This window comes from Esox lucius, chromosome 9 (assembly GCF_011004845.1).
Source record: "Esox lucius isolate fEsoLuc1 chromosome 9, fEsoLuc1.pri, whole genome shotgun sequence".
Lineage (NCBI taxonomy): Eukaryota > Metazoa > Chordata > Actinopteri > Esociformes > Esocidae > Esox > Esox lucius.
This window is the reverse complement of record NC_047577.1, coordinates 270,199-407,500: the sequence shown is the minus strand read 5'-3', so window position 1 is coordinate 407,500 and position 137,302 is coordinate 270,199. Positions and strand designations below refer to the sequence as shown.

Sequence of the window (137,302 nt, the reverse complement as noted above, 5' to 3'; positions counted from 1 at the left end):
TTCCTAGTCAGAGTGAAAACCTATATGACACATGTTGTACTGATGTATCACTAAATAGATTCAACAAACTATGTCATAGCACTCTTGATGAAATTGCTCCTTTTAGATCGAGGTCAAAGCCTGAAACAAAACTGTACCCTTGGTTAGATGAGAACATATGAAACCTTAAGGAGACCTAGAAAGCAGAACAAAAATGGAAAATGACTAAACTACATATCCATTACATCTATGTGAAGGAGCTGCTATTATCTTATCATAAGGTAATTTAGAATATGAAGGCTGGGTTTTTTTCTGAACTAAATGCAGCAAACTGTCACAACCCAAAACTGTTGACCGTGTTGTTAATCCAGCACCAGTCAGGACATGGCCTTAACTGCTGTAGACTGGGGAACGTTCTTAACCTCTTTAATCAGAAAATTGCAAATATTACATCAATGATAAACCATATTCTGCAACGTATTGAAGTTCTTTACTCCTGTCTAAAAGTATTTAACCCAACTGTACATAGTCAGGGACACAAGCAGGTCTCTCCGTACAGGTTCAATACCTGATTATTAAGTCAGCATGTGTTCAGCCCCTTAAAAAAACGAATCTTGACATCTCTGTTTTATATAATGACAGGCCAATTTCCAAGCTGCCCTTCATATACAACATTTTAGAGAAAGTTGTTGCAAAGTAACTTTTTTTTATTTTTGAGAAATTCCCATCAGACTTTCATCAGAAACACAGAACTGAAACTGCTGTTATAATGGTTACAAATGATTTGTCGTTGAATGTTGACTCTGGAGAATGTTCAGTCTTGTTGTTACAAGATTTTAGTGCAGCTTTTGACACTACAGACCACAACATTTTAATTGACAGACTTAGAAATTGTGTTGGGATCTCAGGGATTACACCAGATTGGTTCAAGTCGTATCTGTCAAATAGAGCATTTGTAGTGTTGATTAACAATTATGTGTCTTCCTCTGTTCCTGTCATATGTGGTGTTCCACAGGGTTCCATCCTGGGGCCAATCCTGTTTTCTCTGTATATGCTTCCATTAGGTACTATCATTTGTATTTGTCGGTTAAGCCAAATGACTTGAGCAAGTTGTGTGTTCTGCACAATTGCCTGGAAGATGTTTACAAACTGGAGGTCCAATAATTTTCAGTTAAACATTGATAAAACCAAAGTTATTGGCCCTAACAGGCACATGCGAAGCTAAGGCTCAACCTGTGCAGAGCACATGCCCCTTTGCTACCTAGTGCCCCTTCCAGATGACAAGTGCCCAACTGCCTTGGTGCTTCACCCAGATGTGCTCGTCACTCACTCCAACTCATCGCCGGTCCGTGTGAGCCGACGACGCCACACACTTTTTCAGATTCAGCACATGCCCCTCTGAATGTCTGTGCACGGTACTGCTCCCTAAGTAAACTCCAAGTTGTACAGAATTCAGCTGCCAGACTTACAAGGACTAAATCAAGGTCTCATATAACCCCTGTGTTGGCAGCTCTACATTGGTTACCAGTGAATTTCAGAGTAGATTTTAACATTTCAAATCACTTTTAAGGCACCTCATGGTCTGGCACCTGATTACATTAGTGACATGCTCAACCCATACTGCACTGTTAGGCCTCTCAGATCAGATGAAAAAGGACTTCTGTCTGTTCCAGTGTCTAGACTGAAAACTAAAGGGAACGGGGCCTTTGATATTTGGGCCCCTAGACTCTGGAACAGCCTACCACAGAATGTCAGAGATGCTATGTCAGTGCATTCTTTAAAATCTCAACTAAAAAATTTTTTTTATAAGATGGTTTTACAAATATTTTATCATTGTGATTTTATATTTTGTTTATTCTTTTTACTTCTTGTACTTTTTAAAAATTAATACGTTTTCATATATATTTTTTTTACTGTATTCATATTTTTTATTGTGTGTTAAGCACTTTGTATAACTGTACTAGAAAAGAGCTATACAAATAAAGTTATTATTATTATCATTATTACTACATCGATCAAATATCTATCTATATATCTTGTATCTATATATTTACTATCTATTTACAATCTATCTCTCTGTATGTATATAGACTATATAGATAGATCTACTATCTGATATCTATCTACAATCTATCTCTCTGTATGTATATAGACTATATAGATAGATCTACTATTTACTATCTATTTACAATCTATCTCTCTGTATGTATATAGACTATGTAGATAGATCTACTATCTGATATCTATTTACAATCTATCTCTCTGTATGTATATAGACTATATAGATAGATCTACTATCTGATATCTATCTACAATCTATCTCTCTGTATGTATATAGACTATATAGATAGATCTACTATTTACTATCTATCTACAATCTATCTCTCTGTATGTATATAGACTATATAGATAGATCTACTATCTGATATCTATCTACAGTCTATCTCTCTGTATGTATATAGACTATATAGATAGATCTACTATCTGATATCTATCTACAGTCTATCTCTCTGTATGTATATAGACTATATAGATAGATCTACAATCTGATATCTATCTACAGTCTGTACACTTTTCATTGGTCAGTTTTCAACTCTGTCTGTGGTCTTTCCTCATTACTCCTTCTCTCCCACCTTTCTCCCCCCTGCTCTCCCCTCTATCCACCCTCCTCATTACTCCTTCTCTCCCACCTTTCTCCCCCCCTGCTCTCCCCTCTATCCACCCTCCTCATTACTCCTTCTCTCCCACCTTTCTCCCCCCCTGCTCTCCCCTCTATCCACCCTCCTCATTACTCCTTCTCTCCCACCTTTCTCCCCCCCTGCTCTCCCCTCTATCCACCCTCCTCATTACTCCTTCTCTCCCACCTTTCTCCCCCCCTGCTCTCCCCTCTATCCACCCTCCTCATTACTCCTTCTCTCCCACTTTTCTCCCCCCTGCTCTCCCCTCTATCCACCCTCCTCATTACTCCTTCTCTCCCACCTTTCTCCCCTCTGCTCTCCCCTCTCTCCACCCTCTACCTCTCTTCACCCCCCATCTCTCTCAGAAAACAAGCAGGCGTCTGTCAGCTCTGAATATCTCCACCCATGTGGAATTAAATAATGGCACAACTCACGAATCCCAGATACACTGTTGAAGCTTGGGGTTAGGGGTGAAGCAAGGTTAATGTGTTGATGGTTCCAATGAGCCACACAGAGCACACCCAGAACCAGAGTCCAAAACTGGAGTTTACAACCAAAGTCCAAACTGGCATGCAGAACCACAGTCCAGTAAGGCATAAACATTAAAAAGTAAGAAGTAAAAAGTAAGACTGGTTGCATCCTTGTTGTACTAGGATCTGTAGGGGAATAACCCCACTGTACTATGATCTGTAGGGATAACCCCACTGTACTATGATCTGTAGGGATAACCCCACTGTACTATGATCTGTAGGGATAACCCCACTGTACTATGATCTGTAGGCGAATAACCCCACTGTACTATGATCTGTAGGGAATAACTCCACTGTACATTGATCTGTAGGGAATAACCCCACTCTACTATGATCTGTAGGGAATAACTCCACTCTACTATGATCTGTAGGGGACAACCCCTCTGCACTAGGAGATCTGTAGGGGAATAACCCTTCTGTACTAGGATCTGTAGGGGTATAACCCTTCTGTACTAGGATCTGTAGGGAATAACCCCTCTGTTCTAAGATCTGTAGGGAATAACCCCTCTGTACTAGGATCTGTAGGGGAATAACCCCTCTTTACTAGGATCTGTAGGGAATAACCACTCTGTACTAGGATTTGTAGGAGAATAACTCTGCTGTACTAGGATCTGTAGGGGAATAAACCCTCTGTACTAGGATCTGTAAGGGAATAACCCCTCTGTACTAGGATCTGTAGGGAATAACCCCTCTGTACTAGGATCTGTAAGGAATAACCCCTCTGTACTAGGATCTGTAAGGAATAACCCCTCTGTACTAGCTACTATGTACTAGGGTCTGTAAGAGTACAATGCCCACAGAGTGGTCCTGCCAACTAAAGAGTGACAATGACAAGGAGCATAACAAAACAAATATAAATATTAGTTGTTTATGATTTTTGTGGACCTTTCCTGGCTACAACAGGTCAGAAATCCTGCTGCTGTGATTGGACATTGCTTTTGCCTGAGAGATCCAGGTGTGTTCAGTGTTCTTTGTACATCTGTATGATCAAAGGAAAATACTGTGTGTCTCTAATGTGGTCATACATCAGGCAGGAGGAAGTGCTGTTTCCACATCATTTTGTTGGCAGTGTGAACATGGATTGCCAAACAAAAAAGCCTGCCTGAAGTGTCCTCTCTCTACAGTCGAAACCACATTCACGGAGTCTGTACAGGTCTGCCTGAAGTGTCCTCTCTCTACAGTCAAAACCACGTTCACTGAGTCTGTACAGGTCTGCCTGAAGTGTCCTCTCTCTACAGTCAAAACCACGTTCATTGAGTCTGTACAGGTCTGCCTGAAGTGTCCTCTCTCTACAGTCAAAACCACGTTCACTGAGTCTGTACAGGTCTGCCTGAAGTGTCCTCTCTCTACAGTCAAAACCACGTTCATTGAGTCTGTACAGGTCTGCCTGAAGTGTCCTCTCTCTACAGTCAAAACCACGTTCACTGAGTCTGTACAGGTCTGCCTGAAGTGTCCTCTCTCTACAGTCAAAACCACGTTCATTGAGTCTGTACAGGTCTGCCTGAAGTGTCCTCTCTCTACAGTCAAAACCACATTCACTGAGTCTGTACAGGTCTGCCTGAAGTGTCCTCTCTCTACAGTCAAGGCAATCACTGAATCTGTACGCAATCAAGGCCAATCACAGAGTTTGCACAAGGCCATGCTCACTGAATCTGTACATAGTCAAAGCCAATCACTGAGTCTGTACATAGTCAAGGACATGTTCACTGAGTCTATACATAGTCAAGGACATGCTTACTGAGTCTGTTCATAGTCAAGGACATGTTCACTGAGTCTGTACATAGTCAAAGAAACGTTCACTGAGTCTGTTCATAGTCAAGGACATGCTCACTGAGTCTGTTCATAGTCAAAGACACGTTCACTGAGTCTGTACATAGTCAAGGACACGTTCACTGAGTCTGTACATAGTCAAGGACACGTTCACTGAGTCTGTACATAGTCAAGGACACGTTCACTGAGTCTGTACATAGTCAAGGACATGTTCACTGAGTTGGTACATAGTCAAGGACATGTTCACTGAGTTGGTACATAGTCAAGGACATGTTCACTGAGTCTGTACATAGTCAAGGACACGTTCACTGAATCTGTACATAGTCAAGGACATGTTCACTGAGTCTGTACATAGTCAAGGACATGTTCACTGAGTCTGTACATAGTCAAGGTATTTCTTTATTTAGTGTCAGTCCCAGTGCTCATGTAGTCTGGTAGCCTCTCTTTAGGTCAATGTATCTAATCTGTATAATTTTGGGAATTTTTTTACCTGCCCCTCTGGCATTTATTCTATCTTTCTCTGTCATTCGCTTTCTCTCAGGCTCTACCTCTCCTCACTTTCTCTCACTCACCTCCCTCCTTTCTCTTTCCTAGCCTCTCTCTCTCACTCTCACTCTCTTTCCAAACCCCTCTTCCACTGTCTTTACATAAACACAAACATTTTTCTGTAACTGATCTCTGGTCATACTGACAGTTCAGGTTTCTATTTGCATGCAGGTGGTGGTGTGTCTATGTCGGTTTGTTGGGGGGGGGGGGGGGGGGGGGGGTCGTGACGTCATTTGGGTTATTAGAGCCGTCCTTGCAGCGTGAGGCTGTCCGGAGATGCAGTAGAGACAGACTAGATTCACCCGCGTGCCAACTCAACAGACCATCACTTACACGCAGCACAAAGAACCTCTATTTCAATCCACGAACTGAATAACCAGAGCTTCACGTGCGCGCAGCATACGAGGTCAGGACCATGTCTTCCAACGGGTGTTGTACCAGCGGCGGTGATATCCTGCAGATACAGCTCGGCCTCATTAACGCCGGGAATAAATATCTAACAGCTGAAACGTTTGGTTTTAAAATCAACGCCTCCGCCTTGAGCCTGAAGAAGAAGCAGATGTGGACGCTGGAACAGAACACCGCCGAAACAGGAGACGCCAGCGGCAACGTGGTGTTCCTCCGCTCTCATCTTGGACGCTATCTGGGAACCGATAAAGACGGGAACGTTAAAGGGGAGAGCGAGTCTGGAGACAAAGACTGTCGGTGGGTCCTAACGGCGCACGATGACGGGCGCTGGTCCCTGCAGTCCGAGACCTATGGTAGATACCTGGGAGGAAGTGAAGACCGGATCAGCTGCTTTGCTCAGGTACATGAGTAATATGTTGACCTAGTGTGTGGTGTGACTCATTATACTGTATCTATGGCTGCGCTTTGTTGATTTAGAAAGATTGATTGGTATCACTGGAGTTACTGTGTGTGTTTGTGTGTTTGTGTGTTTGTGTGTTTGTGTGTTTGTGTGTTTGTGTGTTTGTGTGTTTGTGTGTTTGTGTGTACGTGCTCCTGCGTGCCTGTTTCAGACCGTGTCTGCAGCAGAGATGTGGTGTGTCCACCTGGCCATGCATCCACAGGTAATACTACCCCCCACTCCAATTCTTGTTCCTGTCTAGGTTCAGGCCATACTAGGGAGTTGTTCTGTGCATCAGCTTGTTGCTGGCTCTTTGGTGTTTCGGGCTGGGTGTCTGAACTAGCACTTTGTGACAACCACTGATGTAAAAAGGGTTTTATAAAATACAAGTGATTCTCTGATTGACACCCCACCCCTGCTGGGCTTGGACCTGCTACTCCTGCCTCCAGGTGAACCTGTTCAGCCTGGCCAGGAAGCGTTATGCCCACCTGAACCTTGACCTTGACCATCCTGAGGTATCCACCAACCGTGACGTACCGTGGGGCGTGGACTCCCTTATCACGCTGGTGTTCCAGGACCAGCGCTACCACCTGCAGACCTCCGACAACCACTTCCTGACCAACACCGGCCGTCTGGAGGCCACGCCCAGTAGGAACACCGGTTACACCCTGGAGTTCCGCTCCGGGAAGGTGGCGTTCCGGGACTGTTCGGGACGCTACCTGGCGCCGTCAGGGCCGAGCGGGACCATGAAGAGTGGGAAGAGCAGCCGTGTCGGGAAGGACGAGCTGTTCTCCATGGAGCAGAGTCACCCTCAGGTGGTTCTCACCGCTGCCAACGACAGGAACGTCTCCACCAGGCAAGGTAGGACCGACGGAACCTCTGTAAATGAGAACAAGTCAACTTAACTGGTCGTTAATATGAGTGGAACTTTTCAACCACCTAAATGAGGAGGGGGGAGAGGAACATTTCCTCTGGTGACTTCACTGCGTGGTATTAGGGGCTCAGACAGGGTCAGATTAGTCTCCTCTCTCTTTTCTTCTACAGATTAGTGACTTGTCCCTCCCTTCTCATCCTCTTCTCCTGATTGAATCATGTTTCCAGCAGAGTAGGAAAAAAAGGCTTTCTTCTGACTTCCAATATTTTGTCTCTGGTCAGTCTATGTGCACTGATTCTGGACCTGTCAAAATCAAGGATGTCAATCAAAGGAAAACATTGACAATGTCAAATGTTAATTTAATTGCTCTATTTAGAATTTGTTAGCATTTATGGAAAATAAACATTTATTTTGGTTACATTTAATAACAATAATGATCAATTATAGTGTTGTTATTTAGAGATGTTGATTTGTTTGTTACTGATGATTAGTGGATGACTGTAGCTGTTGTTTCTGGGTTCAGCCCTCTAAAGGGTCACTGTTTGGGCTGCTGTGTTTGTAAAACAATGTGATGTTAATATTCTGGATCCGTGTGTTAGGTGAGTTCACCATGCAGTGTCTCTTCTCAGCATAGTGTTAAGGGACATTCAATTCATGAATTCCATTAATGTTTATGGTATTTCTCTGTGCACCTTGGTTAACATCTCTGCTAAATTGAACATGTACAATCAGCCAGGCTTCATCAGAAGGTGGATATTTGTAATTTTTAACCGACTGGCCCAGGTTGTTTCAGTGACGTGCTCCAGTGACACGCTCTGGTGATGCCAAAACATTCTACTTTCCCCTCAGATGCACTTTGTCACTTTGTCAGATTTAGATGCTGAATCAGAATAAACAAGGTGTCACTAAAACAAGTAGTTAGGTTCAGGGGTAATCATCCTGAGGCCATAGTTGGTTAGGTTCAGGGGTAATCATCCTGAGGCCATAGTTGGTTAGGTTCAGGGGTAATCATCCTGAGGTCATAGTTGGTTAGGTTCAGGGGTAATCCTCTTGGGGTCATAGTTGGTTAGGGTCAGGGGTAATCCTCCTGGGGTCATAGTCGGTTAGGGTCAGGGGTAATTCTCCTGGGGTCATGGTTAGGCTCAGGGGTAATTCTCCTGGGGTCATTGGACTTGGAAAGATGGGAGGTTCATGATTTTGCCTCATTAATTGTTGTTAATAATGTTATCCTAATAAGGCCAGGCTTTGTTTTGTTGATGACTAGATAATGTCAGCATGTAAATTACAAAACACTTCCTTCTATCTAGGATCAAACCCAGATATTGATTAGCATGGAAGGCGGTCAGTGTATTTGTATTCAAACCTCTCCTCCATCCCCACATTCACATGGAACACATTTTCCAGCAGAAATGGAATCTGTCCTTTGTGGTGTCCCAGTTTAGAATCTCAGAGTGGGGGGGGTAGAACTGCCTTCAGCTACTTTCAGAAGAAGCAAAATGACACGTTAAGAGAGGGGAGATAAAGGGTGAATTGGAGGGAGAAGGGGATGGGGGGGGACTGAGAGAGGGAGGGAGGTACAAAGAGAGGGAGGGGATGAAACAGGAAGTTTGTATGGCAAAGGACAGGAAATGTGTCACCATCTGCAGGATGAGTCTCTCATTCCTTTCAGATAGTTTTTCCTGAAAAGTATTCGGTGATGTTTATATTGTCCCTCTTCAAACATACAAAAATTTAACTCAAAGTTGGCAGCATGTGCATTTTATATAGACACTGTGGTAAATGGGAATTCTGGGAGGTGGGAGGGATTCACCACCGTTTATTCATCGACGTCTCCCAGCGATAATGATTGATCTTTAGTACCATCAATAAAGGATGAAATCCCAAACATCCTGTCATCTACAGTGTTTCGCAAACCAGTGATTTAGTATGTACCTCTGACAATATCACAGTGATTAGTATGTACCTCTGACAATATCACAGTGATTAGTATGTACCTCTGACAATATCACAGTGATTAGTATGTACCTCTGACAATATCACAGTGATTAGTATGTACCTCTGACAATATCACAGTGATTAGTATGTACCTCTGACAATATCACAGTGATTAGTGTGTACCTCGGACAATATCAGTGATTTAGTGTGTACCTCTGACAATATCACAGTGATTTAGTGTGTACCTCTGACAATATCACAGTGATTTAGTGTGTACCTCGGACAATATCACAGTGATTTAGTGTGTACCTCGGACAATATCACAGTGATTTAGTGTGTACCTCGGACAATATCACAGTGATTAGTGTGTACCTCGGACAATATCACAGTGATTAGTGTGTACCTCGGACAATATCACAGTGATTAGTGTGTACCTCTGACAATATCACAGTGATTAGTATGTACCTCTGACAATATCACAGTGATTAGTATGTACCTCTGACAATATCACAGTGATTAGTATGTTTTGTATTTCCAGTAGGTGAGAGGATTTTCCTTTAGTTTTGTAATTTAGTGACTGGGACAGAATGTCTAAGTGTCCTGATGTTTTGTTGGCTTGGTATTGGTTTGTGAACTTAGTTTCAGCATCAGCTGGCTGTGGGGGGCTCTTCTCTATGGTTTCCTCTTGGCATTGGAGGGGTTTGTTGTGTTGGAGACAGGGTGGCTTGTTAAAATATATTATACAATTTGGTGTCTCTCTCCTGTATATTAATCAGAAGAGGGAATTGTTCTTCTCTGCATGCGTTATTGAGTTTTTTTCTGTCCCTCTCTCTCTCTGATTCTGTCTCTTGAAGCCAGTTTCTCTCCACTTTTACATTGCAACCCTCTAATCAGGGACTTATGTATACTTAGGACACCAGGCTGTACCTGGGACACCAGGCTGTACCTGGGACACCAGGCTGTACCTGGGACACCAGGCTGTACCTGGGACACCAGGCTGTACCTGAGACACCAGGCTGTACCTGGGACACCAGGCTGTACCTGGGACACCAGGCTGACTAGACAAGTGTTGAATACCCCTGCCCTGCATGCCTACCTGAGCTCTTAGTTTTGACAACTCTTGCCTGTTGACCATCCCATTGCTACAGGAGAGCAGCTCCCAGTCAAAACTCTTCTTGATGCCTCAGGGTTGGAAGCTAGCATTGCGAAATCCCTGCCCATTTTCAGAAACCCATTCTCTTGTAAAGAAGACATGTCTTTCCTGTTACTGACCCGCTATCTTAAGATGAATTTATAATGCTCGCCAGGGATGGACTTGTCAGCCAATCAGGATGAGGAGAGCGACCAGGAAGTATTCCAGGTGGAGATGAGTCGTGAGAACAGAAAATGTGCGTTCCGGACTGCGGCCGGGAAGTACTGGACTCTGACCATCACAGGAGGACTGCAATGTACCGCATCCACAAAGTAAAACACCCACCTCAATCTCACCGTTAAACCTAACCTGAATCCTAACCCTTAAACCTAACCTGAATCCTAACCCTTAAACCTAACCTGAATCCTAACCCTTAAACCTAACCTGAATCCTAACCCTTAAACCTAACCTGAATCCTAACCCTTTCACCAACAAATTTTGTTAGGACTTTTTGGTTCTGAAATGGCAAGGAAACACGTACACACACACGTACACACACACGTACACACACACGTACACACACGTGTACACACACACACAGACATACACACACTCACTCTCTCAAAAGAGAAAATAAAATTGTGTGTGTGTCTGTAGGTCAGCTAACTGCCTCTTTGACTTGGAGTGGCGAGATGGGAGGGTGTCTCTCAGAGCCTCAAACGGGAAGTATGTTGTTGCCAAGAAGAACGGACAGCTAGCCGCTACCATCGACAATGCAGGTCAGTCTGTCACCATGGAGACCGCTAGCATATACCCATGTGCTTTATTGGTATACTAGCTTAGCATGTACCCATGGCCTTTATTGGTATACTAGCCTAGCATATACCCATGGCCTTTATTGGTATACTAGCCTAGCATATACCCATGGCCTTTATTGGTATACTAGCTTAGCATGTACCCATGGGCTTTATTGGTATACTAGCCTAGCATATACCCATGGCCTTTATTGGTATACTAGACTAGCGTTTTAGCTTTGCCTTTATTGGTATACTAGCTTAGGTCATTACTAGCTTAGGCCAATTAATTTAATCTTCATTAGAGCTTTGATTTATTATTGAAAAATCTAATCAGCTAATCCATCATTATGATCTGTTTCCTCTGTCATCCAGGGGAGTCAGAGCAGTTTCTGATGAAGCTAATCAACCGGCCAATCATAGTCCTCCGCGGAGAACACGGTTTCATTGGCTGTCGTAAGGCTGGCACCGGAACGCTGGATTCTAATCGCTCCTCCTATGATGTTTTTCAGCTAGAGTTTAAAGACGGAGCCTACAGCCTCCAAGGTACACACACACACACGCACACACACACACACACACACGCACACACACACACACACACGCGCGCGCGATACCAGAATTGTGACTTCAATACTGATATTAGGTTAATTATAAACCGTCTGTTTTGAATAGAGGGACTCATTAGAGAGTCTGTTTTGGATAGAGGGACTCATTCGAGAGTCTGTTTTGGATAGAGGGACTCATTCGAGAGTCTGTTTTGGATAGAGGGACTCATTCGAGAGTCTGTTTTGGATAGAGGGACTCATTCGAGAGTCTGTTTTGGATAGAGGGACTCATTCGAGAGTCTGTTTTGGATAGAGGGACTCATTCGAGAGTCTGTTTTGGATAGAGGGACTCATTCGAGAGTCTGTTTTGGATAGAGGGACTCATTCGAGAGTCTGTTTTGGATAGAGGGACTCATTCGAGAGTCTGTTTTGGATAGAGGGACTCATTCGAGAGTCTGTTTTGGATAGAGGGACTCATTCGAGAGTCTGTTTTGGATAGAGGGACTCATTCGAGAGTCTGTTTTGGATAGAGGGACTCATTCGAGAGTCTGTTTTGGATAGAGGGACTCATTCGAGAGTCTGTTTTGGATAGAGGGACTCATTCGAGAGTCTGTTTTGGATAGAGGGACTCATTCGAGAGTCTGTTTTGGATAGAGGGACTCATTCGAGAGTCTGTTTTGGATAGAGGGACTCATTCGAGAGTCTGTTTTGGATAGAGGGACTCATTCGAGAGTCTGTTTTGGATAGAGGGACTCATTCGAGAGTCTGTTTTGGATAGAGGGACTCATTCGAGAGTCTGTTTTGGATAGAGGGACTCATTCGAGAGTCTGTTTTGGATAGAGGGACTCATTCGAGAGTCCGTTTTGGATAGAGGGACTCATTCGAGAGTCCGTTTTGGATAGAGGGACTCATTCGAGAGTCCGTTTTGGATAGAGGGACTCATTCGAGAGTCCGTTTTGGATAGAGGGACTCATTCGAGAGTCCGTTTTGGATAGAGGGACTCATTCGAGAGTCCGTTTTGGATAGAGGGACTCATTCGAGAGTCCGTTTTGGATAGAGGGACTCATTCGAGAGTCCGTTTTGGATAGAGGGACTCATTCGAGAGTCCGTTTTGGATAGAGGGACTCATTCGAGAGTCCGTTTTGGATAGAGGGACTCATTCGAGAGTCCGTTTTGGATAGAGGGACTCATTCGAGAGTCCGTTTTGGATAGAGGGACTCATTCGAGAGTCCGTTTTGGATAGAGGGACTCATTTGGCAGGACTACAGGGTTCCCCCGACTCCTTAAAAAGTCTTAAAATAAAATCAGGTGAATTAAGGTCATAAGTTGTCTTAAATTGACTGGAAATTTGCTGTAGGTATTAAATGTGCAGATGGTGTGTTTAATTGTCACGCTCAGTGGCATGGTAGGTAACATGTCTAATTAGCGTCTATTTGCTGGATTAACTTAGTATTAGACAGTGAGAGACTCCACCATTAATATACATTTTACTTCTCCACTTCAACGAAGTCTGGCTGCGTATCATCTTTTTGTTGTCATCAGTAGTTGCTATATAGGGATGAGCCAAGGGGAGATGCATGTAGAATGGAAAACGGTTGGAGGAAGATATGTTTCTCCGGTGGCTGGTGCCAACAGGGAAGAAATATGAGTCAAGGTGCAATTTGGTGAACCTACCGTGAAATTGAGAAGAGAGCAGCAGAGCTACGCCACATTTTTTTATTCAAAAGATTTACAAAGCACAAGTATCAGGAGATAAAAGAACAATAAGAACAATGTAAGGCATGTAAGAAATAAGATATATATACAACAACTGGTACAGGGTTACACAACTAAATAAACAACTAGAAAACAAATACTGTTATGATGGTAAAGACAAGTAAGTCCACAGGAAACATGGCAATGGATATATAACTTATAGAACGGAACTGTCATAAGATATGAGGTATAATGACATTTAGACACTTTCTCCAAAGATATTACTGTAGTGATTCCATGGAATAATAATTGTTAACAAACAAGTAGAGTTCATAAAATAGCTTGCTATGCCACGGCTGGTATTAGGAAACAATGTAGGTGGGATATTGAACGGCGTAGGAGCTGTGCTACAACCATCGAGCGATCAGTCGCCATCAGCCGTCAAACCTTTAGGAACGCCCTCTTTGAAATAAATGACTGCTGCTGCACTACGCACGTTGCGTCACATCCAGGGGGTGTGCCCTGTGGGTGTATTGACTCATTAAAAACTCAGCATATGTTTTTCAGCTCTTTGGGCTTCTAGGACCACTGAACGTCACAACAGTTCTAGTACCATTTTTATATTTTATTGTATTGAAAAATTGCCACCGTTTTGGTATACTGTGCAACACACACACCAAAGGCCTTCTGGGTGGGCAACAAATACGATTCTTGGTTATTTTATTGTCAGACTGCAGGGGAGGTTCTTGTGTAATATTGTGTGCATATTCTATAATTTTATTTCTAGACTCCCAGGGGAAGTTCTGGTGTGTGGGGGAGGACTCAGCGGTGGTGTGCACTGAGGACCAACCCACCTACTTCCTGTTTGAGATGTGTGACTACAACAAGATGGCGATACAGGCGCCAGGGGGCCGCTACCTGAAAGGAGACCATGCTGGGGTGCTGAAGGCTAATGCTGAGGGGGTAGAGGGTGCTACCCTCTGGGAGTACTGAGGAATTACACACACACACACACACACACACACACTACATAGTTAACACACACCATATGGTTGTAGTAATGAATCCTTCACTTGCTTGTTATCAGTGATAAAAAAAGAATGAGTCAGAATGACCCAAATAACAAGTCTGAGTGAACAAGAGAGGCGGGGATTGATTCTCTTGTTAATTGATGGTGTACCTCTAAAAGATGTCCCCATGCCACACCCTAACTGAACTGTGTTCTGTTTCTGTTCCATGATTAAACACAAACAGCTCTATGGGTCTCAACAGGCAGGATTATTAAACAATTAGTAATAATACCACATGCGCCATCATATTAGTTTACAATTTAGAACTACCTTAAAGTATTCTGCTGGTTTAATTAAAAAAACATCTGAGAAAAAAATGCTTCAGAACCATCTCTTCCTTTTGAACTGGAGATCTGACTTGGTTATAACTGGCTACTCTAGGAGTCCTGTGGTGGTACACATGGCTGCAGTAGGCTAGGCAATTGGCTTTACCATTTGTTTTGGTTATAGCTCAACGCAGACAGAGCGCCTTTTGTCACAAAATGCGCTTTTACAAAACATCCAGCCTGAAACCGCAAAGAGCAAGCAACAACACTGTTGATGCACAGTGGCTAGGAGAAACTCCCTAAAAGGGGTGAAACTTAGGAAGAAACCTAGAGTGGAACCATGCTCGCAGGTGTTGCCAGTCTTCTGGCTTCACTCATTTAAGCTTAATAATGAATGAATAACTACAAAAATAAACCTGCTACCACAGAGATGTAGAGTCATCTTACAGGGAAATGATTATCTCATCTTACAGCTGTGCTGTTGTTAACCATTCCCGTAATCCATGCATCAAGGAAAATAAACGTTTTATATTGAAAAGATATGTTAAAGTAATGTTACATTATAGAAAAACATGGTTAGATTAACATGCGTAATACACATCTTCAAGGTGATTTTTAAGAAGCACCACCCTACCCATGTAACACACATCATCATGATGATGAAAAGCACCACCCTACCCATGTAACACATCATCATGATGATGAAAAGCACCACCCTACCCATGTAACACATCATCATGATGATGAAAAGCACCACCCTACCCATGTAACACATCATCATGATGATGAAAAGCACCACCCTACCCATGTAACACACATCATCATGATGATGAAAAGCACCACCCTACCCATGTAACACATCATCATGATGATGAAAAGCACCACCCTACCCATGTAACACACATCATCATGATGATGAAAAGCACAGCTCTTTACTGATCTAATACACATTTTCATGATGATGAAATGCACAGCTCTTATGATATATTCACCTTTCTGAAGCTTTTAGTAATCTAACATTGGGCTGTTCCATTGGCCCGTGACCACACTGAGGGAAACTGATTAGCTGTGCCTTGCATGGTTTTTCTATATGTGTTCATGTGTTTATTGGTATATTGAATGAGTGTTTTCTTTCCATAATGTGCCATTTATTTTTCAACCCAATAAAGCAGTTTAAAAAAGTGTTCCTGGGAGTTTTCTTTCCTTACTTGATTGACAGCAGCACATGACCTGATTGGTCACGCCTCTCTGGAATGTTGGAACACCTCATTCATGCTAATTTGCCATCCCAACTGCACCCCAACTCCCAGCTGTTGGCTTTAGGAAGTATTTAGACACACTTGAGTTTTTCACTCATGATTGGTTACATGTCTTCAATAATTGGCAAATCATTAGCACACCATAGCTAACACAACTGAAAAAACCTACGTTTTCTTAGCATCGCTAACACAGCTGAGAGGACCTATGTTTACTTAGCATTGCTAACACAGCTGAGAGGACCTATGTTTACTTAGCATTGCTAACACAGTGGAGAGGATCTACATTAACTTAGCATAGCTAACACAACTGAGAGAACCTACATTTACTTAGCATTGCTAACATAGCTGAGAGGACCTACATCAGCTTAGCATCGCTTTCACAGCTGAGAGGACCTACATTAGCTTAGCATAGCTAACACAGCTGAGCTGATTATTGTAGCCTCCATTAGATCAGCATACCTAACATAGCTAAGAGGATTAGTGTAGCCTCCATTAGATCAGTGTAACATAGTTTAGCTTCACCACGGTTGACTCCATACCTAATAGGCAATACAGACCTCATCCACCCACTTAGTTTGTACACATATATATGGAATCAAAACATACTTAAGTTATGAGTTTTTGCTTAAGTTAAAAAGACTCAAAAACAATTGAGTGATCCGTTCAGTTGAATCTGTTGTTTACATGACTAGCAGCAATCTTCTACAACAGCACTGGCAGGATTTTTACACTTTCTTTGAGCTCAAAGCATTAACAAATTCTATTTCTAAAACAAAAACATTTTGAAAATCATTCTGCAATAGAGCATGATGGGAAAACTGTTCATTGACTGTGGTCCAGCATTCAACACTATTGTTAACTCTAATTCATCACCTAGCTCAGGACACTCAGGACTGATTCTTAACAATGAGGCCCACCAGAGAACACCGGACCTGTCTGACCACCTACACCGACTCTACTGAACACCTGACCTGTCTGACCACCTACACCAACTTTAATGAACACCTGAACTGTCTGACCATCTACACTGTCTCTACTGAACACCTGACCTGTCTGACCACCTACACCAACTTTACTGAACACCTGAACTGTCTGACCATCTACACTGACTCTACTGGACACCTGACCTGTCTGACCACCTACACTGACTCTACTGAAATCCTGACCTGTCTGACCACCTACACCGACTCTACTGAACACCTGAACTGTCTGACCATCTACACTCTCTCTACTGAACACCTGACCTGTCTGACCATCTACACTGACTCTACCGAACACCTGAACTGTCTGACCATCTACACTGACTCTACTGAACACCTGACCTGTCTGACCATCTACACTGACTCTACTGAACACCTGACCTGTCTGACCACCTACACTGACTCTACTGAACACCTGAACTGTCGGACCATCTACACTGACTCTGCCGAACACCTGATCTGTCTGACCACCTACACTGACTCTACTGAACACCTGACCTGTCTGACCACCTACACTGACTCTACTGAACACCTGACCTGTCTATCCACTGACCCTACTGAGGGATTAGGATTAATTTGTGTGTTTGTAGTGTCCAGGGATTAGGATTAATTTGTGTGATTATAGTGTCCAGGGATTAGGATTAATTTGTGTGTTTGTAGTGTCCAGGGATTAGGATTAATTTGTGTGTTTATAGTGTCCAGGGATCTGTTTGTTAATAATTTCCAGATGATGAGATGAGATGAGGCTTCAAGCCACTGCTGATCTCTTCTGATATTATACAGACAGAGAAAGTTGGGGGGTCAGACAGACAGGGAGAAAGACACAGAGAGACAGGGAGAAAGACAAACAGACAGAGAAAGACACAGAGAGACACGTAGAAAGACACAGAGAGACAGGGAGAAAGACACAGACAGACAGGGAGAAAGACACAGACAGACAGGGAGAAAGACAGACAGACAGGGAGAAAGACACAGAGAGACAGGGAGAAAGAAACAGAGAGACAGGGAGAAAGACAGACAGACAGGGAGAAAGACACAGACAGACAGGGAGAAAGACACAGAGAGACAGGGAGAAAGACACAGACAGACAGGGAGAAAGAGAGACAGACAGACAGGTAGAAAGACACAGACAGACAGGGAGAAAGACAGACAGACAGGGAGAAAGACACAGAGAGACAGGGAGAAAGACAGACAGACAGGGAGAAAGACACAGAGAGACAGGGAGAAAGACAGACAGACAGGGAGAAAGACACAGACAGACAGGGAGAAAGACACAGAGAGACAGGGAGAAAGACACAGACAGACAGGGAGAAAGACAGACAGACAGGGAGAAAGACACAGAGAGGCAGGGAAAAAGACAGACAGACAGGGAGAAAGACAGACAGACAGACAGGGAAGAAAAGAGTCAGCGAGTTTGACTGACAGGGACAGAGACAGGCTTAAGAAACTGGGAGAATGACAGATAAAGAGGAAGAGAAGGGGCGGAGAGAGTATATGAATGAGGTCAGGTTATGAGAGGGAGGAGGGAGGAGAGAGTATATGAATGAGGTCAGGTTATGAGAGGGAGGAGGGAGGAGAGAGTATATGAATGAGGTCAGGTTATGAGAGGGAGGAGGGAGGAGGGAGGAGGGAGAGGGAGGGGGGAGGAGGGAGGAGGGAGGAGGGAGGAGGGGGGAGAGGGAGGAGGGAGGAGGGAGAGGGAGGGGGGAGGAGGGAGGAGGGAGGAGGGAGGAGGGAGGAGGGAGAGGGAGGGGGAGAGGGAGGAGGGAGTGGGGGGGGGGAGATGTAGTATTACAGTTTTTTCTGATGGCTTAAGCACTTTTTTTTTAACTATTGGTTATTTTTGCAAAACTCTACACACAAATAAGAAATCCTTTCACCAAATCAGAAAAACATTGTAGTTCTCTTGCAAAAGCTAATAAACCTTGCTTAACTCTTCGTAAAAATGGTATTTTCGTATCAAACAATTAACACAAGCCATCACATTAATAAGCACACAATGTGCCAACTACACACGGATGGCATGAATGAAAAACACATCTGGCTTTTGCTTTCTATGTGCACAAGGTAGGCTGTCAGTTTGAGGTCATACTTTTGTCATAGTACTGTAAACATACAGGGATCCAAACTTCAAGTATTGGTCTTTATTTACACACATCAAAACAAACACAAGTGGTTTTTTCCAATTCAAAATACAAAATAGTAATTTCACCGAGAAGTAAAACAATCAGTCTATATTGTGTCGTCTCTCTGGGTCCGGCCACAAAATGTCATCTACATCACATGCAATATCCTCTAGTCCAAGATACTGGGGAAAAGATCTTCTGGAATGCCATATCCAGCGCTGACATGATGCCCTATGCCTTGATGGGGATGACGGTCATAGACCTTCCAGCGCCAGGCAGAGAAGAACTCTTCAATTGGATTCCAGAATGGAGAGTATGCAGGGAGGTGGAGTACAGTGAAGAGTGGGTGATCGGTAAACCAGTTGCGGATCAAAGCAGCCCTATGGAAACATTGTGCCATATGATGACGTATCTGGTCTGCTCTGGTCTCTGAACATTAGTGAGCCTGTCATGTCAGGTGTCCAGGAATGTAATGATGTGTGCAGTGTCATATGGGCCTAGGGTGGCATGATGGTGAACAACACCATTTTGACTTATAGTTGCACACATAGTTATGTTACCACCACGTTGTCCTGGGACATTGATTATGGTACAGTGTCTAATAATGTTCCTGCCACGTCTCCTTGTTTTAGTGAGGTTAAAACCTGCCTCATCCACAAAAAGCAGCTCATGACCCATGGCATCTGCCTCTAGCGCCATCACTCTCTGGACAAGACAAAGCAAATGCAGGACAGCAGGCCCATGCACAGCACTACAGTATGCACTTCCAGATTCATGTCTGTATAATATCAGAGGATTATTAGGTACTTTGATCATGTTCTCCTGCTTAGACCAAGAAGGATACCAGTCCTTTGGTTCTTAGGAATGTGGTCCTTGGGGGGAAGTACGGTCAGTTGGCCCTTTAGGTAAACACAACAGTAAACATGCATGTTTGTCGCCGGTTCTGTTCGTAATTTCTACGGACAGAATTTCTAGGCGCAGCCAGGGGCCGGAGGGTGTCAGGTTTGGGGGCCACATGATTTCGTCTCTGCTCTTTGCGGATGATGTTGTCGTGTTGGCCCTTTCAAACCAGGACCTTCAGCATGCACTTGGACGGTTTGCAGCCGAGTGTGAAGCGGTGGGGATTAGAATCAAATCTGAGGCCATGGTCCTCAGTCGGAAAAGGGTGGCTTGCCCACTTCAGGTTGGTGGAGAGAGCCGCGGATACAGGCGGCCGAAATGAGCTTTCTCCGCAGGGTGGCTGGGCGATCCCTTAGAGATAGGGTGAGAAGCTCGGTCACCCGGGAGGAGCTCAGAGTAGAGCCGCTGCTCCTCCACATCGAGAGGGGTCAGCTGAGGTGGCTTGGGCATCTGTTTCGGATGCCTCTGGAACGCCTTCCTGGGAAGGTGTTCCGGTCCCATCCCACCGGGAGGAGACCCCGGGGAAGACCTAGGACACGCTAGAGGGACTATGTCTCCCGGCTGGCCTGGGAACGCCTCGGTGTCCCCCCGGAAGAGCTGGAGGAAGTGTCTGGGGAGAGGGAAGTCTGGGCATCTCTGCTTGGACTGCTGCCCCCGCGACCCGGCCCCGGATAAGCGGAAGATGATGATGATGACAGTAAACATTATGGCATTAAGGATAAGGTGGGGGGACAGCACGCCCTTTAGGTAAAACCTATGTGACACGAGAATGGGCAACAACTTACCACACCCCTTTTTCCTTGATAAATACGAACTGTTCATGTATTAAGTTAGAGACTCCTCGGATGATTATGTTTGTAAGAATGTGACGCGCCTCTCTATTTGCAAATACTCTATTAAACTTCCTCCTTTAAGAGTTCTGATCGATGGAATTGCCATAACAATAGTCATATCGCAGTTGTTTCACACGTTCACTGTTTCTTTCAAAAGGGACTCTGTAGATTTGTTTCTTTCGGATTCTGTTGCGGGCAAGTACACGACATAATACAGAAATGCTCACATTGTGTGTTTTGGAAGGTGGTGTCATCCTCAATTATGCGCTGCTGTATTTCTCGTAGCCTTATGGAATTATTTGCAATCACCATATTTACTATACGGGTCTCTTGTTCTGCAGTGAACAATCTTCCTCTGCCCCCAGCATCTGGACGTCTAGCAATTCTGTAAAGTAACAATTTCAGTATTTTTACATGTATGGTATTGTTGTGTTTCTCATTAGAGTATGGCAGTGCTACAAAACTCAGTGCAAAGTGACTGTACTAACCATAGACTGTATATATAATGACGCCCTTTCGCTCTTTTCCATTGGTGAAAAATGAAGCCACCAGTGTCCTGATACGGCGCTGACATCTTGGACTTGCGTCTGCGCAGATAGCGATCTTGGGACCAGTTCTGCGCAGTAGTTATGCGCAGTAGCGAGAAGGAAGTAAAGCCGTAAAGCCGCGAAATCAACGGCGCCACCCCTGTGCCCCGCCCTCACTCTCCCTCGCAGAATGCGCATACCGTAATCAATCGCAAGTCCAAGTACAGTACAACCTTTGCTTGTTAAACCTAGACGATATGTTATAGCCTAACTTACATCATGTTTAACCTTAATTTAGAATAGGCCTAATACAAAAATAATTGGTAACTTCTAGCTAACGATCACCTGCTAGCTATTAACATGGCTATTAACAAGGCTTGTTGTCTATTTACTAATTAAATAGCTTATAAATGTAACTTTAAATGTAAAAAAATTCAAAGATCGATTGGAAATGCCAGATCGGTTAGCACAATGTACTGCAGAACAACCCATTATGTCCGTGTGAAATTATATCAATTATAGAAATTTAGAGATTAAATGTCAAGTTCCAATCTCCTCAGTCCTCCGAAGATTCAGTGGCTCCTCGGCTCAGATAGCTGTCAATCACAGCTGTGAATCACGACGTCACACCACGGTTTTTAGAGCATTAAATAACTAACTAAAAACAAACTTATTTTAAAAACAAACTCTTGAATTTACATTAGCGTGATACAAACTACAGTAAATGACAGAAACCAGCTTCGGAAAAAATATATTTGAAGGGTAATTTAATTGTTTAGTTGATCTCGCGTCCCATTGAATAACATGGGGAGGGCGGGGTTTATGACCTATACTGGGACCACTCACCAGGGGGCGATCGAGACGTTTTGGCTTCACTTTTCAGGGCTTGTGCGGCACGCTCGGTACTAACTGATTCTCATTTCTAAATGTCCTTATGATGCTTGCTACAGTGTAGCGGCTCAAGTTAGGCTGAACCCTTTGGCCAGCTTCCCTCAGGGTCGTTCCATGGTTGATTACATGGCAGCTTCCCTCAGGGTCGTTCCATGGGTGATTACATGGCAGCTTCCCTCAGGGTCGTTCCATGGGTGATTACATGACCAGCTTCCCTCAGGGTCATTCCATGGTTGATTACATGGCAGCTTCCCTCAGGGTCGTTCCATGGTTGATTACATGACCAGCTTCCCTCAGGGTCGTTCCATGGTTGATTACATGGCAGCTTCCCTCAGGGTCGTTCCATGGGTGATTACATGGCAGCTTCCCTCAGGGTCGTTCCATGGTTGATTACATGACCAGCTTCCCTCAGGGTCATTCCATGGTTGATTACATGACCAGCTTCCCTCAGGGTCGTTCCATGGTTGATTACATGACCAGCTTCCCTCAGGGTCATTCCATGGTTGATTACATGACCAGCTTCCCTCAGGGTCGTTCCATGGTTGATTACATGACCAGCTTCCCTCAGGGTCATTCCATGGTTGATTACATGACCAGCTTCCCTCAGGGTCATTCCATGGTTGATTACATGGCAGCTTCCCTCAGGGTCATTCCATGACCAGCTTCCCTCAGGGTCATTCCATGGTTGATTACATGGCAGCTTCCCTCAGGGTCATTCCATGGTTGATTACATGACCAGCTTCCCTCAGGGTCATTCCATGGTTGATTACATGGTCCACTATTGTAGCTCTGATGTCATCACTAATTCTATTTCTTTCTCTTCTTATCCTTCCTCTTGCTCCTCCTCATCCTCCTCTTGCTCCTCCTTGTCCTCTTCCTCTAGTTTCACCTCCTTGTCCTTGTCGTCCTCTCCCTCTTGCTTCTTCACCTCTGCGTCCTCTTCCTCCTCCTCTTCCTCCTACTTCTTCACCTCCATGTCTTCTTCCTCCTCCTCTTCCTCCTACTTCTTCACCTCCATGTCTTCTTCCTCCTCCTCTTCCTCCTACATCTTCACCTCCACGTCTTCTTCCTCGGCTTCCTCTAATTCTCACTCTTCTCACTCTTCCTGCTCCCTCCATTGTACTCCACACGGACAGCTCACCTGTGGCTTATTCATAGTGCTTAGACTGATTGCAAAGTGAACTATTTATCTAAAACAGTTTTCACATGTGACAGTATGCCAGACAGTTGGCAAAATAGTGTAAATAATAGCCATACATGTGTATAGTTTTGCTAGGAGTGTGTTGATCATTTGTAAAATGAGTATAAAGCAGTGGGTTGTGTTTACAGTTCCGCAGAAAGAGTTCTGTGCAGTGGATTGTACCTACAGTGTGTGTTACAAAAATGCAAACTGAGTGCCAAGCAGTGTTTGTGCTTTTAGTTTTGCAAACTCAGTGAGTGGTTTTGCTATAAGTGTTAATAGTTTTAGAAATTGTGCTATGACAATCACAGTCAGGGTTTAAGCATTCAGAAAAAAATGAATTATGTTCTGCTGCCCCCTAGTGAGTCCCTGAGGAAGGTAAGTCTCTACCTGACAACATCTCACCTGGTATGAAGGGTTATGGCCAAGGCTGACAACATCTCACCTGGTATGAAGGGTTATGGCCAAGGCTGACAACATCTCACCTGGTATGAAGGGTTATGGCCAAGGCTGACAACATCTCACCTGGTATGAATGGTTATGGCCAAGGCTGACAACATCTCACCTGGTATGAAGGGTTATGGCCAAGGCTGACAACATCTCACCTGGTATGAAGGGTTATGGCCAAGGCTGACAACATCTCACCTGGTATGAAGGGTTATGGCCAAGGCTGACAACATCTCACCTGGTATGAAGGGTTATGGCTAAAGCTGACAACATCTCACCTGGTATGAAGGGTTATGGCCAAGGCTGACAACATCTCACCTGGTATGAAGGGTTATGGCTAAAGCTGACAACATCTCACCTGGTATGAAGGGTTATGGCTAAAGCTGACAACATCTCACCTGGTATGAAGGTTTATGGCTAAGACTTACAATAACTTAACTAGTATGAAAGTTTATGGCTAAGGCTTGGACAATGACATCTCACCTGGTATGAAGGTTTATGGCTAAGGCTTGGGCAATGACATCTCAACTGGTGTGAAGGTTTATGGCTAAGGCATATGAAGTAAAAAGAATTAAAAAAAGATTTTTAAAAATCATTAAAGCCATGTTATAAAACGTTTTAGGTAAGATTTAAAAGAATGCACTAACGTATATCTGACATTATGTGGTTGGCTGCATTGGGATCCCGCGGGACCCAACACAAATCTCGCGGGAGCGGGCGGTTTTTGCTGTGGGTGGGATTGGGGAGGAGGGTCAAAATATACCGCAGGTCCATTAGCGTCATGCTGGCAACATTAGAGATTCCGTAGCAACAATAAGACTTCCGGTTTTCGGATTGTGCCTTCACAATAGAGGTCCGCGGTAAAACGTGATTTTAATAATAATAAATGTATCGATTTTGACACTTTGCTTAGTGTATATGGTAAAAATGTATTGTAGGAAATGTTCAGGAGAGTGGATAGAATAATTATATGCAAATAAATCAAGGGGCACTGTGTATTTGCAATTGTTGCTGGTGTTTTACTCCGCCCATCCCATTGGCCACAATGTAACTCAATGCATATGAAATATATATTGGGCTATAAAAAAAAATACACAGTGCCCCTTGATTTCTTTGCATATAATCACTGTATAGAGTCTCCTGAACATTTCCTACATTACATTCTCTGCGGAATATAGAACAGTATTTTTTTTATAGAGCAATATATATTTCATATCCATTGAGTTGCATTGTGGCCAATGGGGTGGGCGGAGTAAAACACCAGCAACAATTGCAAATACACAGTGCCCCTTGATTTATTTGCATATAATCATTCTATATAATCTCCTGAACATTTCCTACAATACATTCACTGCGGCGTATAGAATAGTTTTTTCTGTATGAGTCAATATGTATTTCATATCCATTAAGTTACATTGTGGAAAAAGAGGGTGTGGAAATATTGTGTTGCTAGATGTAGCACACGTTCCCCATAATTAGACAGGTTTGTCTTACTCTACACATTCTCCTGGACATTTCCTACACTGCTTTCTCTGTGGAATATTACATTGTTTATGAGCTATGAGGCAATATGTATTCCATATTCTGTCACTGGCATTGTCTGAATTTTACCCTTGGAACGTGTTTTAACACACACTTTTTATCGAAATTACTCCTAAATATGATCATATTTGAACTGTTGTCAATGTTTTGAGTGGTACATGTTCTCAAACAATTAATAAACTCAATTTATCTCAGTTTATAAGTAATTCGTTGGTCTCTTTTATTTTGAAAATTACCAGATTTTCGTGACCCGGAAGTGTTTCTTTAATGTTGCTCACAAGACGTTGATCGCAGGTCCCGTGATTTAGCTAGCTAACAGCAAGGATGGAGTCATCAAATGAAGTAGAAAAAAAATATTAAAGCAGGTTTTTACTTCACAAGCATGAAGCAAGGCAAGTCTGATATTTGGACAAATTTCTCAATTGTTACAGACAAAAATGTCAATATGGAACCGGTTCCCATATGACCAATAACTGCCAGACTGAAATAGAAGGCAAATTTCAGTAGCCTACCTAATTTTGGCACCACTTAAATGTGTGGATTGAAATATTTTCCCTCTGGTGCTCTGAAACCGATGTAAAAAGCATATTCACCTTTCACCTCTTGTTAACATATTGCTTTGATAGTCTACCATTAGCTAGCTACCTTAAACATGCTTAAAATGCCTAAAGCAAAACGTCCTAAAGTGTGGCTCTATTTCAGACGAAAGAACACCGGAATGTGCAACAAATGTTTTCAAATAATTTTGTGTAAAGGGAACACGTCGGTACCCATCCTAGTTATTTGTCATGTATAGTGCTTTACTTTAGCTTGACATGAAGAAGTTTATCATGTGGTCCGTTTAATTTAACGCAACATTTTATGTCTGTTATTCTAAAAGTATAGTAGAGCCCTAACATTTTTCTGAATTCTTCACTATCTCTACAAGCTGTGACATGATGTTTGTGAGTGCAGGTGGGAGAAGAACACATACGTTGAGGGAGCGGGCGGTAATGGACAGAGTCTAGGGGCCCAAATATCAAAGGCCCCGTTCCCTTTAGTTTTCAGTCTAGACTGGAACAGACAGAAATCCTTTTTCAGCTGATCTGAGAGGCCTAACAGTGCAGTATGGGTTGAGCATGTCGCTAATGTAATCAGGTGCCAGACCATGAGGTGCCTTAAAAGTGATTTAAAATGTTAAAATCTACTCTGAAATTCACTGGTAACCAATTGTCCTAGTAAGACCTTGATTAACTATCGGTAGACTTTGATTTAGTCCTAGTAAGAAGTCTGGCAGCTGAATTCTGTACAACTTGGAGTTTACCTAGGGACTTATGGTTGAGGCATGTAAACAAAGCATTACAGTAGTCTAGGGGAGATTAAATAAAAGCATATATAATTTTCTCAGTGTCCACAAAAGATAAAACAATCTTATTTTGGCAATGTTTCTAAGTTGGTAAAAGCACGACTGCACCAGTTTTTTTGTGTTATATTCAAATTGTCTGGATCAAAGAAAACAGGTACAATATTTGCTAGTGATCCTAGAGCCAACCGAACTTCATCCAAAATGGGGGGCCAATAATTAAAACTTTGATCAGTTTTTTACTTTATCGGTTTTACCTGTTTTTAACTGAAGAACATTATTGGACCTCCAGTTTGTAACATCTTCCAGACAATTGTGCAGAACACACAACTTGCTCAAGTCATTTGGCTTAACCGACAAATACAAATGATAGTACCTAATGGAAGCATATACAGAGAAAACAGGATTGGCCCCAGGATGGAACCCTGTGGAACACCACATATGACAGGAACAGAGGAAGACACATAATTGTTAATCAACACTACAAATGCTCTATTTGACAGATACGACTTGAACCAATCTGGTGTAATCCCTGAGATCCCAACACAATTTCTAAGTCTGTCAATTAAAATGTTGTGGTCTGTAGTGTCAAAAGCTGCACTAAAATCTTGTAACAACAAGACTGAACATTCTCCAGAGTCAGCATTCAACGACAAATCATTTGTAACCATTATAACAGCAGTTTCAGTTCTGTGTTTCTAATGAAAGTCTGACTGGAATTTCTCACAAATAAAATAAAGTTGAGAATACCAATATGAAAGTCCCCTCCAACAATGACATGGTCATGTTTCCCCACCACACTGTAAACCCTAATGTTTCTAGACTTATAAAGTTGGTGCCTGCTATAATTGAGGGGATATCAATATGGAAATCCCCTCCAACAATGATATGGTCATGTTTCACCAATAGGGAGGAAAGAAGTTCTGAAAATGTTAGCAGGAATTTGGAGTTTAGGAGGCCGATAAACTGTCTCAAGGCAGTGAATAGAAAACATAAGCACCTCAAAAGAGAATTCTGACACATTGACGGGCTGCATTTGAACTGGGTTTTGTGAACTACAGCAATTTCCCCTCCACTGCCATTAACCCAGGGCTTGTTTATAGATTCATAATCAACAGGACAGAGATCATTTAATAAACACTGGTCACCATCTGTCATCCAAGATTGATAGCTGGTTAGCTGATTAGCTTATGGTGGCTAAGCTACACTGGTAAAAACACTGACTGAAAGCCACGTAATGAATGTAATTGATCTTTAGCTAATGGTGGCTATGCTACACTGGTTAAAACACTGACTGAATGCCACATAATGAATGTAATTGTTGATAACTGGATAGCTGATTAGCTTATGGCAGCAACGCTACGCTGGTTAAAACACTTTGACTGAATGCCACATAATGAATGTAATTGTTGAAAACTGGATAGCTGATTAGCTGATGGCAGCTACGGTACGCTAGTAAGAACAATTTGAACTGTCGATGTCACGGTATAACATTTGCATAATATAAGACTGGGTGCGTTTAGGACCTGAGAATGTACGTTTTATTGGCAAACAGCTGGTAGCCATCATTCAGAAGGGCTGTGTGTTAGTGGATTGTCTACATGATGAGTAATAAGATTATAATTCAGAGGTGAAGCACATGGTGGTCAGTGCAAATTTTCATGTCTTGTAGTTCCTCCTCAAAACGTGTAGAAATTAGACGTGAAGCGGAGGTTCATTTCTGCTTACAGGTATTGTTAGTTCTATGACCAATTCAGGTTAGGAGGAGGTTGTGACATCAACCAAATGTTGCTTTCTTGTGCTCAGCTCTGCAAAGCAAACAACCTCTTTTCCACTAAAGACAAGTGATAACAGCTTCTCTACCACTAGATGCTACATTACGTCAAACAGGTAGAGACACTGACCAAGAATGACACTAGATGCTACATAGCTTCAAACAGATAGAGACACTGCACGCTAGACAGGCACAGACTAAACCAAATGCTCTCAGCACAGAAAAACATCCACTAAGTGCAAACTCTGATGGTACTCTACTGAAAACAGGAACATTGACTGAGAACAAACACACAGGTCAGTTCTGTCCATCACCCTAAATAACTGCTAGCCAGTCTGGTAAAGTAACTACCACTGAAAAACAAATATTTATTTAATATTTGGTTTTGTTGAAGATCTGATTACATTCCATGTAAATAAAAAGAACATCTAATGGCTAACATCACAGCAATGCAACTGCTGTATGTCTTTATGACAAACAAACACAAATACACAAAGACACACATAAAGACAGGACTTTCAGCTTGTCTGTCAGCTTACCCAAGAAGAACACACAAAGACACACATAAAGACAGGACTTTCAGCTTGTCTGTCAGCTTTCCCAAGAAGAACACACATTATTTACTAATGATTCCTAAATGTATGTGTTAACTTAACATGGGTGTGCATGTCCAATAAAAGTAATTCCGTAGTTCAAACAGAGAAGAGCCACTAGAATCCACAGTGTCTGTGCACCTCCAGTGTTGTTCCTTGGAAAGAGACATTAACAGTTATTATCTGTGATTAAGACTACAGTCTTTCTGTGTGTGTGTTTGTGTGTGTGTAGGCTATTTGCGGACAAGCCTTAAGAAAACAGTGTTATTTACCCAAAGGATGATCCAGTGACTAAACCCAGGGTGTTACTAAATGATTGTGTTTCACTACATGGAACATCTTGCCCTACATGAAGGAAAACACTCCTCATTATCCAACAGGGGAAACTACAGCAGACCTGGACTGACGACAGACTGTAGAGAAACTCACTGTTCTGGACTGACTACAGACTGTAGAGAAACTCACTGTTCTGGACTGACCTCAGACTGTAGAGAAACTCACTGTTCTGCACTGACCTCAGACTATACATAAACTCACTGTTCTTGAATGCCCTCAGACTTTAGAGAAACTCACTGTTCTGGACTGACCTCAGACTTCAGAGAAACTCACTGTTCTGGACTGACCTCAGACTGCACATAAACTCACTGTTCTGGACTGACCTCAGACTGTACATAAACTCACTGTTCTGGACCATAATATATCACAGTACAAGTGCATCTTAAATTATTAACTTAGATGATGGAACATGTGATCTAGTACATGCTCTGTCATCTAGTACATGCTCTGTCATCTAGTACATGCTCTGTCATCTAGTACATGCTCTGTCATCTACTACATGTTCTGTCATCTAGTACATGCTCTGTCATCTAGTACATGTTCTGTCATCTAGTACATGTTCTGTCATCTAGTACATGCTCTGTCATCTAGTACATGTTCTGTCATCTAGTACATGTTCTGTCATCTAGTACATGTTCTGTCATCTAGTACATGCTCTGTCATCTAGTACATGTTTTGTCATCTAGTACATGTTTTGTCATCTAGTACATGTTTTGTCATCTAGTACATGCTCTGTCATCTAGTAAATGCTCTGTCATCTAGTTAAGGAAGGACCTCCTGATGCTGATGAGTTCTTACAGCTTTTAATAATGACAGAACCTCTGATTTGTGTCTTTCCAGAAAGTTGTTTTGAAGGCTCCTTGGTGATCGTGGTTGTGCGTTTACATTACAGTTCAACAGAGGGAACCTACTAAAATTGATAAATGTGCTGTATGCTAATATTATTTGAATCACTGACAGTTTACAAGTGGAGGCCTATTAACTTGGTTTGTGACGTTGAGGGTGATTGGTTACTGTGCTAATTCAGGATTGATGTTACAAGGGGGGTTAGCTATGAATGCAAATCCAAATTGAAATGCATGAAATATATATACTGTTGAAAAGTTCAAGGGGTACTCTTTCTATAGACACTGTATTGTGTTTTTATGGAGTAGCCTTCATGTAACCTAATGGTGGTGACAGAATGGAAAACGTGTCGCTTTTTCATTCCTGCTTCTCTAGATTGTGTGGGGACATGTGGCCTATTTTAAAATATCTCCTTCAAAAAAGACATGCTGGTTTCTTTTATATTTGTTTAGGCAATTTGAAATGCATGTATTTGTGAGAATGGTATTTTATACATTTTGTTTGATTGATTTGATGTGATTGATTCATGTAGCCCACTGATTGACAGCCCTGTGCTGCTTTTTGAAAGGAAATGACCACCCATCGAAGAGGCGCGGAGGGGGTGGGAGGGTACAGTTGTCATAGCAACAGATTAAGGTCAAAGATTATTTTAGACGGCTCTGTTAGCACTTTTTGCCACAGATTTGCACCAGCTCTGGATTATTTTTAGGTGGGGGGGGGGCACGGCAGATATCCAGTGGTCTAATTCAGTTTATACTCCACCATAACCATAATATATCACACCATAGTCATACTTTATTGTACATTATGTAATTTCTAAATAACGCGTTCGAAAAGGATGAAAAAAACATCAAATTGAAGCTGACAGTCTGCTCTTTAAGCCCATAATCATTGTATCATTTACATTTAAAATGGAATACAGATGTAATTATATGTCATTTGCCCATCGATAATAAAGTGTTATTTCAAATACTTTATTTACGCGTGGTCACACTTCATGTGCACAGCGTTTCACGCCTGTTAGTCTGGGTAGAGGGAGACACTGAAACCAACAATACACACGATACAGCCATATAATATTCCTCATGGTTAATGTTGTAATGTTCCACAGGGTTGGTGTTATAATGTTCTACAGGGTTAGTGTTATAATGTTCTACAGGGTTAGTGTTATAATGTTCTACAGGGTTAGTGTTATAATGTTCTACAGGGGTTAGTGTTATAATGTTCTACAGGGTTAGTGTTGTAATGTTCTACAGGGTTAGTGTTATAATGTTCTACAGGGTTAGTGTTATCATGTTCTACAGGGTTAGTGTTGTAATGTTCTACAGGGTTAGTGTTGTAATGTTCTACAGGGTTAGTGTTGTAATGTTCTACAGGGTTAGTGTTATAATATTCTACAGGGTTAGTGTTGTAATGTTCTACAGGGTTAGTGTTATCATGTTCTACAGGGTTAGTGTTGTGATGTTCTACAGGGTTAGTGTTATAATGTTCTACAGGGTTAGTGTTATAATGTTCTACAGGGTTAGTGTTATAATGTTCTACATTAAGTGACACGGCACACACAGACCACGAACCAAAACAGCCAATGAAAAACTGAACTCCACAGAAGTTGCTGTGTAATTGGCTGCTACTGCTGATTATTCAGCGCCTGGTTCGTATAAACAACAGGAACGCGTGCCCTACAACACGTTTAACTGTTGCGCTAGATCACCGAAACGTCGTGTATCGTCCTAGAGAGAGAATCGAATCAACATCCCTTGGGTCATTGACAATGACAATAGAACACCGCTAGACAGAAACCTGGTCTACCTTGTAATTCAAGGTTCGTTTATTACCAGTTAAGTAATTTATTCGATGTAATTTAGAGCACTGTGGGTGTTCATGCATTTTAGGTTTGTGCTACATTCAAGATAATCTTAGTCACCGGCCCCCAATTTAGCGAGGTTTTAACGAAAAAACAGAGTAAACGGTTGGTTTTCTTTGGGAGTCGTCATGTCACCGTCGGTCCAGTCACAGTGTGTCAACGTTCCGGCCCGGATGAGGCTGGTTCTGTTGGGGGCAGCGGGGGTCGGGAAGAGCTCACTAATCCGCCGTTTCCTTCACAACCGCTTCGACCATAAGTACACTCGAACGGTGGAGGAACTACACGCGCTGGAGTGCAGCGCTGGTCCAGGTAAATAATGACACTACATCTGTGAAACAAGCAAACCATTGATATTTATCTTTATTTGTTAAGACAGAAAACCGTCGTCAAAAGTAAAAACGTATTTTTACACCCTTCATATTGGATTTTTATATGGACCAATATCATAAAAGATTAAACTAGGCTTTCCTTACGGAACTGTCACATATCCATTTCTATATCTTTTATAAATAAATAAATGACTGCAGGGAGGATGTTTTACTATTACATGCTTGTAAGGGAAGTCCAGTAGAAATGTTGTCAAATCGTTTGCTTTGAAAAGTCCCACAAGAATAGTAGGATTGGTTCCTATAAAATTGTTATAATAAATAAATGTAATAAATCATGACAGAACAACCTTAAGGATGGTTTGGGTATGATTAGAAAGTATTCCATTGTAAAATGGGTGATACAGTTGCTTGTTTTGTTAGTTGACTTTAGTGTGTAATTCATTTGTTTTGTTTGTCTGATAAATTTGATAAGCTATTTGGTTGGCTGATCTCATTGATTGTACATCTGTGTGCTTTTCTTCCAGAGGGTCCCCATATGTGCATTGAGATCCTGGACACCAGTGGCAGCTACTCGTTCCCAGCCATGAGGGAGCTGTCAATCAAACATAGCCACGCCTTCTGCCTGGTCTATGCTGTCAATGACCCTGCCTCCTTCAGTGAGGTCATCAGACTGCGACAAGAGATTTTGGCTCTGAGGGGAGGGGCAGAGAGGCAGGGGGCGGGCCCTGCCGTAATGGTGGTGGGGAACAAGGCAGACCTTCGGGGGGGTGAGGGGCGTGTCCTGGTGTCAGGGGATGTGATGTCAGTGGTGGAGCAGGAGTGGGGGGCGGGGTTTGTGGAGGCGTCAGCCTTGACAGGGGAGAATACTGTGGAAGTGTTCCAAGCCCTGCTACAGCCTGTGATGTCATCACACAAGGACACTGTGATGTCATCACACCTAAGCCCCGCCCTGTGGAGACTCAGGGACACCGTCCCCAGGGTTACCAAGGACAGGCAGAAGAAAAAAGGACTGATGAAGAAAAATAATAGCTGTCTCCTGTCATAGACTGGCACTGAACCGGGAGAGGAGAGCCTTGGGAGGTTTGGGTTGGTGTCGGAGTGCATGGGACCCAAATATTACTTTGAGCCTGCTGATGCCCAAAACTATTGGTCCCATGAGACTGTGCTTTCCTCAACAACTATGCAACAGTAAAGACTGTGCAGTTGGGCACTGGATTGCTGTAACATATCGTGTATCAGGAATCCGCAACGTCTGAGCGGAGAAACGCTCATTCAGATCTCTTCCCTGACTGTCCATTGTGATCTGTAACCATTAACCCTGTCTGCTTCACATCTGAGAGTATGTGACACAACTCATAAGACCTGGTGCTGCAGTTCTGTTCTGTGGTTTTTACATTCTGGGTTAAAGTTTTTAAGATTGTCTGGTGCTGCAGTTGTTTTAAACTGTGGATTTAGAAGGTTTATGTTTTAGGGTTATTCAGTGTCGCAGTAGTTATCCTGAGGTTTGTGGCATCTTAGTTTGTTTGTCATTACCCATAGATGTTTTAATTGATGTTGTGTATTTAAAAGTTGATTGGGTGGTGTGTCGCTTTCAGTAATAAAAAGGAATTTGATCCCATTATGATAACATTATTGTCTATTAGGCTCAGTCTGAACCAATATGATGTTAGAGGTCAAAATAAAGTCTAACAGGGTCTGACAGTCACAAACATTCACCTGAAAAGTCCCAACATGCAAATAAATGATTGGTTGAAAATTCATATTCCAATTGTCCTATTGAAACATATGTGAATGACCCCCCCCCCCCCCCCCAAACTATAAACCTTTATAAATCAGTCTGATCAACTGAATTACTGATACAAGTCAATGAAACTACAAAACTATTCATGCAGAAATAAAAAAAGGTTTTTACTAAAAATTCATGGCAATGGGTCTACTGATCTATTTTATTATTATCTATGCCATATTCACCACCTTGAAAAACAACAGATCTTTTGATGGCTATGTCTTATTCAGCTCCATCATGAGCAAAAATTCATCTATTAATATCTATGTTCCATTCAGTTCATTCTCCCACAACAACCCATTTAGTTTCAACTGCCTGTTGATATCCAATGGACCTTTCCGTTCCAATAATAATGACAGAATTCACTCATTTAGAGAGAAGGGGAGGAGAGATGTGAAGGTAGGAGAAAAGATATGTAGGGGTGGAGGATTCTGGACATAAAGGAGGAGAAGAGAATATGGGAAGGAGGAAAGGATAAGAAAGATAGTGAAATTGTGGAGAGGAAGTGTGAGAATGTGAAGACAGGATGTCAAGAAGGAGAAGGGGAGAGAGGATGTGAAAGGAGAAGGGAAGAGAGGATGTGAAAGGAGGAGAAGGGAAGAGAGGATGTCAAGAAGGAGAAGGGGAGAGCGGATGTGAAAGGAGGAGAAGGGAAGAGAGGATGTGAAAGGAGAAGTGGAGAGAGGATGTGAAAGGAGGAGAAGGGGAGAGAGGATGTGAAAGGAAGATTCTGTTTAGTCTGTTATGAGCATCTGGGTGTTTCCATGGTAACACATGTACTAGAAGGTCCTCATGAATATCCTGATGAAAATATAAAATATATTTAGTCAAGCTAGGATAGTCAATATATATTTAAAATAGTTTAAATAGTACCATGTATTTTGTTTAAACACATTTTAGATGGTTGTATTTTGTAACTTTTTAAAAGCCTAGATCGACATGTATTTTTTTACAATAGTAACACAGCATGCTTTGCGGTTGGTTATTTTAAACAATGTAATTTAGTTGCCAGAGCAACTGTCAAAGACATGTAAACAACACGCTTACTGCTCACGAGTAACGTGCACACAGACTGGAGTCCTGGGAAACGTGTTGAATGTGCATATGTTGTTTTGTGTGTGTTATTCATGACCCTCCAATTGCTCACGATGTCCTCCCTCCTCCTCCTCCCTCCTCCTCCCTCCTCCTCCCTCCCTGTCTCTCCCCCTTCCCTTCTCCCCTCCTTCATCCACTCCTTGATGAACTTCGATCAAATTCATTTTATGAAGATGTTTTAAAACAGCAGTCACAAAATGCATATACATATACCAAGCTTCAAACCCCATAAAAAAGGAAATAAAAGCACAGTGGCTAGAAAAGATTCCCTAGTCGTGTTGGAAACCGAGGAAGAAACCTAGAGAGGAGCTGGACTCTGAGAGGTGGTCAGACTTCTTCTGACTGTACCGGGTGAACCTTATAACAGTGACCTTTGAAAGGCCACATTGTACCTCTACATATAATGTAAACATTCAGATGACCAGTGGGTCAACAGGTCAATCACTACAGAGATGATTCAGATGAAGAGATGAGTCATCAATATAGACTTAAACGTTGAGAATAAGTCTGAATCACTAACATTAATCAGCGGATTGTTCCACAACTATGGGACTTTGTAGGAGAAAGCCCTGCCTCAAGCTGTAGGGTTAGGTTCTAGAAACAGTCAGGGTCAGGTTCTAGAAACAGTCAGGGTTAGGTTCTAGAAACAGTCAGGGTCAGGGTTAGGTTCTAGAAACAGTCAGGGTTAGGTTCTAGAAACAGTAGGGGTTAGAGTTAGGTTCTAGAAACAGTCAGGGTTAGGTTCTAGAAACAGTAGGGGTTAGAGTTAGGTTCTAGAAACAGTTAGGGTCAGGGTTAGGTTCTAGAAACATTTAGGGTTAGGTTCTAGAAACAGTCAGGGTCAGGGTTAGGTTCTAGAAACAGTTAGGGTTAGGTTCTAGAAACAGTCAGGGTTAGGGTTAGGTTCTAGAAACAGTTAGGGTTAGGTTCTAGAAACAGTAGGGGTTAGGGTTAGGTTCTAGAAACAGTCAGGGTTAGGGTTAGGTTCTAGAAACATTAGGTTAGGTTCTGCACTCTTGACAATTCTTCCCCCATGTTCCGTGTGTTTGGGTGACAGCTATTTGATACTCTGCGATATGATGTTTTGTGTTAGAGAGGAGGATAATGGGTTGCCAGGAGAGCTGATAAGAAACTAAAGGACACAGAAAGTCCATTTAAACTGCTCGAAACTCTCTGTTTTGGACATGGCTGGATTATAGACTAGTGGTGGTATTTAGCAGTGCCAGAATGCTACATGAGCAGAGAGATAAGTAGAGGTGTGTGTGATATGAGTGTGTGTTTTAGTGAGAGTGAACTGGAATGCAGGGCAGGCTGAACTACAACTGATAAGACACTGAAGGACAGAAAAAGGCCATTTAAACTGCCCAAATTTCATACCCATTTTCTTTTGTCATCCAGGGTACCCCATATATCATGACATCTCTGTCAGTCAGCCAGGGTACCCATATATCATGACATCTCTGTCAGTCAGCCAGGGAACCCATATATCATGACCTCCCTCTCTCTGGACACAGGAAAGTACACCCCATGCTGTTTAATTCTCTCTGTTTCTCATTAAAAAAAAAATTCTAAACAACTCAACTAAAACCCTGTTTCCAAAAAGTTGCGCCATAGTTGTACACAAGGGCAACAAAAGACTGGAAAAGTTGTGTAATGCTAAAAAACTACACCTGGTAGAACATCTCACAACTAATTTGGTCAATTAGCATCAGGTCAGTAACATGATTGGGTATTAAAAGAGCATCCCAGAGAGGATGAGTCTTTCAGAAGTAAAGATGGGAAGGGGTTCAACACTCTGTGAAAGACTGTGCAGGCAAATAGTGCAACAATTTAACATAAAATTGCTAAAAGTTTGGGGATATCATCATCTGCGGTACATAATATCATTAAAATAGTCAGAGAATCTGGAAAAATCTCTGTACACAAGGGACAATAATGAAAACCAATATTGGATGGCCGTGATCTTCAGGCCTTTAGGCACCACAACATTAAAATCAGACACGATTCTGTAGTGGAAATCACTGCATGGGCTCAGGAACACTTCTGAAAACCACTGTCTGTGAACACAGTACATCATGGCATTCATAAATGCATCCATATATAAATAAGATCCAGAACCGCCGCCACCTTGTCTGGGCCCGAGCTCATTTAAAATGGACTAAGGCAAAGTGGAAAACTGTTCTGTGGTCTGACAAATCAAAATTTGAAATTACTTTTGGGAATCATGGGCGCTGTGTCCTCGGACTAAAGAGAAGTGCTTACATAACAACCCTGTTGCATCTGTGATGGTATGGGGGTGCATTAGTGCACATAGCACGTGTGACTTGCACATCAGTGAAGGCACCAATAATGCTGAAGAATATATACAGGTTTTGGAGCATTATAAGCTGCCATCCAGGTGACATCTTTTTCAGGGAAGGCCTTGCTTATTTCATCAAGACATTCTGCATGTATCACAACAGCATTTCTCCATAGTAAAAGAGTCCGGGTGCTAAACTGGCCTGCCTGCAGTCCAGACCTGTCACCCATTGAAAACATTTAGCACATTATGAAATGAAAATAGGACAAAGGAGCCCCTGGCCTGTTGAGCAGCTGAAATCCTATAACAAGCAAGTTTTTCAAGACATTTCACTTTCAAAACTGCAGTAATTGGTCTCCTCAGTTCCCAAACACCTACAGAGTATTGTTAAAAGAGGTGATGAAACACAGTGGTAAATATGCCCCTGTCCCAACTTCTTTGAAACGTGTTTCTGGCATCAAATTCAAAATGGGCATGTACTTTCTCCAAAAACAACAACATTTCTCAGTTTCAACATTTGATATGTTGTACTATTTTCAATTAAACATGGATAAATTATTTTCACATCATTGCATTCTATTTGCATTTTATGCAGCGTCACAACTATTTCAGAAACAGGTTTGTAGATCCTGGAAGTTGCTAACGGGCCAAACCCAGCAGGTGAGGACATATGAATACTCCCCCATGCTGTTAACACAGGGCCCTCCCAGGGGGTGCGGGCAGATGAATACTCCCTCATGCTGTTAACACAGAGCCCTCCCAGGGGGCGAGGACATATGAATACTCCCCCATGCTGGTAACACAGGGCCCTCCCAGGGGGCGAGGACATATGAATACTCCCCCATGCTGGTAACACAGGGCCCTCCCAGCAGGTGAGGACAGATGAATACTCCCCCATGCTGGTAACACAGGGCCCTCCCAGCAGGTGAGGACAGATGAATACTCCCCCATGCTGGTAACACAGGGCCCTCCCAGGGGGTGAGGACAGATGAATACTCCCCCATGCTGGTAACACAGGGCCCTCCCAGCAGGTGAGGACAGATGAATACTCCCCCATGCTGGTAACACAGGGCCCTCCCAGGGGGTGAGGACAGATAAATACTCCCCCATGCTGTTAACACAGGGCCAATCAGCCGATCATAATTCATGAGGTTTTTAGTTTTTTGGAAATTCATTACAAAATGAAATATGACATTTACATAAGTATTCAAACCCTATGCTGTAACACTTGCAAGGTTTAGATGCATCCTGTTTTGATTAATCAGTCCAGACTTAAAACTTTGATGAGTGCGTATTAAGTCTCCAGTACTCCTCGGTCGTGTAGCGTGTTGAACCATTTCTCTTGCATATTCAAACATGATGTAGTCGTTGTATACTTCTAATATATTAGGGGGGGGGGACGTGATGTGGCGAATTGCATTTGTAACATTTCGACTACAATTCCCAAAATTCATGTGGCTTTTGAATATCGGTGATTGGTCAGTGTCATGCCGTGTCAAGGGACGTAGGGGCTTTAAACTACCAATAGGCGCCACCTATACGAAAATCATTGTATGAAATCATCGATTGTTCATTGGCCCGTTTCGGTTTAACCTTCCCATGTTGCTTTGCTGTTTGGAATTCAAATCGGGAAGACCAATCACAAGCGATTCTTACTAACGGAGCAGCATTTAAACTTGAAGCTAAAGAAGTTGCCAGTGTTGTCAAAGGGAGAGCAAATAACAGCGGGGGAACGGATTTGTTAAAGTTGTTTTTGCATTTATATTTACCGGTTTATGTTGTAATTAAATCTGTCCTTTTTCCGGGATATTGTACGCTCAATTTTAGCAAGCCGTTTGCTATATTTGGTCATCTGAATGGTTGGTTTTGATTTGAATTACGTGGTTTGCGCGAAGGTAGATGGTAGCTAACTAATGTTAGTCGGCTAAAGTAAGATAGCTAACAAAAATATTTTCAAAATATACGTTTAGCACTTTCTTTTAATAACTTTTTTTAAACAACCCGTATCGTATTTTTTTCTGTCGTAAGCTGAAGCGCACCATCGTAACGAGATGAGTGCACCCACAACCAAGGCCGTGAATCCCTCGGCGCATGTCGACCCCAAATCCGCACCTCTTAAAGAGATTCCAGATATTCTTGTGGATCCTCGGACTATGAAAAGGTACATGCGTGGGCGCTTTCTTGGCAAGGGAGGTTTTGCCAAATGCTACGAAATCACAGACATGGACACTAAAGAAGTTTTCGCTGGTAAAGTCGTGCCTAAGTCAATGATTCTGAAGCCTCACCAGAGGGAGAAAATGAGCTCTGAAATTGCCATCCACAAAAGTCTCGACAACCCACACGTCGTGGGGTTTCACGGATTTTTCGAAGACGACGACTTCGTTTTTGTGGTTTTAGAGATCTGCAGACGAAGGGTAGGTATTTGCAGAAAATATTTTTCATCTAACGTATTTTTGTAACTGTTAGGTTGCAGCTTCCTTGCATAGGCAGAAAACCCAACCGTCAACAGGAGAAACTTTAATATACAAGACTTATTAGCTTTAGTCCACACGGTGGCTTTTTTTCATACTGCTAATACATTGCTATTGTATAGCAGCAATTTAACTATTAATAAAAGCTAATTTCAACTTCCGCAATGTTACTTCTGTATGAATTCGCCCTTAATAATCGTTTTAGTGGCCATTTTGTTGGGTGTTTATGAGCAGTTCTCTACTAAACTTTTGACAGGTCTACTGTTGGTAATGCAAATGTCCTCCAATTTTACAGTGATTAAATGTCCTTGCCAACCATTTCTCTTCATGCTCTTTCCCAGTCTCTGTTGGAGCTGCATAAGCGTCGTAAAGCCGTGACGGAGCCAGAGGCGCGGTACTACATGATGCAGCTGGTAAAAGGCTGCCAGTACCTCCACAACAACCGGGTGATTCACAGAGACCTGAAGCTGGGAAACATCTTCCTCAACGATGAAATGGATGTCAAGATCGGTATGTCACCCTCTTCAGAATGTACAGGAAAACCTGTGGTTGTCATGGCCCACTTTGACTTGACGACCATCTGTCCAACACATCTACATCCAGCCCTGTATAAACCTCTGCTTGTCTTGTCCTCTACAGGGGACTTTGGCCTGGCCACTAAGATAGAGTTTGATGGTGAGCGTAAGAAGACCTTGTGTGGAACACCCAACTACATCGCTCCGGAGGTGCTCTGTAAGAAAGGCCACAGCTTCGAGGTTGACATTTGGTCTCTAGGCTGCATCCTGTAAGACCCCACACGCACCCTTCAGCACGCAGAGACAATCTGACCAATATTCACATTTGAATAATTTAGCAGACTCTTATTCAGCGATGTTGTTCAGTCTCGTTTGTCAAGTGCACCAAATAAAATGCGTCATTCTGAACAGTGATGTTCGTGACATGATATCTATTTAGTATTAAAGAAATATTTAATGCGAAGTAATAAGAATACATAATATTCATAACAGTAGTGACTAGAATTTGTTCCAATAATGTAGAAATGGAGAATATGGACAGCTGAGATTTGCCATTACTACAACTTTATTTGGGTCACTCATGGGTTTGTCTTGATCCCTCTTAGATACACACTGCTGGTGGGCAAACCTCCTTTTGAGACGTCGTGTTTAAAGGAGACCTACAACCGAATCAAAAAGAACAACTACACAATCCCCTGGGTGAGTACTTCCAGGTCGTATTCCTCCCTCAGGGCTGCATATTTATCATGGGTGTTTTTGGAAAAGTGTTGGGGGTGCGTAGTCATTTGAAGCTAAATGCAGATGTTTATGTTTGCAAGCCAATAAACAGACAAATGACTCTGCAGTGCTCATTTCATAACAGGCAAGGTTTGTTTATCACACACAGGCAATGATGTAGTTATAATTATAACGATAAATTAGTAACAGCAGCAACCACAAAGCTGGCATTCTCAGTAGGCTATTTCACAATGGTAAACACCATTGACCAACGTTAGCAACATTAGCCACCATGTAAGCAGAATTAGCATGCAAACAAACCAAATTGCTCATACTTAGGCTGTTTCGCTAACATCGTTCTGTATTTATGCAAGCATTTAATGAATGAATGGGATATACAGTAATATTATATCTGTGATATGACATTTACTTTACAAAATAATTGGAGAAGGCGTCCTGATGATCCATATTCTTATGTTGTAAAGAGGTTACTGTCACTTTCCATCAAATGTCATCGCTGTTTACTAACACGCATGGTCTATTCGTCCAGAACTGTGGTTGCATGTGTCTTACCTGACTTTCTGCTGGCTTCTGTTAAATCTGTGCACTCTCCTTTCTGATGTCACTGATGTAATCTCTTAATTTTACATTTCCTGCTTGCTATAATTAAGAAAAATGTCAGTTGATCTCCCTGGGGGGAGAAAGATGAATACTCCCCTATGCTAACTGTTAACCAGGCCTGTCAGCCGCTAATAATTCATCAGGTTTAGAGTTCTTGGGAATTCATTACAACATTAATTATTAAATTTTTTTGACGTTTTACATAAGTTTTCAAACCCTTTGGTATGACACTTAGTTTCGAGGCATCCTGTTTCCATTAATCAGTCCAGACTTAAAACTTTTGATTTGACGAGTGTGTGTTAAGGCTACGGTACTCCTCGGCCGTGTAGCGTGTTGAACCATCTCTCTAATGGAAAGTCAGTTGATCTGACGGAACGAGCTTTGAAGTGTCTGAAGTCATTGTGCCTTTGTTACAGCTCTGTAACTGAGGGCCTGAACGGGAAACTTTCTTAAAGCAGAGGGTTACGAGTACATTTATAGGAGAATGTTTATCCTGTCCATTTCCATGGTCATAAGGTGCTTGGGTTAATGGCTGAGCTGAATGTGTCGACAGGCCTCCAGGCTGACGTCCTCCGATGTCTCTGTTCCCCGGTCGTCATGGTTTTGTCTGGTCTCTCTGCAGCACATCAACCCCGTGGCGTCTTCCCTGATCAAGCGGATGTTGCATGCGGACCCGGCCCAGCGCCCCTCCATCTCCCAGCTGCAGACGGATGAGTTCTTCACAGCAGGCTACATCCCCCTTCGTCTCCCCACTACCTGCTTAACTGTCCCCCCTCGCTTCTCCATCGCCCCCTCCTCTCTGGAGGCTACCCAGAGACGGCCACTCACGGCGCTCAACAACAAAGGTTCAACACCTTGTTTTGCATTATAATATTGATCTGTTGGGGTGGACATTAACATAAGAACTACATGTCAATATTATGGCCATATTGTTGTTTTATTTGTTGGTGGCTTTCAAGAGAAAAGCAACTGTGAAACTGTTCTAAGTGACATGAAGGTGTTCACTAGTATACAAATGTCTGTTAGACGGTTGGGTTCCTTTTACAGGTATTCACTAGTATACAAATGTCTATTAGATGGTTCGGTTCCTTTTACAGGTATTCACTAGTATACAAATGTCTGTTAGACGGTTGGGTTCCTTTTACAGGTGTTCACTAGTATACAAATGTCTGTTAGACGGTTCGGTTCCTTTTACAGGTGTTCACTAGTATACAAATGTCTGTTAGACGGTTGGGTTCCTTTTACAGGTGTTCACTAGTATACAAATGTCTGTTAGACGGTTCGGTTCCTTTTACAGGTGTTCACTAGTATACAAATGTCTGTTAGACGGTTCGGTTCCTTTTACAGGTGTTCACTAGTATACAAATGTCTGTTAGACGGTTGGGTTCCTTTTACAGGTGTTCACTAGTATACAAATGTCTGTTAGACGGTTGGGTTCCTTTTACAGGTGTTCACTAGTATACAAATGTCTATTAGACGGTTCGGTTCCTTTTACAGGTGTTCACTAGTATACAAATGTCTATTAGATGGTTCGGTTCCTTTTACAGTCTCTGTGCGGCCATTTCTCCATTTTCATGATAATTTATAATGTAGTCATTTTCTTGTCTTGGCGTAAAACACTGCGGATGATTACGGGGACGGGGTTGTCTGACTAGTTGTCCCGCTGTGGTTCTCCTGCAGGGTCGGAGAAGGTGGAGCAGAAGGAGGAGCCACTTCAGCGGGAGATTCCTGAGGCCACAGACTGTCACCTGAGTGACCTGCTCCTTCAACTCAACGCCTGCAACGCTGCCAAGCCCTCCGAAAGGCCCCTCGTCCGCATGGGTAACACCTACGATGCGTTTCCCAGAGTGTAACGGTTTCAGAGTCCGTGCCAATACATGACACATCTAGGGGTTGCTGACCTTTGTCTGACCTTTGCTTGCAGAGGAGGCTGAAGATCCAGCCTGCATCCCAATCTTCTGGATCAGCAAGTGGGTCGACTACAGTGACAAATATGGGCTGGGTGAGAACCGCTCCTGTTTAAAGTGGGATGCACCATAAGGTTGGGTTTTGTGTGTTGCAGGGTGTGGTTTAGTGTTGTGGTGTGTTGCAGGGTGTGGTTTAGTGTTGTGGTGTGTTGCAGGGTGTGGTTTAGTGTTGTGGTGTGTTGCAGGGTGTGGTTTAGTGTTGTGGTGTGTTGCAGGGTGTGGTTTAGTGTTGTGGTGTGTTGCAGGGTGTGGTTTAGTGTTGTGGTGTGTTGCAGGGTGTGGTTTAGTGTTGTGGTGTGTTGCAGGGTGTGGTTTACAGTGTTGTGGTGTGTTGCAGGGTGTGGTTTACAGTGTTGTGGTGTGTTGCAGGGTGTGGTTTACAGTGTTGTGGTGTGTTGCAGGTTACCAGTTATGTGACAACAGTGTGGGCGTCCTGTTTAATGACTACACCAGGATGATCATGTACACTGATGGCGACAGTCTTCAGTACATCGACAAGACGGCTGCCGAGAGCTACCTGAGCGTTCGGTCGTACCCCCCGTCGCTGGCCAAGAAGGTGAATCTCTTCGGCTGGAAAATGGTTGACAGATTTTGTTTTAACATTGTTAGTAGCTTGGGGATTGTCTTGCAAAAAATACATCCAGAAGTACTCTCCACATGCAGGCATTTTTCTTCAGCCTTCAGGTCAACTGGTCATATGGTTCCCGCTCTTTGATCTGTCCCCATGGAAACGCTTGCAGTGGGTCCTCTGTTTACTTGTAGAGGTTGTCTGATTTGGCCAGAAGGCTTCAGCTGATTTAAGGAAAAGTTTAATAATTGCTGTTTTGTTGGTTGTGAAATAACTGACCTACATTTTTATCAGGCCTTGAATTATGTTTGGTTATGAAATTGGGACCAGGGTCAGGTGGTACAAAACACTGGCCGAGTGTTTCATGAATTCTGGTATTTAAATTAATTGCAGAACGTTGAGGAATTGTCAAAACATTCTGAGCTTCGTGTGTTCAAGGCAACCCAATTCAGACCAGTCTGTTTGGGTTATTTTGTCCAGTGCTGTTTTCCTGTCAAACCCTTTGAATGGCTTCATGCTAAAGGGGTGTGGCTCTGTAGAGATTTCTCTAGTGCCTTCTGACCTTTGATGCCTGACTTGTCTCCTAGATCACGTTATTGAAGTATTTCCGTAACTACATGTCGGAGCACCTCCTGAAGGCTGGTGCCAACATCACGCCGCGCGACGGGGATGAGCTGGCTCGGCTCCCGTACCTCAGCCACTGGTTCCGGACCAAGTCGGCCATTGTCCTCCACCTCACCAATGGAACCGTGCAGATCAACTTCTTCCAGGTAACTGCTCCCGCCCTGCACCTCATCCCAGGAGTTTTATTGTCCTCCTCACAGCTGCCCCATGTTAATGGTTTCTAGATGGTGCTATTAACCTGCTCCTTCTTTCCAGGACCACACAAAGTTAATCCTGTGTCCACTAATGGGAGCGGTTTCCTACATTGATGAGAAGAGAGAGTTTCGCACATACAAGATCTCTCTGATTGAGGAGTTTGGCTGCTGCAAAGAGTTGGCCAGCCGGATGAGATACGCACGCATGATGGTCGAGAAACTCCTGGCGTGCAAATCCTCTTCCGCACGCTAAAATGCCAACCAATCAACACTCCTGGCTCTAAGCCAATCACAGGAAGGCAGTTGATTCCGGAAGAAGGCAATTCACTGAAACAAAGGTCTCAACTTCTCTAAGCTGGAAAGATGCTCTTTATTTCATGTTTTTGATCTTTGAATTGTTTACACGTTTCCTGAATTGACTGCCTTCAGTTTAAGTTGTCCTGGGTGATGTATTTGTCAACAAATGAAACATACTTCCTGCATACCATCATAGGAAGTGTGTTACACCACTCTGGTTTTACCAGAAATCTCATGTAGTAATTGAGTCTTAACTGTCATTGGGTCTGTCGCCCAACCTGTTGGTCATTGTCTGAATTCATGCTCCTTTCACCCTCAACTTAACCGGAGCCTTTTCCCCTCTGCCGCTCGGCCTCCTGGGCTATTTCCCCTACAATGTGCGTCTCAATCTATGGCTGTCTGCCTCTGCTATAGGGAGTGGTTAGTATGCCGGTGAGATACTGACACTATCATGTATGTTTCTGTTTTGCTTTCTCTAAGGTTTTTTCCTTTTAAGGGTTTTAAGTAATTTTCAACATGCCTTCCTCTCTGTAAAAAAAGAAATTAAATTCTGAAGGTTTACAGAATGTTAAGATGTTTTAAAGTTTAATATTGTACCATGTCAATAAAGTCTTGAAAGATGTCTGAGTAGTTGGTTTGCTCTGGGTGTTATGGCTGGGGGACGGAATTACCTGCAACACTTTCCTTTGTACTCTTCCAATTTGCTGAAATATTTTTCACTGATTTATTGTTCCAGTACAAACCAATCCTGTATTTTTTTAACTTTAATGTGAGATGCTGTCTTTTGCTGCAAATTTGCCTTGTAAATAAAGACTTACACATGGAGTGGGACCTGCGTCTTCATATGATGTGCCGTTCACCTGAGGCAATGATTCTGACCAGGCATGGGTGACAGGTGGACCGCCTGTGGCCCCCACCACCTCTTTGTGTGGCTTTCAGATGAATTTAGAAAGCTAAAAGGATATACAAAAAATTAACCCTAACCCTTAAATTTTTTGTAGCTTGTTGTATTGCAACCAAAACCTGTTGGAAACAACCTACCTGAAATAATTTTTTGAAATTTCAGGGTCTTAAGTTTTTGTGATGTGTATCTGAGAGTGCGCTAAAGTTTGAGCCATTAAACAATTTAATACCTGTAACAGAAGTCTCTGTACAAGCCGATATATCAAAGTAGTGAAAACAGCCAAAAACAGTGTTCAACGGGTTGATTCACAAGCAATTGTTTCCTCTGGCCATTAGGCTCCTCAAACAGCAATACTGATCCATGATCATACTGGTTCATGATCCATGATCATACTGGTTCATGATCATACTGATTCAAACAGCAACACTGGTCCATGATCTTACTGGTTCATGATCACACTGATTCAAACAGCAACACTGGTCCATGATCATACTGGTTCATGATCACACTGATTCAAACAGCAACACTGGTCCATGATCATACTGATTCAACCAGCAACAATGATTCAAACAGCAATACTGGTCCATGATCATACTGATTCAACCAGTGACACTGATTATTGATCATACTGATTCAACCAGTAACACTGATTATTGATCATACTGATTCAAACAGCAACACTGATTCTTGATCATACTGATTCAACCAGTAACACTGATTATTGATCATACTGATTCAAACAGCAACACTGATTATTGATCATACTGATTCAACCAGTGACACTGATTATTGATCATACTGATTCAACCAGTAACACTGATTATTGATCATACTGATTCAAACAGCAACACTGATTCTTGATCATACTGATTCAACCAGTAACACTGATTATTGATCATACTGATCACACATGAACATTCCAGATGCTCTGATGTCCTTTCAGGTACTTTTAATGGGCATTAGAATATTCCTTTGCATGTACCATTCCATAAGCATATTACACTCATATTTATCTATAATATTCAATACTTCTACCATACTGTTCATACTCTCCATCCTACTCTTTCCAAAATGTATGCTAGTTTACATTTTAATGTATATTACTGCCATACTTCCCATATCTATAATATTCAATACTACCGCCAATATGCTGCTAGTTTACAGTACTCTTTTTAAACGTCTGCTATGTACAGTGTTATGTATATTATTGCTTTATCCTCTTGATACTTTTGATGTGTGTACATTTTTTTCTTAATTTTCACAACATAGTTGGGATGGTATATGTATTTCAAATACAAAATAGGATTTTGTCATTCATATTTGATGGGGTTGATGAAAAGGTCTTCAGATTTTGTATCAAAATACTGTAAAATACTTTGTGAGAAGTCTACTTGATGACATCATAAAAACGCTGTCTGATGATTGGAGCCTACTCAGTAATTTGCCCAGACTTTTTGAGATCAGAACAGAAAATTGGTCCATACCGAATAAGGTCAAGGTGAGAAACGTGTACTTGTACAGTATCCCCTAATCAAGCACCTTTTGGAGGTTTAACACAATAATCCCATCCTCAGAACCAGTAGAGCTTTTAACACAATCATTCAATACACTCCCTCTCTCACACACACACTCTCATTCAATACACTCCCTCTCACACACACACACTCATTCAATACACTCCCTCTCTCACACACACACTCTCATTCAATACACTCCCTCTCTCACACACACACTCATTCAATACACTCCCTCTCACACACACACACTCATTCAATACACTCCCTCTCTCACACACACTCTCATTCAATTCACTCCCTCTCTCACACACACACTCTCATTCAATTCACTCCCTCTCACACACACACACACACACTCTCATTCAATACACTCCCTCTCTCATACACACTCTCATTCAATACACTCCCTCTCACACACACACACTCTCATTCAATACACTCCCTCTCTCACACACACACACACACTCTCATTCAATACACTCCCTCTCTCATACACACTCTCATTCAATACACTCCCTCTCTCACACACACTCTCTCAATACACTCCCTCTCTCACACACACACACTCTCATTCAATACACTCCCTCTCTCACACACACTCTCTCAATACACTCCCTCTCTCACACACACACACTCTCATTCAATACACTCCCTCTCTCACACACACTCTCTCAATACACTCCCTCTCTCATACATACTCTCATTCAATACACTCCCTCTCACACACACACACTCTCATTCAATACACTCCCTCTCACACACACACTCTCATTCAATACACTCCCTCTCACACACACACTCTCATTCAGTACACTCCCTCTCACATACACACTCTCTCAATACACTCCCTCTCTCATACACACACACACACTCTCATTCAATACACTCCCTCTCACACACACACTCTCATTCAATACACTCCCTCTCTCACACACACTCTCATTCAATACACTCCCTCTCTCATACACACACTCTCATTCAATACACTCCCTCTCACACACACACACAATAATTCAATACACTCCCTCTCTCACACACACTCTCATTCAATACACTCCCTCTCTCATACATACTCTCATTCAATACACTCCCTCTCTCACACACACACTCTCATTCAATACACTCCCTCTCACACACACACTCTCATTCAATACACTCCCTCTCTCACACACACACACACACTCTCATTCAGTACACTCCCTCTCACATACACACTCTCTCAATACACTCCCTCTCTCACACACACACTCTCATTCAATACACTCCCTCTCTCACACACACTCTCATTCAATACACTCCCTCTCTCATACACACACAATCATTCAATACACTCCCTCTCACACACACACACAATCATTCAATACACTCCCTCTCACACACACCCTCACACTCACTCAGTCACATGCTTACTCTCTCACCCACTCTCACATGTAAGTTTGACTGTTTTTGGTAGAACTTTTGAACTGTTTTGGAATACTTGGTCTGTAGTATTCTCTATTGTAGTATTCTCTATTGAAGCATTCTCTATTGTAGTATTCTCTATTGTAGTATTCTCTATTGTAGTATTCTCTATTGAAGTATTCTCTATTGTAGTATTCTCTATTGTAGTGTTCTCTATTGTAGTATTCTCTATTGTAGTATTCTCTATTGTAGTATTCTCTATTGAAGTATTCTCTATTGAAGTATTCTCTATTGTAGTATTCTCTATTGTAGTATTCTCTATTGTAGTATTCTCTATTGAAGTATTCTCTATTGTAGTATTCTCTATTGAAGTATTCTCTATTGTAGTATTCTCTATTGTAGTATTCTCTATTGTAGTATTCTTTATTGTAGTATTCTCTATTGTAGTATTCTCTACTGGAGTTTAAGTAAATGTTCTTACTACACTATTAATGTGTATGTGTCCTCTATACCTGTATTCTGCATCTCTCAATAGATTCAGTGGTTGGAATTGGGTTAATACTCCTTGACTAGTTCTGTTGCTACTTTCTGATTATGTTTCTGGTTACATTTAAAACATATTGATCATTTAATAAGTGCTAACATGTTTGTTTTCAACTTCCAAATAGGTGTCCAATGATTGATAAATAAATAATTGATTGCTAAATGATTGTACCCTAATTGAAATAGATGTTTAGTAGGATCATGATTTTGCATTCCATTGCATGAATGACTGCTTGACAAATCATTTATTATTATTTAATATTATTATTTATTATTTCTGATTAACAATGTAATTATTAATTACTAAGAAACTAGTTGCTATGAATATAAGTGCCCCAGTTGTCATCTTATGAATTACTTGTTTGTCATTGAGTCAGTGGTGCTGATGCAATGTCGGCCCTTCATTACAAGACATCAATTAAATAATTAGGATCCAGTGTGGAACCACACTCCTTGAGAGAGGATGGACTCTTCACCACTCTGGAGTTGCCCATGGTGAGAGGCGGCGGGCTGGTGTGGGTTTGCTTATAGCTCCCCAACTCTGCCGCCATGTGTTGGAGTTTACCCCGGTGAACGAGAGGGTCGTTTCCCTGCGCCTACGGGTCGGGGATAGGTCTCTCACTGTTGTTTGTGCCTACGGGCCGAACGGCAGTGCAGAGTACCCGACCTTCTTGGAGTCTCTGGGAGGGGTGCTGGAAAGTGCTCCGACTGGGGACTCTATCGTTCTACTGGGGGACTTCAACGCCCACGTGGGCAACGACAGTGACACCTGGAGGGGCGTGATTGGGAGGAACGGCCCCCCTGATCTGAACCCGAGCGGTGTTCAGTTATTGGACTTCTGTGCTAGTCACAGTTTGTCCATTACGAACACCATGTTCAAGCATAAGGGTGTCCATCAGTGCACGTGGCACCAGGACACCCTAGGCCGCAGGTCGATGATCGACTTTGTTGTCGTTTCATCTGACCAGCGGCCACATGTCTTGGACACTCGGGTGAAGAGAGGGGCGGAGCTGTCAACTGATCACCACCTGGTTGTGAGTTGGATCCGATGGCGGGGGAGGAAGCTGGACAGACTCGGCAGGCCCAAGCGTACTGTAAGGGTCTGCTGGGAACGTCTGGCCGAGTCTCCTGTCAGAGAGATCTTTAACTCCCACCTCCGGCAGAGCTTTGACTGGATCCCGAGGGAGGCTGGAGATATTGAGTCCGAGTGGACCATGTTCTCCACCGCCATTGTCGAAGCGGCCGCTCGGAGCTGTGGCCGTAAGGTCTCCGGTGCCTGTCGAGGCGGCAATCCCCGAACCCGGTGGTGGACACCGGAAGTAAGGGATGCTGTCAAGCTGAAGAAGGAGTCCTATCAGGCCTGGTTGGCTTATGGGACTCCAGAGGCAGCTGACGGGTACCGACAGGCCAAGCGGACTGCAGCCCGGGTGGTTGTGGAGGCAAAAACTCGGGCCTGGGAGGAGTTCGGTGAGGCCATGGAGAAGGACTATCGGCTGGCCTCGAAGAGATTCTGGCAAACCATCCGGCGCCTCAGGAGAGGGAAACAGTGCCCTACCAACGCTGTTTACAGTAGAGGTGGGCAGCTGTTGACCTCAACTGGGGATGTCGTCGGGCGGTGGAAGGAGTACTTCGAGGATCTCCTCAATCCCGCCGTCACGTCTTCCATTGAGTAAGCAGAGGATGAGGGCTCAGAGGTGGACTCGTCCATCACCCGGGCTGAAGTCACCGAGGTGGTTAAGAAACTCCTTGGTGGCAAGGCACCGGGGGTGGATAAGATCCGCCCTGAGTACCTCAAGTCTCTGGATGTTGTGGGGCTGTCTTGGCTGACACGCCTGTGCAACATCGCGTGGCAGTCGGGGACAGTGCCTCTGGGATGGCAGACCGGGGTGGTGGTCCCTCTTTATAAGAAGGGGGACCGGAGGGTGTGTTCCAACTATAGGGGGATCACACTTCTCAGCCTCCCCGGGAAAGTCTATGCCAGGGTTCTGGAGAGGAGAATACGGCCGATAGTAGAACCTCGGATTCAGGAGGAACAGTGTGGTTTTCGTCCAGGCCGTGGAACACTGGACCAGCTCTATACCCTCTACAGGGTGATGGAGGGTTCATGGGAGTTTGCCCAACCAGTCCAAATGTGTTTTGTGGATTTGGAGAAGGCATTCGACTGTGTCCCTCGCGGCATCCTGTGGAGAGTGCTTCGGGAATATGGGGTCCTGGGTCCTTTGCTAAGGGCTGTCAGGTCCCTGTACGACCGAAGCAGGAGCTTGGTCCGCATTGCCGGCAGTAAGTCAGACTTGTTCCCTGTGCATGTTGGACTCCGGCAGGGCTGCCCTTTGTCACCGGTTCTGTTCGTAATTTTTATGGACAGAATTTCTAGGCGCAGCCAGGGGCCGGAGGGTGTCAGGTTTGGGGACCACACGATTTCGTCTCTGCTCTTTGCGGATGATGTTGTCGTGTTGGCCCCTTCAAGCCAGGACCTTCAGCATGCACTTGGACGGTTTGCAGCCGAGTGTGAAGCGGTGGGGATGAAAATCAGTACCTCCAAATCCGAGACCATGGTCCTCAGTCGGAAAAGGGTGGCTTGCCCACTTCAGGTTGGTGGAGAGTGCCTGCCTCAAGTGGAGGAGTTTAAGTATCTAGGGGTCCTGTTCACGAGTGAGGGAAGGATGGAACGGGAGATTGACAGACGGATCGGTGCAGCTTCTGCAGTAATGCGGTCGATGTATCGGTCTGTCGTGGTGAAGAAAGAGCTGAGCCGCAAGGCGAAGCTCTCGATTTACCGGGCAATCTACGTTCCTACTCTCACCTATGGTCATGAGCTTTGGGTCATGACCGAAAGGACAAGATCCCGGATACAGGCGGCCGAAATGAGCTTTCTCCGCAGGGTGGCTGGGCGATCCCTTAGAGATAGGGTGAGAAGCTCGGTCACCCGGGAGGAGCTCAGAGTAGAGCCGCTGCTCCTCCACATCGAGAGGGGTCAGCTGAGGTGGCTTGGGCATCTGTTTCGGATGCCTCCGGAACGCCTTCCTGGGAAGGTGTTCCGGTCCCGTCCCACCGGGAAGAGACCCCGGGGAAGACCTAGGACACGCTGGAGGGACTATGTCTCCCGGCTGGCCTGGGAACGCCTCGGTGTCCCCCCGGAAGAGCTGGAGGAAGTGTCTGGGGAGAGGGAAGTCTGGGCATCCCTGCTTAGATTGCTGCCCCCGCGACCCGGCCCCGGATAAGCGGAAGATGATGCTATGCTATGCTATGCTAGGATCCAATTATGAGTCATTAGCAAACTGTTCGCTAAACATTAAGCTGTTAGTTACTTTAACCTTCATCTGTTAAAGTAAAAAAGCTGTTGATATCAAACATTGTCTTCTTAATCAACTGAGTCAGTGTACTGGTGAAGGGATGAATCAAATAGACTGATAGATGGAATCAACTGAGTCAGTGTACTGGTGAAGGGATGAATCAAATAGACCGATAGATGGAATCAACTGAGTCAATGTACTGGTTGAAGGGATGAATCAAATAGACCGATAGATGGAATCAACTGAGTTAGTGTCAGAAGGTTTGCAAAGTGATTTCATGCTTTCTTGTAAAAGTGTTTTAAAATACAAATATACAGTATTTTGTTTCTATACATTTAAATTCACGTATTTGGTATCTTATTTTAAAATACATTTTGATGTACCTTTGCCCATTTCTGTTCATAAGCTAATTGCTCTCTTATGTAAATGTATATGTATATATGTATATATGTATATGTAAATGTATATGTATATGTATATATGTATATGTAAATGTATATGTATATATGTATATGTATATATGTATATGTAAATGTATATGTATATGTAAATGTATATGTATATTTATATGTATATATATGTATATGTAAATGTATATGCATATGTAAATGTATATGTGTATGTATGTGTACAGTATATGTAAATGTATATGTATATGTAAATGTATATGTATATTTATATGTATATATATGTAAATGTATATGTAAATGTAAATGTAAATGTATATGTGTATGTATGTGTACAGTATATGTAAATGTATATGCATATGTAAATGTATATGTGTATGTATGTGTACAGTATATGTAAATGTATATGTATATGTATATATGTATATGTATATGTAAATGTATATGTGTATGTATGTGTACAGTATATGTAAATGTATATGTATATGTATATGTAAATGTATATGCATATGTAAATGTATATGTGTATGTATGTGTACAGTATATGTAAATGTATATGTAAATGTATATGTGTATGTATGTGTACAGTATATGTAAATGTATATGTAAATGTAAATGTAAATGGGTAGGAAGTTCTGTTTATGTTTGTCATGTCCTATAAATATGTTTAGTTGGCTATATGTTTTGACTGTACAGCACCTTGGTCGATATAAGTTGGTTTTAAATGTGCTTTATAAATAAATATGACTTGACTTGACTATGTAATATTCAATAACTCTGCCAATTTCTGCTAGTTCACACTTGTGTATATTACTGCCATACTTGCCAGATCTAAATGTTCAATAATACTACCCAGATGGCTGCAATATCAGTAATACTACCCAGATTGCTGCTATATCAATAACACTACCCAGATTGCTGCTAGATTACAGTACTCTTTCTTAAACTGCTGCTGGTGTAGTGTTATGTATATTGTTGCTTTATTTTATTATTTTCTGTCTAGATATATTTTTGCTTATATACTCTTCTTAATTGCTTATATACTCTTCTTAATTCTCACTACATAGTTGTCTGGTGCCATGTCACAATAATTTCATTGTGCAGGATGATGCTGTGTTGTTTGGTGCACTTGACGAATAAACCTTGAAACTTAGAACTTCCTGAACCTTAAATTCTTTATTAAATACACTTTTCAAACATTATTAAAACTGCTAAGTTGTCCTAATTGTAGAGTTCTAGTTGCATGATAATATTTAAATATTCCTGCCGTTGATTGGACATGTTGTGTCATAATGGAATAACCGCATTGATCCAACCTCCTATTGTGCTCATCACTATGCAACTTGCAAACAGGGAGGATAGTCAGGAAATGTTGGCTACCACAACATAGTAGTGGTTTTGGTAAGAGACTCATTCAATCTGTTTCATCTGTTCGGTCCTCTTGTGTCGGCCTCCATCTGCTGGTGGTGAGAGGAACAAAACCCTTTCCTGTGGTCACCCTAGTAACTAGGCAACATTATACTGCACACCGCATATAAGACGAAGAAGCACCACCCTGGTTTGCTTAAAAGTCTAGCCAACAGTGGAGTAGTATAGCACCCTAATTGTGTTATATCAAAGTTATCTGGCTAACTAATTTATCCCACTATTTAAAAGTTAGCTAACTAATTGATCCTAGTACATCAAAGTTATCTGGTTAACTAATTAATCCTTCTCATTTGCAAACAAGCTGGTGTAGAGACTGCTGAGTTCCCTTTATGAACACAGCTGAGCTTCACTGACTAACAGTCTGATAAACAATCACCCACAGGTACAAAATTGTCAATTGTTTATAAATTGTATTTAGTTAGAGGCAGAGGCGTCGCTAGGATCACAATGCATTCGGGGCTTAGCCCCCCCTCCCGCCCCCCCCAGACAGGAAGTACAGGGTTTTGAATGTACATGTGGAAAAGTTCGATGTACACGCTAGCGGGCTACACGTCCTCATTGTCATAATGCACGGTCATATTTTTATTATTATTGTTCCATTTGAGATCTGGGGCTATTCATAAAAGATCCGGGGCTATTCATAAAAGATTCGGGGCTATAGCCCCGGATGCCCAGGGCTAACGACGCCTAGTCTAGTCATTATATTTCTATGATTAGAGGTGCTGACCATTCTAAGTATTTTATTTCTATGGTTGGAGGAGACAAGACTTCAATTACTGATATTTCTGTGTTAAGAGGTGTCAAGAGCATTCTACTCATATTTTGTTTGTCAATCCAACTGTGTCAGTACCCATTGTGCATTGCAACGTGTGTGTGGGGCTGGGGTCACCTTGGTATCCCAGCAGTCTCTCTGGCTGATAACACTGATGCTAATACATAGATATCACCTTGGTCGGGTGAGTGTGGGTGTGTGTGCGAAAGACTTCGGTTTATCTGTGTGTATTTGTAATCTCTCTGTGTGTTTTAACAGTATCTGCATGATATGGACTTAAAAGCAATGATATGCAGCCCACATTGAAACAAATGTGATAAACCAATCTTTCATTAATATAACTCAGCCTGAACACTCACACTTAATCAGACCAGGGTCATAACCACGGAAACAAAGTACACACTCCTTATCAGACCTACCTTACATTCCTCTCAGAACACTCCTCCCCACCCCTAACTCCTCCCCACACCTCCCTCCTCCCCACCTCCTCCGTCGTCTGTGAAGAGTCAGTTTCTGTCTGATTCACCATGAAGACACTGCTGCTACTCGTTCTGGCTGGCTACTGTCTGAGTGTGTGTGGGTCGGTCAGCAAAGAAACACACGCACGTTCTGATGGTGACAGAGACGGTTCTACTGTTCTTCCGGAACTAAACGGGGTTCTGTTATTGACAAAAGAACATTTTAACAGAGCACTTCAACAACACAATCAGCTGCTGGTCCACTTCTGTGAGTAATCCTAACTCTTCTACTAACCAGTCCATAATAACACTCACATAACTGTTCTACTAACCAGTCTATAATAACAACCAGTCTATAATAACCGTGAACTAACAATTGAACTAACCAGTCTATAATAACCCTTAACTAACCTTTCAACTAACCAGTCTATAATAACCCTTAACTAACCATTCAACTAACCAGTCTATAATAACCCTTAACTAACCATTCAACTAACCAGTCCATGATAACCCTTAACTAACCATTCAACTAACCAGTCCATGATAACCCTTAACTAACCATTCAACTAACCAGTCTATGAACCAGTCAATAATAATCCTAATCTTAATAATTCTACTAACCAGTCTATAATAATCCTAACCTAATCCTTCAACTAACCAGTCTATGATAACCCTTAACTAACCATTCAACTAACCAGTCTATGAACAAGTCAATAATAATCCTAACATAACCGTTTTACTAACCAGTCTATCACAAGTGCTCTTCATTCTTAGAATACTGAAAGTACTAACCTTGGTCAAAGGTCCTCTCAGAAAGCATTCAGCCCATTTGAAGCTGCAACATCTTTATTGAGTCAATCAATCACAAATCCTTCTGCATTTAGGGCAGATATGCCTCCATGACATGTTTAAGTAAAACTCTTGTGTGTGTGTGTTTGTATTTGTGTATGTAAATCGTGTATGTATGTGTATATAGTTGCTCCTCTCTCTGGGGATTCTCAGCGATTGGACTTACTATTCCGTGGAGCAGTGGAGCAGTTGACTGGATTGGACGTGAAACTGGGGGTTGTTGATGTCTCCAAAGAAACCAAACTGGCAAAGGAGTTGAATGCCACAACTCCACCCCCTCTACGACTCTACGAATCAGGAGACAGATACAACCCTGTACATTGTCCAGGTAAATGGTATATTAGTATCAATACTGCACCTGGTAGATGGTGTATTAGTATAAACCCCCCTGGTAGATGGTATATTAGTATAAACCCCCCTGGTAGATGGTATATTAGTATAAACCCCCGTGGTAGATGGTGTATTAGTATAAACCCCCCTGGTAGATGGTATATTAGTATAAACCCCGCTGGTAGATGGTATATTAGAATAAACCCCCCTGGTAGATGGTATATTAGTATAAACCCCCCTGGTAGATGGTATATTAGTATAAACCCCCCTGGTAGATGGTGTATTAGAATAAACCCCCCTGGTAGATGGTATATTAGTATAAACCCCCCTGGTAGATGGTTTATTAGTATAAACCCCCCTGGTAGATGGTGTATTAGTATAAACCCCCCTGGTAGATGGTATATTAGTATAAACCCCCCTGGTAGATGGTATATTAGTATAAACCCCCCTGGTAGATGGTATATTAGTATAAACCCCCCTGGTAGATGGTGTATTAGAATAAACCCCCCTGGTAGATGGTATATTAGTATAAACCCCCCTGGTAGATGGTATATTAGTATAAACCCCCCTGGTAGATGGTTTATTAGTATAAACCCCCCTGGTAGATGGTGTATTAGTATAAACCCCCCTGGTAGATGGTATATTAGTATAAACCCCCCTGGTAGATGGTATATTAGTATAAACCCCCCTGGTAGATGGTACATTAGTATAAACCCCCCTGGTAGATGGTATATTAGTATAAACCCCCCTGGTAGATGGTGTATTAGAATAAACCCCCCTGGTAGATGGTGTATTAGTATCAACATTGCCCCTGGTAGATGGTGTATTAGAATAAACCCCCCTGGTAGATGGTATATTAGTATAAACTCTCCCTGGTAGATGGTGTATTAATATAAACTATCCCTGGTAGATGGTGTATTAGAATAAACCCCCCTGGTAGATGGTATATTAGTATAAACTCTCCCTGGTAGATGGTGTATTAATATAAACTATCCCTGGTAGATGGTGTATTAGAATAAACCCCCCTGGTAGATGGTTTATTAGTATCAACATTGCCCCTGGTAGATGGTGTATTAGTATCAACATTGCCCCTGGTAGATGGTGTATTAGTATAAACTCTCCCTGGTAGATGGTTTATAAGTACCAACACTGCCCATGGTGGACAGGTGGAGGTCGCATAATCGGCTGCCATCTTCCCTTCGTGCAAGGCATCTGTCACACACGATGCCCTAGGAAAGCACAGAACATCATAAAAGATTACAGCCACCCAGGCTTTGGTCTGTTCACACTGCCTTCGTTTGGTAGCCATAACCGGAGCATCGGAGCATGCACTTCCAGACTCACAAACAGTTTTCTTCCTGAGGCCATAAGGCTTCTCAACCAGCAGCACAGATCCATGATTATACTGATCACACATGAACATTCCAAATGCTCTGATACCTTGTACATGTACATTCACTGTACTTTAGAATATTTTATAGGAATATTACACTTATATATTTAGAATATTTATAATACATACCCATTTTGTTCATATTCCCCATTCTACACTCTTTAAAAGTGCTGCTAGTTCACATTGTTATGTATATTTTTTGCTATAATTTTACTTTTAACATTTAATGTAATTCTTAATTCTTACTGAGTAGATTCCATTGTGTCATGTCACAAGGATTTTATTGGTCATAATGACCAATTCGGTGCATTTGATAAAGAAAATACTTTGACTTTGAGGTTCAAGTGGGCTACATTGTCATGACGTGCTCTAGTGGCCATTTGTGACAAGTTTGGCTCCTGTAAGAACAATGTTGGTTGTTGGCTGGGGAATGCGTTCCCCTCAAGTGTGTATATTTTTTCTTACGGAGACTGACAAAATGTCCCCACAAGGTAATATCTATTTCAATACCCTAGTTGGGGATATCTGGTCCTTACAAGTATAGTTAAATAAGATCACACACACTCCTTCATATCTCTGTGAGCCAGTTTTCCAGAGTTCAGCTTCCATCGTGACATGGCTGAAGAGGAGGGCAGGGCCTAGTGCTGACATCATCGCTGACCTGGACCAATCCGATCGCTTTGTGGCCTCAGAGGAGCTTGTGGTTTTGGGACTGTTTAAGGTGATGGCACTTCCTTTTTGGTCTATAGTACTTGTTGTTCCTGAAATGTGCGTAACTCCATGGTGCGTGTAACTCCATGGTGTGTGTAACTTCATGATGTGTGTGTAACTCCATGGTGTGTGTAACTCCATGGTGCGTGTGTAACTTCATGGTGTGTGTGTAACTCCATGGTGCATGTGTAACTTCATGGTGTGTGTGTGTGTGTGCAACTCCATGGTGTGTGTGTGTGTGCAACTCCATGGTGTGTGTGTGTGTGTGCAACTCCATGGTGTGTGTGTGTGTGTGCAACTCCATGGTGTGTGTGTGTGTGTGTAATTTGTGTGTGTGTATAACTCCATGGTGTCTGTGTGTACAGGACGTGGAGCAGGGTTATGTGAAGCTGTTCTATGCGGCAGCCTGTGACCTCCCTGACCTCTCCTTCTCCGTAACGCAGAACCAAAATGTTTTCGGGAAGTATGACATCATACATGACTCAGTGCTGCTACTTCGACAGGTCAGTCTTAAATTGAACAGACAGATATTCTAATGTGTTGGCGAGGTAGAGACAGACATTTTAATATGCAATCTCATCATACCTGCCCCATCAGTCCCTAGCCTGTTATGTCATGTCCCCTTCAGTCCCTAGCCTATTATGTCATGACATACCTGCCCCATCAGTCCCTAGCCTGTTATGTCATGTCCCCTTCAGTCCCTAGCCTGTTATGTCATGACATACCTGCCCCATCAGTCCCCAGTATGTAATGTCATGTCCCCTTCAGTCCCTAGCCTGTTATGTCATGACATACCTGCCCCATCAGTCCCCAGTATGTAATGTCATGACATACCTGCCCCTTCGGTCCCCAGTCTGCAATGTCATGACATACCTGCCCCTTCGGTCCCCAGTCTGCAATGTCATGACATACCTGCCCCTTCGGTCCCCAGTATGTAATGTCATGTCCCCTTCAGTCCCTAGCCTGTTATGTCATGACATACCTGCCCCATCAGTCCCCAGTATGTAATGTCATGACATACCTGCCCCTTCGGTCCCCAGTCTGCAATGTCATGACATACCTGCCCCTTCGGTCCCCAGTCTGCAATGTCATGACATACCTGCCCCTTCGGTCCCCAGTATGTAATGTCATGTCCCCTTCAGTCCCTAGCCTGTTATGTCATGACATACCTGCCCCATCAGTCCCCAGTATGTAATGTCATGACATACCTGCCCCTTCGGTCCCCAGTCTGCAATGTCATGACATACCTGCCCCTTCGGTCCCCAGTCTGCAATGTCATGACATACCTGTCCCTTCAGTCCCTAGACTGTAATGTCATGACACACTTTGCCTTCAGACCCCAGTCTGTAACTTTATGACATTCCTGCCCCTTCAGTCCCCACTCTGTAATGTCATGACAAACTTGCCCCTTCATTCTCCAGTCTATAATATCATGAAATATATCAGTCACATGTATGTCAACAATCAGGTTCTGATTAACTTTAGTTAATCCTACTATTCATGAATACTGTATACATGATTACAAAAGTCCTGATATTTGATACACTGCCGATTTTGCAAATTAATTATTTAATAATCCTAAAGGATTATTAGGAACACCTGTTCAGTTTCTCATTAATGCAATTATCTAATCAACCAATCACATGGCAGTTGCTTCAATGCATTTAGGGGTGTGGTCCTGGTCAAGACAATCTCCTGAACTCCAAACTGAATGTCAGAATGGGAAAGAAAGGTGATTTAAGCTATTTTAAGCGTGGCATGATTGTTGGTGCCAGGCGGGCCGGTCTGAGTATTTCACAATCTGCTCAGTTACTGGGATTCTCACGCACAACCATTTCTAGGGTTTACAAAGAATGGTGTGAAAAGGGGAAAACATCTAGTATGCGGCAGTCCTGTGGGCGAAAATGCCTTGTTGATGCTAGAGGTCAGAAGAGAATGGGCCGACTGATTCAAGCTGATAGAAGAGCAACTTTGACTGAAATAACCACTCGTTACAACCGAGGTATGCAGCAAAGCATTTGTGAAGCCACAACACGCACAACCTTGAGGCGGATGGGCTACAACAGCAGAAGACCCCACTGGGTACCACTCATCTCCACTACAAATAGGGAAAAGAGGCTACAATTTGCACAAGCTTACCAAAATTGGACAGTTGAAGACTGGAAGAATGTTGCCTGGTCTGATGAGTCTCGATTTCTGTTGAGACATTCAGATGGTAGAGTCAGAATTTGGCGTAAACAGAATGAGAACATGGATCCATCATGCCTTGTGCAGGCTGGTGGTGGTGGTGTAATGGTGTGGGGGAAGTTTTCTTGGCACACTTTAGGCCCCTTAGTGCCAATTGGGCATCGTTTAAATGCCACGGCCTACCTGAGCATTGTTTCTGACAATGTCCATCCCTTTATAACCACCATGTACCCATCCTCTGATGGCTATTTCCAGCAGGATAATGCACCATGTCACAAAGCTTGAATCACTTCAAATTGGTTTCTTGAACATGACAATGAGTTCACTGTACTGAAATGGCCCCCACAGTCACCAGATCTCAACCCAACAGAGCATCTTTGGGATGTGGTGGAACGGGAGCTTCGTGCCCTGGATGTGCATCCCACAAATCTCCATCAACTGCAAGATGCTATCTTATCAATATGGGCCAACATTTCTAAAGAATGCTTTCAGCACTTTGTTGAATCAATGCCACGTAGAATTAAGGCAGTTCTGAAGGCAAAAGGGGGTCAAACACAGTATTGGTATGGTGTTCCTAATAATCCTTTAGGTGAATGTATGTACTGTATAGCTCTGGAAAAAATTAAGAGACCACTGCTCCTTTATCTTTTTTTCCCTTAAACCTTTTTTTTGAGTGAGGAACAGAAGCGTTTTAATTTGCAGTGGTCTCTTAATTTTAACCCTTCTGTTCCTCACTCAAAAACGTCCTTTTCAACTTTTTTGGAAAGGAAAGAAAAAGTTGCAGTGATCTCTTAATTTTTTCCAGAGCTGTATTTTCTTAAAATGGAGAGGAAAAGTGTTGTGTGTGTTTGTGTCAGTAGGTATTGGGAATGATGTGTGTGTTTGTGTCAGTAGGTATTGGGAGTGTGTTGTGTGTGTTTGTGTCAGTAGGTATTAGGAGTGTGTTGTGTGTGTCTGTGTCAGTAGGTATTGGGAGTGTGTTGTGTGTGTTTGTGTCAGTAGGTACTGAGAGTGTGATGTGTGTGTTTGTGTCAGTAGGTACTGGGAGTGTGACGTGTGTGTTTGTGTCAGTAGGTACTGAGAGTGTGATGTGTGTGTTTGTGTCAGTAGGTACTGGGAGTGTGACGTGTGTGTTTGTGTCAGTAGGTATTGGGACTGTGATGTTTGTGTTTGTGTCAGTAGGTACTGGGAGTGTGATGTGTGTGTTTGTGTCAGTAGGTACTGGGAGTGTGATGTGTGTGTTTGTGTCAGTAGGTACTTGGAGTGTGATGTGTGTGTTTGTGTCAGTAGGTACTGGGAATGACGTATGTTTCTATGTAGTCAGAAGTAGTCCAGGTTTTCGAAGTGACCAGTCAGACATCTAAAGAGGATCTCATCTCCTTCATCAGTGTTTATCAGCTGGAGTTGGTAACTGAATATAATGGACAGGTACACAAACATGCACACAGAGATACTCACATTTACACAAACACATACGCATACATGTTACATTTTCTTTATCTAAATTGTATTTATATTTCGGTTACACTAACCCTTAACCTTTAACCCCTAACCCCAACTTACATTACATCAGAAAATACTCATCAATGTTTAGTGTTGTTGATATCAAGACACTTATTAGAAGAAAATAACATCACACACATGTGACATATGGAGATTTGTCTACTCACTCGCAAATGTCTCCTGTTTTGTTTAGTGGTAACATGTCATTATCTAAGACCTTCCCATCTGTTTCCATGACCTCCCCCTCATGCCTCCATCAGACAGCAAGTCGTATCCTCTCCTCCACTGTGGTAAATCACGCCATCCTGTTTGTCAACAAGACTGATGAAGGATTTCCAACAGTCCACTCTGCTTTCCAGGCTGCTGCTGCCATCTATAGGGGGCAGGTAGGAACTACAGCAGCTCTACTAGAACACACTGAGTACATACACACTCAAATAATTCTGTCTTCCTTGAAAGTCCTGTCTTCTCTCTCCTCTCTCCCGTTCTCTCTTTCCTCTATAACACACACACTCACACTCACACGCACTGACACTAACAATATTATTGCAGGTGTTGTTTGTGATGGTAGATGTTGATGAGCCAAGGAATGGTAGAATGTTGGAATACTTCCGTGTAAGAGAGACAGAGGCTCCAATGGTGCGATTGGTCAACCTAACCAGTCATGTAACCTATCACTTGCCTTCTGAGACGCTGGACATGCCCACCATCACAGCCTTCTGCCAGAGCTACCTGGAGGGAAAAGCACAGGTACAACAAACCCTGTTATTTACCTTCAACCCTGCCATAACTTCTTACCCTTAATTTCAATTCTAATCCTAACTACCTAATTGAGTAAAATACCTTTTAAATGGGATGGTGTGTGTGTGTGTTGGTCAGCCAAAGATGCAGAGTGAGGTGGAACCAGCAGACTGGGATCTGAAGCCTGTGAAACAGCTGGTGGGACAAACGCTGGAAAGAGTGGCCTTTAACCCCGACAAGACTGTCTTCATCATGTTCTGTAAGACTGGCCTTTAACCCCGACAAGACTGTCTTCATCATGTTCTGTAAGACTGGCCTTTAACCCCGACAAGACTGTCTTCATCATGTTCTGTAAGACTGGCCTTTAACCCCGACAAGACTGTCTTCATCATGTTCTGTAAGACTGGCCTTTAACCCCGACAAGACTGTCTTCATCATGTTCTGTAAGACTGGCCTTTAACCCCGACAAGACTGTCTTCATCATGTTCTGTAAGACTGGCCTTTAACCCCGACAAGACTGTCTTCATCATGTTCACACGCATTAACACACACACACACAAACACACAAACAGATATTCTGTAGCCACTCTTCACCTGAATGCATTTTGTAATATAAAGGAACAGGACGAAGGTTGATTGGGCTGTGAGTTACAGTTGACACTGTTTAGTGCCTGAAAAAAGGCTTAGTGCTGTTTTCCTTGTAAGGTACCAGAAACAGAGCTGTCCATAATTTGGATATTTTCCCCCCAAAAAATTATTGCAATTGTATTACTATAAAATAATATAATATAATATACCTTTTGTTTTCAATAATGTTCAGTAATTGTATTTTTTAGATATACTGACATTTTAACACAATTAGCATCATTATCATCATCATCTCGTAGGCGATTGAATTTCTAATGTGTGTGTGTGTGTGTGTGTCTGTGTGTGTGTGTGTCTGTGTGTGTCTGTGTCTGTGTGTGTGTGTGTCTGTGTGTGTCTGTGTGAAGATCTGCCCTACAGTGCAGAAAGTCGTTCTCTGTTCCCATTGTGGGAGGAGCTAGCCCAGCACTTCCTGGACAGACAGGAAATTGTAATTGCTCGCATCGACGCCTCAGCCAATGATATTAACCTGTCGATGAGGGAACGGTACCCCACCCTGCGTCTCTTCCCCGCGCTGCATGCAGAGAGGGTACACAAACACACACACCACACACACACACACACAAACACACACACACCACACACACACACACCACACACACACCACACACACACACACACACACACACACACACACTCACACACACATTCACACACACACCACACACACTCACACACACACATTACATACACTGAGACAGACACAAACATTATACACCCACCCACAAACACCCACTTATAATACACACACACACAGACACACTCACACCGAGATGTTGAACTGTCTCTGGGGTCCTCAGGTGGTGGCCTACTCTGGTAGGAGGACCCTGAATAATCTGGTTCAGTTTGTAGAGAAAGAGATGAAGAGAGCAAAGAAAGAGAGGGTCCAGGTAAGTTACCTCTAATCTCTGACCTCTAACTCCAGATCTCTAACCTTTTTAATACATACACTTCCAGAAAACATTAAGAGAAGTCAAAAAGGAAAGTTTTGAGAGAGGAACAAAAGCGTCCAATTTGTAGTGGTCTCCTAACTTTTACCCTTCTGTTCCTCACTCAAAACCTTCCTTTTTGACTTTTTTGGAAAGGAAAGAAAAAGGTGCAGTGGTCTCTTAATGTATGCCAGTGAGGCCAGGGAAGTCACCTCTAATCTCTGACCTTTTTAATACATATGCCAGTAAGGCCGGGGAAGGTGCTTTAGATCAGGAAATCAGTGCCTGATTTTTCCGTATCGAACTTTCTCCTCTATTTCTATCTCTCTCTGTCATTCTCTGTCTTTCTCTTTTGCTCTATTTCCATGTCATTTTCTGCCTTTTTCCGTTTCTGTCTCCAGGAAGAGAAGGATCGGAAGAAGTACATTGAAGAGCAGAAAGCTATGGAAGCCAAAGAAGCGAAAAAGGCCAAAGAGTCAAAACAAGAACTGTAACTAAACCCCAGTAGAACTCATAGCTCTGTTCTAGAACTCAATGTTAAGCTCTTGTAGACTCATGGTAGAGCTGTAGAACTTAGAGTACTAGGTGTTCCAGGAAAATAACTGTGTACATGTTTTGAACTCTACTTTGTTGTGATTGCTAATCATGCATTTACTTTGTTTATTGAAAATGATTGTTTTGTGTTTTGTGCACATTCAGATATTTGGAATTGTGTACAAAGTGGAAATCAAATAAAACAAATAAATAAAATAATTAACAGTGACAAAGCAGAACTGTCAAGTGACTGAAGGCTTGGCAGGATCCATTCCCATCAGGGGAATATATGGTCATCGGTCAAAGCAGTAACAAGCCATCTAGAGCACTACAGCTTTCATCAGGGGATGACATGGTCATCGGTCAAAACATTAACAAGCACCACAGCTTTTAAAAAGCATTTTCCATTAATAGGATCTCTGCATGTGTGGTAGCATTGCCTTTGATTTCAGTCAGAGCCAATAACCCTGTAGACTTCCTGGTTTTATGGACCTCTACTCATCATAACCCTGTAGACTTCCTGTCCCCCCCAAGGAGCAAACAACAGTTGTATTGAATTTCAGTGGCTAGGAAAAACTCCCTAAGAAGGCCGAATTATAGGAAGAAACCTAGAGAGGACCCAGGCTCAGAGCGGTGACCAGTCCTCTTCTGGCTGTGCCAGGTGAGATATTAAGAGTCCAATTGGAATAATTAATAAATGTCTCTGGGCTAAATCCAGAGTCTATTTAAAATTAGACTAGGTCAGAAGTATGACCAGATGGACAAGGACAGGGACAGCAACGGGCCCCCCAAACCAGGTACTCCGCAGGTGTGGACCAGGACCTTATGTCCTCCTAAAGTTTAAAACGGGAGAAGACTGGGAAAATTCAGAAAATGTATTCATCATATCAACAACGATTTATAGTGGAGAAGATGAACTTTGTGGGGAAGGAGAACTGACCCAATCGCCCAGCACAGCAGAATAGTATAGCAGCGTAAGACCTAGTCTTCCTGGTATTGTGGATTTCTACTCATCATGACCCTGTAGTCTTCCTGGCATTGTGGATTTCTACTCATCATAACCCTGTAGTCTTCCTGGTATTGTGGATTTCTACTCATCATAACCCTGTAGTCTTCCTGGTATTGTGGATTTCTACTCATCACAACCCTGTAGTCTTCCTGGTATTGTGGATTTCTATTCATCATGACCCTGTAGTCTTCCTGGTATTGTGGATTTCTATTCATCATGACCCTGTAGTCTTCCTGGTATTGTGGACCTCTACTCATCATAACCCTGTAGTCTTCCTGGTATTGTGGATTTCTACTCATCATAACCCTGTAGTCTTCCTGGTATTGTGGATTTCTACTCATCATAACCCTGTAGTCTTCCTGGTATTGTGGATTTCTATTCATCATAACCCTGTAGTCTTCCTGGTATTGTGGATTTCTATTCATCATAACCCTGTAGTCTTCCTGGTATTGTGGATTTCTACTCATCATAACCCTGTAGTCTTCCTGGTATTGTGGATTTCTATTCATCATAACCCTGTAGTCTTCCTGGTATTGTGGATTTCTACTCATCATAACCCTGTAGTCTTCCTGGTATTGTGGATTTCTACTCATCATGGTACTAGCTGTTGTTGTAGTGTAACTGTCTAAACAAATTTTACCTTCACTGTTTTCTCTAAAACAATGAGGTTTTAGTAACCCAGCCCACCAGTGCATAAAGCCTATTACTGGTTATTCATTAGAAAGATACAATTAAAATATTCTCCTATCATGAGATCTGTTTCTGTGTCAGTTCAGTTGCTCTAAATTTGACTGCCCCCTTTTGGTACACACACACACACACACACACACACATTGCTTGGCCTACTCAGGATGATGCTCTCCTGTCCCGTAGTAGCACGCGCGCTCCCGGGGCCTACACTCGGCCGAGCCTTTTAACTTCGCAATCTCGTTCAACCCCTCGCGACCGGTAAAAACTGGAAACAGACGGACACATGCGTGTGCGCGCTTCGTTCGGTTCAACCATCACTGCCCAGTCCCCACATCAGCCAGGACAAGGGACTGATTACAACTGGCGTGGCGCGCGCACAGCTGGCTCTTGTTGTTTATGTAATAGCCGTGTTTCTGGCACGAGCTGACGGTGACATTAAAATATATGCGTTGTATTCGTTTTGATGACGGAGCAGTTCATGCTTTGATTCCAGCGGAATTTACCGGCGGGAAGTGGGAGGAGGGGTGTCTCCTGCGCTCCTGTCACATGCACGCACAGCACGCACACAGCTCTGTGAAATCGGCGCACGGAAAATCTGTTGGAATACGGTGCGTCTCGCACTCTTAACCTATCTACTGTGGGGAGTCCGCGGGTGCGGACAGAGGGCAGGCGGGAGGGATAAAGTCGAGAAGGTGCGGTTATAACGAGAGTAGACGGTCGGTATTCAGAGAGCGGGGAGCTGTTCTGAACAGTAGCCGCCTCGGAACAACCCAACCCCTGAAACATCTACAGCTGTGGCCCGCTGACTGACAGAGGGATGGACAGGAAGGATTAACGTCGAGGGGGAGACAGAGAAGGAGAGAGAGGAGGGGATAGCGGGATAGAGACAAGATAGCGGTCGAGAGAGGATGGGTAAAGACCAGGAGCTCCTCCAGGCGGTGAAGACCGAGGATCTACTTACAGCACAGCGGCTTCTCCAGCGACCCAGACCGGGGAAAACCAGTCAGTACCCCATCTCTCTTACTCTCTCACTCTCACACGCGCACAAATACTGGCATGCCTGCGCACACTAACGCATCGGGCCTACTCATGCAGACAGGCGTCATATGATGTCAGGATAGCGGAGGGCTGTTCTTTTCAATGTTTTATGTGATGTGTGTGTATTTTAGTATAATGTGTGTTTGTGTGATGTATGTATTTTAAGTATGGTGTGTTGTGTGTGTTTGTGTGATGTGTTTATTCTAAGATTGTCTAGTGTGTGATATGATTATGGTGATAATGGTGGTGATGATGGTGGTGATGATGATAAAGGTGATGATGAGGATGGTTATGATGATGATGGTTATGATGATGATGGCGATGGATTTGATTAGATTCAACTTTATTGTCATTGAACAGTACAAGTACAGTACAATGAAATGCAGTTAGCATCTAAACAGAAGTGCAAATAGAGGAGGGCAGGAAATGTACAAGTATTTACAAGTATTAGGTATATGTATAATACCAGTGGAATGTGTAGATGAGCAACACTAAATGTGCAATAAGGCAAATAGAGGAGGGCAGAAATGTTACAAGTATTAAGTGTAGTGGATGTTACAAGTATTAAGTGTAGTGGATGTTACAAGTGGGATAATAGTATTTAGTGTAGTGGATGTTACAAGTGGGATAATAGTATTAAGTGGAGTGGATGTTACAAGTGGGATAATAGTATTAAGTGTAGTGGATGTTACAAGTGGGATAATAGTTGTTCGGGTACAAATGGCAATTTCAAAATAGCATTCAAGATGTGCAAACGAGGCAAAGGAAGGAGTGATGTATTAAGGTAGCATGTGCACCAGTGAGGTCCCGAGGTAGACATGCGTGTGTAACAAGTGTAAAAATGCAGGCACCATGGCAGTTCTAAATGTGCAAAGAGGTGCATGTGCCACTGAAATGCAGGGATAGCAGCAGTGAGGTTCCCGAGGTAGACACGTACCTGTAACCACTGAAAACATCCATTATCAGGCATAGCAAGGCAGTGTCAGAGTAGTACAAGGGAGTAGTGCAACAAGGTCCTTGAAAGGTGGGGGGGGGGTATGGTAAGTGATGGGTCACAGAGTTCAGCAGGGTCACAGTAGATGGAAAGAAACTGTTCCTGAGCCTGCTGGTGCGGGATCGAAGAGAGCTGTACCGCCTACCTGATGGTAGGAAGGCAAACAGTTTGTGGCCTGGATGTGACAAACTGGAGGGTCCCTGATGATCCTGTGCGCCCTGTGCAGGGACTGCTTCCGCTGGAGGTCTGCGATGGCAGGCAAGGCTCCACTAATGTGCTGGGCGGTTTTCACCGCCTGTTCCGGTCAGCTATGGACCGGTTGCTAAACCACACTGTGGCGCAATTTGTCAGAATGCTCTTGATTTTTCACAAGGATCTTGGTGGACAGACAGGTTTTCTTTAGCCTCCTCGAAAAGTACAGGTGCTGCTGTGCCTTTTTGACCATGGCTGAGGTGTTGAGAGTCCAGGAGAGGTCCTCTGAGATGTGGACACCCAGGAATTTGAAGCTGGACTCGCTCCACCTCAGTGCCATCGATGAGAACTGGGGTGATGCTGCAGCCTTTAGACTTCCTGTAATCCACAATGACCTCCTTGGGTTTCTTTTTGTGTTGAGGGCCAGATTGTTGTCAGCGCACGATACCGCCAGACGCTTGACCTCTACCCTGTAGGCTGACTTGATGATGGTGTTGGAACTGTGTACAGGAACGCAGTCGTGGGTGAAGAGGGAGTACAGGAGGGGACTCAGCATACAGTCTTGTGGAACACCAGTGTTCAGGATCAGAGTGGAAGAGGTGATGTTCTCTAACCTGACACACTGGGGTCTGTTGGTTAGGATGTCCAAAGTCCAGTTGCAGAGAGAGGGGCTGATCCCCAGGTCATGGAGTTCTTTGACCAGCCTAGAGGGGATGACCATGTTGAATGTTGAGCTGAAATCTTGATGCCCCTTTTCAGGTTGGCCCTGGATGAGCTGCAGGCCTCCACATCACTGGATCTGAAAGCAGCGTCATGTGCTTTAAGCAGTTGTCCAACCTCTCTGTTCATCCACGGCTTCTGATTGGGGAAGGTCTTTATTCGTTTACGGGTAGTGACATTGTTGGTGCAGTTGTTGATTTAATCCAGAACAGAGGAAGCATATTTTTCAATGTCCAAATGGGAGTCAAAGGTGGCTTGAGAGGCAAACAAACTCCAGTCTGTGTGTTGAAACCTGTGAGTCTGTCCCTTCTGGCCACACTTTGACTGACCTCGCTGATGGTTTCACACCTTTGAAGAGAGGTGAATACTTGGGGAGTAGAAATATCGAAAGATCGTTTTCAGATTTGAATGGTTGAAATCCCATGCAATCACCAAAACACCATCTGGGTGTTCTGTCTGCTGTTTGCTGATGGCAGCCTGCAGTTGTTTCATTGCTAGTTTAGCATTAGCATCCAGGGGTATGTAGACTTCCATAACAACAATAGATGTAAAGTTCTGTGGCAACTAAAAAGGCCTGCATCAGGTCTTCCAGATTGGTTGAGCAGTGACACCCGGTTAAGTTAGTGTTTGTACAACGTCTTCTTGGGTACAGGATGTCTGAAGACATCTCAGCCATCCAGCTCAATTGCGTTGTCGGGTATGTTGTTGTCAAGCCACATTTCCGTGAAAATCATGATGCTGCAATCCATAATCCATTTTTGTGATATGATATTTCGTCCATCTTATTCTCCAGTGACCGTATGTTAGCGAGGAAAAGGCTAGGTAGTGAGGGCCGATGGGGGGCTAGCATTAGCATTAGCCTAGCCCGGATACCGCCACACTTCCCACGCCTTTGTTTACGATTTCGACGCTGTGTCCGGGCACCAGCAGTCGGCAAAGCAAATAGCGTCTCCTGGGGCATCCTCACAATCTTCGGTGGGAGGTGAAAGTTGTCAAAGACTCTTCCTGTGCTCCGACGTCCAGGAGTTCTTGTCGGCTATATAGAGTGTTTGTTAGGTTGTACTGAGTGAATAAGCTAAGAACTATTAAGTAAATTACTGCTAATATGCAATACCTGGGTAGACACTGAGCTGCGTGATGCACATGCGCCAACATCTTGGTCTTCATCTTGATGATGGTGATGATGATAGTGGAGGTTATGATGGTGATGATGACCCTTGCACTTGTGTGTGGAATTGGACAGATACATACTAGACCAAGGGGTGTGGTAGCATCAAAATCTAGCATTAAACAAGAACTTGATACTGTCTTCGGCACTTCGGACGTTTTTTTTATTTACCATCGTGTCTTAAAAGCATGAGTTCCAATAATAGAATATAATAGATTTTTGTTTTTACAGTTTTAATAGATGACTGAATGTTTTGGTTACCCCTGTGCATCCTGCACTATTCATGCATATTATACATTTTTATATTCCAAAACATACAACACTGTCAAATACTTAGAAACCTATTGTGACACTGTATATTGCCAATAAGATACTGTAGCCTTAAAACTGATTCATGTACCCATCTATTCCCTATGGCATATGTGCGAAATGTTGTCTCTGTGGCCACGCCCACAACCACTCCCATGCCCACAACCACTCCCACAACCACGCCCACTCCCACGCCCACAACCACTCCCACGCCCACAACCACTTCCAATAATCGTTGGTAAAACCCAATGTGGGGGTTCCACTGTGGATCTACTTCGCTCTAAGGGAATTACTGGAGACACCAGATGTTGTTGGTAATAATGTGGTGTGTGTGTCTGTGTGTATGTGTGTATGTGTCTGTGTGTGTGTGTGTGGAGATCAGCTGTTTGTCATTAGAAGGGGGTGTGTCCTCATTGTTGACCAGGTGGTAGGTGTTCTGAGAGAGCAGAACCATCATTCTGTTTGTGTGGTATGTGTGCGTTTGTGTGTGTGTGTGAGGAGGTCTGTTTGTGTGTGGTATGTGTTGGTTTGTGTGTGTACTATATCTGCAGTGTGTGTTAGAGTCAGAATGCCCTTTATTTACCAGATGCACTTGAATATATAATAATCTTTCTGTTTGACTGTGTGTGTGTGAATGGGTGTGTTTATACAGTGAGGGAAAAAAGTATTTGATCCCCTGCTGATTTTCTAAGTTTGCCCACTGACAGAAATTATCAGTCTATAATTTTAATAGCAGGTTTATCTGAACAGTGAGAGACAGAATAACCAAAAGAAATCCTGAAAATCTTTTATAAATTGATTTTGTCAAAAATGTTATAAATTGATTTGCATTTTAATGAGTGAAATAAGTATTTGATCCCCTCTCAATCAGAAAGATTTCTGTCTCCCATGTGTATTTCATAGAAGTAACGAGCTGAGATTTGGAGCACACTCTTAAAGGGAGGGCTCCTAATCTCAGCTTGTTACCTCTATAAAAGACACCTGTCCACAGAAGCAATCAATCAATCAGATTCCAAACTTTCCACCATGGCCAAGACCAAAGAGCTGTCCAAGTATGTCAGGGACAAGATTGTTGACCTACACAAGGCAGGAATGGGCTCCAAGACCATCGCCAAGCGGCTTGGTGAGAAGGTGACTACAGTTGGAGGGATTATTCACAAATGGAAGAAACACAAAAGAACTGCCCAGAACTAAATGGGAGGATCTTCTCAATGATCTCAAGGCAGCTGGGACCATAGTCACCAAGAAAACAATTGGTAACACACTACGCCGTGAATGACTGAAATCCTGCAGCGCCCGCAAGGATTTCAGTCCTTGTTTGGAGGAGAAGGAATGCTGCCTATGGCCGCAAGAACACCATCCCCACCGTCAAACATGGAGGTGGAAACATTATGCTCTGGGGCTGTTTTTCTGCTAAGGGGACTGGAATCAAAGGACAATGGACAGGGCCATGTACCGTCAAATCTTGGGTGAGAACCTCCTTCCTCAGCCAGGGCATTGAAAATGGATCATGGATGGGTATTCCAGCATGACAATGACCCAAAACACATGGCCAAGGCAACAAAGGAGTGGCTCAAAAAGAAGCACATTAAGGTCCTGGAGTGGCCTAGCCAGTCTCCAGACCGTAATCCCATAGAAAATCTGTGGAAGGAGCTGAAGGTTCGAGTTGCCAAACGTCAGCCTTGAAACCTTAATGACTTGGAGAAGATCTGCAAGGAGGAGTGGGACAAAATCCCTCCTGAGATGTGTGCAAACCTGGTGGACAACTACAAGAAATGTCTGACCTCTGTGAATGCCAGCAAGGGTTTTGCTTTTTGTCGTTATTCTGTCTTTCACTGTTCAAATAATCATTTCTTTGTTAGTGGGCAAACATACAAAATCAGCAGGGGATCAAATACTTTTCCCCCACACTGTATGTCTGTGTGTGTGTTTGAATGTGTTTGTTTGTTTGACTGTTTTACTATGTTTTTGTGTGTTTGACTGTGTGTATGGACCTTCACAAACATAGTCAAACACATCATATGTAAGGTGGTACCAACAGGGACTTGAGGTGGTAATTAGATTTTAATTAGATTTTCTGCTCCCCTCCTCCCGTCCACTCCTCCCCTTCACTCCTCCCCTTCACTCCTCCACTCCTCCCCTTCACTCCTCCCCTTCACTCCTCCCCTCCAATCCTCCCCTTCACTCCTCCCCTCCACTCCTCCCCTTCACTCCTCCCCTCCACTCCTCCCCTCCTCCTCTTCACTATTGCTCTTCACTCCTCCCCAGGACTTGTGTCATATTACTAAGTACATTATATACATATAAATGTTACTTTTCATGGAAGATCCCCATTTTTAAGACTTTGTGTGAGTTGGTCATTTATTATCATGTCTTTGGCATTAGAGCATGTCTGTCCTCTGTAATCTGAAAGACATGGTAAATGGGTAGACTGAAACATGGAACTGAAAAAGATGTGTGAAGATGTGGGGAACAGATATTGATGTAGGGCACAGATAATTTTGTCAAGGACAGATTATGATGTGGGGGACAGATAATGCTGTGAGGGACAGATGATAATGTGGGGGACAGATGATAAAGTGAGGGAATGATGATGTTGTGAAGGACAGATTATTTTGTGAGGGACAGATTATGATGTGGGGATTACATGTTGATGTGGGGGACAGATAATGCTGTGAGGGACAGATGATGATGTGGGGGACAGATGATAATGTGAGGGAATGATGATGTTGTGAAGGACAGATTATTTTGTGGGGGACAGATAATGCTGTGAGGGACAGATGATGATGTGGGAACCAGATGATAAAGTGATGAACAGATAATATTGTGGGGGATAAATGATGATGTGAGGGACAAATAATGTTGTTGGGGACAGATGATGTGAGGGACAGATAATGTTGTGGGGGACAGATGATGTTGTAAGAGAACGATGATGATGTGAGGAACTCATGTTCTCCACAGCGCCCATTGCCAGTAGTACATTTATATAAAAAATTGTGTTCTCCACAGCACCCCCTACCAAACATCTCTGGAAAAAATGAAGAGGCCACTGCAAAATTATGTGAACAGTCGTTTTTTGCCCTCTGCCAGTCTGTACCTTTGTTGTCCCCAATGTCTGTTGCTTGACCTTGTTCTTATGAACCAGGATGGAAGCAACCTGACGCTCACTCTATCCCACTGCCAGTAAAGCCAGTATTGAACCCATCTTTTCCTCACTCAAAGCTTTTCTTTTCAACTCTTTTGTCATGTTGAATAGTTATTTCTTTATCTTGGAGGTAATTGCACTTTTTTTGCCATCCAGCTGGTCCTATTGCAAAAGGATAGTGATGACCACAGCAGTGGTTTTTATACTTTTCCCTATTAAATTAGATTTGGTTCAGGTAAACACCTAATCAGTACCTCATTAAGTAAAATTAGCAATGAAGGAAAAAATGAAGGAATGTTTTGAGTGAAGAACAGAAGCGTTCAATTTGCAGTGGTCTCTTAATTGGAACCCTTCTGTTGCTCACTCAAAACCTTCCTTTTCAACTTTTTTGGAAAAGAAAGTAAAAGGTGAAGTAGTCTCTTAATTTTGTCTGGAGCTGTATACACTCACCTAAAGGATTATTAGGAACACCATACCAATACTGTGTTTGACCCCCTTTTGCCTTCAGAACTGCCTTAATTCTACGTGGCATTGATTCAACAAAGTGCTGAAAGCATTCTTTAGAAATGTTGGCCCATATTGATAAGATAGCATCTTGCAGTTGATGGAGATTTGTGGGATGCACATCCAGGGCACGAAGCTCCCGTTCCACCACATCCCAAAGATGCTCTGTTGGGTTGAGATCTGGTGACTGTGGGGGCCATTTCAGTACAGTGAACTCATTGTCATGTTCAAGAAACCAATTTGAAGTGATTCGAGCTTTGTGACATGGTGCATTATCCTGCTGGAAATAGCCATCAGAGGATGGGTACATGGTGGTTATAAAGGGATGGACATTGTCAGAAACAATGCTCAGGTAGGCCGTGGCATTTAAACAATGCCCAATTGGCACTAAGGGGCCTAAAGTGTGCCAAGAAAACATCCCCCACACCATTACACCACCACCACCACCAGCCTGCACAAGGCATGATGGATCCATGTTCTCATTCTGTTCACGCCAAATTCTGACTCTACCATCTGAATGTCTCAACAGAAATCGAGACTCATCAGACCAGGCAACATTCTTCCAGTCTTCAACTGTCCAATTTTGGTGAGCTTGTGCAAATTGTAGCATCTTTTCCCTATTTGTAGTGGAGATGAGTGGTACCCAGTGGGGTCTTCTGCTGTTGTAGCCCATCCGCCTCAAGGTTGTGCGTGTTGTGGCTTCACAAATGCTTTGCTGCATACCTCGGTTGTAACGTTATTTCAGTCAAAGTTGCTCTTCTATCAGCTTGAATCAGTCGGCCCATTCTCCTCTGACCTCTAGCATCAACAAGGCATTTTCGCCCACAGGACTGCCGCATACTGGATGTTTTCCCCTTTTCACACCATTCTTTGTAAACCCTAGAAATGGTTGTGCGTGAAAATCCCAGTAACTGAGCAGATTGTGAAATACTCAGACCGGCCAGTCTGGCACCAACAACCATGCCACGGTCAAATTTGCTTAAATCACCTTTCTTTCCCATTCTGACATTCAGTTTGGAGTTCAGGAGATTGTCTTGACCAGGACCACACCCCTAAATGCATTGAAGCAACTGCCATGTGATTGGTTGATTAGATAATTGCATTAATGAGAAACTGAACAGGTGTTAATAATCCTTTAGGTGAGTGTATATTATATATATCATTGTCGACGATGCACGGAAGTAGGTGTGTAGTATTATGCTTGGAGATGCAGGTGTTTTCGTGACGATCCTCATCATGCTGCCTTATATTAAACACAACCAAATATTTACATTTAGATTTTTAACGTTCTTTTTTGTGTTTGTGTTTGTGTGTGTGTGTGTGTGTGTGTGTGTCAGGGATTACTGAGCAAACTGCAGATTATGTCCAGTAGGATTATACAAAAATGAATTAAAGTCTGTGTGTTTCAGAGTGCGTGTATTTCCCACTCTGGATTTATGAAGGAAAAAAAACTGAATCACACACACATGCACACACACACACACACACACACTCATGTTTTTTGCCCTCTGTATTCCAGAGCTGCTGGGAACTGCCAAGAGGATCAATGTAAACTTCCAGGATGCTGACGGGTGAGTCACATCACAATGTATACACACTTTCTATATAAACAATCTTAACACACATTTTATATAAACAATCTATGCACACATTCGATATAAACGGTGTTTACACCTATTCAATATAAACAATCTATACACACATTCTATATAAACAATCTATACACACATTCTATATAAAAAGTCTATATGCACATTCTCTATAAACAATCTATATACTGTATTTGGTGCCTTTGAAAAGGACAGAGACCCCTTCCCTTTCTCCATATTTTGCTGTGTTATGGACTTCATTTATATTTGATCAAATAATTTTTGACATCTAACCACATACAATACGCCATAATGACAACAACAACAAAAATGAGATATCTGTGCCAATTTATGAAAAATCCTAATGAAAATAAGTATTCAGACACCTTTTCTGTACTTTTTAGAAGCATCTCGGGCAGTGACCACATCTTCAAGTCTTCTTGGGTACAGTATGTCTCTAGCAACTTTGAGTCTCCTTGGGTACAGGATGTCTCTAGCAACTTTGAGTCTTCTTGGGTACAGGATGTCTCTAGCAACTTTGAGTCTTCTTGGGTACAGGATGTCTCTAGCAACTTTGAGTCTCCTTGGGTACAGGATGTCTCTAGCAACTTTGAGTCTTCTTGGGTACAGGATGTCTCTAGCAGCTTTGAGTCTTGGGTACAGGATGTCTCTACCAGCTTTGAGTCTTCTTGAGTACAAGATGTCTCTAGCAGCTTCAAGTCTTCTTGGGTACAGTAGGTCTCTAGCAACTTTGAGTCTCCTTGGGTACAGGATGTCTCTAGCAACTTTGAGTCTTCTTGGGTACAGGATGTCTCTAGCAGCTTTGAGTCTTGGGTACAGGATGTCTCTACCAGCTTTGAGTCTTCTTGAGTACAAGATGTCTCTAGCAGCTTCAAGTCTTCTTGGGTACAGTAGGTCTCTAGCAACTTTGAGTCTTCTTGGGTACAGGATGTCTCTACCAGCTTTGAGTCTTCTTGAGTACAAGATGTCTCTAGCAGCTTCAAGTCTTCTTGGGTACAGTATGTCTCTAGCAACTTTGTGTTTTCTTGGGTAAAGTAGGTCTCTAACAGCTTTGAGTCTTCTTGGATACAGTATGTCTCCAGCAACTTTGAGTCTTCTTGGGTACGGGATGTCTCTGCCAGATTTTAGTCTTCTTGGGTACAGGATGTCTCAAGCAGCTTTGAGTCTTTTTGGTTACAGGATGTCTCTACCAGCTTGAATTCTTATTGGGTACAATATCTCTCTGGCAGCTTTGAGTCTTCTTGGGAACAATATGTCTCTACCAGCTTTGCCTGCCTGGATTGGCAGGGGAGCGTCAGTGAACAGGGATCTTTAGGTCTCACCACATATGTTCAATAGGGTTCAAGTCCGGGCTTTGGCTGAGCCAATCAAAAACATTCACAGACTTACCCTCAAGCCACTCCACCGTTGTCTTGGCTTTGGGTGGTTGTTGTACTGAAAGATACATTTTCGCCCCAGTCTGAGGTCCTGAGCTCTCTGGATCAGATTTCTCTGTATTTTGCTTGGTTCATTCCCTCAATCCTGACCAGTCTGCCAGTACCTAGAGTTGAGAAGCATCCCCATAGCATGCGGCTCCAACCACCATGCTTCACTGTAGGGATGGTTTCAGCTGTGCCTGGTTTTCACCAGACATACTAGCACTTGGGGAATTCAGGTGGAAACGTTTGATTTTGTTACTTATCAGACCAGAGAAACTTTTCACAAACACAAACAAACAAACAACACACACTCACACTCTCTCAGTCTAGCCAGTCCACAAAAAAGACCTGATTGATGGAGGGTTGCAGAGATGGTTGTCTGTCTGGGAGGTTCTCCCATCTCTGCAGAGAAACTCTTAGGCTGTGTTAAGGTAGCCATTGGGTACTTGCTCACCTCAACCAAGAGTTTTGGTGGTCATGTATTTGGTCACAATCCACAGTTCACAATATACATACCCTAGGTACATGTGTACGTTACCCAGAAACAGGATATGTGCGAAACAAATTGCACAATGACTAGACATAGACTAGAACATATGGTGCTTTCCAGGTCAGGGGAGGTTGTCGAGTGACAGTCAGACAAATGCACTGGATTCCCAACTGCACACATTTTTACAGTCTCACTGGAGTCCCACGTGCTGGTTGTTTTTTGGTGTTCTTGGAACGTGGGTCCTTATATCTACCAGATATAAAAACAAGGGACAATGCAATACTTACATGGTATTGTGTTAGTCTCTCTGTATTTTGTGTTTTTGCTGGATCACGTAAGCGGAGCCAGCCAAGAAGAGCGAATGTCTCTTACTGACTGACTGACTAAGAGAATGAGTGAGTGACTGACTACCCCTTATTAAATAGCATAGTGGTTAGAGAAGCCAAACTATAGGTCCCGTGTTCAAATCTTCTCACAGTAAACAGATTATGTATTGGGATTTGTTCCAGATAGACAAAAACTTCCCTGGCTATAACCTTCTGTATCTATGTTGTAGTAAGCCTAAAATAAAACTGTTTACAGTTGCATTGCTGCTGTTTCTGGTGGATTTTCGAAGAGCGCATCCATGCATGCTTTTGGGGGTAATATAGGCTAGATCAAAACCCCTTGGGTAGTAAAAGAGTAGGGTTTCCACGATTCTCTCGTCTTTTCACTTGATGAAAAAGTCAGTTATCATCACTTACATTGATAAATATTGTATCAATGTCATTCACAAATGTAAGAAAAACTATTTTTTTTGTGCCATGAAATGAAATAGATTTGCCAAAGGTGGACTCAAATCAAGTCCTAGGGACATCTCAAGGATGGTCAAAAGACAGGATGGCAAAGGCTTTGAGGTTTTTCATTTTTTCATTTTGAATAAATTGGCACAAATGTCTAAAGACATGTTTTTGTTTTGTCATTATGGCATATTGTGCGTAGCTTGATTAATCAATTATAAATTAATTTCATAACACAAAAAAGATTTAGAGAATGTGTAGGAGGCGCTGTACATTCTGGAGGCGCTGTACATTGAATATAAGCAGTTTATACACACATTCTATAAAAACTGTCTATACACACGTTCTACAAAAACTGTCTATACACACATTCTACAAAAACTGTCTATATATACACATTCTATAAAACCAGACCATATACACATTCTATACAAACAGAAGATTTGTGGAGTAACGGATAAAAATTTTTTTTAAACTGTAATCTGTTACGTTACCAACTAAAATATTGTAATCGGATTACAGATACTTTAGAAAAAAGTTAGATTTTTGAATTTAATATTTTAAAAACATTGTTATTTTAACCCAAATTTCAGTTGCGTGCCTACGTTGTGTGTGTGATCATCATGGGCGCAAAGGTGGGCGCGCATTACCAGGTTAGTGACCAATGACGTGCTACTTTAGTTCTCTGCTTTTGTCTGGTAAAAACAGAGTATGCCTACAATAATACTACCCAACCTATTTTAAATGTGATTTGGTAATCTACTGTCGATGCATCTTTCTCAGAACAATGATAGGCGGTATTTACTGTTGTATTTTTTTCTTGTTTAGGAGATTAGGCAACTGTTTGTCAGAAACATTTTAGTCATTTAACATACGTTCTTATCCAGAGTCACTTACAATAAGTGCATTCTTCTTAAGGTGTCTTGGAAAAACAGCATCTGACAATCATAACAAGTACACCTTCACCTAAGCAAAGTCAGTGCCAGACAAATCAAAGTTAAGTGCATTTTCTTTTTCTTTTTTTCATGTTCCCACAGGTAAAACATATTTAAGTGTGTTCACGATTGCAGACGTGCATTTGTGTGCCTGGGGTTTCTGCATCGTTTTGACAATGTTGGTGGTTGTGGAGCAAAACATCAAACTACCGCAAATTTTATGTACCCCAGACAAGCTACAGATATCTTGATTATTATATACAATAATGTAAATACCATTTTTGAGAAATTGACATTTCTTTCTCAACAATGTCTTGAAGCAATAAAACACATAAATAAAACACAAATAACAGAATAGGATAACACATCCTTAGATTATGGGTTATTTTCAGATAAAGTCAGATTCTGGAAGATCAAGGGTTATTGGATTAATTGGAATGACTGAATATCTGACAGACGTTTAGTGTGTAATGTAGAGATGTAGCCTACTCGTAATGAAGAACAAAGCAATGGTTTAGAAACCCTTTCCAAACAACTGTACATAACCCATAAGGTATAATGCTAATTATCTGGCCAGATATGTAAACTGTAATATTGATTGATCCCACAAAGGGTCTTACAACTGGTTATTCGTCTTCTAATGCCTTTTAATATGTAAGTATTCTAAAAGTAATTAAAAGTAACTAGATTACATTACTGAGTTTTGTCATCCAAATCTTACATTACTGATTACAAATGTGGAAAGGTAACTTGTAACATTTAAAAAGTAACCTACTCAACCCTGACAAAAAGTATATTCTAACAGATAGAGAGGAGGGAGTGAGAGAGACTTCAGGGGAGTGAGAGTAGAGATGGAGAGAGACTTTAGAGGAGAGACAGAGACTACAGAGGGAGAGAGACTTGAGGGGAGAGAGACTATAGAGGGAAAGAGACTCCAGGGGAGAGAGAGGAGAGAGGGAGAGAGACTTTGGGGGGGGAGAGAGAGCAGAGAATGGAAGAGAGAATTCAGGGGAGCGAGAGGAGAGGGAGAGAGACATCAGGTGAGAGAGGAGAGAGGGAGAGAGACTTCAGGGGAGAGAGGAGAGAGGGAGAGAGACTTCAGGGGAGAGAGGAGAGAGGGAGAAAGACTTTAGGGGGGAGAGAGAGGAGATAGAAAGGAAAGAGAGGGAGAGAAACTTCAAGGGAGGGAGAGAGGGGAGAGGGAGAGAGAATTCAGGGAAGAGAGGAGAGAGGGAGAAAGACTTCAGGGGAGAGAGGAGAGAGGGAGAAAGACTTTAGGGGGGAGAGAGAGGAGAGAGGGAGAGAGACTTCAGTAGAGAGAGGAGAAAGGGAGAGAGACTTCAGGGGAGAGAGGAGAGAGGGAGAGAGACTTCAGGGGAGAGAGGAGAGAGGGAGAGAGACTTCAGTTGAGAGAGGAGAAAGGGAGAGAGACTTCAGGGGAGAGAGGAGAGAGAGGGAGAGAGACTTCAGGGAAGAGAGAAGAGAAAGGGAGAGAGACTTCAGGGGAGAGAGACTTCAGGGAAGAGAGAGGAGAGAGGGAGAGAGACTTCAGGGGAGAGAGAAGAGAAAGGGAGAGAGACTTCAGGGGGGAGAGACTTCAGGGAAGAGAGAGGAGAGAGGGAGAGAGACTTCAGGGGAGAGAGAGGGGAGAGGGAGATCGACTTCAGGGGAGAGACGTGTTATTATGGGATCTAGGTCACAATCACACACATACACTGACTCCCATTGAAACACACACACACTGACAATTACTCTCACTGAAACACACACAGACACACTCACTGAAATATAAACAGTCACACATACACACACTCACCCACTTGAAAACACACATCACGCATGTACACACACACGCACACACATTCACACAGTGACATGATGACACGTGTTTCCCACAGCACCCCCACTGTTAATCTACCGTTACTAAAATGTTGATCTACTGATATTAAAGGGATATTGTACTAATCACAGGAATATGTCAGGTCCTATCATACCAAACCAATAACATTCAAGGGATATACTACTAATCACAGGAATATATCAGGTCCTATCATACCAAACCAATAACATTCAAGGGATATTCTACTAATCACAGGAATATGTCAGGTCCTATCATACCAAACCAATAACATTCAAGGGATATTGTACTAATCACAGGAATATGTCAGGTCCTATCATACCAAACCAATAACATTCAAGGGATATTCTACTAATCACAGGAATATGTCAGGTCCTATCATACCAAACCAATAACATTCAAGGGATATTCTACTAATCACAGGAATATGTCAGGTCCTATCATACCAAACCAATAACATGAATGCACAGGTGGTTGGTTGAACCCTGCTCTTTTCTATATTATGAGGGGCTGAATCGGTATAGAAGTAGACCTTTTCTAAATGGGTGAATCATGTAAATATAGACCAGCTTATTTCTTTGATTGGTTGAAGTTTAGTGCTCGGCCATCCAAGACCCTCCCTCCTGTTTCCTGGGTATCTATACATTTACCCACATTCTATTAATACATTTTTTTGTTCAATGAAAAATGTCCATCTGATATTGGAGTAGATCAAATTAAACAAAAATTATTTTATACAGGAATAGCAAACAAACAATTTCTGAACAATGCAGCCTTGGGTTCAAAATGACCTAGGACTCTTGGGGGATCCCCTAAAATGTCATCATAAAACATTTTGAAGACTATTTTACTATATTATCTGTATCTTTTCCAGTTTTTAATGTTATAAAATATTTTAATTTGAACATTTGAACAATAACTTAAGCCTGCCTGATATTCACTCCTGGAAATTATATGAAGCCTTACTGATGTGTTACATATGAAAAACACCAATTTTAAAATGTTGATAGCAACCAGCTTAAAACAAGTCAAATTGTATATGTCCAGTATTCCTTAATCCTACAACATATCCCAAAGGAAGTCAAGCCATTACATTTTACTTAATGTTAACACATGGTATTGGGAGTAGCCATTTTGTTCACCATAATGAAATTTAGGAAAAACCTTTGAACTGTATCACTAGACTTGCATGTTAATAAAGGAAATAAGAATGTATTTGAACAAGAAGAGGAACCATGCAAGTCTAGTTCAACCAGCCCACAATTAGAAGGGATGACTGTTGTTGCCCTGGCTGGATTTGAGCCTGGGTCTCCCATATCAGAGGCTGCGTCTTTAACCACTATGCCACAAAGCAAAACATATGGTGAGCGATGGCGTCTCGACATTATATAATTTTGTTACGCATTACCATCCCGCCCACTTCTAATATTTCGTTGGACACCATTAATCATTGTCTTAAAATGACTAACGTTTCTAATTAAGTTTACTTCCACCATAAATTGCATTTATGAACTGTATAGCTTTTATTAGCCAGTAGCTGGCCTACTAGTATCTACTTATTGCTAGGAATAGTCATAAGAATTGAGCAATTGCTAGCGAGACTGAAGATTACATTTTCATTGCCAAAGCTATTTCATTCCATGGTATAATAACGCTAGTTTTTCTTTCATTTGTGTATGACATTGATGCAATAACTACCAATATAGTTGACGATATAACAGATTTTTTCGTCAAGTGAAAAGACAAAAGAATTGTGGAAACCCATCCTCTTTTACTGGCCAAGGGGTTGTGATCTAGCCTATATTACCCCAAAAAGCATGTACGGAGGTGTACTTTCGAAAATCCACCAGAAATAGTCGCAATATAACCGTAAACTGTTTTATTTTAGGCTTACTTTAATGTAGCTACAGAAGGTTGTCTCCAGCAAAGTTTTTGTCTATCCTGAACCAATCGTAATGTATATCTTGCTTTGACTGCCTTGAGGCTTGAACAGCGGTCCCCTGCATTAGAGCCTGCATTACTAACCACAATGCTATTTAACAAGGGGTAGTCAGTCAGTCATTCTCTCTCTCAGTAAGAGAGATGGCCGCTCTTATTGGCCCTAAGATCTTTTAACACAACTAAAGACAGTTCAAATGACATAATAACCTACTAATGATGCAATGTTTCACATTCATCATGTCAGTTAATCAGGCAAATATTTTTTTTTCCTTTGGCTCAGCTAGTTCTAAAATAATAGTATGTTTGGCCTGGCTGAGTTTAAATGGGCTGTACTTGGCTTGACTGGGCTAAGCTAGGCTGAGCTGGTGCAAAATATTATTTTAATAAATTAATTGCTATGTTAAAACATTCAGCTACAGCTCCAGAACAAATTAAGAGACCACTGCACCTTTTTCTTTCCTTTCCAAAAAAGTCAAAAGGGAAGGTTTTGAGTGAGGAACAGAATCGTTAAAATGAAGAGAACGCTGCAAATTGAACGCTTCTGTTCCTCACTCAAAACTTCCCGTTTCAACTTTTTTGGACAGGAAAGTTTTTTTCTTTTCGGAGCTGTATATTACAATAAGTCAATATTCAGGACGAAATCTGAGAATAGTCAGTGTTACCTAAGCCAATGTCTACAATTTCCTCATTAACTATAAATTTCATAGCAGAATTTACGATGAAATTTATAGTTAATGAGGAAACTATAAATTTCATAGCAGAATTTACCCTCTCCTCCATGAACTGCCACCTTAACGTGGTGGAGGGGTTTGAGTACCCCAGTGACCCAAGGAGCTATGTTGTCTAGGGCTATATGCCCCTGGTAGGGTCTCCCAAGGCAAACAGGTCCTGGGCGACGGGTCAGACTAAGAGCGGTTCAAAAACCCTTTTATGATAATAAACATTTTGAGGACCGTGACGTCGCCCGGTATGGCGCAGCCGGGGCCCCACCCTGGAGCCAGGCCCGGGGTTGGGGCTCGTATGCGAGCGCCTGGTGGAGCCCGAAGGAGCGCCTGGTGGAGCCAGAAGGAGCGACGTGGGGCCGCCTTTCCGTGGGCTCACCACCTGCAGGAGAGACCGTAAGGGGTCGGTGCGTTGAGGATCGGGCGACAGTCGAAGGCGGGGGCCTCGACAACCCGATCCCTGGACACAGAAACTAGTTCTAGGGACGTGGTACGTGTGGACTGCAGCCCAGGTGGTTGTGGAGGCAAAAACTCGGGCCTGGGAGGAGTTCGTTGAGACCATGGAGAAGGACTATCGGCTGGCCTCGAAGAGATTCTGGCAAACCGTCCGGCGCCTCAGGAGAGGGAAACAGTGCCCTATCAACACTGTTTACAGTGGAGGTGGGCAGCTGTTGACCTCAACTGGGGATGTCGTCGGGCGGTGGAAGGAGTACTTCAAGGATCTCCTAAATCCCGCCGTCACGTCTTCCATTGAGGAAGCAGAGGCTGAGGGCTCAGAGATGGACTCGTCCATCACCCGGGCTGAAGTCACTGAGGTAGTCAAGAAACTCCTCGGTGGCAAGGCACCGGGGGTGGATGAGATCCGCCCTGAGTACCTCAAGTCTCTGGATGTTGTGGGGCTGTCTTGGTTGACACGCCTCTGCAGTATCGCGTGGCGGTCGGGGACAGTGCCTCTGGGATGGCAGACCGGGGTGGTGGTCCCTCTTTTTAAGAAGGGGGACCGGAGGGTGTGTTCCAACTACAGGGGGATCACACTTCTCAGCCTCCCCGGTAAAGTCTATGCCAGGGTACTGGAGAGAAGAATACGGCCGATAGTAGAACCTCAGATTCAGGAGGAACAGTGTGGTTTTCGTCCGGGCCGTGGAACACTGGACCAGCTCAATCAATCAATCAAATGTATTTATAAAGCCCTTTTTACAACAGCAGTTGTCACAAAGTGCTTTACAGAGACACCAGGCCTTAAACCCCAAGGAGCAAACAACAGTAGTGTTGAATTTAAGTGGCTAGGAAAAACTCCCTAAGAAGGTCGAATTTTAGGAAGAAACCTAGAGAGGACCCAGGCTCAGAGGGGTGAGATATGGCTGTGCCGGGTGAGATTTTAATTGGAATAATAAATACATTTCTCTGGGCTAAATCCAGAGTCTATTTGATTTTAGACTAGGTCAGAAGTATGACCAGGTGGACAAGGACAGGGACAGCAACGGGCCCCCCAAACCAGGTAATCCGCAGGTGTGGACCAGGACCTCATCTCCTTCTAAAATGTAAAACTGGAGGAGATTGAAAAAAAGTTAGTAGTGCATTCCTCATATCCCCCAGCACAATAATATAGCAGCCTAACCCCTTGGAACTGAGACGGGGGGGTCCGGTGACAATGTGGCCCTACCCGGGGGAGGCCCGGGTCTATACCCTCTACAGGCAGATGGAGGGTTCATGGGAGTTTGCTCAACCAATCCACATGTGTTTTGTGGATTTGGAGAAGGCATTCGACTGTGTCCCTCGCGGCATCCTGTGGAGGGTGCTTCGGGAGTATGGGGTCCTGGGTCCTTTGCTAAGGGCTGTCAGGTCCCTGTACGACCGAAGCAGGAGCTTGGTTCGCATTGCCGGCAGTAAGTCAGACTTGTTCCCGGTGCATGTTGGACTCCGGCAGGGCTGCCCTTTGTCGCCGGTTCTGTTCGTAATTTTTATGGACAGAATTTCGAGGTGCAGCCAGCGGCCGGAGGGTGTCAGGTTTGGGGACCTCACGATTTCGTCTCTGCCCTTTGTGGATGATGTTGTCGTGTTGGCCCCTTCAAACCAGGACCCTCAGCATGCACTGGGACGGTTTGCAGCCGAGTGTGAAGCGGTCGGGATGAAAATCAGTACCTCCAAATCCAAGGCCATGGTCCTCAGTCGGAAAAGGGTGGTTTGCAGGGTGGCTGGGCGATCCCTTAGAGATAGGGTGAGAAGCTCGGTCACCCGGGAGGAGCTCAGAGTAGTGCCGCTGCTCCTCCACATCGAGAGGGGTCAGCTGAGGTGGTTTGGGCATCAGTTCGAGTCAGATGCTTCCTGAACGCCTTCCCGGGAAGGTGTTCCGGGCCTGTCCCACCGGGAGGAGACCCCGGGGAAGACCTAGGACACGCTGGATGGACTATGTCTCCCGGCTGGCCTGGGAACGCCTCAGTGTCCCCCCGGAAGACCTAGAGGAAGTGTCTAGGGAGAGGGAAGTCTGGGCATCTCTGCTTAGACTGCTGCCCCCGCGACCCGGCCCCGGATAAGCGGAAGAAGATGAATTAATTAATTAATTAATTTTGAAAACTTGAAAAAAGTTGATGATCTTTCTTTTTCCTCTTGCTCTGTTTATGATGCATGGTTCTAGGTTCAGAAAAGTAATTTTAGCTACAGTAGCTAACCAAGCTCTCAGCCTCATGTACACACACAGTCATGCTCAAATGAAATGAATGTCATCAAGTCACAAACTTACAGTACATCCTGGTTATTACTCGTCATCACTGACTGGGAAAGCAGGTTGGTAAAGGGAGCTACGAATAACCAGTTTAGCTATATAACTGTAGCTGCTAGGTTAGCTAATTTGGCTTCAATATTACCAAGCTAGCTAGCAAGTATTGTTGGCAAAATTACTCTTCTAAACATAATGTTGGGTATCCAGTAAATGCAATGTTTGACAGAAGATCAGCTAATATTGGATGATACGCAATTATAGATAGATCAACATAAAGCACTTTATGTACTTACAGGATTTTCATTCATTTATTGTAGTTGATTTCAGTCAAACAGCTATCAAGTTAACTGTGTACAGAGAGGGAAAACATTATTTGATCCCCTGCAGATTTTTTATGTTTGCCCACTGACAAAGAAATGATCAGTCTATCATTTTAATGGTAGGTTTATTTGAACAGTGAGAGACAGAATAACAACAAAAAAATCCAGAAAAACGCATTGATTTGCATTTTAATGAGTGAAATAAGTATGAGTATTCCCTCTCAATCAAAAAGATTTCTGTCTCCCAGGTGTAATTTATACAGGTAAAGGGCTGAGACAAAATTGTAGACCTACACAAGGCTGGAATGGGCTACAAGACCATCCCCAAGCAACTTTGTGAGAAGGTGACTGCAGTTGGTGCGATTATTTGCAAATGGAAGATACACAAAAGAACAGCCCAGAACTAAATGGGAGGATCTTGTCAATGATCTCAAGGCAGCTGGGACCATAGTCACCAAGAAAACAATTGGTGCCATGAAGGACTGAAATTCTGAAGCGCCCGCAAGGTCCCCCTGCTCAAGAAGCACATGTACAGGCCCATCTGAAGTTTGCGAATGAACATCTGAATGATTCAAAGGAGAACTGGGTGAAAGTGTGGTCAGATGAGACCAAAATCAAGCTCTTTGGAATCAACACAACTCGCCATGTTTTGAGGAGAAGGAATGCTGCCTATGACCCCAAGAACACCATCCCCACCCTCAAACATGTAGGTGGAAACATTATGCTTAGGGGTGTTTTTCTAGTAAGGGGACAGGACAACTTCAACACATCAAAGGGACGATGGACGGAGCCATGTACCGTCAAATCTTGGGTGAGAACCTCCTTCCCTCAGCCAGGGCATTGACAATGGGTCGTGGATGGGTATTCCAGAATGACAATGACCCAAAACACATGGCCAAGGCAACAAAGGAGTGGCTCAAGAAGAAGCTCATTAAGGTCCTGGATTGGCCTAGCCAGTCTCCAGACCTTAATTCCATAGAAAATCTGTGGAGGGAGCTGAAGGTTTGAGTTGCCAAATGTCAGCCTCAAAACCTTAATTACTTGGAGAAGATCTACAAAGAGGAGTGGGACAAAATCCCTCCTGAGATGTGTGCAAACTTGGTGGCCAAAAACATCTGACCTGTGTGATTGCCAACAAGGGTTTTGCCACCAAGTACTAAGTCATGTTTAGCAGAGGGGTCAAATACTTATTTCACTCATTAAAATGCAAATCAATTTATAACATTTTTGACATGCGTTTTTCTGGATATTTGTTGTTGTTATTCGGTCTCTCACTGTTAAATAAATCTACCATTAAAATTATAGACTGATCATTTCTTTGTCAGTGGGCAAATGTACAAAATCAGCAGGGGGTCAAATAATTTATTCCCTCACTGTATGGTTTGGAGTTGGAAAATATGCATAGAAATAACTATACGATCAGAATACTCACTTGCCTAATTGACATTGAACAATTGTCTATCATGCTGCCACCTTCAGGATGAGCAAAATACTGTTTTGAATAATGTGCCACGTATTGCTGTTTTCATACAATTTCGTCTTAATTATATTGTAATTTTTCTCAGCCATGGGAGCTGGCATTTAAAACTAGGCGAGCCGAATGCTGTTCATGAGCTGTGCAATCAGAAACTCTGATATGCATGGACACCTCAACATTATATATCATATACACCTCAATATTATATATCATATAAACCTCACAATTATCTATCATATAAACCTCACACTTATATAGCATATACACCTCAATATATCTCTATCATATACACCTCATTATTATATATCATATAAACCTCAACATTATCTATCATATAAACCTCAACATTATATATCATATAAACCTCAATATATCTCTATCATATGCACCTCAATATATCTCTATCATATAAACCTCAACATTATCTATCATATAAACCTCAACATTATGTATCAAATAAACCTCAACATTATGTATCAAATAAACCTCACATTATATATCATATACACCTCAATATATCTCTATCATATACACCTCATTATTATATATCATATGCACCTCATTATTATATATCATATACACCTCAACATTATATAGCATATAAACATCAATATTATAAATGATATACACCTCAACATTATATATCAAATAAACCTCAACATTATATATCATATACACCTCAATATTATTTATCATATAAACCTCAACATTATATATCATATACACCTCAATATTATACATCATATAAACCTCAACATTATACATCATATAAACCTCAACATTATATATCATATAAACCTCAACATTATATAGCATATACACCTCAACATTATATATCATACAGTGGGGAGAACAAGTATTTGATACACTGCCGATTTTGCAGGTTTTCCTACTTACAAAGCATGTTGAGGTCTGTAATTTTTATCATAGGTACACCTCCACTGTGAGAGACGGAATCTAAAACAAAAATCCAGAAAATCATTTGTATGATTTTTTTTATAATTAATTTACATTTTATTGCATGACATAAGTATTTGATCACCTACCAACCAGTAAGAATTCCGGCTCTAACAGACCTTTTAGTTTTTCTTTAAATATTGTATTTCAATGTGTGTGTGTGTGTTTGTATCTGTGTGTGTGTGTATCTGTGTGTGTAGGTTATCTGCGCTACATCATGCAGCTCTGAGTGGGAACAAGGAGCTGATATCTCTTCTCCTCGAGTCTCAGGCCACTGTGGACATCAAAGACCAGAATGGTAATACCCCTAAACCTAATCCTAAACATAACCCTAACCTAATCCTAAACATAACCCTCACCTGACCCTAAACATAGCCCTCACCTGACCCTAAACATAACCCTCACCTAACCCTAAACATAACCCTCACCTAACCCTAAACATAGCCCTCACCTGACCCTAAACATAGCCCTCACCTGACCCTAAACATAGCCCTCACCTGACCCTAAACATAGCCCTCACCTGACCCTAAACATAACCCTCACCTAACCCTAAACATAGCCCTCACCTAACCCTAAACATAGCCCTCACCTGACCCTAAACATAGCCCTCACCTGACCCTAAACATAACCCTCACCTAACCCTAAACATAACCCTCACCTAACCCTAAACATAGCCCTCACCTGACCCTAAACATAGCCCTCACCTAACCCTAAACATAGCCCTCACCTAACCCTAAACATAACCCACACCTAACCCTAAACATAACCCACACCTAACCCTAAACATAGCCCTCACCTAACCCTAAACATAACCCTCACCTAACCCTAAACATAACCCTCACCTAACCCTAAACATAACCCACACCTAACCCTAAACATAGCCCTCACCTAACCCTAAACATAGCCCTCACCTAACCCTAAACATAACCCTCACCTAACCCTAAACATAACCCACACCTAACCCTAAACATAACCCACACCTAACCCTAAACATAACCCTCACCTAACCCTAAACATAACCCTCACCTAACCCTAAACATAACCCTCACACTAACCTTAACCCCTATCAGTACATTCATTCATTTAGCACAATCTCCTATCCAGAAATATGTACATGAGCGCACACACACACATATACACATTCACACATACGCATTCAGACACACACATTCACACACACACGCATTCACAGACACACACACGCATTCACAGACACACACACGCATTCACACACACACACACACACGCATTCACAGACACACACACGCATTCACAGACACACACACGCATTCACACACACACACACACGCATTCACACACAAACTCACACATTCAGACACACACACACACGTATACACACCCAGCTGGTCTCTGATGTGTGTGACTGTAGGAATGCGGCCACTGCACTATGCAGCATGGCAGGGGAAGACTGAGCCAATGAAAATGCTCCTGAAGGCGGGATCATCAGTCAACATCCAATCAGACGAGGGTCAGATCCCCCTGCACCTATCAGCACAGCATGGACACTATGATGGGGTAAGCCACACACACACACAAGGATACACACTCACACACAAGCAATACCACAAGCAACAAACACACAGTATTACATACAAGCATCACACACTCTATTTCACACACATGCACACACACACATACAATCACACACACATACAATCACACACACATTCAAATGCACGTTCACACAAGGCTTTGTGTGTTCCACTGTGGGGAGGGAGATTTACACACCTCCCTGACCTCTGTGTGTGGTGTGCCTGTGATGTGTGGTGTGCCTGTGATGTGTGGTGTGTCTGTGATGTGTGGGGTGTCTGTGATGTGTGGTGTGCCTGTGATGTGTGGTGTGTCTGTGATGTGTGGGGTGTCTGTGATGTGTGGGGTGTCTGTGATGTGTGGGGTGTCTGTGATGTGTGTGGTGTTTGCGGTGTGTGGGGGGTGTTTCTGGTGTGGGGGGTGTTTCTGGTGTGGGGGGTGTTTCTGGTGTGGGGGGTGTCTGTGATGTGTGGGGTGTTTCTGGTGTGTGTGTGGTGTGTCTGTGATGTGTGGGGTGTTTGTGGTGTGTGTGTGTGGTGTGTCTGTGATGGGTGGGGTGTTTGTGGTGTGTGTGTGGTGTGTCTGTGATGTGTGGGGTGTTGGTGGTATGTGTGGTGTTTGCGGTGTGTGTGGGGTGTGTTTGTGGTGTGTGTGGGGTGTGTTTGCGGTGTGTGTGGGGTGTGTTTGTGGTGTGTGTGGGGTGTGTTTGCGGTGTGTGTGGGGTGTGTTTGCGGTGTGTGTGGGGTGTGTTTGCGGTGTGTGTGGGGTGTGTTTGCGGTGTGTGTGGGGTGTGTTTGCGGTGTGTGTGGGGTGTGTTTGCGGTGTGTGTGGGGTGTGTTTGTGGTGTGTGTGGGGTGTGTTTGCGGTGTGTGTGGGGTGTGTTTGCGGTGTGTGTGGGGTGTGTTTGTGGTGTGTGTGGGGTGTGTTTGCGGTGTGTGTGGGGTGTGTTTGTGGTGTGTGTGGGGTGTGTGTGGGGTGTGTGTGGGGTGTGTTTGCGGTGTGTGTGGGGTGTGTTTGCGGTGTGTGTGGGGTGTGTTTGCGGTGTGTGTGGGGTGTTGGTGGGGTGTTGGTGGTGTGTGTGGGGTGTGTTTGCGGTGTGTATGGGGTGTGTTTGCGGTGTGTGTGGGGTGTGTTTGCGGTGTGTGTGGGGTGTGTTTGCGGTGTGTGTGGTGTTTCTGGTGTGGGGGGTGTTTCTGGTGTGGGGGGTGTATGTGGTGTGTTATGTTGGGGGTATTTGTGTGTGTGGTGTGTCTGGTTGTGTGTTCCAGTCTGAGATGTTGCTCCAACACCAGTCCAATCCCTGTATCTCCGACACGGCGGGCAAGACGCCCCTGGACCTGGCCTGTGAGTTTGGACGAGTGGGGGTGAGTCACACACGCCATTTACACACACGCCATATACACACACGCCATATACACACACACCATATACACACACACCATATATACACACACACCATATACACACACACACACCATATATACACACACACCATATATACACACACACCATATATGCACACACACCATATACACACACACCATATATACACACACACCATACACACACACACCATATATACACACACGCCATATACACACACACCATATACACACACACCATATATACACATACACCATATACACACACACCATATATACACACACACCATATATACACACACACCATATATACACACACACCATACACACACACACACCATATACACACACACCATATATAAACACACACCATATATACACACACACCATATATACACACATCGCTGGTTCTAAACTCCAAGCTGATGGTGAAATATAATGTAATTCTGACCCTGAGTGAGGCAATAAACCCTAATTGACCCTAATATTGACCTGGTACAATAACGGTAAAAGCAAGTATATAAAATAATATGATTATTCCAAGGAGATTCAATAATATCACAGCAGGTTATTTCAAGGTTATTATGGTGTCGTGTGGGTGAGCAGTTTGCTGATGTCAATGTTGTGGATCGATTGGCCCATGGTGGTGGTGGGGTTATGGTATGGGCAGGCGTGTGTTGTGGACAACGAACACAGGTGCATTTTATTGACTTCATTTTGAATGTACAGAGATAACAAGACGAGATCCTGAGGCCCATTGTTGTGCCATTCATCCATGACCATCACCTCATGTTGCAACATGATAATGCACGGCCCCATGTTGCAAGGATCTGTACATAATTCCTGGAAGCTGAAAACATCCCAGTTCTTTCATGGCCAGCATACTCACCTGACATGTCACCCATTGAGCATGTTTGGGATGCTCTGGATCGGCGTATACGACAGCGTCTTCCAGGTCCTGCCAATATCCAGCAACTTTGCACAGCCATTGAAGAGGAGTGGACCAACATTCCACAGGCCACAATCAACAACCTGATCAACTCTATGCGAAGGAGATGTGTTGCACTGCGTGAGGCAAATGGTGGTCACACCAAATACTGACTTGTTTTCTGACACCCCCGAACCCCCCCCAGACCCCCCCCCGGACCCGCCAATACAGTGAAACTGCACATTTTAGAGTGGCCTTTTATTGTGGCCAGCCTAAGGCACACCTGTGCAATTATCACACTGTCTAATCAGCATCTTGATATGCCAAACCTGTGTGGTGGATGGATTTTCTTGGCAAAGGAGAAGTGCTCACTAACACAGATTTAGACAGATTTGTGAACAATATTTGAGAGAAATAGGCCTGTTGTGTACATAGAGAAAATCTTAGAACTTTAAGTACAGCTCATGATAAATAGGGGCAAAAACAAAAGTGTTGCGTTTATAATTTTGTTCAGTGTAATATCACAGCAGGTTATTCTAAGGAGGCTAAATAATATCACAGCAGGTTATTCCAAGGAGGCTAAGTAATGTCACAGCATGTTATTCTCAGGAGGCTAAGTAATATCTCAACAGATAAGTCCCAGGAGGATGGATAATATCATGGCAGGTTGTTTCCAGGAGGATGGATAATACCACCACAGGTTAGTCCTAGGAAGATGGATAATATCACAGCAGGTTGTTTCCAGGAGGATGGATAATATCACGGCAGATTAGTACTAGGAGGATGGATAATATCACGGCATGTTAGTACTAGGAGGATGGATAATATCACAGCAGGTTGTTTCCAGGAGGATGGATAATATCACGGCAGGTTAGTCCTAGGAGGATGGATAATATCACAGCAGATTAGTAGTAGGAGGATGGATAATATCATTGCATGTTAGTACTAGGAGGATGGATAATATCACAGCAGATTAGTAGTAGGAGGATGGATAATATCATTGCATGTTAGTACTAGGAGGATGGATAATATCACAGCAGGTTTTTTCCAGGAGGATGGATAATATCATTGCAGGTTAGTACTAGGAGGATGGATAATATCACGGCAGGTTAGTAATAGGAAGATGGATAATATCACGGCAGGTTAGTACTAGGAGGATGGATAATATCACGGCAGGTTAGTACTAGGAGGATGGATAATATCACGGCAGGTTAGTAATAGGAGGATGGATAATATCACGGCAGGTTAGTACTAGGAGGATGGATAATATCACAGCAGATTAGTAGTAGGAGGATGGATAATATCATTGCATGTTAGTACTAGGAGGATGGATAATATCACAGCAGATTAGTAGTAGGAGGATGGATAATATCATTGCATGTTAGTACTAGGAGGATGGATAATATCACAGCAGGTTTTTTCCAGGAGGATGGATAATATCACAGCAGGTTAGTCCTAGGAGGATGGATAATATCACGGCAGGTTAGTACTAGGAGGATGGATAATATCACAGCAGGTTAGTCCTAGGAGGATGGATAATATCACGGCAGGTTAGTACTAGGAGGATGGATAATATCACGGCAGGTTAGTAATAGGAAGATGGATAATATCACTGCATGTTAGCACTAGGAGGATGGATAATATCATTGCAGGTTAGTACTAGGAGGATGGATAATATCACGGCAGGTTAGTAATAGGAAGATGGATAATATCACGGCAGGTTAGTACTAGGAGGATGGATAATATCACGGCAGGTTAGTACTAGGAGGATGGATAATATCACGGCAGGTTAGTAATAGGAGGATGGATAATATCATTGCAGGTTAGTACTAGGAGGATGGATAATATCACGGCAGGTTAGTACTAGGAGGATGGATAATATCACGGCAGGTTAGTAATAGGAGGATGGATAATATCATTGCAGGTTAGTACTAGGAGGATGGATAATATCACGGCAGGTTAGTACTAGGAGGATGGATAATATCACGGCAGGTTAGTAATAGGAGGATGGATAATATCACGGCAGGTTAGTACTAGGAGGTTGGATTATATCACGGCAGATTAGTACTATAATGATTGTAAAGCTTAAGTCACATCTGGTATGATCACCGTAATGCTTAAGTCACATCTGGTTTAATGATTGTAAAGCTTAAACCACATCTTGTATGATCATTGTAAAGTTGAAGTCCCATTGGACATGATCATTGTAAAACTTAATTCACATTTGGTATGATCATTGTAAAGCTTAATTCACTCCTGGTATGATTGCAAAGCTTAATTCACACTTAGTATGATGATTGCAAAGCTTAATTCACATATGGTTTGATGATTGTAAAGCTTATGTCACATCTGGCATGATGATTGTAAAGCTGTAATCCGTGTGTGAGTGTAAAGCTGAGATCTGTGTTTGTCTGTGTGTGTGTGTGTGTGTGTTTGTGTTCAGGTGGTGCAGCTCCTGCTTAGCAGTAACATGTGTGCCGCGATGATTGAGCCGAAGCCATCTGACCCAAACGGAATCTCTCCTCTCCACCTTGCCGCCAAGAACGGTCACATCGATGTCATAAGGTCAGGATGTGACATCATAAGCATTTACATTGCCACTCTGATTTTATTGTCATAACATCATGCCCACTATGACCCCGTTGCTTTAACATCATGACTTCATCACTACTATGACACTGCTGGTTTAACATCATGACTTCATCCCCACTATGACACCGCCGCTTTAACATCATGACCTCATCATCACTACTATGACACCGCTGCTTTAACATCATGACCTCATCATCACCACTATGAAACCGCTGCTTTAACATCATGACTTCATCACTACTATGACACCGCTGCTTTAACATCATGACTTCATCATCACTACTATGACACCGCTGCTTTAACATCATGACTTCATCATCACTACTATGACACCGCTGCTTTAACATCATGACTTCATCATCACTACTATGAAACCGCTGCTTTAACATCATGACTTCATCACTACTATGAAACCGCTGCTTTAACATCATGACTTCATCATCACTACTATGAAACCGCTGCTTTAACATCATGACTTCATCATCACTACTATGAAACCGCTGCTTTAACATCATGACTTCATCATCACTACTATGAAACCGCTGCTTTAACATCATGACTTCATCATCACTACTATGAAACCGCTGCTTTAACATCATGACTTCATCATCACTACTATGAAACCGCTGCTTTAACATCATGACTTCATCACTACTATGACACCGCTGCTTTAATATCATGACTTCATCGTCACTACTATGAAACCGCTGCTTTAACATCATGACTTCATCACTACTATGACACCGCTGCTTTAACATCATGACTTCATCATCACTACTATGACACCGCTGCTTTAACATCATGACTTCATCATCACTACTATGACACCGCTGCTTTAACATCATGACTTCATCATCACTACTATGAAACCACTGCTTTAATATCATGACTTCATCATCACTACTATGACACCGCTGCTTTAATATCATGACTTCATTGTCACTACTATGACACCGCTGCTTTAACATCATGACTTCATCATCACTACTATGAAACCGCTGCTTTAACATCATGACTTCATCATCACTACTATGAAACCGCTGCTTTAACATCATGACTTCATCATCACTACTATGACACCGCTGCTTTAATATCATGACTTCATCGTCACTACTATGAAACCGCTGCTTTAACATCATGACTTCATCGTCACTACTATGACACCGCTGCTTTAACATCATGACTTCATCATCACTACTATGACACCGCGTCTTTAACATCATGACTTCATCATCACTACTATGACACCGCTGCTTTAACATCATGACTTCATCATCACTACTATGAAACCGCTGCTTTAACATCATGACTTCATCATCACTACTATGAAACCGATGCTTTAACATCATGACTTCATCATCACTACTATGAAACCGCTGCTTTAACATCATGACTTCATCATCACTACTATGAAACCGCTGCTTTAACATCATGACTTCATCATCACTACTATGAAACCGCTGCTTTAACATCATGACTTCATCATCACTACTATGAAACCGCTGCTTTAACATCATGACTTCATCATCACTACTATGAAACCGATGCTTTAACATCATGACTTCATCATCACTACTATGAAACCGCTGCTTTAACATCATGACTTCATCATCACTACTATGAAACCGATGCTTTAACATCATGACTTCATCATCACTACTATGAAACCGCTGCTTTAACATCATGACTTCATCATCACTACTATGAAACCGCTGCTTTAACATCATGACTTCATCATCACTACTATGAAACCGATGCTTTAACATCATGACTTCATCATCACTACTATGAAACCGCTGCTTTAACATCATGACTTCATCATCACTACTATGAAACCGCTGCTTTAACATCATGACTTCATCATCACTACTATGAAACCGCTGCTTTAACATCATGACTTCATCATCACTACTATGAAACCGCTGCTTTAACATCATGACTTCATCACTACTATGAAACCGCTGCTTTAACATCATGACTTCATCATCACTACTATGAAACCGATGCTTTAACATCATGACTTCATCATCACTACTATGAAACCGCTGCTTTAACATCATGACTTCATCATCACTACTATGAAACCGCTGCTTTAACATCATGACTTCATCATCACTACTATGAAACCGCTGCTTTAACATCATGACTTCATCATCACTACTATGAAACCGATGCTTTAACATCATGACTTCATCATCACTACTATGAAACCGATGCTTTAACATCATGACTTCATCATCACTACTATGAAACCGCTGCTTTAACATCATGACTTCATCATCACTACTATGAAACCGCTGCTTTAACATCATGACTTCATCATCACTACTATGAAACCGCTGCTTTAACATCATGACTTCATCATCACTACTATGAAACCGCTGCTTTAACATCATGACTTCATCATCACTACTATGAAACCGATGCTTTAACATCATGACTTCATCATCACTACTATGAAACCGCTGCTTTAACATCATGACTTCATCATCACTACTATGAAACCGCTGCTTTAACATCATGACTTCATCATCACTACTATGAAACCGCTGCTTTAACATCATGACTTCATCATCACTACTATGAAACCGCTGCTTTAACATCATGACTTCATCACTACTATGAAACCGCTGCTTTAACATCATGACTTCATCACTACTATGAAACCGCTGCTTTAACCCTTGGTAGCCTATGGGGCTTTCGGCCGGATTTCACTAGTGGGACATTTTGGGTCCTAGATTCATTTCTGTAACAGATACAACCTATTATGATGTATCCTTGTAATAGCAACCCCTCTGGCTACAATAAAAACACATAAAAACAGACTTCTGGGTCACTATTTATAAAACTCATCTGTTTGAAAGGCAAAAAAATTGTTTTCGGAAAACATTTCTGCCATTCAGCATCAAGATTTTTTTTTGAAAGCATTATGAGATTTTGTGTCAATGGTATTTCCTCATACTTTCATGCCTTTACTATCAAATTACACTGTAATTGGGTTGAAAATAATGAAATAATTATATAATAGAAGGTAAAAAATATAGGCACCCCCAAAAAATTTGGTTCTTCTACCTAGAAATAAAACATTATGAAATAAATAAGATTGAATGTGAAAAACCCATGTAATGGGTGTAATGACTCAAAACGGCCAGCAGATGGCAGCACTAGATCGCTAGTTACGTTTGGACTTATATATTTTATAAACTCAGAAAAATTACCAACTTCTTCCCAAAAACTCAAGAACATCCCCATACTATTTTGACTAAATATTAATTTTTATATCTTATATATAATACAAACGATGTATTATGGTTCAAAACATCATATATAGTGATGTACACGCATGTAATATTCATAGTAGTGTACAAATGAGCCTTTCTAAGATGCATTGGCAATGTCGTTGCCTGGTGAAAGGTTCTCATAGCAACCCAAACTATACAACTATACAACCCATATTATACACGGAAAACCCCAATTATACACGGAACGCTTCAGGAAAGTGGCTACAAATAATATATCATTGGAATCGGACGATTATGGCGAATCTATTTTTCGAAATATTTATGCAAATTAGCACTGTCCGCGGGATCGCGGACGTCGACCATGGATGGCATCATGACTTCATCATCACTACTATGAAACCGCTGCTTTAACATCATGACTTCATCATCACTACTATGACACCGCTGCTTTAACATCATGACTTCATCATCACTACTATGACACCGCTGCTTTAACATCATGACTTCATCATCACTACTATGACACCGCTGCTTTAACATCATGACTTCATCATCACTACTAAGACACCGCTGCTTTAACATCATGACTTCATCACTGCTATGTCACCGCTGCTTTAACATCATGACTTCATCATCACTACTATGACACCGCTGCTTTAACATCATGACTTCATCATCACTACTAAGACACCGCTGCTTTAATATCATGATGTAGCAGTGCGGAGAACAAAGACGCCTGACGCGGAGATGCAGGGAAGCCCATGGCCATTTATTATGAATGTCAACACAAACTAGAAAAATAGGGGAAAACAAAAATGCCCAAGGGGGTCAATAAGGGTAGCTGGAGCGCAGGCCTCAGCGGGCAGCAGTATTCAGGGCAGTGGCTTTCTGGAACATAGGAAACAAAAAAAACACTGTCATTCCCAGACCCCTACCCCACTGAACTGTCTGAGAGGCCCTTTTGTTTTGGCCCTGACGAGTCATGCTGGGCTCCAGGTGTGTGTGTGTGTTTGTGTGTGTGTGTGTTAGGTTGTTGTTCCAGGCTGGTAAATACATTTGTGTGTGTGTTAGGTTGTTGTTCTAGGCTGGTAAAGTCATTCGTGTGTGTGTGTGTGTATTAGGTTGTTGATCCAGGCTGGTATTGACATCAATCGACAGTCTGAGTCTGGGACAGCCCTCCATCAGGCTGCTCTCTGTGGCAAGACTGAAGTGGTACGCCTCCTGCTGGACGTAAGTAGAACTACAACCAACCCTGAGCCCTGACCTTTACCATCTCACCCATTACCTCAATAATACAGGCATCATGTATTGTTACTGTATTGCGGAGTGGTGGTATCAGTGAGGGTGTTACAGTAATATATTGATTATATGTAGATTGTAGAATTATGAATAATACATTGATTTTAAATGAATGATTACATTTATTGCCTGCACTCACACCTAGATAAGGGCGTCAGATAAATTACTAAAATATAATGAATTACCCCATGGGAACTGAACCTGCAGCCTTTGGCATTACAAGTGCCATGCCCTACCAACCGAGCTACAAGAGACCATTTCATGTATGATAATGTATTGATAATATCAGAATGCTATCAATGTCGTGTTCTATGTATTGATAACTTATTGATAATTTCTGAGTGTTATCAGTGTGGTGGTTCTATGTATTGATCATTTATTGACAATGTATTCCCTTGGGCATCAGTGTGGTGGATAGAATAATGTATGCATAATAATAATGTATTAATAATGTATTCCAGAGTGGTATCAGTGCGGGAGTTAGAAACACTCTGTGTCAGACGGCGCTGGACATCGTTAACCAGTTCACCACTACACAGGCCAGCAGGGAGATCAAGCAGCTACTCAGAGGTCATTGTGTGTGTCTATGTGTGTGTCTGTGTGTCTGTAACCGTGTGTGTGTCTATGTGTATATGTGTGTGTAACTGTGTGTGTAACTGTGTGTGTAACCGTGTGTGTGTCTGTGTGTCTGTAACCGTGTGTGTGTGTGTGTGTGTGTGTCTGTGTGTGTAACTGTGTGTGTGTCTGTGTGTGTAACTGTGTGTGTGTGTCTCTATTTTATAAACCACTAGCAGTTTCATGAACAATTATTGGATCCAGTTCAGCTTCGTCAAGTGTTGGATCCAGTTCAGCTTCGTCAAGTGTTGGATCCAGTTCAGCTTCGTCAAGTGTTGAATCCAGTTCAGCTTCGTCAAGTGTTGAATCCAGTTCAGCTTCATCAAGTGTTGAATCCAGTTCAGCTTCATCAAGTGTGGAATCCAGTTCAGCTTCATCAAGTGTGGAATCCAGTTCAGCTTCATCAAGTGTGGAATCCAGTTCAGCTTCATCAAGTGTGGAATCCAGTTCAGCTTCATCAAGTGTGGAATCCAGTACAGCTTCATCAAGTGTGGAATCCAGTTCAGCTTCATCAAGTGTTGGATCGAGTTGAGAAACTCGATGTTCCTAATTGGCGGAATTTGACTAAATACAGAGTGAAATGTCTATCCCACAGTGGTTTGTCTAATAACAACGTGTCTGTGTGTTCAGATGCTTCAGCAGCGATGCAGGTCAGAGCTCTGAGAGATTACTGCAACAACTACGACCTGACCAGCCTCAACATCAAAACAGGAGACATCATCACGGTATAACATGTTTATAGAAATTATCTTTATCATTTCTAATTATAAATTAGTGGTTTAAAAAATTGAGTGACGTGCCTGTTTAACAAACGGTCACTTGACCATTGTGTCGATGCATTCCTGAATTGGCTGATGCTAATGGAGGTGCTAGGCTTATTCTTGGGAGTGCTTTAGCCCCGTCTCATCCCAGCCTGGGTCCACCAAACCCTAACCAAACTTTCGAATCCTAACCCCTTAGCCTTAACCTAAACCCTAATGCCCTAATTCTAAACCCTGATGCCCTCTAACCCTGATGCCCTAATTCGAACCCTGATGCCCTAATTCTAAACCTTGATGCCCTAATTCTAAACCCTGATGCCCTAATTCTAAACCCTGATGCCCTAATTCTAAACCCTGATGCCCTTATTCTAAACCCTGATGCCCTAATTCGAACCCTGATGCCCTAATTCTAACCACTGATGCCCTAATTCTAACCCTGATACACACTTACACACACACCAACACACACACACACACACACACACATCAACACACATACACAAACACAAACAACCCCAGACGCCAACACACACAAACACAAACAAACAACCCCAAACACCAACACACACAAACACACACAAACAACCCCACACGCCAACAAACAAACAACCCCACATGCCAACAAACACACAACCCCAAACACCAACACACACAAACACAAACAAACCATAACAAACGCCAACACACACAAACACACACAAACAACCCCACTTGCCAACAAACACACAACCCCAAACACCAACACACCCAAACACAAACAAACCATAACAAACGCCAACACACACAAACACACACAAACAACCCCACTCGCCAACAAACAAACAACCCCACATGCCAACAAACACACAACCCCAAACACCAACACACACAAACACAAACAAACCATAACAAACGCCAACACACACAGTGTGAACATGATGTGTATTTTAGGTTTTAGAGCAACATTCTGATGGGCGGTGGAAGGGGTGTATCCACGACAACCGGACAGGAAATGACCGGATTGGTTACTTCCCTTCCAGTATGGTAGAGGTCATCAACAAGAGGCCGGGTATGTGTCTGTGTCTGTGTGTGTGTGTGTGTGTGTGTCCTAATGTCCCTGCCATTCCCTGGTTGGGCGATGTTATGATTTCAATCTATTGAAAACATCACAATGTACCAAACTTTGTTTGGGCACTGGAGACGGGGGACTCTGTCAGGGGTCCATGGGTCCTGGGGGACTCTGTCAGGGGTCCATGGGTCCTGCAAGGTGTTTCTGCAGCACCCATGAGTGTGAGAGTCCATACTCTAAATGGTTAATACCATGTGATATTTAAGACTACTATTACAATGTAGATTGCAGAAAGAGTGAAAGCACTTTGAAAACCATGAATTTCTGCCCTACCCGCAAAAGGCACTTTCAGTGGGAACCAGGAATTAATGAGGTCAGAATCTAACATACTTTGTACTGCTTAGAAAAGCACATTAAAAACACAATTACAATTAGACAACATTAAGGATTATTTATAGTGCTGTGAAATGATTAAAAGAATCAAGCGTAATCAATCACATAATCACTTCTGTAGTTAATCACAAATCAAATTTGGCCCTAAATAAAATATTTCTGTATAAAAAGCAGCTCATTATGTTAAATACATACTGTGTTTTATTGTAAACCATCGTGCAGGTGCCTGTACCGGGCTCTGGACAGCTCTATACATGGTCCACGCAGGTGCTGGTACCGGGCTCTGGACAGCTCTATAAATGGTCCACGCAGGTGCTGGTACCGGGCTCTGGACAGCTCTATATATGGTCCACGCAGGTGCTGGTACCGGGCTCTGGACAGCTCTATATATGGTCCACGCAGGTGCTGGTACCGGGCTCTGGACAGCTCTATACGTGGTCCATGCAGGTGCTGGTACCGGGCTCTGGACAGCTCTGTACGTGGTCCATGCAGGTGCTGGTACCGGGCTCTGGACAGCTCTATACATGGTCCACGCAGGTGCTGGTACTGGGATCTGGACAGCTCTATAAATGGTCCACGCAGGTGCTGGTACCGGGCTCTGGACAGCTCTGTACGTGGTCCATGCAGGTGCTGGTACCGGGCTCTGGACAGCTCTGTACGTGGTCCATGCAGGTGCCGGTACCGGGCTCTGGACAGCTCTATACATGGTCCACGCCGGCATCTGGCACCTCAACTGGCAGGTTTTTTGTGTCAGTAAGGATTGTAACATAGGGACGCATCATCTCTGCTGACTGCTGGAGAATTAGAAATCACAGATATGAATAAGATCAACTTGCAAGTTCTGTTTCGCAAAATATATTTTGTACAACCCTGTTTCCAAAAAATGTGTTACGCTGTGTAAAATTTAAATAAAAACAGAATGCAATGATGTGCTAATCATTTGAACCGTATATTCAGTAGAAAATATTACAAAGACAACATTTCAAATGTTCAAACTGAGATATGTTATTGTTTATTGAAAAATATACGCACACTTTGAATTTGATGCCAGCAACATGTTTCAAAAAAGCTGGGGCGGGGCACCAAAAGACTGGAAAAGTTGTGTAATACTAAAACTACACCTGATGGAATATCACACAACTAATTAGGTCAGGTCACTAACATGATTGGGTATAAAGAGCATCCTAGAGAGCATGAGCCTTTCAGAAGATAGGGAGGGGTTCACCACTCTGTGAAAGACTGCGCAGACAAATAACATTTCTCAACGTACAATTGCAAAGAGTTTGGGGATCTCATTATCAAAGGTATCTGGAGAAATCTCTGTATGCAAGGGACAAGGGACAAGGCCAAGAACAAATTGGATGGCTGTGATCTTTTGGGCTGTCAGACTGCATTAAAACAGACTGATTGTGTAGTGGACGTCACTGCATTAAAAACAGACTGATTCTGTAGTGGACATCACTGCATTAAAAACAGACTGATTGTGTAGTGGACGTCACTGCATTAAAAACAGACTGATTCTGTAGTGGACGTCACTGCATTAAAAACAGACTGATTCTGTAGTGGTCATCACTGCATGGGTTCAGGAACACTTCAGAAAACCATAGTTTGTAAACACAGTATATCGCTGCATCCACAAATGTTAGTTAAAACTCACATATAAACAAGATACAGAACCCCACTGCCTTCTCTGGGCCTGAGCTCATTTAAGATGGACTGAGGCAAAGGTCAAAACTGTCCTGTGGTCTGATGAATCAAAATGTGAAATTATTTTTGGGAATCATGGACACTGCGTCCTCCGGGGTTCAGTGGAGAGGGACCATCCGGCTTGTTATCAGCACCCAGTTCATTAGTGCACATGGCATTGGTGACTTGCACATCTGTGAAGGCACCATTAATGCTGAAAAATATTTACAGGTTTTGTAGCAACATATGCTGCCATCCAGATTATGTAGTTTTCTGGGAAGGCCTTACTTATTTCAGCAGGGCAATTCCAAACCACTGTACGTGTTACAACAGCATGGCTCTGTAGTAAAAGAGTCTGGGTGCTAAACTGGCCTGCCTGCAGTCCAGACCTGTCACCCATTGAAAACATTTGGCACATTATGAAACGAAAAATACAACAAAGGAGACCTGGAACTGTTGAGCAGCTGAAATCATTTATCAAGCAAGAATGAGAAAACATTTCACTACAGCAATTGGTCTCCTCAGTTCCCAAACACCTACAGAGTATTGTTAAAAGATGAAGTGGTGCAACACAGTGGCAAACATGCCTCTGTCCCAACTTTGAAATGTGTTGCTGGCATCAAATTCAAAATGGAATTTTGATTCCAAAAACAATATTTCTCAGTTTCAACATTTGATATGTTGTCTTTGTGCTATTTTGAATTAAATATAGGGATAAAGGATGTTCATATCATTGCGTTCTGTTTTTATTAGCATTTTTCACAGCCCAATGTTTTGGGAAACGGGGACATGTTAGGAGAAGCCTATATTGTTGGTTGCATTAAGAAAATGAATGGTTTCCGTTACAGAGTAACCAGTTTGTTAACCACTGTGTGCAGTCAAAGTCCGTTAAACAGAGTTATTCCTACATATTGGCCCTTCCATGCAGCCTCAGGTCAATATGTTATTCCAGACATCGTCCAACACACTGTCCTGCCTCCCCCTCCTCCCTCAGTCATCCCTTCCTGGGCTGTCTCTCACCCTTGCCCTCACCCTTGCCCTCACCCCTGTCCTCAGTTAAAGTTTTTTCATTTAGATTCACTATACGGCCAAATGTAAGTGGTCACCCCTACACATTATTGAGTTCAGATGTTTCAGCCACACCCATTGCTCACAGGTGCATAACATCCAGGAGAACGCTACCTACCGGAATGCATGGTGCCTACTGTAATGTTTGGTGGAGGAGGGATAATGGTCTGGGGTTGTGTTTCTGGTTTTTGGTTAGGCCCCTTAGTTCGCATCAAAGGCCATCTTAATGCTATAACATACAAAGACATTTTAGACAATTGGGTACTTCCAACTTTGTGGCAACAGTTTGGGGAAGGCCCTTTCCTGTTCCAGCATGACTGTGCCCCTGTGCACAAAGCTGGGTCTATAAAAACATGATCCAACAAGGTTGGAGTGGAGGAACTTGAGTGGTCTGCACAGAGCCCTGACCTCAACCCCACTGAGCACCTTTGGGATGTATTGGAACGGCGATTGCAAGCCAGGCCTTCTCATCCAACATCAGTGCCAGGCATCACAAATGCTTGTTGGAAGTCCCACAGAGAAACTCCAAAATCTTGTGGAAAGCGTTCCCAGTGGTGGTTATTATAGCTGCAAAGGGGGTTAATGTTAATGCCCATGGTTTTGGAATGGGATGTCCAACAAGCTCATGTAGGTGTGATGACTGGGTGCACACATACTTTTGGTCATATTGTTTTTTTATTTGTATTATTTTTAAGCGTGTGTGTGTATATATATAGTATATGTTACATTATTTTTTGTGTTCATCAATATTGGTATTATATTTTAAGTTTGAATGATATTGTTTATTTAGTGTAGGGGATGTTATGTATGTGGTTATTTTGAGTTCATCAATTGTTCTTATATATATGTTTTGAGTATTATTTGACTGATTGTCCATGTATTTTGGGTTTGTTGTTGTTTGCCTTTCTTCCTGGTTTGTATTTAGGCCCCTCCCTTTCCCAGCAGAGTCACACCCTCCTGCTGCGTAGACACGCCCCCTGCCCCTCCCCCTGCCTCGTTACCACGGTGAAAGGACACCCCTCTCATTTCCTTCCTCTGCCTCTTCCTCCGAATCCACTTGTCACCCAAACCATGCCCCTATTCTCCTCTTTTGGCTATACCTCGCTCCCTCTCTCTCCTCCTCACCTCTCCCCTCTCCCTTTTGGCCTCAACCCTCCTCCTCTCTGTCCTCCTCCTCTCTCCTCCAGTCTGGAGCAGCCAAGCCTGCAAGGTATCCAGCTTATAATGAATAATATCAATAATATTATCCGTACATCATAATACTATATTATTACTTTAGGATTTAATTACTGTTGTTATATTTATTATGGATAGTAGTAGTAGCAATATGTAATAGTAACATCATCAGTACTATCATATTATTATTAGTAGTAGGTAGTGCATGTAATATTAGTAGCATAGTAGTGGGAGTATTTGCTGTGTAGTCGAAGTAGTAGTACATTTAAAGTTGAATCATTTAGCAGCTGCTCATATCTAGAGCAACTGAAATTAGTGTATACATTATCATACTTTGTCTCTGGCATTGCATGTGCCATGCTTTTCCCCTGTGAGTTACTGGGGACTGTAGTGTAGTAGGAGTTTTATTAAATTTTTGTTGTTGTATAGAAGGAGTATTAGTTGTGTGTAAGTCAAGTAAGTAGTAGTAATAGCCGTAGTAATATTATTAGTAATAATATATACATAGTCATATTATTAGTAGTATTATGTACATAGTGATATTATTAGTTACTGGGGACTGTAGTGTAGTAGGAGTTTTATTAAATTTTTGTTGTTGTATAGAAGGAGTATTAGTTGTGTGTAAGTCAAGTAAGTAGTAGTAATAGCCGTAGTAATAATATATACATAGTCATATTATTAGTAGTATTATGTACATAGTCATATTATTAGTAGTATTATGTACATAGTCATATTATTAGTAGTAATATGTACATAGTCATATTATTAGTAGTATTATGTACATAGTCATATTATTATTAGTATTATGTACATAGTCATATTATTAGTAGTAATATGTACATTGTCATATTATTACTGGTAATATATAAATAGTAATATTATTAGTGGTAATAGCCATAGTCATATTATTAGTAGTAATATATACATAGTAATATTATTAGTGGTAATACATACATAGTAATATTATTAGTGGTAATAGCCGTAGTAATATTAGTAGTAGTAATAGCCATAGTCATATTATTAGTAGTAATAGCGTTTACATTTAGAGTTTAGTCATTTTGCAGATGCTCTTATCCAGAGCGACATTTGAGTGAGTGCATACATTTTAAGAAAGCTGGATGAAACAACTAAGCATTGAGTGTGTTCTAATCAGTAGTAGTATTAATATTAATTACAGTAGTGATAGTATAAGAAGTAATACCATTGGTAGTTGTTTTATGTATATATAGTGTCAATAATTGAAGTAGTAATGGTAGCAGTTCTGGTATTAGACACAATAGTAATCTAGTAGTAATAGTACTAGTATAGGTAATGTAATAGTTGCGTTAAATGTGTTGTTATTTGTGTACATGTAATGGTAATAAATGATTTAATAGTAATACCAGTAGTTGCACTAGTGACTATACACTCACCTAAAGGATTATTAGGAACACCTGTTAAATTTCTCATTAATGCAATTATCTAATCAACCAATCACATGGCAGTTGCTTCAATGCATTTAGGGGTGTGGTCCTGGTCAAGACAATCTCCTGAACTCCAAACTGAATGTCAGAATGGGAAAGAAAGGTGATTTAAGCAATTTTGAGTGTGGCATGGTTGTTGGTGCCAGACGGGCCGGTCTAAATATTTCCCAATCTGCTCAGTTACTGGGATTTTCACGCACAACCATTTCTAGGGTTTACAAAGAATGGTGTGAAAAGGGAAAAACATCCAGTATGCGGCAGTCCTGTGGGCGAAAATGCCTTGTTGATGCTAGTGGTCAGAGGAGAATGGGCCGACTGATTCAAGCTGATAGAAGAGCAACTTTGACTGAAATAACCACTCGTTACAACCGAGGTATGCAGCAAAGCATTTGTGAAGCCACAACACGCACAACCTTGAGGCGGATGGGCTATAACAGCAGAAGACCCCACCGGGTACCACTCATCTCCACTACAAATCGGAAAAAGAGGCTACAATTTGCACGAGCTCACCAAAATTGGACAGTTGAAGACTGGAAGAATGTTGCCTGGTCTGATGAGTCTCGATTTCTGTTGAGACATTCAGATGGTAGAGTCAGAATTTGGCGTAAACAGAATGAGAACATGGATCCATCATGCCTTGTGCAGGCTGGTGGTGGTGGTGTAATGGTGTGGGGGAAGTTTTCTTGGCACACTTTAGGCCCCTTAGTGCCAATTGGGCATCGTTTAAATGCCACGGCCTACCTGAGCATTGTTTCTGACAATGTCCATCCCTTTATAACCACCATGTACCCATCCTCTGATGGCTATTTCCAGCAGGATAATGCACCATGTCACAAAGCTTGAATCACTTCAAATTGGTTTCTTGAACATGACAATGAGTTCACTGTACTGAAATGGCCCCCACAGTCACCAGATCTCAACCCAACAGAGCATCTTTGGGATGTGGTGGAACGGGAGCTTCGTGCCCTGGATGTGCATCCCACAAATCTCCATCAACTGCAAGATGCTATCTTATCAATATGGGCCAACATTTCTAAAGAATGCTTTCAGCACTTTGTTGAATCAATGCCACGTAGAATTAAGGCAGTTCTGAAGGCAAAAGGGGGTCAAACACAGTATTGGTATGGTGTTCCTAATAATCCTTTAGGTGAGTGTAAATAGTCATTATAATAGTAGTAGTAGTTTTTGTTGTTAATTTATGTAAGTAGTAGTAGTTGTTGTTATTGTATGTAAGTAGTGGAAGTAGTAGTAGTAGTGGTAGTAGTAGTAATAGTGGTAGTAGTTGTAGTATTAGTAGAAGTGGTAGCGGTTGTAGTAGTAGTAGTAGTAGTAGTAGTAGTAGTAATAGTGGTGGTAGTAGTAGTAGTATTATTAGTAGAAGTGATAGTGGTATTAGTGGTGGTAGTATTATTATTAGTAGTAGTAATAGTAGTTATATACTAGAAGTAGTAGACATAGTAGTAGATAGATCGGGTATAGAGGATGAAATAGATTATAGATTGGGTATGTGAGATGTTATATATTATATTTGAGTATGGGGAATGTTATAGATTATAGATTGGGTATGTGGGATGTTAAAGATTATGAATTGAGTATGAGGAATGATATATTATAGATTGGGTATGTGGGATGTTAAAGATTATGAATTGAGTATGAGGAATGATATATTATAGATTGGGTATGTGGGATGTTAAAGATTATGAATTGAGTATGAGGAATGATATATTATAGATTGGGTATGTGGGATGTTAAAGATTATGAATTGAGTATGAGGAATGATATATTATAGATTGGGTATGTGGGATGTTAAAGATTATGAATTGAGTATGAGGAATGATATATTATAGATTGGGTATGTGGGATGTTACAGATTATGAATTTAGTGTGGGGAATGTATTAGATTATAGATTGGGTATGAGGGATGTTACAGATTATGAATTGAGTATCTGGAGTGTTAGATAGATTGGGTACGTGGGATAATATAGATGATGAATTGAGTACGAGGAATGTTATAGATTGGGTATGTGAGATGTTATAAATTATGCATTGAGTGTGGGTATTTTTATAGTTTATGAACTGGGATTATAGATTGGGTATGCATGGCCTGTGCTGCTCACTTGTTTCCACTCTCCATCTCTGTCTGCCAGTCTGTGTTGTCCTATTTCTGCGTGTTGCATTTCTTTCTGACAGTCTATAATGTCAGATTTCTGTGTGTTGGATCTCTTTCTGCCAGTCTATAATGTCCTATTTCTGTGTGTTGCAGTACACACTGAATTTAAAGACTTGGGGTGGTTGTTGATGTGTACCCATGTGGGTGGAGCAGTAGGGTGGGTGTTGGTTTGTTACTGTGTGTGTGGTGTGGAGGGTTGGTGTGGTTGTTGGTGTGTACCCATGTGGGTGGAGCAGTGGGGTGGGTGTTGGTTTGTTACTGTGTGTGTGGTGTGGAAGGTTGGTGTGGTTGTTGGTGTGTACCCATGTGGGTGGAGCAGTGGGGTGGGTGTTGGTTTGTTACTGTGTGTGTGGTGTGGAGGGTTGGTGTGGTTGTTGGTGTGTACCCATGTGGGTGGAGCAGTGGGGTGGGTGTTGGTTTGTTACTGTGTGTGTGGTGTGGAGGGTTGGTGTGGTTGTTGGTGTGTACCCATGTGGGTGGAGCAGTGGGGTGGGTGTTGGTTTGTTACTGTGTGTGTGGTGTGGAGGGTTGGTGTGGTTGTTGGTGTGTACCCATGTGGGTGGAGCAGTGGGGTGGGTGTTGGTTTGTTACTGTGTGTGTGGTGTGGAGGGTTGGTGTGGTTGTTGGTGTGTACCCATGTGGGTGGAGCAGTGGGGTGGGTGTTGGTTTGTTACTGTGTGTGTGGTGTGGAGGGTTGGTGTGGTTGTTGGTGTGTACCCATGTGGGTGGAGCAGTGGGGTGGGTGTTGGTTTGTTACTGTGTGTGTGGTGTGGAGGGTTGGTGTGGTTGTTGGTGTGTACCCATGTGGGTGGAGCAGTGGGGTGGGTGTTGGTTTGTTACTGTGTGTGTGGTGTGGAGGGTTGGTGTGGTTGTTGGTGTGTACCCATGTGGGTGGAGCAGTGGGGTGGGTGTTGGTTTGTTACTGTGTGTGTGGTGTGGAGGGTTGGTGTGGTTGTTGGTGTGTACCCATGTGGGTGGAGCAGTGGGGTGGGTGTTGGTTTGTTACTGTGTGTGTGGTGTGGAGGGTTGGTGTGGTTGTTGGTGTGTACCCATGTGGGTGGAGCAGTGGGGTGGGTGTTGGTTTGTTACTGTGTGTGTGGTGTGGAGGGTTGGTGTGGTTGTTGGTGTGTACCCATGTGGGTGGAGCAGTGGGGTGGGTGTTGGTTTGTTACTGTGTAGGTAGAGGGGTGGGTTGGTTGTTGGTGTGTTACAGTTTCTTTGTCGCCTACATTCTTGCTCCATTGTGTGTTTGTGTTGTGTCTGTTTTGTGTGTGGTGTGTTTTGCGTGGTATGTGTTTGTGTGTGTGGTGTGTGTGGTTTGTGTGTGGTGTGTGTGGTTTGTGTTTGGTGTGTGTGTGGTGTTTGTGTGTGTGTGTTAGGTTCTCGGGGCTCTGAGGCCAGTCCACATGGCTCCCCCACCCTCAGCCAACAGGGAGGGACCGACCAGGATGTTTGGGTGCTACGGAAACCCCTCGCAGGTGTGTGGTGTGTCTGTATGGTGTCTGTGTGGTGTGTCTGTGTGGTGTCTGTGTGGTGTGTCTGTGTGGTGTGTTTGTGTGGGTCTGTGTGTGCTTCTGTGGTGTGTGTATTTGGTGTGCTTGTGGTGGGAGTCTTGTGTGTGTTTGGTGTGTTTTTTATGTACTTGTGTATTCAGGTGCGCATATTGTTTGAATACTTATCTAGTCTGCACACACACTGAATGATGGAATTATTTGTATGTATGTTGTGTGTCTGTATGTGTGTGTATGTGTGTGTGTGTCTAGGTGGTGACCGCAGCAGTAGTGTTGGAAGCCTGGGTAGTGTTCGTTCCCTCGGCAGCGTCCAGAGTTCTGGAAACACACAACATGCCCTGAACACGCCTCCTCTGGCCGCCGTAGCACACGCTACTAACACGCCTCCTCCAGCAGCGGCTGCACACGCTACTAACACGCCTCCTGGCAGTCTGAATACACATGGCCTCAATGCTCCGGGTCTCCACGCGCAGGCGGAGGGAGTTAAGGTGGGGTTGACTACCACACTACAACATCACATATCACCACCATACAACTACATCACATATCACCACCACACTACTACATCACATATCACCACCACACAACTACATCACATATCACTACTACATCACATATCACCACCACACTACTACATCACATATCACCACCATACAACTACATCACATATCACCCCCACACTACTACATCACATATCACCACCACACTACTACATCACATATCACCACCACACTACAACATCACATATCACCACCACACTACAACATCACATATCACCACCACACTACAACATCACATATCACCACCACACAACTACATCACATATCACTACTACATCACATATCACCACCACACTACTACATCACATATCACCACCACACTACAACATCACATATCACCACCACACTACAACTTCACATATCACCACCATACAACTACATCACATATCACCACCACACTACTACATCACATATCACCACCACACTACTACATCACATATCACCACCACACTACAACATCACATATCACCACCACACAACTACATCACATATCACTACTACATCACATATCACCACCATACAACTACATCACATATCACCACCACACTACTACATCACATATCACCACCACACTACAACATCACATATCACCACCACACTACAACTTCACATATCACCACCATACAACTACATCACATATCACCACCACACTACTACATCACATATCACCACCACACTACTACATCACATATCACCACCACACTACAACATCACATATCACCACCACACAACTACATCACATATCACTACTACATCACATATCACCACCATACAACTACATCACATATCACCACCACACTACTACATCACATATCACCACCATACAACTACATCACATATCACCACCATACAACTACATCACATATCACCACCACACTACTACATCACATATCACCACCACACTACAACATCACATATCACCACCACACTACAACATCACATATCACCACCACACTACAACATCACATCACATATCACTACTACATCACATATCACCACCATACAACTACATCACATATCACCACCACACTACTACATCACATATCACCACCATACAACTACATCACATATCACCACCATACAACTACATCACATATCACCACCACACTACTACATCACATATCACTACTACATCACATATCACCACCACACTACTACATCACATATCACCACCACACTACAACATCACATATCACCACCACACTACAACTTCACATATCACCACCATACAACTACATCACATATCACCACCATACAACTACATCACATATCACCACCACACTACTACATCACATATCACCACCACACTACAACATCACATATCACCACCACACAACTACATCACATATCACTACTACATCACATATCACCACCATACAACTACATCACATATCACCACCACACTACTACATCACATATCACCACCACACTACAACATCACATATCACCACCACACTACAACTTCACATATCACCACCATACAACTACATCACATATCACCACCACACTACTACATCACATATCACCACCACACTACTACATCACATATCACCACCACACTACAACATCACATATCACCACCACACAACTACATCACATATCACTACTACATCACATATCACCACCATACAACTACATCACATATCACCACCACACTACTACATCACATATCACCACCATACAACTACATCACATATCACCACCATACAACTACATCACATATCACCACCACACTACTACATCACATATCACCACCACACTACAACATCACATATCACCACCACACTACAACATCACATATCACCACCACACTACAACATCACATCACATATCACTACTACATCACATATCACCACCATACAACTACATCACATATCACCACCACACTACTACATCACATATCACCACCATACAACTACATCACATATCACCACCATACAACTACATCACATATCACCACCACACTACTACATCACATATCACCACCACACTACTACATCACATATCACCACCACACTACAACATCACATCACATATCACCACCACACAACTACATCACATATCACCACCACACTACTACATCACATATCACCACCACACTACTACATCACATATCACCACCACACTACTACATCACATATCACCACCACACTACTACATCACATATCACCACCACACAACTACATCACATATCACTACTACATCACATATCACCACACTACTACATCATGTCATTTTTTTTTTCTGCATGCCCTACCCTCTTTCTACCCTCTCAACTGACCATACAATCCAGTTCCAATCACGTGTAGCAAACTCCAGAATTGTACCCTTTTGTCTTAATTGGTGGCTTTCTTCTGGCAAGTCATCCAAATAGCTTGTGTTAATGAAAGTGGCTTCTAACTGTAGTTTTTATAACATGGTGATGCTATGATACAATTAACTTCCAACTTAGAGCCATGCTTTTTTAACCTTTTGTACCCTCCTCTCCACTGTATGTGAGAACAAAATGCATCTTCCATGTAGTTTCATGACAGCTTTAACCATTTGTCTTATTTCTTGATTGATTATTTGTTTTTGCTTGCTTTCGCAGGGCACTGAGAAAAGAAACACTTGATAAACATTCTGTGTGGGTGTGTGTATTTGTTTCAGGTGTGTTCGTGTGTGTTTCAAGGGTGTGAGTTTCAGGTGTGTGTTTTTCTGTTGTGTGTGTTTTGTGTGTTTTATGTGTATGTCTGTTTCAGGTATTCAGGAATATCACACAAAGTTTGGACATTTGGCCGGTGTTTCAGGACATTTGGCCAGTGTTTCGAGAAATTTTATCAGTGTTTCAAGATATTTGGCCAGAGTTAATGGACATTTGGCTGGTGTTTTGAGATATATAGCCAGTGTTTTCTGGATATTTGGCTGGTGTTTCACAACATTTGGCCGGTGTTTTGGGACATTTGACAAGTGTTTCAGGACATTTGGCGGGTGTTACTGGGCATTTGGCCAGTGTTTTGAGATATTTGGCCAGAGTTATGGTACATTTGGCCTGTGTTTCTGGACATTTGGCCAGTGTTTTGGGACATTTGGCCAGAATTCTGGGACATTTGGCTGGTGTTTCAGGACATTTGACCTGTGTTTCTGGACATTTTGCCAGAGTTTTGGGACATTTGGACTGTTTTTTCTGAACATTTGGCCAGTGTTTTCTGGACATTTGACTAGTGTTTCGGGGCAATTGGCTGAAGTTTCAGTTGTGTGTGCTCACTTCGCTGCACCTGTTATAGATGATCTAAGCCTGTTTGTCGTATGTGTCTGTCTGTTTGTATTCAGCTCCTAGCAACAGTCATCTCCCAGTCAGTCAAGGCGAAGGAGCATTTGTTGGAGCAGTCCAGATCTTTGGATCAGTCTACACCAGGTAATCATATAAAGTTGGGAATGTCTGAGATGGGATGGTGTAGTTGGTCCTGTCTGAGAACAGGTGGTGTAGTTGGTCATATTTAGATGGTAATGTCTGATATGGGATAGTGTAGTTGGTCCTGTCTGAGAAGGTTTGGTGTAGTTGGTTATATTATGTGACGATGTCTGAGATGGGATGGTGTGGTTGATCATATTTAGATGGTGTAATTGACTGACTGGTTCTAACTGACTGACAAGTTTTTACTGACTGGATGGTTCTTACTGACTGACAGGTTTTTACTGACTGACTGGTTCTAACTGACTGTTTCCTGCAGTTAAGAGACCACCTGGTTGTCCTCCTGAGCAGCGCTCCTTTGATCGGAAGGCAGAGGAAGATGCTAAGGTGAGGTGTGTATGTGTTTGTGTATGTTCTCACCAGAGACACATACAGACTCTGTTGTTTAATTTGATTGTTGATCCTGAAGCATCCCTTCATCCTTCATTGCTTGGAATGTGTTTCTGTTGCTAGGTGGTTAGGGTCAAAGTTAGAGTTAGTCGTGGCTAGAGGGTTAGGGTCGTGGTTAGAGGGTTAGGGTCGTGGTTAGAGGGTTAGGGTCGTGGTTAGAGGGTTAGGGTCGTGGTTAGAGGGTTAGGGTCGTGGTTAGAGGGTTAGGGTCGTGGTTAGAGGGTTAGGGTCGTGGTTAGAGGGTTAGGGTCGTGGTTAGAGGGTTAGGGTCGTGGTTTGATGGTTGGGATAATGGTTAGATTCTTAAGGTCAGAGGATTAAATGATTTTCTCAGGACAAAGCAGATAAAATAGGGATCTTTTATGCTTATGCTAGGCTTATTTCCTTTTTCCGTTATGTTCTGTTAGCTTCCGTTAGGGTTATGTTCGGTTAGGGCTATATTTATGTATGAGTATGCTCTGTTAGAGTGATGTTCTTTCATAGTTCTCTTTCAGATAGGTTCTGATAGGGTTATTTTACAGTTATGTTCAGTATGGATTCTGTTTCATAAGGGTTATGTTATTTTTATGTTCTGTTATGGTTATGTTTTGTTAGGGTTATGTTAGGGTTATGTTGGGTTCTCGAGTATTCTGACTGTACAATTTATTGCCCTCTTGCGGTAAAGGATTGTCTGTCCTAATAATCAATCATTGACCTTAGCTGTGTCACCTGACCTCACAAAGACACAAAGAGCTTTGGCACTCCCTGTAACTCAGTAACCCCATTCTAGACCTCCTGACTACTATGTTCTTGAGCTGTAAAGACATTGTGTTCTAATAGGATGCAGCGTTCCTGTGTTAAGGCCTTGAGAATGCTGAGTAGTTGTTCTGTGTTCTAGAGTGTGTTTTATAGCTGAGAGTCTGTGTGTGTTTCAGAGTGTTCTAGAACAATGAGAGTGTTTTGTGTTCTAGAGTGAAGCGGTAGTGACCTGGCTGACTGACTGTCAGCTGCATTTCTACACCACTCACCTCCTGACCGCTGGCTATGACCTTGACACCATTAGCCACATGACCCCTGAGGTAAGACCACCTCTAACCCCTGACCCCTGACCCCTACGACACCTTGTCACCCCGATCTGACCTCTACCCTAGCATCCTGTATGTCCTGTCTGTGGGGGCGTGGCCTCACCCTGACTCCCCACCCCTGACCTGGTGATGTCATCTTGACCCTCCTGTCTCTGTGACCTCTGACCCACTGTGAGTCATCAACCAATCATGCATCACTATTATTTACTGCTTCATTTGCATAAAGCTGATGTCTATTTATTTAGGTGGTAAGGTTGAAAGGTAGAGAGACACTGAGTCAGATCTTTGAACTGTTTGACTCATTCCGACTCTGATGTCATTTTTAGAATTCAAATAAAGCATTTAAAGTGAGTATGGTGTGTGTCTTTGTGTGTGTGTGTGTGTGTGTCTGTGTGTGTGGGTGTCTGTCTGTCTGTAGGACCTAACAGCAATCGGGATAACTAAACCCGGCCATCGTAAGAAGATAATATCAGAGATCAGCAAACTGCCATCTGGTGACTGGCTGCCTGACCAGAAACCTGTAAGAACACACATACAGACATGTACACACATACACACATACACATACACACATACACACAAACACATACACACATACACACATACACATATACACATATACACACATACACACATACACACATACACACATACACACAAACACATAAACACATAAACACATAAACACATACACACATACACACATACACACATACACACATACACACATACACACAAACACATAAACACATAAACACATACACACATACACACATACACATATACACATATACACACATACACACATACACACATACACACACACACACATACACATACACATACACATATACACACATACACACATACACACATACACACATACACACATACACACATACACATACAGACATGTACACACATACACACATACAGACATATACACACATACAGACATACAGACATATACACACATACAGACACATACACACATACACACATACACACATACACACATACAGACATGTACACACATACACACATACAGACATACAGACATACAGACATATACACACATACACACATACACACATACAGACATACAGACATATACACACATACAGACATACAGACATATACACACATACACACATACACACATACACACATACACACATACAGACATGTACACACATACAGACATACAGACATATACACACATACACACATACACACATACAGACATATACACACATACACACATACACACATGTACACACGTACACACGTACAGACAGAACCACAATGACACTTTGGAATCATTACTATAGGTGTCTGATATAATTAAAGTTGGTCTTTTCCATATAATAAGGAATTCAAACACAAGAATGCACATGACCTTTCTGATGATGAGGTCAAGCACTTTGAATTTGAAATTAATTAATTTTGTACTGTGATGTGATAAATGAATTCCAGTAGAATACTTAATGTATGTATGTGTGTGTGTGTGTGTGTGTGCATACGTGTGTGTGTGTGTGTGTGTGTTTGCATGCGTGTGTGTAGGCCAGTCTGGCCCAGTGGTTGTCATTGATTGGTCTGAGTCAGTACTATCAGGTTCTGGTGCAGAATGGATATGAGAACATCGACTTCATCACCGAAATCAGCTGGGAGGACCTGCAGGAGATAGGAATCATTAAACTAGGTAGAACACACGCAAAGCACAGAGCATGTAGGCATAGAACCCGGCACAGAGCATGTAGGTATAACACAGATCACAGAGCACATAGCATATAGGCATAACACAGAGCACAGAGCATGTAGGTATAACACAGATCACAGAGCACATAGCATATAGGCATAACACAGAGCACAGAGCATGTAGGTATAACACAGATCACAGAGCACATAGCATATAGGCATAACACAGAGCACAGAGCATGTAGGTATAACACAGATCACAGAGCACAGAGCATATAGGTATAACACAGATCACAGAGCACATAGCATATAGGCATAACACAGAGCACAGAGCATATAGGTATAACACAGATCACAGAGCACATAGCATATAGGCATAACACAGAGCACCGAGCATGTAGGTATAACACAGATCACAGAGCACAGAGCATGTAGGCATAGCACAGAGCACAGAGCATGTAGGCATAGCACAGAGCACAGAGCATGTAGGCATAGCACAGAGCACAGAGCATGTAGGCATAGCACAGAGCACAGAGCATGTAGGCATAGCACAGAGCACAGAGCATGTAGGCATAGCACAGAGCATGTAGGAATAGCACAGAGCACATAGCATGTAGGCATAGCACAGAGCACAGAGCACATAGCACATAGCATGTAGGCATAGCACAGAGCACATAGCATGTAGGCATAGCACAGAGCACATAGCATGTAGGCATAACATAGAGCACAGAGCATGTAGGCATAGCACAGAGCACATAGCATGTAGGCATTACACAGAGCACATAGCATGTAGACAGAGCACATAGCATATAGGCATAGCACAGAGCACAGAGCATGTAGGTATAGCACAGAGCACATAGCATGTAGGCATTACACAGAGCACAGAGCATGTAGGCATAGTACAGAGCACATAGCATGTAGGCAGAGCACATAGCATATAGGCATAACACAGAGCACAGAGCATGTAGGCATAGCACAGAGCACAGAGCATGTAGGCAGAGCACAGAGCACAGAGCATGTAGGCAGAGCACAGAGCACAGAGCATGTAGGCATAGCACAGAGCACAGAGCATGTAGGCATAGCACAGAGCATAGAGCATGTAGGCATAGCACAGAGCACATAACATGTAGACATTGCACATAGCATGTAGACATACAGTAGTACATAGACATAGTACACAGCACATAGCATGTAGACATAGCACATAGCACATAGAAAGTAGGCATAGAACACAGCACATAGCATGTAGACATAAAACCCAGCACATAGTATGTAGACATAGCATATATCGCATGCCATGTCATAAGAATTTCACCTGCTCAGAACGTCCCTGTTACATTGTGCATTTGAAAAGAGTTTGACTTTTAGTACACAGTACATAGCACACAGCATGCAGGCATACAGTAGCACATAGCACGCCGACATATTAAGGACTAAAATTATAGTTTAACCATATTATAATTTTAACCACAGTAGTTTTAACAATATTATAGATTTAAACATAAAACCCTTTTTCCAAAAAAGTTGGGACGCTGCATAACATGCTAATAAAAATGGAATACAATGAGGTGCAAAACATATATCCCTATGTTTAATTGAAAATAGTACATATCAAATGTTGCAACTGAGAAATGTTATTGTTATTGGAAAAATACATGGCCATTTTAAATTTGAAGCCAGCACGTTTCAACCACCGTGTTGCATCACCTCTTCTTTTAACAAAACTCTTTAAGATGGACTAAGGCGAAGTGGAAACTGTCTTTGGTCTGACAAATCAAAATTTGAAATAGGTTTTGGGAATCATGGACACCACATCAGGAGTAAAAGAAGGAGTTAGAAGAGAGGGACCATGCGGCTTGTTATCAGCACCCAGTTCAAAAGCCAGTATCCGTGATGGTATGGGGGTGCATTAGTACACATGGCATGGGTGACTTGAATGATCTGTGAAGGCACCATTAATGCTGAATAATATATACAGGTTTTGGAGCAACATATGCTGCCAACCAGATTACGTCTTTTTCAGGGAAGGACTTATTTCAGCAAGACAATGCCAAACCACATTCTGCACGTACATTTGTGCATACCCTGGGCCACTGATTTTGAAAATATGACTGATCATGCAAAATATAGTATTTTATTTGAGGATAGTGATCATATTAAGCCATTTATTATCACATAGTTGTTTGGCTCCTTTTTAAATCATAATAATAATAGAAATCACCCAAATAGCCCTGATCAAAAGATTACATAACCTTGAATATTTGGCCTTGTTACAGACACACAAGGTGACACACAAAGGAAAATACTGAGCCATGGGGAGCTGAAAATAACTGTCAAAAGACCTGCATAACATGGTAATGGAACTTTATAAAGATGGAAAAGGATATAAAAAGATATCCAAAACCTTGCAAATGCCAGTCAGTACTGTTCAATCACTTATTAAGAAGGTGGAAATTCAGGGGGTCTCTTGAAACCTAGCAAAGGTCAGGTAGATCAAGCAAGATTTCAGCCAAAACTGCTGGAAAAATTGTTCGGGATGCAAAGAAAAACCCACAGGTAACCTCAGGAGAAATACAGGCTGCTCTGGAAAAAGACAGTGTGGTTGTTTCAAGGAGCACAATATGACGAGACTTGTTCGAGTTGCCAGAAAGAAGCTTTTACTGGGCCAGTGCCACAAAAAAGCCTGGTTACAATATGCCCAACAACACCTTGACATGCCTCACAGCTTCTGGCACACTAATTTGGAGATAAGAGACCAAAATAGAGCTTTATGATCACAACCATGAGCACTGTTTGCTGAGGGGTCAACAAGGCCTATAGTGAACACAGTACCATCCCCACTGTGAAGCGTGCTGGTGGCTCACTGATATTTCCGGGGGGTGTGAGCTCTAAAGGCATGGGGAATCTGGTGAAAATTGATGGCAAGATGAATGCAGCATGTTATCAGAAAATACTGGCAGACAATTTGCATTCTTCTGCATGAAAGCTGCACATGGGACGGTCTTGGGACTTTCCAGCACGACAATGACCCTAAACACAAGGCCAAGTTGTCCCTCCAGTGATTACAGCAGAAAAAGGTGAAGGTTCTGGAGTGGCCATCACAGTCTCCTGACCTTAATATCATCCAACCACTCTGGGGAGATCTCAAATGTGCGGTTCATGCAAGACAGCCTAAGACTTTGCATGACCTGGAGGCATTTTGCCAAGACGAATGGACGTGTTTTGCCTGCTCACTCATGTTTTCTTTAGAAATGACCAATTCTCCAAGGGTATGCAAACTTTTGAGCACAACTGTATTACAGCAGCAAGGCTCTGTAACAAAAAGGTTTGGATGCTAAACTGGCCTGTCTGCAGTCCAGACCTGTCGCCCCTTGAATACATTTGGCACATTATGAAAAGAAAACAGGACAAAGGAGACCCCAAACTGTTGAGCAGCTGAAATCCAATATCAAGCAATAACGGGAAAACGTAATTTTTATGGACAGAATTTCTAGGCGCAGCCAGGGGCCGGAGGGTGTCAGGTTTGGGGACCACACGATTTCGTCTCTGCTCTTTGCGGATGATGTTGTCGTGTTGGCCCCTTCAAGCCAGGACCTTCAGCATGCACTTGGACGGTTTGCAGCCAAATGTGAAGCGGTGGGGATGAAAATCAGTACCTCCAAATGACCGAGCTATGGCCATGGTCCTCATTCGGAAAAGGGTGGCTTGCCCACTTCAGGTTGTTGGAGAGTGCCTGCCTCAAGTGGAGGAGTTTAAGTATCTAGGGGTCTTGTTCATGAGTGAGGGAAGGATGGAACGGGAGATTGACAGACGGATCGGTGCAGCTTCTGCAGTAATGCGGTCGATGTATCGGCCTGTTGTGGTAAAGAAAGAGCTGAGCCGCAAGGCGAAGCTCTCGATTTACCGGGCAATCTACGTCCCCTGGGCTTTGGGTCATGACCGAAAGGACAAGATCCCGGATACAGGCGGCCGAAATGAGCTTTCTCCGCAGGGTGGCTGGGCGATCCCTTAGAGAGAGGGTGAGAAGCTCGGTCACCCGGGAGGAGCTCAGAGTAGAGCCGCTGCTCCTCCACATCGAGAGGGGTCAGCTGAGGTGGCTTGGGCATCTGTTTCGGATGCCTCTGGAACGCCTTCCTGGGAAGGTGTTCCGGTCCCGTCCCACCGGGAGGAGACCCCGGGGAAGACCTAGGACACGCTAGAGGGACTATGTCTCCCGGCTGGCCTGGGAACGCCTCGGTGTCCCCCCGGAAGAGCTGGAGGAAGTCTCTGGAGAGAGGGAAGTCTGGGCATCCCTGCTTAGACTGCTGCCCCCGCGACCCGGCCCCGGATAAGCGGAAGATGATGGATGATGGATGGGAAAACATTTTACTCAAAACTACAACAATTGGTCTCCTCAGGTCCCACACTTAAATGAGCTCGGTCCCAGAGAAGGCGGCAGCTGTTCTGGATCTTGTTTATATCTGGTTCTTCTTTGCATGGTAGTTTTAACTTGCATTTATGGATACAGTGATGTACTGTGTTTACAGACAATGGTTTTCGGAAGGGTTCCTGAGCCCATGCAGTGATTTCCATTACAGAATCATGTTTGTCTTTAATGCAGTGCTGTCTGAGGGCCCGAAGATCATGGCCATCCAATATTTGTCCCTTGTATACAGAGATTTCTCCAGATACTCTGAATCTTTTAATGATATTATGTACCATAGATGATGAAATCCCCAAACTCTTTGCAATTTTATGTTGAGAAACGTTATTCTTAAATTGTTGCACCATTTGGCTGCCCAGTCTTTCACAGACTGGTGAACCCCTCCCCATCCTCATTCTGACAGACCCATCCTCTCTGGAATTATCTTTTAATATCCAATCATGTTACCGATCTGTTGACACCAGGTTTAGTTTTGTAGCAATACACAACTTTTCCTGTCTTTTGTTGCCTCTGTCCCAACTTTTTTGAAACATTTTGCATCAAATTCAAAGATGGCTTAAATTTTTCAAGAAATAATAAAATGTCTTAGTTTCAACGTTTGATATGTTGTCTTTATACTATTTTCAATTTAATATAGGGTTTAAATTATTTGCACATCATTGCATTCTGTTCTATTTACATTATACACAGTGTCAACTTTTTATTTACATTATACACAGTGTCAACTTTTTATTTACATTATACACAGTGTCAAATTTTTATTTACATTTTACGCAGCAACTTTTTTGGAAACGGGGTTGTAGGTCTCATAACAGGTAGGTCTCCTAATATGTAGATCTCTTAACTTGTAGATCTCCTAACATTTAGGCCTCATAAAATGTAGGTCTCATAACAGGTAGGTCTCCTAATATGTAGATCTCTTAACTTGTAGATCTCCTAACATTTAGGCCTCATAAAATGTAGGTCTCATAACAGGTAGGTCTCCTAATATGTAGATCTCTTAACTTGTAGATCTCCTAACATTTAGGCCTCATAAAATGTAGGTCTCATAACAGGTAGGTATCTTAACATGTAGATCTCATGACAGGTATGTCTTAACATGTCAGCCTCATAACATCTAGATTTCATAACACATAGGCCTCATAACATGTAGGCCTCATGACAGGTATGTCTTAACATGTCAGCCTCATAACATCTAGATCTCATAACACATAGGCCTCATAACATGTAGGCCTTATGACAGGTATGTCTTAACATGTCAGCCTCATAACATCTAGATCTCAAAACACATAGGCCTCATAACATGTATGTCTCATAACATGTAGGCCTCATGACAGGTATGTCTTAACATATCAGCCTCATAACATCTAGATCTCATAACACATAGGCCTCATAACATGTAGGCCTCATGACAGGTATGTCTTAATATGTCAGCCTCATAACATCTAGATCTCATAACACATAGGCCTCATAACATGTAGGCCTCATGACAGGTATGTCTTAATATGTCAGCCTCATAACATCTAGATCTCATAACACATAGGCCTCATAACATGTAGGGCCCATAAGAGGTTATATTGCTAGGTAGCCAGATATGTCCCTTGGGCCACCTGTTGCAGAATGTTGTACAAACTATACCCCTCTCTGTCTTTCTCTCTTTCTCCCTCTCTCTTCTTCTTTCTCCTTCATCTCTTTCTCCTTCATCTCTTCATCTCTTTCTCCCACTCTCTTCATCTTTCTCCTTCATCTCTTTCTCCTTCATCTTTCTCCCTCTCAGGTCACCAGAAGAAGTTGATGTTAGCAGTGAAGAGGCTGGGGGCGTTACAGGGTGGAGAGAGGCAATCTGAGCCCAGGACTCCTCCATTATCCACCCCTCCCCCCTCCACGCCTCCATCCTTTACCCCTCCCCCCTCTACCCCTCCTCCCTCCATTGGAAGGTGCCAGAAACCTCCCCTCGCCAAACCTCGGCCTGGGATTGGTTCCTCAACACCACCCACCTCCCCACCTCACACACCCACCAAGGCACATCTCTCCTCCCCCAAGGCTAGAGCCCGCCCTTCCACACAGCCCCTACCAACTGAATCGCCAATCCAGGAAGGGGTGTCAGTTCCTTTACTCTGCCTACCAATGGAGGATGAGCGTCAGCAAACTAACAGTCTAATTGGCTACTCTGGGTGTGAAGCAGATGCTCACTCTGTTCCAGACTCCGCCCCCAGATATGCTACTGTCTGCCGCAGCAGCTCGGCTCGTAGCCCCACTGCTAACGATGCCCTTGTCAACCGCAGCCAATCATCAGTCACTCTGCGGCCAAGGAGAAAAGGACGGCCCCCAACTCCACCCAAACGGTCCTGTTCCTCTATCTCTGGGGGTGATGGACTAGGAGAGGGGTTAGGGGATGGGCTGGTGGAGGGGCATGGGGGGCTTCTGGGGGCAGGGTTAGGGGAGGGGTGGTTCAGAGAGAGAAGAGCGAGTGACTGTGGAGGTATGGCAGAGAGAAGGAGAGAGGGGGAGGTGAGTCTGATGAGGTCAGAGGGTGTGGGGGGGAGTGTCCGCAGCATCGCCGCCATGTTGGAGACGTCAATGGGAGGAGCTGGGACAGGAGGGGGAGGAGCTAAAACCCTCCCAAGAACCATGGGGGGCAGTGCCAGCTACCTCAACCCATCTCAGGTCTGTAACCCATAACTTCTAATCCCCTCTAAACCCTAACATCTTATCATAACCTCTAATCCCCTCTAAACCCTAACTTCTTATCATAACCTCTAATCCCCTCTAAACCCTAACTTCTTATCATAACCTCTAATCCCCTCTATCCTCTTAACCCTAACTTCTCATCATAACCTCTATTTCCCTCTAAACCCTAACTTCTTATCATAACCTCTAATCCCTAAACTCTAACCCTGAACCTCTAAATTCTCACCCTGTAACCAAGAAAACATACCTGATGTTTATTGAAATAATAATTTGCCAGGTGAGTCCGGCAGCATTGCGTCGTCAGGCAGGGTCTGGTGGTCTGGGGTCCGATGATGACATCATGAATCGTCGTCGGACAATCAGCGGCCCTCTTCCTGACCAGACCGACCCTCAGACCGAGTCTCCACCTCCACACACAAATCCATGCCCAGAACCACGCCCAGAACCCCGCCCACGTTCCACGGTTGTTATCCCAACAGCGGAGGGGCTTATTACAGATGGAACAGCAACCATAAATCGAAGGTCAATCAATCTAACTTTATCACTTCAACATCATTATTCTAACTTTCTCAGTCTAACTACAGGGAAAAAGTATTTGATCCCCTGCTGATTTTGTACGTTTGGCCATAATTTTAATGGTAGGTTTATTTGAACAGTGAGAGACAGAATAACAACACTGGCTAGGCCACTCTAGGACCTTAATGTGCTTCTTCTTGAGCCACTCTTTTGTTGCCTCGGCCGTGTGTCATTGTCATGCTGGAATATCCATCCACGACCCATTTTCAATGCCCTGGCTGAGGGAAGGAGGTTCTCACCCAAGATTTGACGATACATGGCCCCTTCCATTGTCCCTTTGATGCTGTGAAGTTGTCCTGTCCCCTTAGCAGAAAAACACCGCCAAAGCATAATGTTTCCACCTCCATGTTTGACTGTGGGGATGGTGTTCTTAGGGTCATAGGCAGCATTCCTCCTCCTCCAAACAAGGCGAGTTGAGTTGATGCCAAAGAGCTCGATTTTGGTCTCATCTGACCACAACACTTTCACCCAGTTCTCCTCTGAATCATTCAGATGTTCATTGGCAAACTTCAGATGGGCCTGTACATGTGCAGGGGCACCTTGTGGGTGCTGCAGGATTTCAGTCCTTCACGGCGTAATATGTTACCAATTGTTTTCTTGGTGACTATCATCCCAGCTGCCTTGAGATCATTGACAAGATCCCCCCGTGTAGTTCTGGGCTGATTCCTCACCGTTCTCATGATCATTGGAACTCCACGAGGTGAGATCTTGCATGGAGCCCCAGACCCAGGGAGATTGACAGTTATTTTGTGTTTCTTCCATTTGCGAATAATCCCTCCAACTGTTGTCACCTTCTCACCAAGCTGCTTGGCGATGGTCTTGTAGCCCATTCCAGCCGTGTGTAGGCCTGTGTAGGTCTACAAACTTATCACTGACATCCTTGGACAGCTCTTTGGTCTTGGCCATGGTGGAGAGTTTTTATATAGATAACAAACTGAGATTAAGAGCACTCCCTTTAAGAGCTCATTACCTGTATAAAAGACACCTGGGAGCCAGAAATCATTCTGATTGAAAGGGGATAAAATACTCATTAAAATGCAAATAAATTTATAACATATTTGACATGCCTTTTTCTGGATTTATTTTTTGTTATTCTGTCTCTCACTGTTCAAATAAACCTGCCATTAAAATTATAAACTGATAATTTTTTTGTCAGTGGGCAAATGTACAAAATTAGCAGGGTATCAAATACTTTTTTCCCTCACTGTAAATCAGTTCAACCTCATTAGTCAAACTTTATCTGTCTAACTTTATCAGTTCAACCTCATTAGTCTAACTTTATCAGTTTAACCTCATCAGTTTAATCTCACGATTCTAACTTTATCAGTTTCTCTGATAATGTTTTTTTCACTAAATCAGTATATAGTTCATTGACATGGTCTAATAGTGATTGTGATTGGTGCCCAGGAGGAAGCCCCGCCCTCTACACTACTCTGACGGCGAGAAGTTCCATTTGACAGAGACAGACACCATCCGGCGACGCCCACGCAGCAGAGAGCTTTGCAATGACCAACCAGATGACAGCACTGGCAACAGCCAACCAGCGATTAGCACTACCAGCATCAACCAATCAGCAAGCCGCACATCTGGCAGCCTCCAACCAAGCAGCAGCCGGAAGACCATTGACCAAGCAGAGACCTGCAGGCCAAGCTTTGACCAATTGCATCGTGGACTACTGGCCCCCCAGCAGCTGAACGGAGGGGTTGACCAATCACAGCGAGTTGTTCTGCGAAGGAGGCCAGTTTCCGAGGCGGAGGTGGAGGCGGCCTCTCGGAGGGAGAACTGTGATTGGTTAGAAGTCAGGAGCCCACTGAAGCCACCAGTTTCTCCGAAACCCTGGATTGCTGTGAGGAGACAGCAGCCCCAGGACCCTCCAACCCCAACGAGGCGAGTACCCCTGCCAGGGCCCGAGGTCGACACTCCTGGTGAGTTCAGCTCTCTCTGATGTTCTAATCTTTGACCTATAACCCTGACATTGTACCCTTGACCTATCAGTTGACCTCTATTACCTGACCTCTGACATCAAACATAATCTATGAAATGGTTTGTGTATTCATATTGAACAGTTTGGTTCAGGGTCCGTGGTCACATAGTAATTAAGTTGTTTTATATTTGTTTTGTCTCGTTGCGGTGTGCACCTCCACTCATTCCTTATTTCACTCCAGCGAGGACAGAGCTGGGAAAAGGAATTAGCAGTTAGCTAAATGCAATGGAGCAACATGGCAAGGATTGGCAAGCCAGAACTAGAAGATGCCACAGTATCATTCAGGCCTGAGAACATTTCGGTTTCCCTGTGAACTATAACTGGGATTGCAAATGAGGAGGATAAAACTTCTACAACATATAGGCTCTGTTTAATTGACGATAACCTATTTGAGTGGCAATACGAGTAACATGACTAATCATTTATTCATTTATTTTTACATGGAAAATATAATACATTTTCTCAGGTAGAAGTTATTAACCAGTTTCAAGTGGTCCTATTTGTTTAAGGCACTGCCATGTGAATTCATTTAGATATATGCTGCTGGACTAGGCACCATTTTAAATTACAATTTAATTTCATTTTATATGTGTAACAACTCGTCGCGGTGTAGTGTTGGAGGAACCAGGCGCAGGCAGTACTCTCGTTCGTGGGTTTTTATTAAAACAACAAACAAACCAAACACGAACGGAAAACGAAACTAAATACTGATGAAAATAAAGTGCGCGACAACGCGTCTTAACAATCAACATTCAACAGTAATTTAACAACACTCACCGGTATACTAACAGACAGCAACAATGACAAGCAACAGCAACAATGATCCACAATGTGGGGAGCAGAGGGGAAACATATATACACATACAAACGAGCTAGATTGGGACCTGGTGTGGAAGATGGGAAACATGTGACAGTCCGGGATGTGTTCGTGAGAATATGGGAACTTGTGGAAATATGGCACGGTGGCGCTGCTGCTCACCGCACCATGACAGTACCCCCCCCCAAAGGCCCGGCCACCGGACGGGCCAAGACGAACCCCAGCCCAAGGGAGGGGGGGCGGGGCAGCACAGTACCCCCATCGGCACAAACCCGCCGAGGGGGCGGAACAGCCGCGACTAACCAGGGAGGCGGAGCCGTCGGGACAGGCCGGGGAGGCAGAACCGGCTGAAGATCAGGAGCCGGCGGAGGGTCAGGAGCCGGGAGAGCCGACGGAGGGTCGGTGGCCGGCGGAGGGTCAGAGGCCGGGAGAGCCGACGGAGGGTCGGTGGCCGGCGGAGGGTCAGAGGCCGGGAGAGCCGACGGAGGGTCGGTGGCCGGCGGAGGGTCAGAGGCCGGGAGAGCCGACGGAGGGTCGGTGGCCGGCGGAGGGTCGGTAGCCGGGAGAGCCGACGGAGGGTCGGTGGCCGGCGGAGGGTCGGTAGCCGGGAGAGCCGAAGGAGGGTCGGTAGCCGGGAGAGCCGAAGGAGGGTCGGTAGCCGGAAGAGCCGAAGGAGGGTCGGTAGCCGGAAGAGCCGAAGGAGGGTCGGTAGCCGGAAGAGCCGAAGGAGGGTCGGTAGCCGGAAGAGCCGAAGGAGGGTCGGTAGCCGGAAGAGCCGAAGGAGGGTCGGTAGCCGGAAGAGCCGAAGGAGGGTCGGTAGCCGGAAGAGCCGAAGGAGGGTCGGTAGCCGGAAGAGCCGACGGTGGGTCGGTAGCCGGAAGAGCCGACGGTGGGTCGGTAGCCGGAAGAGCCGACGGTGGGTCGGTAGCCGGAAGAGCCGACGGTGGGTCGGTAGCCGGAAGAGCCGACGGTGGGTCGGTAGCCGGAAGAGCCGACGGTGGGTCGGTAGCCGGAAGAGCCGACGGTGGGTCGGTAGCCGGAAGAGCCGACGGAGGCGCCGGGGCGGCCGGGACAGGAAGGGGCGCCGGGGCGGCCGGGACAGGAAGGGGCGCCGGGGCGGCCGGGACAGGAAGGGGCGCCGGGGCGGCCGGGACAGGAAGGGGCGCCGGGGCGGCCGGGACAGGAGAGGGCGGTGGCAGCCAAACCCCGGCAAGCTCAGGCGGTGCAGGCCACTCCTCCTCGGCCTCAGGCGGTGCAGGCCACTCCTCCTCGGCCTCAGGCGGTGCAGGCCACTCCTCCTCGGCCTCAGGCGGTGCAGGCCACTCCTCCTCGGCCTCAGGCGGTGCAGGCCACTCCTCCTCGGCCTCAGGCGGTGCAGGCCACTCCTCCTCGGCCTCAGGCGGTGCAGGCCACTCCTCCTCGGCCTCAGGCGGTGCAGGCCACTCCTCCTCGGCCTCAGGCGGTGCAGGCCACTCCTCCTCGGCCTCAGGCGGTGCAGGCCACTCCTCCTCGGCCTCAGGCGGTGCAGGCGACTCCTCCTCGGCCTCAGGCGGTGCAGGCCACTCCTCCTCGGCCTCAGGCGGTGCAGGCCACTCCTCCTCGGCCTCAGGCGGTGCAGGCCACTCCTCCTCGGCCTCAGGCGGTGCAGGCCACTCCTCCTCGGCCTCAGGCGGTGCAGGCTGCTGCCACTGGCAGGAAGGAGGCGCTGGCTGCTGCTCCAATGCAGCAGGGGGCGCTGACTGCCGCTGCTGGCAGGTAGGAGGCGCTGGCTGCTGCTCCAATGCAGCAGGAGGCGCTGACTGCCGCTGCTGGCAGGTAGGAGGCGCTGGCTGCTGCTCCGATGCAGCAGGGGGCAATCGGCGCCGTGGCGCAGGGACAGGGGCGGCGGAAGGCCGCGGAGCAGGAAGCGGTGTGCGCCTAATTGCCAGCCTACAGCCTGGCCAGCCTGCACGGGGTCGAGGAGGCACCGGACATAGAGGGGGCGCCGTCGGGACTTCCCTCGGGCACCCTCTCAGCCCCCCCCTAAAATTTTCCTGGGGGGACCTCGGACCAAGCGTTGGGCACCTCGCCCTCTTCTTCCTCCGGCCTCGCCTGCGTCCTGTCCTTCCTGCCTCCTGCATGTCCTGCAGGAGACCCTTCACCAGCTCCCCTTGCTCTTTGGTGAGGGGCTTGACCACTCCATACTGGTCCATGCCCCACAGCGGCACCCCGAACCCGTCTTGGGGCAACCCCCAGCACTGCTCCCCAAGGGGATCCTCCTCCACTCTCTCATAGACCGCTTCGTCATCGTCCGATGAGAGGGAGTCAGACCCCCAATCGCCCCTCCACGTATACACCCTCTCTGGAGGGGCTGCCTGCTGGCTCCAGTTGCGGTGGATCATTCTGTAACAACTCGTCGCGGTGTAGTGTTGGAGGAACCAGGCGCAGGCAGTACTCTCGTTCGTGGGTTTTTATTAAAACAACAAACAAACCAAACACGAACGGAAAACGAAACTAAATACTGATGAAAATAAAGTGCGCGACAACGCGTCTTAACAATCAACATTCAACAGTAATTTAACAACACTCACCGGTATACTAACAGCCAGCAACAATGACAAGCAACAGCAACAATGATCCACAATGTGGGGAGCAGAGGGGAAACATATATACACATACAAACGAGCTAGATTGGGACCTGGTGTGGAAGATGGGAAACATGTGACAGTCCGGGATGTGTTCGTGAGAATATGGGAACTTGTGGAAATATGGCACGGTGGCGCTGCTGCTCACCGCACCATGACAATATGGCAGGCACTGGTGTTTATTTTCCCTTTGTTTCCATATTCTCCTACCCATGTTTCCTATTTTAATAAATGGAAAATCTAAGTAAATCTAAGTAAAATGACATATTCCTCAGGCATTTATTTAGTCGATGTATCCAAACCGTACCGAACTGTGACACCACTGTACTGTTTATCACCCGTTTCAACATAGTTACCTCTGGTTTTTCTCTCTGCCCTAGTGGAGCCAAGGCGGTTGCCTCCCCCGGTCTCCCCTAAACCCAGCCCTCCCCCCACCGCTCCTAAACCCACCAAGCCCTCTCTGTCCTCTCCTCTGTCCTCCTCAAGCCCTCTCCCTGTTTCAGACCTCCCTCACAACTCCTCCCCTGCCACCACCCCTTCCACGCCTCAGACCCCCTCCACTCCCGGCTCGACTCCCCACCCCATCAAACCCCCCCGCTCCTCCATTGCCGGGCTCTCTGTGGACCTAATGGGAGGGAAGGAAGGTGAGGAGGTACTGAAAGAGGATGGCAGAGAAGTAGAGAAGGTGGAGGTGGATAGGAGAGCAGAGAGAAGGAGAGCAAAAGAAGTGGAGCAAGCCAAGGAGCAGAATCCAGAAGAGAAGGAGGAGGAGCATCATCAAAGGCTGGAGGAGACCAGCGCCTCCCTAGCAGCAGCTCTGGAGGCTGTGGAGCAGAAGATCAACCAGGACGACACACACAACCAGTAAGTCAGACGAAACCAGTAAGTTACACACAACCAGGATGACACACACAACCAGTAAGTTAGACGAAACCAGGACGACACACACAACCAGTAAGTTAGACGAAACCAGGACGACACACACAACCAGTAAGTTACACACAACCAGGACGACACACACAACCAGTAAGTTAGACGAAACCAGGATGACACACACAACCAGTAAGTTACACACAACCAGGACGACACACACAACCAGTAAGTTACACACAACCAGGACGACACACACAACCAGTAAGTTACACACAACCAGGACGACACACACAACCAGTAAGTTACACACAACCAGAAAGTTACACACACACATATGCATACATACACACAGAAACCTAATTACACAAAACAATCCAATTACACACAGCAACTCAATTACACAAATCAATTAAATTATACACAGCAATCCAATTAAACACAACAATCCAATTGTGCACATTATTCAATTACGAACAATAATCCAATTGTGCACATTATTCAATTACGCACAAAAATCTAATTTAACACAACAATCCAATTACACACATCAATTAAATTACTCACAACAGTTTTTTCCAATTCTTGAACGTGAGAAGATTTATAAATGTCTCTCTCTCCTCTTCCCTTTGTACTCTACTTCTCTTCCTCCCTCCCATTGCCTGTCTCTTTCTTTTCTGTCTCTCTCCTTCACTCATCCATCTACTTCTCTCCTTCCTGCTTCTTCCCGTCTCTCTCTCCCTGTCTCTCTCTCCCTGTCTCTCTCTACCTGTCTCTCTCTCCCTGTCACTCGCTCCCTGTCTCTCTCTACCTGTCTCTCTCTCCCTGTCTCTCTCTCCCTGTCTCTCTCTCTCTGTCTCTCTCTCTGTCTCTCTCTACCTGTCTCTCTCTCCCTGTCACTCTCTCGCTGTCACTCTCTCCCTGTCACTCTCTCCCTGTCTCTCTCTCTCCCTGTCTCTCTCTCTCCCTGTCTCTCTCTCCCTGTCTCTCTCTCCCTGTCTCTCTCTCTCCATGTCTGTCTCTCTCCCTGTCTCTCTCTCTCCCTGTCACTCTCCCCCTTTCCCTCTCCTTCCATCCTCTCTCTTCGTATTTATGTCTACATTCTCACCTCCTTACTTCCTCCCTCTACTCCTTCTCTCCTCCTCTCCTCCTCCACTCTCCAGTTGTCTTGTAGAGGAGAAGACAGTCAATATTCTGGATGACATTGGTAGCATGTTTGACGATCTGGCCGACCAGCTGGATGCTATGCTGGACTAAAGTTGCTACCGTTGCCGTGGCGATCAACCCAGAGGTCCCCCTCGTACCCCAACTGTTCCAGGGTGCACTGTGGCTCCTGATAGAACTATTCCTGTGTGTTCATCATAGGGCTTTGGCCAACCATGTTGATGTTACTGTGGTGATGTTACCGTGGTGATGGGTGATGGGTATTCCCAAAGCAGGAAGTTGTTGATGTTAGTATTCTCCCTCCTCCCCTCGTAATGGTCAAGGAGTTTTCTGAAAGCACATAGATTGACTGACAGACAACCGACAGACTGTGACCTAATCCAGCAGACGGACAGACAATGATCTAATATAGTCAATATAGTCTGATCTTATAGGCGTTACAGAAACAGTTGAGAGGCCTACATTCATGTTCTGGATAAGTTTCTCTCCTGCACTGTTCAACCAATCCTATAGATGTTGGGCATGAGTTAAAATGGAGTGTTAACTTATAAATGTCCAAAAGGAGCAATTGAGACAGACACTCTTTTATTTCCCCTGAAACCCGATCTTTCTACTGTGGGGCTCCAGAGGATGAGTACAGACAGAATAAGTTAAGCACAGAAAGACAGACAGATAGACAAAATGAGTAAAGCACAGAAAGACAGACAGACAGAAAGAGTTAAGCACAGAAAGACAGACAGACAGAGACAGAATGAGTTAAGCACAGAGAGATAGACAAACAGACAAGCACAGATAGACAGAGAGACAAGGTGTTAAGCACAGATAAACAGACAGACAGACAGACAAGCACAAGGTGTTAAGCACAGAAAGACAGACAGACAAGCACAAGGTGTTAAGCACAGATAGACAGACATAAGATCTTAACCTGTTACTGCAGTGGGTTCAGTCACAGAGAGTTTTTCTGTCAATAGTACC

General features: G+C 43.4%; 5 protein-coding genes across 7 annotated transcripts; all 5 read left to right on the top strand.

Annotated features, from left to right (window-relative positions):
* Window positions 1-5,726: 5,726 nt before the first annotated feature.
* Window positions 5,727-15,848, top strand: fscn1b (fascin actin-bundling protein 1b). The gene is made up of 7 exons (XM_029122117.2): window positions 5,727-6,311; window positions 6,523-6,573; window positions 6,800-7,211; window positions 10,467-10,623; window positions 10,949-11,070; window positions 11,461-11,631; window positions 14,116-15,848. The coding sequence occupies exons 1-7, from the start codon at window positions 5,919-5,921 to the stop codon at window positions 14,319-14,321; spliced, it is 1,512 nt and encodes a 503-aa protein (XP_028977950.2). The 5' UTR covers window positions 5,727-5,918; the 3' UTR covers window positions 14,322-15,848.
* A 16,068-nt stretch (window positions 15,849-31,916) lies between these two features.
* On the top strand, window positions 31,917-34,060 carry rasd3 (RASD family member 3). Its single transcript, XM_010903123.5, has 2 exons — window positions 31,917-32,413; window positions 32,958-34,060. Exons 1-2 carry the CDS (start codon window positions 32,233-32,235, stop codon window positions 33,476-33,478), a joined length of 702 nt encoding a protein of 233 aa, XP_010901425.1. The 5' UTR covers window positions 31,917-32,232; the 3' UTR covers window positions 33,479-34,060.
* Window positions 34,061-39,262: 5,202 nt separating this feature from the next.
* On the top strand, window positions 39,263-46,412 carry plk1 (polo-like kinase 1 (Drosophila)). The gene is made up of 10 exons (XM_010903124.5): window positions 39,263-40,027; window positions 40,426-40,594; window positions 40,724-40,868; window positions 41,205-41,298; window positions 42,560-42,782; window positions 43,618-43,758; window positions 43,862-43,939; window positions 44,306-44,460; window positions 45,060-45,242; window positions 45,352-46,412. Exons 1-10 carry the CDS (start codon window positions 39,665-39,667, stop codon window positions 45,541-45,543), a joined length of 1,743 nt encoding a protein of 580 aa, XP_010901426.1. The 5' UTR covers window positions 39,263-39,664; the 3' UTR covers window positions 45,544-46,412.
* Window positions 46,413-56,354: 9,942 nt separating this feature from the next.
* On the top strand, window positions 56,355-66,669 carry zgc:136472 (uncharacterized protein LOC678514 homolog). Of its 2 annotated transcripts, none has more exons than XM_020044579.2 (11): window positions 56,355-56,578; window positions 57,287-57,487; window positions 59,470-59,603; window positions 59,959-60,096; window positions 63,101-63,208; window positions 63,544-63,669; window positions 63,974-64,033; window positions 64,163-64,283; window positions 65,017-65,198; window positions 65,470-65,559; window positions 66,000-66,669. In XM_020044579.2, the coding sequence occupies exons 1-11, from the start codon at window positions 56,380-56,382 to the stop codon at window positions 66,090-66,092; spliced, it is 1,452 nt and encodes a 483-aa protein (XP_019900138.1). In that variant the 5' UTR covers window positions 56,355-56,379; the 3' UTR covers window positions 66,093-66,669. The 2 variants fall into 2 exon arrangements, with proteins under 2 accessions (XP_019900138.1, XP_012986841.1); XM_013131387.3 differs by having other exon boundaries at window positions 63,836-64,033.
* A 1,341-nt stretch (window positions 66,670-68,010) lies between these two features.
* On the top strand, window positions 68,011-137,070 carry si:dkeyp-9d4.3 (caskin-1). Of its 2 annotated transcripts, XM_029122032.2 has the most exons (24): window positions 68,011-68,833; window positions 77,421-77,472; window positions 91,328-91,425; window positions 92,518-92,663; window positions 93,947-94,042; window positions 97,432-97,553; window positions 101,944-102,052; window positions 102,583-102,691; window positions 103,367-103,461; window positions 104,428-104,545; window positions 108,618-108,902; window positions 113,881-113,979; window positions 114,265-114,500; window positions 117,222-117,257; window positions 117,885-117,969; window positions 118,286-118,353; window positions 119,367-119,474; window positions 119,899-120,000; window positions 121,044-121,182; window positions 127,379-128,268; window positions 128,570-128,814; window positions 130,276-130,793; window positions 134,674-135,157; window positions 136,327-137,070. In XM_029122032.2, the coding sequence occupies exons 1-24, from the start codon at window positions 68,740-68,742 to the stop codon at window positions 136,418-136,420; spliced, it is 4,428 nt and encodes a 1,475-aa protein (XP_028977865.1). In that variant the 5' UTR covers window positions 68,011-68,739; the 3' UTR covers window positions 136,421-137,070. The 2 variants fall into 2 exon arrangements, with proteins under 2 accessions (XP_028977865.1, XP_028977866.1); XM_029122033.2 differs by lacking the exon at window positions 117,222-117,257 and having other exon boundaries at window positions 68,740-68,833.
* Window positions 137,071-137,302: the final 232 nt, after the last annotated feature.

What these genes read in the sequence shown, in the direction of transcription:
- fscn1b (XM_029122117.2), top strand. Translation starts at nt 5,919, where the DNA reads ATGTCTTCCAACGGGTGTTGTACCAGCGGCGGTGATATCCTGCAGATA. An exon ending in ACCTGGCCATGCATCCACAG is followed by an intron (nt 6,574 to 6,799) that starts GTAATACTACCC and finishes TCCTGCCTCCAG; the next exon opens with GTGAACCTGTTCAGCCTGGC. An exon ending in CGCTACCATCGACAATGCAG is followed by an intron (nt 11,071 to 11,460) that starts GTCAGTCTGTCA and finishes TCTGTCATCCAG; the next exon opens with GGGAGTCAGAGCAGTTTCTG.
- rasd3 (XM_010903123.5), top strand. Translation starts at nt 32,233, where the DNA reads ATGTCACCGTCGGTCCAGTCACAGTGTGTCAACGTTCCGGCCCGGATG. An exon ending in GGAGTGCAGCGCTGGTCCAG is followed by an intron (nt 32,414 to 32,957) that starts GTAAATAATGAC and finishes CTTTTCTTCCAG; the next exon opens with AGGGTCCCCATATGTGCATT.
- plk1 (XM_010903124.5), top strand. Translation starts at nt 39,665, where the DNA reads ATGAGTGCACCCACAACCAAGGCCGTGAATCCCTCGGCGCATGTCGAC. An exon ending in ACAACTACACAATCCCCTGG is followed by an intron (nt 41,299 to 42,559) that starts GTGAGTACTTCC and finishes GTCTCTCTGCAG; the next exon opens with CACATCAACCCCGTGGCGTC. An exon ending in TGCAGATCAACTTCTTCCAG is followed by an intron (nt 45,243 to 45,351) that starts GTAACTGCTCCC and finishes CCTTCTTTCCAG; the next exon opens with GACCACACAAAGTTAATCCT.
- zgc:136472 (XM_013131387.3), top strand. Translation starts at nt 56,380, where the DNA reads ATGAAGACACTGCTGCTACTCGTTCTGGCTGGCTACTGTCTGAGTGTG. An exon ending in TCAGCTGCTGGTCCACTTCT is followed by an intron (nt 56,579 to 57,286) that starts GTGAGTAATCCT and finishes ATGTGTATATAG; the next exon opens with TTGCTCCTCTCTCTGGGGAT. An exon ending in GACTGTCTTCATCATGTTCT is followed by an intron (nt 64,284 to 65,016) that starts GTAAGACTGGCC and finishes GTCTGTGTGAAG; the next exon opens with ATCTGCCCTACAGTGCAGAA.
- si:dkeyp-9d4.3 (XM_029122032.2), top strand. Translation starts at nt 68,740, where the DNA reads ATGGGTAAAGACCAGGAGCTCCTCCAGGCGGTGAAGACCGAGGATCTA. An exon ending in TGGTACGCCTCCTGCTGGAC is followed by an intron (nt 102,053 to 102,582) that starts GTAAGTAGAACT and finishes AATGTATTCCAG; the next exon opens with AGTGGTATCAGTGCGGGAGT. An exon ending in GGAGCAGCCAAGCCTGCAAG is followed by an intron (nt 108,903 to 113,880) that starts GTATCCAGCTTA and finishes TGTGTGTGTTAG; the next exon opens with GTTCTCGGGGCTCTGAGGCC.